Genomic DNA, 142,241 nt, shown 5'->3' on the forward strand with positions numbered 1-142,241 from the left:
CCACAGGTGTATGTTACACCAGAAGAGCGTGAGGATACCATACAGTCACGGCCTAAACGTTCTGAGAAGGACCCAAGTGTTGGTGTTCCCCACGTTTGCTGGTTCAGTGTTTTTAGATCTTTGTGTCAGATGTTTCTCTGGTGTACTGAAGCAGAATGACGAGCAGTTCACTTTTAAAGGCATTTATGGACAACTAGCTGAAGCCTGCTGTGTAAGAATAGAAACGGAAAACGGTGAGAAAGGAATTCAGAAATCAAGAAGAAATAAATACTTCATGAAAGACGCAGGTGTGAATAGGTGTTTTGGTGGAGACGACAGATAATGAGTCGAAAGATCTAACCCTTTAAAAAGCCACGTACAACTGACCGGGGCTGAAGACTACTTGTTAGAATTATTGTGGGTATGAGGAAGGCCGCGCTTCTGAAATTCGATTACGTAAATATAATCAATAACCACCTCAAAAAGATGTTGTTGTAGAATGTCTCAAAGTAATTCCTGTAGCTTAATCCAAAAGACTCGTACGACAATATCAGGTCTGTGCTCCGGTCTTTGGGTATCCGACAGTGCGTGTAGAATTTCCGGCCAAGCGGGATTACATGTGAAAGTGATAAATAAATGAGGTTGTCCGAATTTACGTACTATGGCCATGGCATCCTGCTAGTTTTGTTGCATGTATCTTGGACTTCCTAGAGATGTGGACGGTAATACGATCATTTTGCCAACTCGTACATTGTTATTTTTAGCGTTTTCTTGCAGCGCGTCTGACAGTCCTTTGTATTGTTCCACGCTCAGATCTTGTTGATGTAATCTGAGATAATTGAGACGCGCGCCCACAGTTTTAACATACTCATCTATGACGTACTGGAATTGTTCGCCGCAGGAGTGCAAAATACTAAATGTATTCCTCATTGTTAATCTGTACACGTAAAATTGGCACTGAGTAAGCCTTATTCGCTTGGCGGTTTTCTTTATCGGGAACATGTTGTAAATCTTTGTGCCAGCCAATGTCTCCGTAAGGGAATAAAAGTGGGTAAACCATAGGATCGGAATTCATATTCAGCGTGGAAATCTGTTTACAGGAGTTGCCTATGGGACAGATACAAATCGATTTCATGCATGTGTTTGTATGATTTAGTGAAGGGGTTGATGGTTCTGAGCATGGAATCTAGCTGGAGAAGTACATCTTCGCCTAATGCAGAGTTTGCTTTATTTTGCAAGCGTACTTCAGAAGCTTGGAGAGAAATGCCGTGTCGGCTGCGTGGGGGCGGGGCCGGTTTTTGAAGAGGAGCTGCTGGCAGCAAGGGGAGGGGTTTGGAAGAGGACGAATAGGAATCGAGAAATGTTCTGTTGGCTGCGTGTGGGCGGGAATGGTTTTTGAAGAGGAGCTGCTGGTAGCAAGGGGAGGGGTTTGGAAGAGGACGAATAGGAATCGAGAAATACTGTGTCGGCTGCGTGTGGGCGGGAATGGTTTTTGAAGAGGAGCTGCTGGTAGCAAGGGGAGGGGTTTGGAAGAGGACGAATAGGAATCGAGAAATGCTGTGTCGGCTGCATGTGGGTGGGACTGGTTTTGAGGTGGAAGCAGGACGTACCAGAAAAGAAATATATATAAGAGATTCCATGACGTTTATGTGCAGAGTCCACATTTGCAGCGTTGGCCCTTCTTTCTTTTCCAGTTCGCCCCAGAAGGCCTGCAATCTCAATTTCTGGGCCCAATCCTGACTGATGGCAGCTGCCCATTCTTGCAGAATCAGAATTTGAGGGTTTTTGTTTGTCCACCCGCCTCTTGAGGATTGACCACAAGTTCTCAGTGGGCAGTTTCCTAGCCATGGACCCCAAATTTTGTTCCCCAAGCCACTTAGTTGCCTTATGGCCCAGTGCTCCATCATGCTGGATTGTTCATTGTTGGTCACAAAACTGTTCTGGGATGATTGGGAGAAGTTGCTCTCACAAGATGTTGTGGTCCCGTTCTCCATTCCTGGCTGTGTTCTTAAGGCCAAATTGGGAGTAAGAAGCAACCCCACATGACATGAATGGTCTCAGGATGCCAGACACGGGACTGATGGTAGCGCCGTTCAGCTTTTCTTCTCAAACAATCAGAAAGGGGAGACAATGACTTGACCCCAGCAGTCCAATCCCCCTTCTTTGCTGCCCTTTTTGACACCCACCAGGCCATCCTCCAAAAGTCTCAACGCCTCACTCACACCTGCCTGCTGCCATTCCTGAGCAAGCTCTGCACTGGTGGTGCCCCATCAGTCCCGTGTCAGGCCAACAACAGTAAAGCGTCCGGAGATCATTCATGTCACGTGGGGTTGCTTCTCACTCCCAATTCGGCCTAAAAACACAGAAATGAATAAAGAATGGGACCAAAACATCCTCCGAGAGCAACGTCTCCCAACCATCCCAGAACAGTTTGGTGACCAACAATTGTCGGGGCATATGATGCACCAGAGGTTGTCACCTTGAAACAAAGCTCTAGGAGTTGGAGGAGAAGCAAACAGAGTAATCAGCTTTATTACAATTAACAATCACGTGGACTCAACCTAATTAGGCCAAACTGAGCTGAGCCCCTAAGAGGACACACGTCACAGTCCATATCATCATTTCTTATCATCTTCACCTCGCTCCACACAGCTCACTCTCTGCTTAATCTCACTCCTCACTCCAGCTGGTACCTGGAAGGCCCTCTCAGAAACCTCCAATATTTGTCATGGTTTGCCAGTCATTCTCTTTTTCTTGCTTCCTTTATTTCCTACCTGGTTGGTATTCCCCCTTCTCCGACCTCAGGTTGTCTCCATTCGTCATTCTCCCCCTTCTCCGTCCTTTTGGGTTTATTAAATATTGGTGGTTTCACTCTGAGCTCAATTCAATAAAGTAATATGGCATACGTCTTCATTTAACTATTTGCTTGGCATACCTGATTTGTGTTAAAGCTCACATGAAGTTCAATGCTTGTAAGTTTTATATCTACTTATGCTAATATATGAATAAATGACTTTTAATTTTTCCATACAATGAACAATCCAGCATGACAGAGCACTGGGCCATAAGGCAAAAGTGACAACTAAGTGGCTCGGGGGAACAAAATGTGGGGTTCCTTGACTTGTGGTCAATCCTCAATGGTGGAGGATTTGGATAACAACAGCCCACCAATTCTGATTCTACAAGAATGGGGGACCATCAGTCAGGATTTGGGCCCCGAAGTTGATCGACAGACTGCCTGCCAGGGCGAATTGCAGAGAGGGGTCTTGAAAAAGAGAGAGGGGCCAACATAGCAAACATGGACTTCATGGAATTGCCAATAAAAGCCTTTGAAATTATCAACTGCTTGTCATTCTGCTTCAGTCTACCAGAGAAACATCTGACAGCAAGATCTAAAAACACTGAAGGAGCCAACTTGGTGAACACCAACACTTTGGGTCCTTCTCAGAACTTTGGGCCGTGACCGTATGACTCAGCAGACACAGACACCTAAAACTGAATCATCGAATCCGAAGGACGCTATTAGAAAATTCTAGAAGACCGTCCATATTGAATAAACGTGCTCCTAAAACGGAACGGAACTGAGCAATGTCCTTACCAACAGAACATTCTAGAAGTCTGCGAATTTTGAGTAAAGTTGCCCCTGTAGACTTTGCCACACAGCAATGAGAACATAAAGCACAGTCACAGAGCGCACTGCAGCTTCATCAAAATGTCAAATTTCAGTTTTCTGCTTATCGACGGGTCGGCTGCGAAGATTCGACTCTGTGGGCAAAACGACTAAGAAGTCCAACCAGAAGTTCAGTCCGAACCCATCTTGGTGGGCTTTGAACAGAATCACCCGAGTAGCTGGAACTCCACAGAAGTAACAGTTGTTCATTTTCATCAACACGAATACTCTCATTGCACTCCAACTGAGAAATACTCCTTTACGAGACGGAAATCGCTTACTTTACTAAACGGAGCCAAATATGGGCCACTGTAAAAAAACCGCAGCTTTATGTGAGAAGTGCTGGACACTTTGGATTTTTCTTTTCTTCCGTTCGCCCAAACGTAACGTTTATGTCAGATGTTGTTAGGAATCAGGCCCTCACTTTATGTTCATCTCTCATTTCCAGATACCCCCACCAGACTTTGTTCCTGCTATCTCTTTCACATCTTTTCCACGTAACGGCATCACTTACTTATTCCTGCATCCAACGATATCATCATCTCTGGGGTGTTTGACTTTGCAGGTGAAAATATTACATTACCTCTTTGAGGGCTGAATGTTTTTTCCAAAAAAAACGCAGTTTTCTGAATAGCACCCAAAGCAAGGGTCTCCCACATAAATCAACCCGAAATATCAGTTGCTGGGTATTGCGGCCACCTGTTCACAGTCTTTTGTGGAACGGAATGCATACGGGTGGCATGACGGCTGGCAGGAACGCATGGCAGGCTGGCTGTCAGGCTGTCTTCGCATAACAAGGGCCAGGAAAAGCAGTCGCAGCCACAGCACAACACACTCTGGTTTGTACCTCGTGTCACTATGAGTGGCAGTCTTCATCCACACAAACGTGTGTCGGGACCACACGATCAGCGGATGCTGGTACCTCACTTTCGTTTTTGATCTCGATCTCCAGGTCCCTTGCACCAGAATCGGAGTCCGACAGGTCCAATTCAGCGATAATATACAAAACGTCGTCCATGGAGTAGTTTGCTTTGTGTGGTCGCGTCGATCTCTCGCCAGACGTCGATGCCATTTTTTTTTCGTTGTTTGCTCTTCACTACGCCCACAAGGGCAGGGAATCTCAGTCAAACCAATGAAGCTAACTTTCCTTCCAACAAAGAGAGTCGAATTAAAACGCAACGGCGAATTTTGTCACCGTTTGCTTAATGCTCTCAGCCTCTCCTGCTGACAGAAGTAGACATCCGCCCTGAAAGAGTTAGGCCTTGTTCACACGGGCGTTAAAATCGAGCGTTTTTGCGTTCAGAAGGCGTCCGTGAGCGGATCAAGCGCAGAGTGTTTTCTACACGTAGGAGTCAATGAGAGTGTTCACACGGGCTTTGGTGACGGCGTTTGTCCGCAGCGCTTATACGCATCAAAAACGTTGCATGCAGCTTTTTCTTGGCGTTCAAAACTCAACGAACGCAAGGAAACCGCTTCTAGTTCGTTTTCTGCGCGTCTATTTTACGCTTCGGAGTACCGGATATATATTTTCATATTGCTTATTTTATTTTATTGTCTCATGTAATTTGTAAACCATGAACCTATTAATTTATGTTCTAATATAATATTTGATAACGATTATGTGGGGGGGGCAATCCATTTGGGGGGGGGTGTCATTTCAGTGCATAACACCGGTGTAAGCGCACACTCGACTGCTGTTTCCTTACCTCAAAGTGACAAGTAGTCTCTCTTCGGGGCTAACACCAAGTCGCATATTGGTTGATCGGCGTGCAATGTGGCACTGCACCAGCTGCAGCAGACAATCAAAAGTGGTAACCGACATCCGACAGTAATTAAAATTTTCGCATTTCTTCATAATTCTTCATTGTGATATTATCGAAGGCAGCACTTTCTCAGTCCTTCTAGTTAGGACTTTGGAGAGTATCTTAACATCATTATTCGGAAGTGAGATTGGTCTGTATGATGCACTTTGTAATAAGTCCTTATTTTATTTAGTAAAGACGGTAATTAACGCTTGGCAAAAAGTTTGAGGCAGAATTGCATTGTTTGTAGCTTCTGTGAATGTTGCTAATCGAAGGAGAGCTAACTGAGTGGAGAATTTCTCATAAAATTCTTCAGGGTAGCCATCAGGACCTGCTGCTTTCCCACCCTGAAGTGAGTTTATAGCATCAAGTAGTTCTGATAGCGCCAGAGGTTTACCCAATTCCTCTGCATTAAGATGATCTATTTGTGGTGTCTGGAGTGCATCCACAAATGTATTAAATTGTGTGTGGTCTTCTTTAAACTCAGTAGAATATAAGGTTTTATAGTAGTCTCTTAACATTATATTTTTTATGGTCAATAATTTTGTCTCGGCGGCGCAGTGGGTAGCACTGCTGTCTCGCAGTATGGAGACTTGTGGGTCTGTAGGTTAGGTGCACTGGTGATCCTAAACTGTCCCGTGTGTGTGTGTGTGTGTGTGTGTGTGTGTGTGTGTATGTATGTGTGTGACCTGCCCGGGGTTTGTTTCCTGTGTTGGCTGGGATTGGCTCCAGCAGACCCCCGTGACCCTGTAGCTAGGATATAGTGGGTTAATTAATGGATGGATGGATAATTTTGTCTCCGTTTGTGTTGGTGATTGCCTTGTGAACTTCCTGCTTGTGGATTTGCTGAGCTAAGAGCTTATTAGCTTTCTCTCCATGTTCATAGTAATGATGTCTTGATTTATAAATTAGTTGTTCAGTTTCTTTAGTTGTTAAGAGATTAAGCTCTGAATGCAGAGCCTCTCTTTCCCTATGAAGAGCCTCACTTGGACACCTGGCATGCTCTTCATCTTTTCTAGTAATTTCGCTGGTTAGCTCTGATACCTTATTGGTTTCAAATCACTTACTTATTCCAAAGCTCCCCTCCGACTTCTGCTCTTCTCCTTCCTTCCAGTCTCCCCCAGCGATTTTCTCCCCAGATATCTCGGATTTCACTTCCACAGAGTTCTGCCACATTGCTGGTTGCCCCATATCGGCGGCCCAGGGCTGCAAACTCCAATGAGCCTTTTCACAAGGTTCCCGCTTGAAGACATTCTCAAGTTTGTGTCTTTGCAGGTCGAGATAATCTGCCCAGGCCTCCGAATGCTCAGCTTTCACCTCGGCAGCCTCCCCCATGGGCTCCTCCTTTATAAAATCTGAAACCCTTCCTTCACAGCCCTCCCACTTCACGTGCAGATCACCCAGTGGGCCCCACTCCCATTCCTCCTGTTTAATGGTCACCAGTCTTGGATGCAAGTTGTCCTCTGTGGTGGAGGCCATGCTTTTGTGTCAAACTCTTACTCTGCTCACGGGGACAGCCCTGGCCCTTACTAGATGGCACTTTTTATCTGTTAAAATAAAAAAAAAATAAAAAAAAGGTTACAATTACTTCATAATCAAAATCAAAACGGTGGCAGAGCACATTTCAGGGTTATCTTAAAAACCTGTTCTATAAACACAGAAAATGGCCAACAAAGTTTTAAGGAGAGATCTGAAATGCTGTGAGCCTTTCATGTTAACCAAAGAAACTCTCAGCACCTTTGGACTGAAAATGTACTTGACATGGAGACCGAGTACTTCAGATCGAGACAAAGCCAAGGGCACAGAAAGGGGGACACATTTCAAAAATCTGGGAACTTTGTGAACCAATCAATGCATACGGAAAGCAAACGGTCCGATCGCACAACTTAAATTTGACCTGAACTGAGGCCACGACTTCAAAAAGGCTCATCCTGTGGTGCTCCAGAAGTTCAGCGTTCCCTCTAAAGTGCACGATGGGTGTAATCTGTGCCACAGAGGACTTCTGAAATGCCGCGCAGCTGCTGCCACCACGTCGCCCAGCCGCTCACGCCCTTCACACTTTGGTAATGCAGTCGTGGCTCCCGAAACTCCACTGGGGGGACCCCACACAACGTAACGATACACCACATCTCAATGACACGTTTGCACATTCACTGATTTGTCGGACACCTTTATACCCCCAATTTGAGAAGAGGCAGGTAAGTGACTTGCTCAGGGTCACACAGTGGTGTCAGCAGTGGGATTTATACAATACAATTTGTTTGCTGTACAGCCCAAAAATCACACAAGGTGTGCCGCAATGGGCTTTAACAGGCCCTGCCTTTGGACAGCACCCCCACCCAGCCTGGAAAAATGGAAGAAACTTTGGGAAAGGTAGTTCAGAGAGAGTCCCCATGCAGTGGGTGTCAAAAGGAAAGGGGGAGCAATACAATACAATACAATACAATACAATACAATACACAGAACAGAACCACAAGTAATCCTCAATGCAATGTAATAGCGCAATAGAAATAATACAAGTACACAGCAGAATTCAACAGTAGAGGACATCCCATAATAGGATTTGGTGGATTTGAAACCACCAGCTCAGGGTTTGAAGTCCAAAGTCTTAACCACTACACCACGCTGTCTGCATATCTGTCTAGGTATTATCCAGCACCTTTTCTGTCTCTCTTATCTTTTCCTAAATGTCAATCTGACGCTTTGTAATTTACCTTACATAAAAGGTGGCCCCCCCCAACCCCCCAATTTCAGCTCAGGCAGGTGAAGTGGCTTGCTTATGGGTCATACAGTGGTGTCAGAAGTGGGATTTGAGACTTCCAACTCAGAATCTGAAGCCCAAAGTCTTAACCACTACAGTGCACGATCGATCGATCGATAGATAGATACTTTATTACTCCCAAGGGGAAATGTACATACCCCAGCAGCAGCATACTGATAAAGAACAATATTAAATTAAAGAGTGATAACAATGCAGGTATAACAGACAATAACTTTGTATAACGTTAACGTTTGTTAACGTTTACGTCCCCGGGTGGAACTGAAGAGTCGCATAGTGTGGGGTCTCCTCAGTCTGTCAGTGGAGCAGGATGGTGACAGCAGTCTGTCGCTGAAGCTGCTCCTGTCTGGAGATGATCCTGTTCAGTGGATTCTCCATGATTGACAGGAGTCTGCTCAGCGCCCGTCGCTCTGCCACGGATGTCAGACTGTCCAGCTCTGTGCCTACAATAGAGCCTGCCTTCCTCACCAGTTTGTCCAGGCGTGAAGCGTCCATCTTCTTTATGCTGCCTCCCCAGCACACCACCGTGTAGAAGAGGGTGCTCGCCACAACTGTCTGGTAGAAAATATGCAGCATCTTATTGCAGATGTTGAAGGACGGCATCCAGTAGGATTTGAACCCACAACCTCAGAGTTGGAGCTTTAACCACTGCACCATACTGCCAACATAGCTATCAAGATATTATATAGTGCCTTTCCTATCTGTTATATTATTGCTTAATATTAGACTGACGCTTTGCCTTGGAGAGGCAAAAATATATATATAAATAAATATATATATACATATATACATCATACCAGAGAATCTTATTTCTCACCATCTCAGAGTCCTTCAGGTGTCTTTTAGCAAACTCCAAGATAGAACTTTTTGGCCTCAATTCTAAGTGGTATGTGTGGAGACAACCAGGCACTGCTCATCACTTGTCCCATACAGTCCCCACAGTGAAGCATGGCGGTGGCAGCATCATGCTGTGGGGTGTTTTTCAGCTGCAGGAAAAGGACGACTGGTTGCAATCGAGGGAAAGATGAATGCGGCCAAGTACAGGGATATTGTGGACAAAAACCTTCTCCAGAGTGCTAAGGACCTCAGACTGGGCCAAAGGTTTACCTTCCAACAAGACAATGACCCTAAGCACACAGCTAAAATAATGAAGGAGTGGCTTCACAACAACTCTGTGACTGTTCTTGAATGGCCCAGCCAGAGCCCTGACTTAAACCCAATGGAGCATCTCTGGAGAGACCTAAAAATGGCTGTCCACCAACGTTTACCATCCAACCTGACAGAACTGGAGAGGATCTGCAAGGAGGAATGGCAGAGGATCCCCAAATCCAGGTGTGAAAAACTTGTTGCATCTTTCATAAGACGACTCGTGGCTGTATGAGCTCAAAAGGGGGCTTCTACTAAATACTGAGCAAAGGGTCCGAATACTTAGGACCAGGTGATAGTTCAGTTTGTCTTTTTTAATAAATCTGCAACAATTTCAAAAATTCTTTTTTTGTCTGTCAATATGGGGTGCTGTGTGTTCATTAATGAGGAAAAAAATTAATTTGAATGATTTTAGCAAAGGGCTGCAAAATAACAAAGAGTGAAAAATTGAAGGGGGTCTGAATATTTTTCATACCCCCACTGTATATACACATACATATACACACACTTTCAGGGGTCATGAACTGCATTTGCTGTTATTACAGCATATGTAAATCTGGAAGTGCAAATTACATTTTTGCATTACCGCCCAGCACAATTTAAAGAGGTAGTACTGGTCGCCTGGACTTGAGGACGTCACTTCCCCCGGCCGACTTTACAACTGCCATGTTTGCCTGTGCGTTTCTTCTATGGTTGGATTGAAGTCTGTTGAGACCCGTTTTCATGTGAACCAGACGGTCATCTTTGGTGACCTATTTCAAGTATTCCGTCGACTGCCCCCCAAAGCCTTTTCCTGTGTTTGTTGAATCCTTTCACAACACATTTAAAATACAAATAGTGGATACATTTCTAAAGTTTTTTTGTGGTCATTCAAGTTGTTAAAAGGAAACTGGTAAATGTTACATTTATTTTTAAATAATTTAATTATTTTAAATAAATTCATTTACATTTAGAAAAAAAAATGTATCATGAACATGGAGCACATTTGAAAAACCTTGACTTTGTGTAACCGTGAGCAAGCCCTTTCTCGTTTCTGAACTATTTTTTTTTTTTTAGCTCAAACCACTTGTATCTGAAATGTAGTAAGTGGCCTTGGATGAAGAAGTCAGTCAATTTAGTAGTAAATGCAAAAAAAAAAAAAAAAGTTTTTTTTAAGAGCAAGTGAATAAGCTGCATTGACCAACTTTTGAACTTCTTCACTCCCTAAGTGACACCACGAGTCAAGTGATGACGTTCAGTGACCATTTTAAATTATTCTCGTGCCTCGCCCCAAGCATTCCTCTCTCTCAATTGAACTAACTCTTGCACTAAGCGTTTACACCTAAGGAATCGATTCCCGGTTTTGAATGATAACAGCTGTTTCAGGTTCAAGCCTCCGAATGTGGAGTTTGCATGTTCTCTCTGTGTGCTTGTGGGAATCTTGCTGCAGTTTTGGTGGACTGACTTTGCTCCATCGCTCCTGCTGCTCATTGTGAGTGCGTGAGTGAGTGAGTGAGTGAGTGAGAAATAGCGCCCTCTTCTGGAGTTTATCTACCTTGTTCTTGTTACGACAGGCTCCCGCAATGTTTGTTTTGGATAAGCGAGCTTGGAAAAAGAACAGTTTATTATTATTATTATTAACAATGGGTTTGTTTCTCACGCTTCTCTTTTAGTAATATTCATATGAGGAATACGCTTGAAAAGAAACATTTACATTTTCTTAATTATATGGACACTTTTACTGTACTTGTCTCTATCACTCCGCTGTAAGAACAGGATATTAATCGTTTTCCACGGGCCCAGTCCAGTACCGATTTTCGTCCAGTACTGAATTAAAAGAGTTTAAGAACCCATATTTTATAAGATAAGAATAATGTAATAACACACCAAGCCCAAGTCGGAAAATCCCCCCTCAGCACATCAACCCCCGTAATGGACAATAAACGTGTCGATGGACGAGTCAGCCATTCGGGGCGCTCACTCCAAACCAACGTAAAGGCAGACAAAACTTTGCAAACTTGAGCGGCTCACGCACCCGTCTATACCCGTTACGTCGCGTTGCCCTACACCGCGGACGCTTCCCACCCGTACGCGATTTCCTCTCACCTGCCGCACTTTACTTTCTTTTCTTGGTGTGCGAAGTTCGGACTCTCGTGTCGACTGAGGAGCGGGAGCCACGAGCGCGGAGAAAAAAAAAAAAAACAGAGAGAGAGCGAGTCACGTGTACGTCATTACGCTAGGACACCATGGAGCGTAATCCCGCCTGTTAACTAGCGCAGGCGCTCTTCTCAATACTCGTCTTCCAAGGAAAGAACTGAAGTTCAGTTTAAGGCAGAGGCATCGAAGCGAATTGCCCTCGGTGTCTGTAAACACTTGGCTATAGCTGGGCTGTTTGTTTTTCTTTCAAAATGGAAAATAAACTTATTATCGGAGACGAGGGAATTCTGATCACATTTTGAATTACAGGGACGATGACGTCTTCGCAATCCATTCGCCCAAAAACAGAAAAGACGAGATTCCACTATAACAGAGGAGCTACCTGCGCATAAATGAACTCCAAGGGAAAGGGCAAGTGGAATATTTCAAAATGAAAAACAGAAAGTTCGAGCAGTCAGCCCCTATTAACTCCCTGAAATGTCACAACACCTTTCACTATAACGGTGAGAGAGGTTGGGAACGTGTACTGTGTGGAATGGAATTTAAAATCTATTGCTAGCTTCTGTATGAAAATCTGCATGTTTTCCGAGTGGCTAGGTATTATTATTAACAGAAGTGTGCTTCCAGCTGTGGAATGCAGCTCTCAGCCACTCCCCGGCTCGTCTCAAGCAGTTTCTGGTTATTGTCCAATTAAGATGCCAAACATATGACAAGTTTTCTGATAAGCGTCTTTCCAAATATAAGACTAGAATTTACGCTTTCCTCTGTAGTCAGCAAATTTTGTAAAGAATGTCCTATGGCCTTGGATGGAACTGCTCTATTTTCTTTTTCTAATCATTCTCTTTGAAGATTTTGTTATAAATGCAGCTGAACCTCCCTTGTCGGGGGCCTTCCTTGCATTTTCTCTCTGTAAGAAAAGCCGCTCTGCTCACCAAGAAGTCAGAAATAAAAAAGATTCTGCTTATTAGAATTGGTGTCTGCCTGCTATTTGTTTGAACCTTCGTCCACAACTGATACAGCGCAATGTCGCACCCGCCACACGATACCAATTTAGAACCAGAGGGCAGTCGTGCAACGGGTGACACCTCAAAACCACACTATTTCGAATGGAATGGGACAGTAAAGAGGTAGTTTTACTGGCTGGAGTGCCAATCCTGCCACCAAGTTGGAGGATCTGCTTGCCCGGTTGGATGCAGATGAACGTCATACCCAGCAAGGAGCAATTGCAGGTTAAGGGCCTTTCTCAACGAATATAAATGAATTCCATTTACAATTGTAACAGCCGGACATAAAACGTGAATCATAAAGTTAAAACCCCTTAAACCACCACATACTTTGGGATTGGTGAAGGGTGGGTACGTGTTAATGCATCCCCGGAGGCCAAATACTTTTTTGCTGCTCTTTTTAAGTAAAGGTCACAATTCACAAAGAAAAAAAAATGTAAAGAGCGTCACAATTACTGCAACACTGATCATTTTACACACTACCAATGAACTGTAAAAACTATAAAAAAAAAAATGTACAAGGTTCGACTGACGCCATTGCTGAAATTCAATAAATCAATTTCGCTTGAACTGGCTGATGCTGTCAGGCTCGTCTAGTGAAGGAACTGTGAGGCTGCTTCGCTAGGGGGCGCCAGCGGTCACGAGCTGGCTGCTCAACAAATGGACGTCACGGACTGATTTGCTCCAACTTGCTGCTGGTTCCGGCGGTGTAAGGGTTAAATTCAAGTAAGCGTTTGCTAGGGTCGAATAGAATGCAAGTTTTACACAGCTAGATATAACGGAGGGTTTAGATTCATCCTCTAAATGCTAGCTCTGCTGTGCTGTTTGTCAAGGTTTGACTTTAAAACTTTAACAAAGAACGATTTTCTATGACTAATAAAACATTATCCATTAAATTTCAACTTAATATTTTAATACAGCGGGATATATCTGTGCGTCTCGCCTCTCCCCGGGTGCAGCCAGTGCCGATGGAAGCCCATTGCGGAGCTCTAGGTATTGTTCACTGCTAGGGAATCAACTCCCCACATGGACAATGCAAGAGTTTAGCACACAAGGTTTACACGGATCTCACTGATTAACTCTTTTTAATGTATTCACTCTATTAGTGATAATTGTAACAATTTAGAATGTTCCCCGGGTTTAATAAAGTGTCACCCCTTAAAAACATCATTTCTTGGTCTATTTTTTGTTCCTCATATAAATGTATCTATTATACATAAAAATTGTAAAATTTTGAATTTACTTTTATTTAATACTTTACCCAACAAAACAGAAGGACTTTCATCTTTACATCATTTATTACATTTCCTCTACTAAGTTTTTTGTTTAAATCCAATTATGCATGGTTGGGCAGGCTTTTACTTTTGCGCATGCACACGGAGCAGTTTCTCATTCATTCACAGTGACCATCATACGTGTATGCTCACTAAAGATGATTTAACATCTATCTATCTATCTAATAATGCCTTTCGCATCTATCTATTATATACAGCCTTTTAAAATGATCTATCTCCTCTATCTATGATATAGTGCCTTTCACTTAGTATATAGTGCCTTTTAAAATTATCTATCTCTATACAGTGCCTTTCACATCTCTATTATATAGTGCCTTTTCATTTATCTATTATATAGTGCCTTTTCACTTATCTATCTCATCAATCTATTATATAGTGCCTTTCACTTACTGTATCTATTATATAGTGCATTTCACATCTATGTCTATCATATAGTGCCTTTTCACTTATCTATGATATAGTGCCTTTCACATCTGTCTATTATGTAGTGCCTTTTCCACTTATCTCATCTATCATATAGTGCCTTTTACATCTATCTATTATATAGTGCCTTTTCACTTATCTATCTCATCAATCTATTATATAGTGCTTTTCACTTATCTATTATATACAGTAATCCCTCCTCGATCGCGGGGGTTGCGTTCCAGACCCCCCCGCGATAGGTGAAAATCCGAAGTAGAAACCATATGTTTGTATGATTATTTTTATATATTTTAAGCCCTTAGAAACTCTCCCACGCTGTTTATAAATATTCTCCGCACAGTTATACAGTAAACCCTTGTTTATCGCGGTTAATCCGCTCCAGACAGATAAATGAATTTCCACGAAGTAGGATTCTTTATTTATAAATCTAATATTTTCGCAGTTAGAGCATAGAAAACCTGTTTACGACCTTCTAAATACGTTTTTTTAACATTATTAGAGCCCTCTAGACATGAAATAACACCCTTTAGTCAAAAGTTTAAACTGTGCTCCATGACAAGACAGAGATGACAGTTCTTTCTCACAATTAAAAGAATGCAAACATATCTTCCTCTTCAAAGAAGTGCGCGTAAGGAGCGGAGAATGTCAGAGAAGAGAGTAAAGTAAACAATGAAAAATCAATAGGGCTGTTGCGCTTTTAAGTATGCAAGCACCGCGATAAAGCAGCGGCAATGAAGGGATCAATGCGAAGGTAGCCTTTCAGCATTTTTTACAGGAGCGTCCCTATCTTCTAAGCAAACAGCCTCTGTGCAAAAAGCCCCTCTGCTCACATCTCCTCGTCAGGCGCAGAGAACGTCAGAGAGAGAGAGAGAGCGCGAGATTAAAGCAAACAATCAAAAAATCAATAAGTGTGCTTTTGGACGCACATCGATAAAGCGGCATTTCTTAGAGGAGCGTCCGTATCCACTAGGCAAACAGCTCCTGTGCAAGCAACACCTCAGCACACAACCTCTCCGTCAGGCGCTGAGAATGTCAGAGAGGGTGAGAGAGAGGCAGAGACAAGCAAACAATCGAGCACCGCGCTGGAGGCATATCTTATAGCATTGAGGAGTTTTAGTTAATATGTAATACGTGCTCTGAATGGGTAGCTTCTAAGCCATCCGCCAATAGCGTCCCTTGTATGAAATCAACTGTGCAAACAAACTGAGGAAGCAAGTACCATAAATTAAAAGACACAGTGTCCGCAGAAATCCGCGAATCAGCGAAAAATCCGCAATATACATTTACATATGCTTACATATAAAATCCGCGATAGAGCAAAACCGCGAAAGTCAAAGCGCGATACAGCAAGGGATCACTGTAGTGCCTTTCACTTATTATATACTGCCTTTTCACTTATCTTATAGTGCCTTTCACTTATGTATTATATTGTGCCTTTCATATATATGTCTATCATATAGTGCCTTTTCACTTATCTATTATATAGTGCCTTTCACTTATTATATACTGCCTTTTCACTTATCTTATAGTGCCTTTCACTTATGTATTATATTGTGCCTTTCATATATATGTCTATCATATAGTGCCTTTTCACTTATCTATTATATAGTGCCTTTCTGGTGTAGTAGGCAGATTATCTAAAATGATTCTAACATTTGGTGCAGATTTCAAAATGCCATGGTGGGATTTTGCAGGGTCTCTCAGACAGGATCTGCTCGAATTTGCGCTTCATGCCTCGACTGTACCCGCCTACAGTTGGAACCTCCGTGCCCAGACTTGGCCTCCCAGCACAAAGTGCTCCGTCCAGATGATTTACAGACAGAGTTGTCCGGCCACAGTAACAGTAGACGTGTCTGACCGCATTTCAAGAGTAGAAGCTCATAGCAGCGGTGCGGTGAGGCCGGCTGGTGGAGACGTTCTGATTTGGGGTTGTTTTGCTGCCTCAGGGTCTGCGCAGGTTGCAGCCATCGAGCAGACTCTGGATTCTGCATCAGGTCAGAGTGTGTGATTGAGGAGACCATGAGGCCATCTGTCTGAAGGGTGAAGTGGACCTTTCATCACGAGAATGATCTAAATGACAGGGGACAGCTCAAGACGACAAAATAGAGGGCTATGGACTGGCCTATTTAAAGCCCCGATTTAAACCCCACTGAAATGTTGAATGGGCATGGAGGTGTGGGCAAAAATTTGACACCAGGAAGTGGTGGGCCATTATGCAAAACGCCTACACAAATTTATTTCGGCTAAGGGGAGCAATGCCAGCTTCTGAGGCTAAGGGTGGACTTCATTTCTTCCTATTCCACTGATTGATTATTTATCCAACTAAAATATTGAAAAAGGTTATCGTTGTGTTTTAATTCAAACAAACCCCCCTTTATCTGTTGGCCTGTTTGCATGAAGATCTACTCAAACGTTGAGTGAGACCACAGGGTGAACTTACTTTGTCACTCATGCATCTGCAGAAGTAGAAGAAGAAGAAACAAATGGAGGGTCCGACACAGAAGTGAAAACAAATGCCAAATACAGAAGAGTGGGATGTGCTACAAGCCCTCCATACAATGAACGTGGGCAACCCCCAGAGCCGATGGGATTTTACTGATGGAAGTCAAAGCCGCCATCTCTAAACCTTTGTTAAGCACATCTGAGCAGTCCTTTTAGAACAGAGAGGTGCCCAACGACTGGAAAAAAAATCGCAAATGTGCCTTTGAGAAGAGGAGACGGAAAGGAACCAGGCAATGGAAGACCAATACGTCTTAACCCCTATAACATGCAAAATTACAGAAAACCATAACAAGAATTAAACTGGCAAAGAACCTGGATGGAAAGCAGCATACGGTCACGAAAATAGAGTTTCCTCCCAGATAAGATGGTGGTGAGGCCTCCTTCAACAAACCTCAAAACCGAGAGCTGGCCAATCAACTCCAAACATCACCGGAAATGTCACAAAAGCCCCATAGGAGGAGGGATGACCGTAAACCTTTGGCATGTTTTAAAAAGGGCAATTGAAGAAACTTCATAAATCAATGCTGCTTTGTAATTTTTGGTAGGGCAGACAGAAGTGCTAAGGCATTGCCTTTTCAAATCTGTAGTCCAAAATAAGCAAAGGATCACCAAAAAAAAAAAAAAAAAAGAATGATTCACAGAACCTGGGCCTTCTCAGCTTATTTAACCAGAGGGAGGAGTCGGGTGTGATGACATCAGGGTGGCCACGCCTCCTGGGGCTCCACTCACAAGAAACCCAGGATGTAAGTGCGTTGGAAAGGACAGAATACAATTACACAAGCAATATAGGAAATCAAAGGAAATAACAAAGACGTTGGGATATAAGAATTCAAAACTGGACAAAAACTATAAAATACACATAGATGCCTTTGAATAGCTAAATAACACCAATAACTTTCATATAAACTATAAGACATAAAATAACAAATTACCTTCATGAAAGGCAGCAAACGGTCATGAAATGGAGGCAAGATGGTGGTGAGGCCTCCTTCAACATTCCCCAAAATGGAGAGCTGGCCGATCAACTCCAAATATCAACGGAAATGTCACCAAAACCCCACATGAGGAGGGATGACCGTAAACCCCTGGCGTGTGTTAAAAAGGGCAAAATGAAGAATCTTTATGGGTAAATGATTTATTAAACTCAATAAAGTCAAACAAAAACCCAGAAGGAAGCACAAAGGAGTTGCTTAAAAGGAAAGAAGTCCATAAATAATAATCCTTAAAAAAAAACAAAAAAAAAAAACAAGAAGTCATTTAAAAAAAAAAAAAAATGCAACAAGAAAATCACGATACGCACAGGAAACCTCCAATGAATGATTCCCAACTCCTGAGCCTTCTCAGTTTACATATTTAGCTAAACGGGGGGCTCAGGAGTGGTGATGTCAGGGTGACCCCGTCTCCTGGGGGGCTCCACTTACAAGAATTATGGAACACAACTACATGTAATGAGACCGTACACAATTGAAACAATGACAAATGGAATCAAACGAAATAACAAAGATATGGGAAATCATAACTCGACATTTTAACATAAATAACAATAAAACATAAAATAACAGAAATGACTCTCACTTCAGTAACACGCAAAATTATGGAAAACTATAAGAAGAAATCAACTGCCAATGTACCTGGATAAAAAGCAGCATATGGAGGCAAAATGGTGGTGAGGCCTCCTACAAAATGTCCCAAATTGGAAAGCTGGCAAATCAGCTCTAAATATCATCAAAAATATCAACAAAGCTCCACATGAGGAGGGATGACCATAAACCCTTGGCGTGTGTTAAAAAGGGCAAATGAAGAATCTTTATGAATAAATGATTTATTAAACTATAAAAATACAAAGAAAACCAAGAACGAAGCACAAAGGAGTCGACTAAAAGTTCAAATCTGTAGTCCATAAATAATAATCTTGAAAAAAAAATGAAATCATTTAAAAAAAAATGCAACAAGAAGTCATAACACACACAGGAAAACTCCAATGAATGAATGATTCCCAACTCCAGAGCCTTCTCAGATTACATATTTAGCTAAACGGGGGGCTCAGGAGTGGTGATGTCAGGGTGGACACATTTCCCATGGAATTCCACAAAGGGAATCCTTAAAATCCAAAGTCGAGAAATACGAATCCTTAAAAAAAAACAAAATGCAACAGCAACATAGCCAGAAAACTCCAACAAATGAATGATTCCCAACTCCTGGGCCTTCTCAGCTCACTTGTTAAGCGAAGAGGGAGGCCTCTCAGGAGTGGTGACGTCAGGGTAGCCCCGCCTCCTGGGGGGTGGTGGGGGGGGGCTTTACCCACTAGAAACACGGAGTACATCTACATTAAGGTGAAAGTACACAATTGTAATCATGGCACATGAAGTTTATAAAATGTAACATACAGAGATGGAAAAATTCTACTTCACAAATTTAACAAAAACACCAGTACACGATACGTCTGTAGCATGCAAAATGATGGGGAACACAATAAGAAATGGACTAGAAAAGGAGCCCACTAAATAAAAGGCTTTATCTGAGGTAGATCCTGCCAAACCCATCTTGCAGATTTTATGGCGCCACCTACTGGACTAGTTGGCAAAAGCAAAGCACACGAGAACAGGAGAAGTCTGACAAAGGAGAGGAGATCACGCTATGCCACGCCGTCCATCCAGCTTAGCTAGGAGCTGAACAGACATCTCCTCCAGAAATGTCTTGAGAGGTTCTCCAGGCAGAATTGGGTTTGACATTACAAGCAGCCAGAGTTTAAATTTTGAAACAAGAACCTGATGGTATCAGAGGTAACCTAAAAAACTGGAGCTCAAGCTGGATAACCGACAGGAAACGGAGAGTACAGACAAGTGGAGAAGAAGGAGTGGTCTGCCCTGGGACCTTCCTTACTTTATTATTAATTATATCAGTGACAGATTTTGGTGTAGCTAATAAATTTGTGAATTTCGCAGGTGATAGTAAAACTGGAGGGATAGCTGACACATGGGGTGGGGCAGGAAAAAACAAGACTTGGAAAATAGTTTAACATAGAAAAGTGCAAAGTGTTCCACAGAGCCAAAAGGAACATGAATTTTAAATACAAGATTCTGTGGCCATCTTAATGTCACGTATAAAACAAGTTGATTAACTGGAAGGAGACAAAAACTACAGATAAGAGAAGAACGGGGCCATCAGTGGAGCTCATCAGGGGTCTGTTCTGGGACCCTCTGTACTTTTTAAATTAGTGCCACTAGAGTCTGGTTTAGTTAGTAAACATGTGACACTTGCAAATGACACTAAAACTGGAGGCACAGATGACACCGAGGGGGCAGGAAAAACAAAACTTGGGTAGAAGTGGGCAAACACTTGGAACACAGTTTAACACGGAAAGGTGCAAAGTGCCCCACGCGGGCGAAAGGACCATCCATTTTAAATACAAGATGCCGTGGCCATCTTAATGTCATGTACAGAGACGCTGAACAAGTTGATTAACTGGGTTGGGGACAAAAACTACACATAAGGACCATCGGTGGAGTTCATCAGGGGTCTGTCCTGGGACCCTCAGGACTTTCAAAGTTATTATTAGTGATAAATTCCAGTGTAGTTAGTAAACTTGTGAAACGTGCAAATGACACTAAAACTGGTGGGATAGCAGAGACTGGGTGGGACGGCAAGGGCAGGGAAAACAAGACTTGGGTAGAAATGGGCAAACACTTGGAACACAGTTTAACACGGAAAGGTGCAAAGTGCCCCACGCGGGCGAAAGGACCATCCATTTTAAATACAAGATGCCGTGGCCATCTTAATGTCATGTACAGAGACGATGAACAACTGGACACAAAAACAACACATAAGAGAAGGACCATCGGTGGAGTTCATCAGGGGTCTGTCCTGGGGCCGCACCTTAATGACAATGATGTTGGTGTAGTTCGTAAACTACTAAAAAGGCAGGCAGGGATAGCAGATATAGAGAAGGCACTTGGACAATCTGACCCTCAAACCCTCAGGACTTTCAAAATTATTATATTATTATTAGTGATAAATTCCAGTGTAGTTAGTAAACTTGTGAAACGTGCAAATGACACTAAAACTGGTGGGATAGCAGAGACTGGGTGGGACGGCAAGGGCAGGGAAAACAAGACTTGGGTAGAAGTGGGCAAACACTTGGAAATAGTTTAACACAGAAAAGTGCAGTGTGCCACTTGTGGGCAAAAGGAACAGCAGTCATACGTGCAAGGCAGTGCTGGCATCCAACGTAACATAAAAGCACTGGACTTCAAGTTGATTAACGGGGAGGAGGCAAACAGTACAGATAAGAGGAGAAGGGGGTCATCGGTGGAGTCCCTCAGGGGTCTTTCCTGGGGCTGCACTCTAATGACATTGATGTCGGTGTAGTTTGTAAACGACTAAAAAGGCAGGCAGGGATAGCAGATACGGAGAAGGACCATCCGAGTAAACACTTCAGTTTAACACAGCAAAGTGTAAAAGAAACGTCAGTTAGAAATACAAGACGGGAGACGCTGACCCAGGGGAAGCAACCTCTGAAAAGGGTTTAAGAATTCACTCTGACGAAACATTCCCACGGCCAAAGCAATATGTAGAAGCAATTAAAAAAAAAAAACAATTAAACGTGAGGTCACATCATAAAAACTGTTGGATTTAAGTCAAGGGACGTTATGCTCCGGGCTATGAAGTGCATTAGTGGGACAACAATCTGGATTATCTTGTGCAGTTCAGGTCACCCCACTATGAGAAAGACCGACAGAGCAGCACGTGGAAGGTGGGCAGAGGAGAGGCGGGTGACGGTGCCGCTTGGCTTCACCCTCCCGTCACGTTTGGGGAGCCTCTTGTAAAAAACGAGACAAAAAAAGAATAAGAAATGCAAATCTCTTTGCCAATTAATTTTTTTTTTTTTTCCTTTTCTCCCAGGGCTGAGTATTTTTCAAACAAAACTAATTTTACAAAAAGCTCACAAAGTAACGACCTCAAATATTTATGACAAATGTCACTCAGTTTTATGTTTTCCGTGAGCCTCTACAGTACGCAGATTTAGAGTACAGAGTTATTACGTACTTAATTACATTCCCGTTTGTCTCATCACCCATAAGCTGGAAAGGCACTTTCTGGAAAGAAAAAGAAAATGGCTACCCGTATTTCTTTTTTTGACTTCCAGATCGCTTGCATCCAAATCGGAGTTCAATAAATCAGAATACGATCCAGCATTAATATGCAAAAAATAAAAATAAATTAAATAAATAAAAAACACACACAGAGTGCTTTGTGTAATTCGCTCTTCTCTCTCACTCTAGCTCGCCCGATGCCATTCAAGATGGCGTTCACTCTCCGCCTCTCACGTACACGTGGGGACTCGACATCGAGTTCCACCAGTTCCTCCTTAGCAGAGGGGGTCTACCTAGAGGATACCGGCGAGTTTTATCAACGTTTACAGCGGATTACCGTTCTCTGCCCCCAATGAGTCGATATCAGCCCTCCGCCCCTGCTGTTGACAAAGGTCAACATTCGCCCTAAAAGAGTTTAAAAATAAATACATGAAAAAAAAAAAAGTGTCAAATCCGAATGTGTCCCCCCTTCTGGCTCGAGTCTGTGCGTCCTTTAAAACCCACCTGCTGTTTCCTCTTCTGACCTCACCGCCACAGCTCATCCCACCGCTGCCACCAAATGTGATGCTGCGGGCTGAAGAGGTTCCCACAAGGAGCAAGGAGCCAACCCGCACCATCACAAGGGGAACCAGGCGTACCCCAGGACTTAAAAAAATTATCCTGCTGACACAGCCTTGAGGAGAGGAGGCTGCATGGTGGTCTGGGGTAGGTGGGGCTCATCCCAGTTTTCAAAATCCACAAAGATCTAGCAGGATTCGTTTCCCCACACGCGAGCGCACTGAAGAGCTGTGGGAATCTTCAACAAACTACCGAGTCGTGGAGCTGAAGCAGAAACCCTTAAAGGAGGGTCTGGATGGGATTTTGGGGGCAGCTTTAGCGATTAACTAAACAAACCGGCCTGAAGGGTCATTTGTTACATTCTTTAGGGTCTTTCAGATCCCCTCCAGGAGGTTTGGAACAGCAGGGCCACTTCCATCATTTTGCCTCTTCACCGAAGACGCTTGGGTTTTGAGATCAAAAGACGAGTATGAGATGAAGAGCTCAGAATTTCGGGGGGGCTTCGACATCTTCACGTGTTCAATGACACAGAGTGGGGGGTCCCCTACTCCGCTCCTGAAGCTACAGGTTTTCAATCTATCCAATACCTGATTTTACTCCTTCATGAAGCACTCGTTTATTTAAAAACTAGCCGTGCCCCGCGGCTCTGCCCACGTAGTAGCGAGAAAGAACAGCGAGGAGGGCCCCTGCCCGGCTGCCCACTCCTGACGTCACTAACCCAATCTCGGCCCACAGCCTTTGTCTCGGATTAGCACGTATATAATCGCTCCTGCGAGCAAACTACGATTCTGAGAGAAGTCGCAAAATCAACCAGAATGTTCAAGCAAACTCCAGAAAAGAGCCTGATCGAGATCCGATAAGTGGCTCCCTCATGTGAACTAGGCTGTCATGTGAGAGGGGAGGGCCCCGCCCCCTTCCCCTCGGCCCGCAAGCGAACGATGATACTCAGCGCAACGAAAGAACTCGCAAAATCAACCGGAATGTTCAAGCAAACTATAGAAAAACACCCAATCTAAATCCGTGAAGTAGTTCTCTCGTGAAAAGCGGACAGACATACAGACGTTGGATTTTATACAGAGAGAGAGAGAGAGAGAGAGAGATGATGGAAGGAGACCTGCACTGTACTTTGCTTTGAGCACAATCAAAGCACGTTTGTGCACCATCCTACACTTGTTCGGCTCACCCTGGTCCAAGGGTCAATGTGGCAGCTGCAGCCAACAAGGAGAGTGAAGGAGAACAAGCAACAACTGAAAAAGAGGCTGCAGAATCAGCCTGGAGAAGCATCTGGGGACGTCGAGGAGTCGCAAACTTGAGGCAGTTACTGCAAACGAGGCACAAGCAACCAAATACAGTGGAACCTCGGGTCATGAACGTCTCGGACCACGTACAAATCGGGTTACGACCAAAAAAGTTCGCCAAACTTCTGCATCTGTTCACGACCACACACTCGGGTGACGAGCAAGCCAGTTACCCTTCTGGTTCGTATGCGTCGATTTCCACACGTGTTCAGTCTCTCCCTGCACTGTACATTGTTCTCGGTGCATCACGCAGAGGGACTCTCCCTCAAAACTGTGACCTCCTCTCAACCCAGCTTCCTCCTGTGGTATAGCGGGTCCACAGCTCCCATCATAAAGGCCAGTTTTAATAAATAGTCCCCGCACTCGCGGCTTGGTGGCGTGCGGCCGAAGCGGTTCCTGAGGAGTTCGTGACGTGGGTGTTTCTCAACCAAGTGCACAGATGAGAAGCGGTCCACATCCGTAATTGTTCCCAGGAGCTGCTGAGTGCCACGACTACCACGTCTCTTCATAAATAGAGGCGCAAGTCGGCTAAAGATAAAAAGAAGAGAACAGGAAAGAACGGGAGGTTGCAGGAGAAGGCAGGAAGCAGGAGGAGAAAGCCGGTGCAGGAGAGAGGGAGGGAGAGAAAGAAAGAGAGAAAGGGGGGGAGAGAGAGCGAGCGAGCTGCTGAGCAGGGAGCCTGGGTGTTTGTCTCAGTGTTATTCAATGTGTTTACATTTAGTTTACTATTACGCTGTGCATTCTATGGTATAATTAACTATTTTTGTGCTTAAAAATCTTTAAATATATTTACATACAGTGGTGTGAAAAACTATTTGCCCCCTTCCTTATTTCTTATTCTTTTGCATGTTTGTCACACAAAATGTTTCTGATCATCAAACACATTTAACCATTAGTCAAATATAACAGTAAACACAAAATGCAGTTTTTAAATGATGGTTTTTATTATTTAGGGAGAAAAAATATCCAAACCTACATGGCCCTGTGTGAAAAAGTAATTGCCCCCTTGTTCAAAAATGACCTAACTGTGGTGTATCACACCTGAGTTCAATTTCCGTAGCCACCCCCAAGGCCTGATTAGTGCCACACCTGTTTCAATCAAGAAATCACTTCAATAGGAGCTGCCTGACACAGAGAAGTCGACCAAAAGCACCTCCAAAGCTAGACATCATGCCAAGATCCAAAGAAATTCAGGAACAAATGAGAACAGAAGTCATTGAGATCTATCAGTCTGGTAAAGGTTATAAAGCCATTTGTAAAGCTTTGGGACTCCAGCGAACCACAGTGAGAGCCATTATCCACAAATGGCAAAAACATGGAACAGTGCTGAACCTTCCCAGGAGTGGCCGGCCGACCAAAATTACCCCAAGAGCGCAGAGACGACTCATCCGAGAGGTCACAAAAGACCCCAGGACAACGTCTAAAGAGCTGCAGGCCTCACTTGCCTCAATTAAGGTCAGTGTTCACGACTCCACCATAAGAAAGAGACTGGCCTGCAAAAACGGCCTGCATGGCAGATTTCCAAGACGCAAACCACTGTTAAGCAAAAAGAACATTAGGGCTCGTCTCAATTTTGCTAAGAAACATCTCAATGATTGCCAAGACTTTTGGGAAAATACCTTGTGGACTGATGAGACAAAAGTTGAACTTTTGGAAGGCAAATGTCCCGTTACATCTGGCATAAAAGGAACACAGCATTTCAGAAAAAGAACATCATACCAACAGTAAAATATGGTGGTGGTAGTGTGATGGTCTGGGGTTGTTTTGCTGCTTCAGGACCTGGAAGGCTTGCTGTGATAGATGGAACCATGAATTCTACTGTCTACCAAAAAATCCTGAAGGAGAATGTCCGGCCATCTGTTCGTCAACTCAGGCTGAAGTGATCTTGGGTGCTGCAACAGGACAATGACCCAAAACACACCAGCAAATCCACCTCTGAATGGCTAAAGAAAAACAAAATGAAGACTTTGGAGTGGCCTAATCAAAGTCCTGACCTGAATCCAATTGAGATGCTATTGCATGACTTAAAAAGGCGCTTCATGCTAGAAAACCCTCAAATAAAGCTGAATTACAACAATTCTGCAAAGATGAGTGGGCCAAAATTCCTCCAGAGCGCTGTAAAAGACGCAAACGCTTGATTGCAGTTATTAGGTTCAGGGGGCAATTACTTTTTCACACAGGGCCATGTAGGTTTGGATTTTTTTTCTCCCTAAATAATAAAACCATCATTTAAAAACTGCATTTTGTGTTTACTTGTGTTATATTTGACTAATGGTTAAATGTGTTTGATGATCAGAAACATTTTGTGTGACAAACATGCAAAAGAATAAGGAATCAGGAAGGGGGCAAATAGTTTTTCACACCACTGTACAGTTTGTATGGCCTGGAACGGATTAACTGTATTTACATACAATCCTATGGGGGAACTTACTTCGGGTCACGACCAAAGTTTTGGAATGAATTATGGTCGTGACCCGAGGTTCCACTGTATTGGGTGTCACTCACTTGAAGGCTCTCCATAAACTGCCTAAAACGCTGTGTGGTCTGCTACAAAAGGTGCCATCTTCTGTATTGTTAAACACATCGTAAAGTCAATACAGGGAATTAAAGACTGAATTATGAACTCACATCTTGTCCCGATCTTTTAATTTAAAACCCAAATGTCTTCAGTGTAAAGCAAAAAACAAATGAAATGGCCTCGTCATTACAATACCGTTTTTAAACCACTCTAATGAGAGCAGCTGTCGGCCCATTCACAACAGCAGTGAGACTTCTTATGAAGGGTCCCCTCTCTCTCTCTTTCTAAAAACCGCTCACCACATTGGGGACAACTATAAAGTTTCTGTCCAATATGAACTTTTATGTGGTCATGAAGAATGCTTGTTTGTGCAAATCCTTTCCCATATTCACAACAGCAATAAGTTTTCTTTCCAGAATGAATTCTGGTGGGGCTTTGAATAGCACTTCTTTGTAAGAATCGTTTTTTCACATTCAGAACAGTCAATATAGCTTCTCCTTGGTATGAAATCACCGTACAAAGGCGTGAACAATTTGCCACAATGAGAGCATCAATAAGGTTTTTTTTTTTTCTCTCAAGTGTGACTTCTTTTATGGCTGTGAAGAGCACTACAGTTTAGGGAATCGTTTGTCACATTCAGAACAGCTATATGGCTTTCCCCCCCGAGTGAATTCTTCTGTGGTTACGAAGAGCACTACCCCCAGAGAATCGTTTGCCACACTCTCCACATGCATAGGGCTTTTCTCCAGTGTGAATTCGTCTGTGGCTGTAAAGGCCACTACCAGTCGGGAATTGTTTGCCACATTCAGAACAGCGAAATGGCTTTTCCCCAGTGTGAAGACGGGTGTGGTTCTGGAGACAGCTATTGTAAGAGAACCGTTTGCCACACTCTGAGCAGCAATAAGGTTTTCCTTGAGTGTGAATTTTTTTGTGGCTGCGAAAGCTACGCCCATCCGAGAACTGCTTGCCACATTCAGAACAAGTATATGGCTTTTCTCCAGTGTGAATCCGCGTGTGGTTCAGAAGGCTGCAGTTGTTCGAGAATCGTTTGCCACATTCAGAACAGATGTAAGGTTTCTCACCAGTATGAACTCTCTCGTGCTTGCGAAGTGTACCACTCTCTATAAACCGCTTGCCACATACCAGACAACCATAAAGTTTCTCTCCAGTATGAATCCTCATGTGGCACTTTAGATGGCTTATTTGTGAGAACCTTTTCCCACATTCATCACAGCAAAAAGGCTTCTCTCCAGTATGAATTCTGCTGTGGCTCTGAAAATCACTTATTTGTGTAAATCTTTTCCCACACTCAGAACAGCAGTAAGGTTTTTCTCCAGTGTGGATTTTTAAATGGGTCTGAAGACTGGAGTTATGGGAGAATCGTTTGCCACATTCCGAACAGCAGTACGGCTTTTCTCCAGTGTGGACTCTCATATGGCTCTTCAGGTAGCCGGTGAGCACAAATCTTTTGTCACATTCTGGACAGCAATAGGGCTTCTCACCCGTGTGGATTCTCTTGTGTCGGTTAAGGTTCCTAATGCATGGAAATAGTTTGCCACATTCAGGACAGTCATATGGTTTCTGCCTCGTGTGAATCCACTTATCTTCACGTACAGATTTACATTTGGAAGTTTTTTCACACTCTTGGCTAGCAGGCAAATCCTCTTGATCTGTGCTGCGTACTTGCTGTCGATCGCCGTCGACGGCTTCTGTCAGCGTTAGTTTGGCGGCAGGAGGTGAACTGCACTGGAAAGGGCCTGCCGTCAAATTTTCACTAGTTGATTTCTTTACCTTCTCGTTGCTGTGTTCTTGTGGCAGCCTGCACTGAAGCGAGGTCTGAGCAAAAGTAGACAGGGAGAAGCTGCCATTCTCCGGTAAATCTGCAATGAAACACACTATTTAGTTAAAACGTTTTGAACAGATACGTTATAAAAAGAGACAGGTGGCACCCTGCTTGGTATTGCTGCCTCACTGCTCTGTGTGAGTGGACTTTTCATCTTCTCCGCCTGTCTGCTCATTCCCCCCCTCGTCCTCAAATACCCCACAGATGTGCCCGCTGTATCCATCAATGTGCCCTGCAGCGTCTACAATTCTATTTAGATCTTCTTTTCCATTAATAAGTCGCGTGGTGGCACAACTCCTCGTGGCTGCAGCCCAAAGCTTGGCAGAGTAACATTAGAGGGGCAGGGCAGGCAGGATGACCTACAGCAACGGGCGCACGTTTGACTTTCCTCTTCCTGGCTGCGATTTATTGGATGACACTTTGAAGTTTTAGAAAAATACAAAACGCATTTGTGCTTGCACGACAGTGGCAAAGTGGTGGGTACAACTGCCCCCTGGTTCCCGGGACTCTGGGCTTCAAATACTTCACATTCAGCCGTCATCCTTGCTGAAAGTGAGTGGGGCTCAATGAGTGCCAAAATGGACTGGCAGCCCAACCAAGGCTGGTCTCGTCCCAACGTCCAAAGCTGCTGCAGTTGTCACGTTTAAGCCCTAGGCCTAAGTTTAATGTTTTCATTTTGTTCATTTTTGATTCATTAACTTCTGCTTTGTGAAATTTTATAGTATTTTGTCTAATTATGTACCCTCTTTAAAATGTAATGTGTTTGTTATTATCTGAGGAGTGCGAGGGTCTGGGCTTGTGAGAGTCCTGATAAAAACCAAAGAGTCAGGCCTTTAATGACCTCCTGGGCACGGCCATCAGCAGTGTGTCTGTCTGCGGAGAGAGAGTCGACCTCGTCATTGAGAGGTTTACTTACCACTCAGGTGACTCAGTAGATGGGTTGGGAGAGCATGGAGGGTCATGAGGTCGCTGGACAGGGATGTGTGGCACAAAAGGACAAAGGTCCAAGTCTTTAGAGTCCTGGTGCTTCCTGTTTGTGAGACATGGATGCTACCCAGTGACCTGAGATGAAGACTGGACTCCTTCAGTTCTGTGTGTCTCTCTGGAAAATCCTTGGGTGCTGCTGGTTTGACTTTGTGTTGCTCATGGAGTCCCGAATGAGGCACCTGACCTGCATTGTGAGGGAGCCTCAGTTACGCCACTACGGCCATGTGGCACAATTACCCGAGGGTGATCCAGCTCATTGCTGAGGACCCTCATTGTTGGACAAGGCCAAGGGGTGTTATACTAAGCTTGTTATAATATTAAGAATTGTGTCACTGTATCTGTTTTAGATCTCTTTAAATGTATTTTTCATTCTTTTTCTGTAATACATGCCATGAAGAGCTGAGCCAGCTTTAGCACAGGGTGTCAACTTTCAGAATTGCTGGGCTAGGCAAAGTATAAAGACAGACAAGAACAGCTGTTGTCAGCCCTAAAAGGCCTAAGTGTTATATGATCTGACTGTCTGCTGCTTAGCCTAAGTTTGTCTACCTTGTTTGGCATTGTACTGGGGGATGTGGTCGTGTGGACACAATATAAAAAGAACGCGGGAACCTTGCCAAGCTTTGAAGACCTGCGGGAGTGGAAGCCATAGACTCCAAGGCCACCTCCGTTGTGACAGAAAAAAGCCATTTCTACACGACCGAATCCCCGTGGTTAACAATGAAATGTGACTGGTCTTCCCTGTCGTTTTAAAGCAACGTAAGCCGCATTAAACAAGCTAAGTATATTCTGTCTTTTCTGTGACTTTGTCGCCGCCTATCGCCGAAAAGAGGGATATCGCCGTTATACTTTATACTTATTTAACTAAACGGTTATTAAAACGCCGCAATATAAAAGAACATATTTCCACGGAGCTAACACTCCCATCGGAAACAAGGGGATGCCCACATAACACTTGGCTGCAGTCATTTTCGGAGGGTGGGACTGGACTGCGTGTCTGCCTTGGTTGCCAACTAGGATCCCAAGCCATTTCAAAATGTGGTGGGTGCAGCAACGCGCTGTAGCAGTGCCTGCTCTCCAACCTGACCGGAACCGTTATTTAGTATTTGTGTGCGCCTTTCAAATTTCTTACCTTCCTTGTATTTTGTGGGTGGATCCCCATAAAGCAGGACGACCCGTCCGTCACTGTTAACGCTTTCAGGGCTGATGTCGACTTTTGTCGAAAAGGAGTCGACGATGGTTATCAACCGTAAACTGTGACAAAACCAACCGTTACGTTTTAGTTGTACTCTCGTTGCTGGAAGGAAAGTTAGCTTCGTTGGTTTGACCGGGATTTCCTGCACTTGCGCGAGTAGTAAGGTGCAAACAAGACATAATGGACGAGAGAGCGAAGAGAATGAGGCGAAGGATCTGTGCTGGTATCCAGAAGGTTGCCGGTTCGAATCCCCGTCACTGCCAAAAGAGATCCTACTCTGCTGGGCCCTTGAGCAAGGCCCTTAACGTGTAATTGCTGTACAATGGCTGACACAAAGGGGTACGTGAAAATTAACAAATTGCTAATACAAGAAATTGTATAAAGTGAAATAAAGAACAAAAAAAAATGCATAAAGCAAAATACTCCGTGGACAAAGTTTTGCCTATTATTATCTCTGAACTGGACTTTGACTTGTCGGACTCCGATTTTGATACAAGCGATCGAAAACGAATGTGAGGTTCCAGCTTCAGCTGACTGGTCCCCCAGCTAATCGTGGTGCTGAAACAGGGTCATGTCGCCGACACGCCTACGGTAATGTTCGCCAGGAGGACTGCCACTTAACGATGGCAAGAAGCAGAAACCAGATTGCAATGCACTGCAACCGTGACCACCGTTGCTGATGCCCCTGCCATGCAAAGACAGCCTGGCAGCAAGCCTGCCGCACAATCTTGGCAAACTGGCAGCCACAGCATGCAGCAACAGACGTTTTATGATGATTTCTGTGTGAAACTATTGCTTTTCAGAAACTATGTTTTTTGGAAAAAATATTCATCCCTCACAGAGTTAATGTGAATTTCCCCTTGGGATTAATAAAGTATCTATCGGGTCAAGAAAGTCTAGTCCTATAAAGACAGGCTGGGAAATGAAGTCGGACGCAGGACAATTTGAATGCATTCTGCCCGAGGATGGATTTTGTTTCCGGTTTAGGTTTGCCTCTTTTGATTTCTATCAGTAAATCCCCCTTTACAAAGATTTTTAGTTTTATCCTAGCCAGGGGTTGCCTGTCATCCTCTCTTTTTTGATTTGTTTTGAGCAGAGTTCAGAGTGAAGTGCATTTTGGTCCGGCCTAACCCAAAGTCAGCCCACTTGAGCGGAAGCCTTTTTGTGAATCTCCTCCAGGCAGGATGCTGGGATACGGGGGTCCATCAGACCCTCACTCCATTTCTGGCGACTTCCGAGATAAAAACAGAGCAGCCACAGGCCCCGTGGACTTTCGAGTTTTCAACACAACACATTAACACAGCCGAAGCACTTCACTGTAACGTCTGTCAGGGTGCAGACGTGAGAATCGCAGTGGTAAACGCAACACGCCCGAGGTCGTGGGCTCAGATCTCACTCCTGACACCATTGGGAAGTCACAAGACCTCTCTGCATTACAATTAGGATAAAAGAAGAAGAAGGAAAAAAAAACAAAACAGAAGCCGTTTGGTCTCAAAAAGCTGTAAGTCACCCTGGATACAGATGTCAGCTAAATTGGAAGTGATAAAAACAAATCACTCAACGTGAGTAAAAGTTGGCACATCTGTTTGAATCGGAAAATGAGTGGAGTCTATGGATTTTGAATAAAATCACTCCAGTTGACTTTAATGTTGAGAGGGTAGGATTTTGTGTTGATTTTTTGGGTATAATTTAGGCCTTCCTTCTCTTTTGACGAAACACAACACATTACACAACGCCTCTCGACAGGACTTCACTGCTTAAGCCACAGCTTTATGTACAAAAATATCCGGTGCTGGACACCAGCAGCTGTTCCCTACGAAGATTGAACACAATGGGTATCCTGCTCTTAAAAACATCACGAGAGCCACTGCTGGTGTTCTCGGTGTCACTGTTTTTTTTATATTTAAATCACATTACTTACTTATTCCTGCACTCCCAGGCCAATGTTGCTCCTCTGATTTTCTCCAGTTTCCTTCGGTGGTTCCCTCTTCAAACTCGGGTATCTCCGTTTTCAGTTCCTGGGCAGCCATCTTAGTGAACAAGGGGTGCAAACTGGAATGAGACTCTTCAGACACCTCCTGCTTTAAACTGTCTTTGCTGTCCCGGTGGAGCAGTCGCCGACTCTCCAAGGAATCTTCCGGATGCTCCGCCTTAATCTTGACAGCCTCCCAGTTGGCCTCCTCCACTTTAAAAACGGAGATTCTGCCCTCGTACTCCTCCACCTTAACGCGCACCTCCTCTGGCGCGCCCCACTCACAGTCCTCTTGTTTAATGTGCCACGGTGCTCTTCGATCCGGGTCCTCCTCCTCTTGGGCTGAAGCCATGATCTGGGCCAAGCTCTTCTCTAATGTGTCTGCTCTTCTCAGATTTCAAGCCCTGGCCTGGCGGCCATCAGATGCCACTGTGAATTTACCACGTGAGCTGGGACCGCGGCTCCTCTTTATCTGTGAAAATGAAAAAGCGACAGAATTACCACATTAAGGCGTCAAAAACAACCTGGGCTAACTGCCAGCACGGCGCTTCTTTTCGAGAGATTTGCAATGCTGTGGACTCAGTCAACTGGACTTTGTCTCTTTATCAAGTAAGTTTTCACAACAAGCCTGCTAAGACAAAAAAAAATTTTTTTTACAATTCTTTCATTTTTTTCACCATTCAGATTGACAGCAAAGGTCCAATGCATGCTGGGTGAAATGCAACAGTGAAAGATCTAAAGGCTGGATCTGACCTGAACTAAGGCCACCATTTCAAAGAGAACCTGGCCTGGCTTTATGAATACAGATTCATAAAGGCACTATATAACAGACACAGACAGATAGATAAAGTCACTATATAACAGTTTGATAAAGGCACTATAAAACAGACAGGTAGATAGGTAAAGGTACTATATAACAGATAGATAAAGGCAGTATATGTTATATAGTGGCACAGTGGTAGCGCTGCTGCCCCGCAGTTAGTTGGCCCGGGTTTGCTTCCCAGGTCCTCCCTGCGTGGAGTCTGCATGTTCTCCCCATGTCTGAGTGGGTTTCCTCCCACAGTGCAAAGACATGCAGGTGGATTGGCGATTCTAAATTGGCCCTAGTGTGGGTGTGTTTGTGTGTGTCCTGCGGTGGGTTGGCACCCTGCCCGGGATTGGTTCCTGCCTTGTGCCCTGTGTTGGCTGGGATTGGCTCCAGCAGACCCCCGTGACCCCGTGTTTGGATTCAGCGGGTTGGAAAATGGATGGATGGATGGATGTTATATAGTACCATTCTACCGGGGGGGTGGGGTTAAAGTTAACATTATACAAAGTTTTTGTCTGTTATACCTGCATTTTTATCACTCTTTAATTTAATGTTTTTTTGATCAGTATGCTGCTGCTGGAGTATGGGAATTTCCCCTTGGGTTTAATAAAGTATCCTTCCTGTCTATTTATCGTAGTAAATTTCTCCCACTCTGTTAACTTACTCCTTGACAAGGCTAGTTATGTGCGTCTTTGTACCCCGTTAACATTATAATCTCTACAGTGCATCCAGAAAGTATTCACAGCGCGTCACTTTCTCCACATTTTCTTATGTCACAGCCTTATTCCAAAATGGATTCAATTCATTTTTTTCCTCAGAATTCTACACACAACACCCCATAATGACAACATGAAAAAAGTTTACTTGAGATTTTTGCAAATTTATTAAAAATATAAAAAAAATTAAGAAAGCACATGTCCATAAGTATTCACAGCCTTTCACATGAAGCTCCAAATTGAGCTCAGGTCCATCCTGTTTCCCCTGATCATCCTTGAGATGTTTCTGCAGCTTCATTGGAGACCACCTGTGGTAAATTCAGTTGATGTGACATGACTTGGAAAGGCACACACCTGTCTATAGAAGGTCCCACAGTTGACAGTTCATGTCAGAGCACAAACCAAGCATGAAGTCAAAGGAATTGTCTGTAGACCTCTGACAGGATTGTCTCGAGGCACAAATCTGGGAAAGGTTACAGAAAAATGTCTGCTGCTTTGAAGGTCCCAATGAGCACAGTGGCCTCATTCATCCATAAGTGGAAGAAGTTCAAAACCACCAGGACTCTTCCTAGAGCTGGCCGGCCATCTAAACTGAGCGATCGAGGGAGAAGGGCATTAGTCAGGGAGGTGACCAAGAACCCGATGGTCACTCTGTCAGAGCTCCAGAGGTCCTCTGTGGAGAGAGGAGAACCTTCCAGAAGGACAACCATCTATGCAGCAATCCACCAATCAGGCCTGTATGGTAGAGTGGCCAGACAAAAGCCACTCCTTAGTAAAAGGCACATGGCAGCCCACCTGGAGTTTGTCAAAAGGCACCTGAAGGACTCTCAGACCATGAGAAACAAAATCTCTGGTCTGATGAGACAAAGATTGAACTCTTTGGTGTGAATGCCAGGCGTCACGTTTGGAGGAAACCAGGCACTGCTCATCACCAGGCCAATACCATCCCTACAGTGAAGCGTGATGGTGGCAGCATCAGGAACTGGGAGACTAGTCAGGATAAAGGGAAAGATGACTGCAGCAATGGACAGAGACATCCTGGATGAAAACCTGCTCCAGAGCGCTCTTGACCTCAGACTGGGGCGACGGTTCATCTTTCAGCAGGACAACGACTCTAAGCAAACAGCCAAGATATCAAAGGAGTGGCTTCAGGACAACTATGTGAATGTCCTTGAGTGGCCCAGACTTGAATCTGATTGAACATCTCTGGAGAGATCTTAAAATGGCTGTGCACCGACGCTTCACATCCAACCTGATGGAGCTTGAGAGGTGCTGCCAAGAGGAATGGGCCAAACTGGCCAAGGATAGGTGTGCCAAGCTTGTGGCATCACATTCTGAAAGACTTGAGGCTGGAATTGCTGCCAAAGGGGCATCGACAAAGTATTGAGCAAAGGCTGTGAATACTTACGGACATGGGATTTCTCAGTTTTTTTATTTTTAGTAAATTTGCAAAAACCTCAAGTAAACTTCTTTCACGTTGTCATTATGGGGTGTTGTGTGTAGAATTCCGAGGAAAAAAATGAATTGAATCCATTTTGGAATAAGGCTGTAACATAATAAAATGTGGAAAAAGTGATGCGCTGTGAATACTTTCTGGATGCACTGTATGTAAGATCCAACGTCTGTCTGTCTGCTTTTGATGAGAGAACTACTTAACGGATTTCAATCGATAACCTGACTGAGGTGAGCCGTGCAAACGAGGACATGAACAAGCGCAGGATGCGTCCTCAAAACAAAGTGCAGTGCAGGTCTCCTTCCATTATCTCTCTATCTATAAAATCCAACGTCTGTCTGTCTGTCTGCTTTCACAAGAGAACAACTTCATGGATTTCGATCAGCTTTTTTTTTTTTTTTTTCTAGAATTTGCTTGAACATTCCGGATGGTTTTGCAAATTTTTTCCATCGCACTAAGTATGAAGAGTTCTCTTGCGGTACCGATGGATTTGCGTGAATCTGAGAGACATGCAGCGGGCTGAGGGGAGGGGGATGTAGGACCCTCCTCACTCAGGTGCAAGCTTCAGGGCGTGTACCTTACCTCCGCTTAGCTAGCGAATGACAGAGCAACTTAACGGATTTAGATTGGGTTTTCTAAGTTTTTCTGAGTTTGCTGGAACATTCCGGAAGATTCTGCGGCTTCGCTCATTGCGCTAAGGATCATAGTTCACTTGCGATACCAATTTACTTGAGCGAATCCGAGAGACATGCAGTGGGCTGAGGGGTCGGGGCTCGAGGCGTAGGGAGGCGGGTTCTCGGGAGTAGGAAGCCGGGCGGGGTCCTCACTTACTCACTCACCAGCCTCCATTCAAGTCGCTCAACCTCACGCCACATGTTGGAGTGCACCATGCCTCTGCTTAGCTAGACATTATCATCTACAGATTGTTATGGAGTAACGTTTGACATTTTTAAGAGAGAGAGATAGATCAGAGCTCCGTGTGTTTCAGAGGGTAGCTGCTGATTGCCACAGATCACGCGCCCAACGTGGGGGACGCTATCCCGTCAGAGCTGAACACAATCAGATGCAATGACAACATTTGACGTGGGAGCGCACCGACCTTCCGCTTGGCCAGAACTACATTTTTTTTGTAAATTTGTTTAGTTGCTTTTTAAAGTTTGTCCCGTTTCACTGCTGTGTGGGCGGAGCAACGCGGGGACAGCTAGTTTCATTATATACGTTATTTGTGGGGTGGCGCAGTTCCAGGGGTGAGGTGTTCCAGGTTTCCTCTCTCAGTCCAAAAGACGATGCCCCCTCTGCATGTGTGTGTGTACGCGCAAGCATATTCTCCCCGTCCATGGATTGTTCCTGCCTTGCACCAGATGCTTGCCGGGATTGGCTCCAACATCCATCCATGCCAAGAGCCCTTCACCCCAGCCCAAAACCCCATCCTGTGAGCGGAGATAATGGTACTGAATCAGTTATGTACGACTTTTTGGTCCACCCTGTCATTTCCTTTGAGATTTGTAACGTTTCGATCTCTCTATCCATTGTCACACACGTGCGCCTGGGAGGCAGCGGAAGGGTCTAAAGCCTACAGACCGTTCACGGGAAATCCCAAGACGACGTCACTTCCAGTTTCCCGGCCCTTCCGAGGACGTCACTGTCGGTATGGAACCTGTGAGCGGAGAGCCTTTCCAGTGGGCGGCCCTTTTGATGACGTCACATCCTGGTCCGAGCCCTTCCTCTTCCGCCCTGGATGACCTCACTTCCCTTGTTGGCCTTTAAAGCCACCATATTGACCCAAACTCCTCACTTCTGTTTTGGACTCCGTACTGAGCGCATCAGTGTGAACGATTCATCCAGTTATCTTTCTTTGTTTGCTAATTATTGCTTTTTTATCAGGCTCTTTATTTTTATTTTACGGATGTTGGTCAACTTCATTGTAAGGTGACCTCGAGTGCTAAGAAAGGTGCCTATTAAATAAAATGCATTATTATTCTTTTGAAGCCAGGAAATATTATTATACGGGTGGCTGCCCCGTACCTTTTAATGACTCTTGCGTCTATTTTTTGTGACACTGTCTATCCGAAACAATCACAACGTTATCAAACCGGCCTAAACCAAACGCCAAGTGTGCCCCGTTAACTGGCAGCTCTCAACTGACCCATACCGGTGGCTGGCTGTGTGATGGACTGGCACCCCCCTTCAGGTTGGTTCACGTCGCCAACTCCACAGTAGCCCTGAACTGAAACAAGTGGCAGTCATGACGAAGCTGGCCGTTCATAAACCTGAACGTTTTGTGGCTCACCTTGCTGTGGGAAAGCCCACACCACGTTACGGGTCCTTCCCTCAGTGCAGCTTCTGCCCCGTTTGAGATGATCCTCCTCGCGTCTGTCCGCTTCACACAAGTCTTCTCTGCCTTTTGTGCGATTCGACGACCGTTTTAGAAGTTAAGTTGAGGATACTGAAAGAAGAAAAAAAGAAAAAGGCGATTAGATGCCTCAGTGAATTTGCCACGCGAGTCGGGATCGAGGCTCTTCTTTATTCTGTTATGGAATCTCCCCAAACTCGGGCACAGACTGGCACAAGTCACGCACGTTTATGTGTCATGGGGCAGCTTTTTTTTTTCCCCCTCGCTCCCCACAGACAAACGGTACAATGCTCAGTCCCTTCTTTCTTCTTCCTCCTCTCTTTCTGTGCCGCCTCCATTCCTCTCCCTGGCAAACCGAGGCGGCCCCTTTTATTCAGCTCTGGGTGGTTTCATCAGGACTCGCCCGGGTGTGGCGGAAATCCTCTACAGCAGGGGTGGGCAGTGTCGGTCCCGGAGGGCCGCAGTGGCTGCAGGTTTTCATTCCAACCCAATGGCTTCATTAGAAACCAAATCCTTGCCAATCTCAGCCCGTTACTTAATCTAACAGGCTTGTTAGTCTGCAATGTAAGGTTCTCATCTCGTAGATTTGTTTTCCTTTCCAAGGATATCAGCCAAATGATTTCTGAGCCAAAAGCAGATCATTTTCAGTCTGTCACATTTTTCTACCAAGTCTTTTATTAAATCAAACAGTGCGTGATGAACACACACCGAGATATTAATGGAAACAAGCGAGACGGAGAACTGCTGGCTGCTTTGTCATTTACATCTTATTGCTAGTAAGGAGCCATTAGAACAGTGAATGCAGCCGTTTAAGATTGAAATAAGCAATCGAGGAGGGCGGGGGAACCACAAATGAGACCACTAAAATGAAGCATCAAAATGTCACTTAAGCAAGGGGGGCAGCACAGTGGCGCAGTGGGTAGCGCTGCTGCCTCGCAGTTTATGAGACCCCGGGTTCGCTTCCCGGGTCCTCCCTCTGTGGAGTTTGCATGTTCTCCCCGTGTCTTTCCTCCCACAATCCAAAAGACAAGCAGGTTAGGTGCATTGGCATTTCTAAATTGTCCCTAGTGTGTTTGTGCCCTGTGCTGTTTGGGATTGGCTCCAGCAGACCACCCCTCCCGTGACCCTGTAGTTAGGATATAGTGGGTTGGACAATGACTAACCGACTTCATCAGCAATAATTGACTTCTCAAAAACAAAACCCAGCAGCCACCATGGCTATCCAGGACCGACATTGCCCACCCGCAGCTCCCCCAGAACGGAACCCAACAGCAAGTCCCAGCATGCCCTACGGGAATCCGTGGTGCCATAGCCCCTCTAGCGTCCCAGGGGAGGCTCTCTCGTAGGGTCCTTCCATCCGGCCAGGTAATGGCCGAGGCCGCCCGTCACACTGGTGACCAAACTGCCGCATTAAGACATCAAAAACAACCTGGCATGCTTATTTTGAGAGATCTGCAGCGGCTGACTTGGTGTGAAAACTTACCTTGATAAGGAGACGGAGGCCATTCGAGGAAGACAAAGCCAAGAACGTTACAATTTTTACACTTTCATATCATACACTCAATGTCCTGGTTTACTTGCAAAATCGAATTCAAAAATGTAGAGATGACTTGGGGGGGGGAACACTGCCCTCTACTGTGTGCCAGAAGCAACTACCGCTACTCCTCAAAGGAATTTCCCGCACCCTAAGCTCGATGCCCACACCCGGCTGCTATCTGCATGGAGGCTGCAGGTTCTCCTTCTGCCTTCATTGAGAGGTTTTCTTAAATTTTTATTCTGTGGACTCCATTCTCTTTACCCCCATTAACTGACTGGGTGTGATGGGCTGGCACCCCGTCTAGGGGTTGCTTCTGATGCTGACAAGACAGGCGACCCTCCCAGTGTCTACATTGGGATTTCCTCTGGCTATTCTGGTCAATACTTGGAAGGAAGCCGTTATTATTTCTCCAAGCTACAATCTCGGATTTGTGCGACCCCTGCTGCCCACCAAACTCAGATGAAATGACATTCAAACACACGTGTGCCCAGTGCTACCCGAGTGGCATCCTGTAATAAACTGTTGCTGCCCCAGCTCCTTTCAGGGTTGGCACTTGCCTTGCACCCCACCCCACCCACTGTAACCCCTGAACCGAACGAAGTGGCCGTCGTAATGGAGGGGGCGGCTAGCAGTGCATAAAACTGGCATATTTTGTGTGTGTATTTCGTGACAACAACAGCATTTATTTCACGAGCACATTTTCATACAAACAATGGAGCTCAAAGTGCTTTACATGATGAAGAAAGACAAAATAAATAATGAAAATTAGGGAACACTAATTAACATAGAATAAAAGTAAGGAACGATGGCCAGGGAGGACAGAAAAAAACTCCAGATGGCTGGAGGAAAAAAAAAATCTGCAGGGGTTCAGAGGTCACGAGACCACCCAGCCCCTTCTAGGCATTCTACCTAACATCAATGACCTCAATCAGTCCACGACAGACAGGCCGGATACAGTACAACACAATGTATTGTTCTAGAGCCCAAAATCACACAAGAAGTGCCGCAATGGGCTCGAACAGGCCCTGCCTCGACTGTCTAAGAAGACCGGGGAAATGGAAGAAACCTTAGGAAAGGCAGTTCAGAGAGAGACCCCTTTTTAGGTGCAGTGGGTGTCAACAATACACAGAACAGAATAAATCCTCAATGCAGTATACAAATAACAAAAATGACAAGTATGGAGCAGAATTTAATAGCAGATGTCACATAATAGGGTTTGCATTGCTTTACACACAACTTTGCTGCACACACCACACGGTTTATTCAAATCACAGTCCTTCCGCCTCCACTCCTCCTCCTCCTCCTCAAGAGCTTCATCCTCTTCCTCCCGACTCGAGCCCTTGAGTGCTGGGGCCTCATAGATAAACGGTGCGTACGCACAAAAATGTTGTCACTATCACTGCGCCACCGTGTTCCCCTGTTTAATAACGTGCTTTAACTCCTGTCATCATGAAAATGACATCACGTATACATCTCAGTATTTTAGTTATTCAGAGAGCTGTAATATCACGACCGTCATGGATTCTGTGTCCAGTCGGAGGAAGAGGAAGCCTGTTTAACTCTTTCATGGCTAATGTTGACTTTTGTCAAAAAGAGGAGTTGACGATGATAATGGATTGTAAACTGCGACAAAACCAACCGTTATGTTTTAGTTGGACTCTTGTTGCTAGAAGGAAAGTTAGATTCATTAGTTTGACCGAGATTTCCTGCACTCTCATGAGTAGCAAGGCACAAACGACATCAAAAATAGCACTGACATCTGGCGAGAGATCAAAGCGAATGCGTCAAGCAAAAAACTCTGTGGACGACGTTTTGCCTGTTATTATCTCTGAACTGGACTAGGACTTGTCAGACTCAGATTTTGATACAAGTGATTGAAAACAAATGTGAGGTTCCAGCTTCAGGCCAGATTGGTCCCCAGCTAATTGTTGTGCTGACAATGTTTGCCAGGGAGGACTGCCACTTAACAATGATAAAGGTAGAAACCAGATTGCAATGCACTGCAACCGTGTCCCAGCCATGCAGAGACAGCCTCGCCGCAAATTCTTTGCAAACTGGCAGCCACAGCATGCAGCAACAGACATTTTATGTGTATTTCTGTGTGAAACCATTGCTTTTCAGAAACTGGGTTTTTTTTTTTGGGAAAAAATATTTAGCCCTCAAAGAGTTAAGAAGCACGTAGTGATTCACACGCACAGAGCACATAGAAGATCAAATACAAAACAAAGCATTTAACGTGCTACTTTAATTACGATGTGATTTGAGAAACTGGTTAATTAAACGATTTTAAGATGAATTTTATGATGTTCTACTTTAATGACAAAATAAACTACGAGATTAAAGTGGAAATGTCGAGATTGAAGTTGACATTTCGTGCTTTTTCCCCACCGTGTGCCTTTTTTCTCTGTACCCTAAAAAGCTTTCATATGACACTCAGACAGTGGGCTTACAACTCGGCTTTTCACGGCAACTTTGATATGTGACTTCTTTATTATTTCCGGCACTGTGCGATTTTGTGAATGTGAGCTTTTGAGTTTTTCCAACACACAAATGTCACTCGATCAACTTCCTTTAGTTGATTATCCCACTGTTTAAACCAACAAATAGTACGTTTTTCTTTGCCTCCACTTGGTATTCGCTGAAACTCTTCTATTTTCCCCTCGTACTTTTCCCGTTGTCTTTTCACAGAAGGCTGATCTTAAAGGCCACTTATATTGATTTGCATATTCAAAGCGGCGTAATTCTGAGAGGAGTTGGGGCGGGACAGCAGGTGCGTGCACATTTTCACGCTGACCAGGATTTATGTAGGAGAAGAACGTGGAAATTGGCGAGCGCACAAATTTATGCATCTGGGGGTTTTTTTTGTGCGTATGCACATTTCCGCTTTTGTCCGTACGCCATGTTATAGTGCGAGTTCTACATACAGCATTCTGCATGAGGCCCCTAGTGATTGGCTCCTTTTATTGGGCACACAGAAGGAGTCCAAGTGCCCAATGAGCTTCTTCCGGCAGCACTTCCCCCATGTGGCGCAAGTGCGGCAAAATAGGGCCCTGTAAAAGTCCAAGTCCGGTGCTGGCCCCTGCAGGGTGAGGCTTCCATGTTTACAACCCGTGGCCCAAGGGAGCTGTCCTCTGTCTCGGTCCAGGTGAGACACGGTCTTAGAAATTCTCTCTCTCTCTCAGTCCTTCCATACTCTGGGAATTCCATTCCAGTCACTTTTTGGCCTGGTGCTGCAATTTCCCTTGGGATTAATCAAGTATCAATCTGTTTACCTAAAACAATCATAACATTACCAAACCGGTTTAAACCAAGCACAACCACACACGTCCAGTTCGCTGGCAGCTCTCAACTGTGACAATCTGACGCCCCCATCTGGTTGGTTCATCTCTCGCACCCCATACCACTCGTGACCACTGTGGCCCTGAATTGAATTAGGTGTCTGTCATAATGAAGGAAAGGGTAGCCGCTCATAAAGCTGAAGGTTTTGTACCCACTCAACTGGGGCTCACCTTACTGTGTGAATACCCACCATGTTAACGGTCCTCCTCGGGGTCACACTTGTTCTCTTTGCTCGCACCATCAGTTAAGTCTTCTCTGTGCTTGTTAGGAGTTAAAAATACTGCAAGAAAAAAAAGATGATGCACTTACAATTTGTGTTAATGTGATAAACTGATAACCCACAACTGAAAATGACAAGACTTGTAATGGCATGACGGCTTGGAGAATACTGCCATCTGCGGTGTGCCAGGGCAACTATTGCTTAACTAGTCAAACTTGGCTTTAATAGCACTTGCTACCCATGTGGAGTTTGCATCCTCTCCATTTTTCCCTGGGTACTCCATTCTACTCCTCCCATTATCTGTGTTTTAGGCTAAAATGATGACCCGGTGCCAATAAACTGGCACCCCGTCTGAGGTTTGCTCCGGATTCCCTCCGGCTGCTCTACTCGTACTTGCATTAAATTCTCCAGGATGGAATTGTCGGATATTTGCGAGTCCTGCCGCTCGCTAAACTCCAGCTAAATGGCAATGACAGGGAGAGAAGAGCGAGCGAGCGACTCACACGGCTGCCGGCGTGCACGCGAACGGGCGCCCAGCCTTAGCGCACCAGAACTGAAGGATTTTTTTTTTTTTTTTTTAAATCAAATGAAGCACAATACAATACTCTCAGAGGATATAAATTCAACATTCAAAAAATATATAAACATTCAAAGTACGTTGGGTGCTAGATGAATTTCACAGTATACAAAATAGGGCTAAGATAACAAATAAGGAGCACAGGCCAAACGATAGAGGAGGCATAAATCAAAACAGCAATAAATGAGATATGTTATCTTAAACCCAGATTTGCTGGATTTCAGTTTCTTAAGTGATTGGAAGTATTGTTTAAAATCATTAATAAACCATTTAAAAGACGGTTTGCTATTTCTCCACTTACTACAGTGCATATCATATCAGAGACAGATGGATACAAGTTATCCATGTAGAACATAATATGAGAAAAGTCCAACTGTGGTATGTCATTAACCTTAAGTGATAACCAACTGTGCATAATTAGCCGAAACAGGACATGAAATGAACAAGCGTTGTAATGTTTCACTAGTTGAATCACAAAAAGAACACCAGTCCACCAGAACTGAAGGATCTCGTCAGGCTGCCGCGACTCCCCTCGTTTCCATTTTCCCTCTCGCGGGACTCACCGCCCTTGCCTTTCGGACTCCCCAAAACGTCGCAGCCTTTCAACTCCGCTTTCTCCCACTCGTGACCCCCTCCCCATTACTCACCGACACTCCTCCTTCTCCATCCTGTCGCTTCTCTTTTCTTCAAAATGTTCTCCTTTCGCTTGCTTTAAACCCTAAAGGAAGCGCAGGCACGCGAGTCTCGCAGGGACGTCGGCGCCGAGAGAGGGCGAAAATAAACAGAGAGAAACTAAACGAGCGCGCAGAGAGCAAGCAGTTCAGAAAAGTGACGCCAATCGTGCGGACAGCGCCATCTGCTGGACGGAGGAGGGCTAACACGGGTCTGTACAATTGGTGCGATTTCTTTGTATTTTTCATTTGCATTACTAAACACAACCAAAAATATTATTAGAAGGCTTCTATCAAGTCATGTTTAAGTACACATTTTAAACGAAATGTTATTAAAATTTGACAAATTACATTTTTTAAATGTCTATTTTTATATGATTTAACTTGAAAATATAAAGTCAATTTAACATTTTTAAACATATATGTGAAAAAAAAATTCATATTCATTGGCTTCCCCAGACCTTCTCTACTTTTTGTCACACCTTAGTCATTTGCGTCCGTCCCTAGGAATCATCCAATGGTAGACCACCTGCCCTCACACACCGACATCCCAGTATTCCCTACCGGTACCTTCTTTCCGTGGTCCTTGAAATCCTGACGGAATCCTTCATCCTGCTCTTCACTCACTGCTTCCAAGATTTTCAGGGAAACATTCCAAAAAGTAAACATCAGGGTGGCAAGCGGGTTGCCCCTTTCAATGTCTGTGGCATTGAATTAAAATAAGCAGGCGTACAAAGGTGTAAATGAGTAGAACAAAGAAAAACTTGCAAACCTAACGAGTGACATGTGTCGTAAAACATTAGATATGCGCAGAAAAATCGGGGAGCGTCGTGAAATGAATTTTAATTAAGCAGAGAGCGCGTGCGCAAGACAAATCGGATGGGGACTCGTGTCGCGAAGTACAAAAACGCAAATCGGGCACGGTCGTAATAGTAAAGGTTTGCGCATGCGTACGCGGCTCGCGTTGTTTGTGCGCATGCGCGCACAAATCGGGCAGAGACACTGTGGAAGGTAAGACAAAGCCGGACACGTGGGGGGTTTTCCTAAGTATGGGGGATAACGCGAACTGCTCAGGGGTTCAACATTTGACGGGTAGCCTAACGCCCCCTGTGTTTCTTAAGTTTGCGGATCGAGCACTTTGTTTTACCGGCCTTTGCGGCGTTTTGGCTGTGGTGGCAGAGCTAATCGTTCCTTCGCGCTTTCATGTGCAGTTTGCTAATTGCGGGCAGCGCTCACTTCCACCCGATGGGTTCAGATCGTGAGTTTTGATGCTCGGATCGATGAGCGGAGATTTTTCTTTAGACAAAACAATACACCAAATGTCCCACTTTCATTCTGTATGTTGTCCCTTTGCTCTTCAAGATTTCCTGACGTACTTTCCCTGTTCTGTTATTAAACAGCCCATCTGTGACGGGATGAAATCAACGGAATCAATGACGAGCCCCGCATGAACGTCTGCCGTGCACCAACTATTGGAATGTATTTTGTAATGCAGCGTTTCTCAGCCTTTAAGTATATGCGACCCGAGTTTTCATAACAGTTTTAATCGCGTCCCCCTAACGTTTGTTTGAAAGGAGCCCACTAATGTTTGTGATATGCCACCTGTTGAAATGACAAATGAAATGTACATATCCCTGGTACATTTCATTTAGTGTAGACTTAATAAAAGCAGTGTTAGTATTTGTGGTGTGCCATCTGTTGGAATGACAAATACAGTGCATTTTATTACTATACATATTTGTATTATGCATTTTATTATTACAAATATCTGCGTTGCACCATTTGTTGGAATGACAAATGCAGTGCATTTGTCTCTGTAATGTACCAGTTGTTGTGGGGTTCATAAAGCAGCACTAATGATTGTGATGTGACATCTTTTGGAATGATAAATACAATGCATTTTATTACTACACATGTTTGTGTTGCACCACCTGTTGGAATGGCAAAAGCAATTCATTTTATTATTGGAAATGTTTGTGATATGCCACCTGTTGGAATGACAAATGCAATGTACATATCCCTGGTACATTTCGTTTAGTGTAGACCAGGAGTTCCCAAACTTTTTTTGGCCGCAGACCTCTTTACCAAAAACTTTTAAATCCGTCAACCCCCTAGTCACATGCAACGGTTTTTCATGTCCGCACTTGCTTTGATACGTTCGATAAGACGATGCACAGACATGTTTGTGCTACGTGTATTTTCATGCATTCTTACGTGTGACTCTTTTAATGACACATTTTACCTTTTCATTCGCAAGTTTGGTATGTAATGTGTTTTTATCAAAATATTATGTTACTTCTTAATTAGGTACCTATTGGAATCATAGATATTTTGAAGTAACAAAGAAATATCAGTAGTAAGGGGGTCTATTTTTGTTGTTGTCGACCTCCAAATGTTTTTATTGAAACTGTCGACCCCTATAAAGTTCAAATCGACCCCAGGGGGTCAATATCGACCACTTTGGGAACTCTTGGTGTAGACTTAATAAAAGCAGTGTTAATATTTGTGGTGCGCCATCTGTTGGAAATGAAAAATGCAATGCATTCTATTACTACAAATGTTTGTGATATGCATTTTATTATTACAAACATCTGTGATGCACCATTTGTTGGAATGGCATCCATCCATTATCCAACCCACTATATCCTAACTACAGGGTCACGGGGGTCTGCTGGAGCCAATCCCAGCCAACACAGGGCGCAAGGCAGGAAACAAACCCCAGGCAGGGCGCCAGCCCACCGCAGGGCACACACACCCACACACCAAGCACACACTAGGGACCATTTAGAATCGCCAATGCACCTGACCTGCATGTCTTTGGACAGTGGGAGGAAACCCCAGAGCACCCGGTGGAAACCCATGCAGACACGGGGAGAACATGCAAACTCCATGCAGGAACCCGGGTCTCCTAACTGCGAGGTAGCAGTGCTACCAACTGTGCCACCGCGCCACTGTTGGAATGACAAATGCAATTCATTTTATTACCGGAAATGTTTGTTATATGCCATCTGTTGGAATGATAAATGCAATGTACATGTCCCTGTTATGTTTCATTTGGTGTTGGATTAGTAAAAGCAGTGTTAATGTTTGTGATGTACCATCTGTTGGAATGGTAGGTAGATAGGTATGTAGGGGTGTGTGTGTGTGTGTGTGTATTAAAAGATGGCTTAAGAGCACTTTTGGTGTGGACGATCGAGCCACCTAGAAGGGCAGCACAAACAGAGCAGCCCCTTGAAGGAGTGTAGGTTGTGGCGCTCTAGGGTCTGGTTCGCCCCACTGAACAAAGATGTGGAGTGGGACAGACATGGCGGATGACTTCCCAAGGGATCCGAGGTACGACTGAGGGGTCGTGAAGGATGACGGGAGGAGTGCCGACCTTGGACTGTCTGGCTGCGCTGTGCGGAGGCCAAGATGGGGGTCAAGGGACAGAGTTGCTGAGTCTGGGTGAGCTTGGGTGACGAAGAAAAAGGTGGACTGGGATCTGAAGGAGCCAGTGGCTGCATTTTTAATCTCTGTTTTTAATGGGTTTCTTTATTGTATTTTTATCCCCCACTGCTTGCTTGTTTTTATGGATAACTAGCAGGAGTACCTGGCGTTACCCGGGAATCTATAACCGGTGAATTTCCCAAATGAAAGAAACAGAACATAGAAATAAAAGAGACAGTTTTCTGATTCACATTTTATTGTTAAGTCCCTCCACTCTGGATTGTGTCTGCTGTGGCGTTTCAGACGCCCTTGAAATAGGCTTTCTTGTGGCATCTGAAGTGGACCTTCCAAGTCTACGTCTTTTTTTCGGTGGCATGGCTATATTAGTGAAAAGCAGGACAAATATAATGTGTTGCATGGTATTACTTAGGGAATAAGCACCACAGTGAGATGAATTTATGTTATTTACAATACATCGGAAAGCGAACAAATAGCACCAGTCAGTCAGGATGAGCAACACTGAAATCGTACTGTGAGTCAGAAAGCGAGCAAATAGCACCACAAATACGGAGAGCCAGTGAGAAAGAGTAGAACTGAAACCGTAATGGCGGGGAGTGGTGCTCTGTTTGTAAGGAGCGTCTGTGTTGAACCGTGATGCCATCTAATGGACGTTGACGATGGTAACTACAGAGAGAAGTGACATACAACCGGTGCTGCATTTGGGGAAAATGGTGGGGGAAGGATGCTGTCTTTTTAAGGCGAGTCTCTGTTCAAACGTGCTTGCATATAACGGACGTTGATGAATGAAATACAGCACTATCAGTCACGCGTGTCGGAGTGTGACCCGCGGAAATGCAGGTGTGTCAGCCGGTCACGCGCACTGGGTCGATCACATTTTACATCCATATGGCAGTTCCTCTTTACCCAATCAAAGCAGTCGGCCTTCTCATACTTGCACACTTTCACAATCTCTTGGCAATTTAAAGAAACATGGGTAAAGAGCGACACAGGGACAAAACGTGCCTCTAGATGGCGCCACCGTTAACGTCAATTGCAACGTGCGGCCATCTTGTCGATGATAAGTACGGGGACGTGTGGCGAACGTTGTGTCGGTGAAAAGGTGCCCTGCGCTTCACCACGAACATTTTTCCGAACCAAACATACCCCATGAGATCCTCCTGGTCACAAAGGAGCCCCATGCCCAGTTTGGTGGCGATCGGACGCCCGCTGCAGATTTGTATGGCGGATAAACAAACATGCATATACATACATACATACATACATCGACTCTGCTTCAGTGGCGTAGCGTGGGTGTCAGCCGACCAGGGCGGAGGAAAATTTCGCCGCACCCTTATTTAGGTATTTCAATTTAAAAGACTAAAATATACAGTAATTCTTTGCCGTACCCCACTACGCTACGCCACTGCTCTGCTTTATATATTCGATTTATTTATTTTATTACTCCACCATGGCCACTGTTTTGGGTTTTGTTTTTGATTCATTTTAATAAAAGCACCAAGCACTTTTTACACCATCCCCTTGCTCCTTGTGCGAGTTCTCCCCATCGGTCCGCTTATTCAGACATATCTATCGAGGGTGTTGGGTTCGAGAGGCTCCCAAATGTGAAGAGGGGGGACCTGGAGTGGACCCACATCGTTCACAATGCTCTCCGCCCGATTCGGATTTGATTCGCAGGTTCAGTAAATTAAGCAATGCCTGAGGACCTCCGTCATATTAGTTTTACACCGGAGGGGGGGGGTTATGGGGGGCACAAGTCAGTGAATTAATGGCATTGTTACAGTCTGCACCAGCATGCATCCCTTTAGGTAATGTATGCACACTGTCAGTTTAAACCAAATGGTATTGTTTTTAAGAACAAAATGTCTGTTTGCGCCTCTAAGGGTTGGGGCAGTGCCTGCATCCACTCCCCTTTTTCATATAATAAATATTATATATTTTTTATTATTGTATGTATTTTGTATAATAAATAAACCTTCAGACCCTGAGGTTGTGGGCTCAGATCCCACTGCTGCCACCACGGTGTGACCCTGAGTGAGTCACCTGACCTGCCAGGGCTGCAACTGAGAGCTGTAGGCAGCTGTAAGTCACAAAGGTGTCACTCAAGTAAGAAACAATAATAATAATAATATCAGCTTACCAATAGACCTCCGAGCCAATTTAAACCTGATCCGCCCCGATTGTTCAATAGGCCAGTGTTAGCATAAGTTTAATGTGTCCCTGTGCAAATCTCTCTTATAAATCTGCTTTTTCTGCTCACATGCACAGCTGACACAGAGCCAGATTACGCACAGCGGCTCACCACATTCAAGTGCTATGTGACAGACTGGAACAACTGGGGCCTCAAGTATATATGGTGCGTACGCACAAAGACGTTGCGTACTCCCGTTTCCATGTTCAAATCACGATGTATAAAACCTAAACTGTGTGTAAAGTCACGCACCTTTCCACGGTACCTCATACCCTGTTGTACTCAAGTTCTCCGCTCGGCTTTGCAGACTGGCGGCACTCGGCGTCAAAGCAGGGCTACTGTTCCTGTGTGGTGATCCTTTCATTTTCAGATCCACATCCCTGACGCGGCTTTATAAATACACTGAAATTAACCGCATTTTGTTAATTAGTTGAATGCATCTGATCATAATTAACTTGTAACAATATAACGGTCCACAGAATGGTCAGACTATACCAAATACCATTGCGGCTTTAGCGTTGTTACTCCCTCCTCCTCCTCCTCCTCCTCCTCCTCCTCCTCCTCCTCCTCCTCCTCCTCCTCCCTCCTCCTCCTCCTCCTCCTCCTCCTCCTCCTCCTCTTCTTCCTTCCTCCTCCTTCCTCCTCCTTCTTCTTCTTCTTCTTCTTCTTCTTCTTCTTCTTCTTCTTCTTCTTCTTCTTCTTCTTCTTCTTCTTCTTCTTCTTCTTCTTCTTCTTCTTCTTCTTCTTCTTCTTCTTCTTCTTCTTCTTCTTCTTCTTCTTCTTCTTCTCCTCTCCTCCTCCTCCTCCTCCTCCTCCTCCTCCTCCTCCTCCTCCCTCACTGCACCACTCAGAGTATGTATATCACTGTATCTGGGTGTGAATCACAGCAGCTGATCAGAAAGAGAATCATCAGGATACAGCATCAAGTACACGGTGTCTCAGCCATGCTGTCTATTGAACTGCTCTCATATGATAAACACTTCAGAGCCTTTCCTGTACGGACCTCGCGGTTCACAAACAGTTTCATCCCCAGAACTCTAAACGCACTCAGTCAGTCCATCAATTGCTCCTTGTAGAACTGTTAGGACTTATAAGTACAATCACCTCACTGTAAACTCGCACTACAGTTATAATATTACACAACCTGAGCCACTTTATAAAGCGCGTATTTACATATGATGACGATATCATTTATAAGATGAAATGTAGCAAAATATGTTGATTATATTATACAGATAAAACTTTAACTTCATTTAAATAATCTATATTGTTAATAAGTAAACACGTGAGGACACGGCGCTGTAGGGCTAGCGAGGATCTGGCACTCTGTTCACGGTTTGTTCCTGCCTCGCGCTGTATTCTTGCTGGTGCTGACGCGACACTGGAAGGATAGAATAATTAAATACGTACTACAAACATATTTCATTATTCCTTAAAAGTTTTGAAGAATCGATGCTCTAAGCTTACAGATGGCTTAACGTCTATTACTGAGCTCATTGTGTGGCGATTGGGTATTTGGAGAAAGAAAAGGAAGGACAGGAATTGGAGGTCAGTACGTTTGAAAGAGACAGGACTGATACAATAAAGTATTTCATCAGAGGTCACGCACGGCGCAGCAAGCATCTTGTGTGAGACATGAACAATCACTGCACCACCGTGTTTAATAACGTGCTTTAACTCTTATCATGAAAATGACATCACATATACATCTCAGTATTTTAGTTATTCAGAGAGCTGTAATATCACGAATGTAATGGATTCTGTGTCCAGTTGGAGGAAGAGAGCCGGTTTAAGAAGCAAGTAGTGATTCACACACACAGAGCACATACGAGTAGAAGATCAAATACAAAACAAAGCATTTAACGTGTTACTTTAATTACGATGTGATTTGAGAAACGGGTTAATTAAACGATTTTAAGATGAAGTTTATAATGTTCTATTTTAATGACAAAATAAACTACGAGATTAAAGTGGAAATGTCGAGATTGAAGTTGACATTTTGTGCTTTTTTTCCCACGGTGTGTCTATTTTTTTTTTTCTCTGTACCCTAATAAGCTTTCATACGACACTCAGACGGTGGGCTATGACTCCCCTTTTCACGGTGACTTTGATATGTGACTTCTTTTTTATTTCCGGCACTGTGTGACTTTGTGAACTTGAGCTTTCAAGTTTCTCCGACACGCTCTGTCACTCGATCAACTTCCTTTAGTTGTTTATTCCACTGTTTAAACCAACCAATAGTACGTTTTTCTTTGCCTCCACTTGGTATTCGCTGAAATTCTTCTATTTCCTCTCGTGCTTTTCCCTTTGTCTTTTCACAGAACGCTGAACTTAAGGGCTATTTATATTGATTTGCATATTCAAAGACGTGTAAATCTAGGAGGAGTTAGGGCGGGGCAGCAGGCGCGTGCACGTGTGTTACTTTTCACGCTGACTGGGATTGATCGAGCGGAAGAACGTGGAAGTTGACATTCCAACAGATTTATACATCTGGATTTTTTTTGTGCGTACGCATATTTCCGCTTTTGTGCATACGTCACGTTATGCATGAGGCCCCTGGACAGCGCGCCGTCGGACTACAGCTGCTGTGTGTTATTTCTCTCGGTTAACTCAGTATGGAATGAGTGGACTGGGTGGTCTTATGGTCTGGAGTCCCTACAGATGTTATTTTTTTCTCCAGCCGTCTGGAGTTTTTTGTTTTTTCTGTCCCCCCTGACCATTGGACCTTACTCTTATTCGATGTTAATTAATGTTGATTTATTTTGTTTTTCTTATTGTGTCTTTTATTTTTCTATTCTTTTATTATGTAAAACACTATGAGCTACTGTTTGTATGAAAATGTTCTATAGAAATAAATGTTGTGGTTGTTGAATAGTATCCTCGTTTAAGCCCCATTGCCTTGTTTGGAATTACATGTTCGCCTAAGTAGGGGGGCCTTGCACGTGGGGAAGACCGTAAAAAGTTTTAGCACGTTGCCCAGCACTCCTTCGAAGGCAACGGGCTGATGGGAAATACCGTCATTGTTTCCTGAAAGAGCCTCCCAGTGCACCGCCGACATCGACAGGCTCTACGCCTCGGGGCCCCCACTCCCGGCTTCCTTCGTCTGATATGCAGTGTAAGCCGACATTAAACAAAGCAAAGTTATTTCTCTGACGTGATTTCTTACCGCCGTATCACAAGTGAGGGGTATCGCCTTTTTATAATCTATCCATATACAGGATGGTGCAGATCCAGATCATCTGGGTGACTTTGATTTATGTGGGGACGATTCCAGTTTCGGTGCAATGACGATTCTTCATGTCGTCAGTTTGCACACTTCTCGATGGTCCGGGATTTTTCGGGTGATTACCTATGTAATAAACTTAGTACATGAAAAATTGCATAATTAGATCTGGACCACCCTATAGATTCGGGATCTGTAACACGCCGGCATTACGGAAAGAACTCCTTCCCAGGGAGCTGGCGCCCTCTGCTGGACACAGTCAGGTATACCAACATTTCTTTTTTTTTTTTCTTTCTTCATCTCAGTCTTTGGGTAAAGTAATTCTTACCAGAGGGCATTCATAACTTCAGCCCCATTAGAATCGCTTAAACGATGGAATTTTACTGACATGTGGATTCGCAAAGGACTCGTATCACCTGGGGTTCTTTATTTTTACAGACTTTTTTCACAAACGGTAAAAGTTTCTGTATTTTTTTTTTTTAACTGGGATACGAATAGTTACTGATGAGATTAACCCTTAACTACTCGCGCTGGGGTATTTTGTAGCCCAATGTCAGTTATTTTTTGAACCCACCGATAGCATCCGCCATCTCTCCTAAACTTGATTCACTACAAGTCCAGAGTCGCGATGGCTTCCCTCCAGCCGGTTTTACGAGCGGAAGCCCTGTCGCCAGTTCCATATGGTGGCTTTGGTCCTACATTATGTACTTACTTAACGATGAGATGTTGATCTGGCAATGACTTCCTCCACAAAATTCATTCAAGAGCTGAAGTGACATGTGACACGAGTGCAAATCCTGCAGTGGATCAAAGTGTGGCCGGTGACGAATGAGCACGGGAGAAGTGCGTCAGGTTTACTTTCAGATAGTACTAGACTGGACTATCCTATTCAGTAATACGCTATTAAGTTGCGTTAAAAACATGGCGAATTGAAAACGATTGCAATATTTTATATTACAACCTCACAGCGTGCATAGAAATAGCCATTTTAGCACAGGGTGCATAAAGTACAACAGTACTTGTGAGATGAGAAATGGTACGAGTAGTTAAGGGTTAAACTGTCAGGTCCATCCATCTAACCCGCTATATCTTAGCTACAGGGTCACGGGGGTCTGCTGAGCCAATCCCAGCCAAACACAGGGCGCAAGACAGGAAACAAACCCAGGCAGGGTGCCAGCACACCACAGGGCATGCACACACACCAGGCACACACTAGGGACAATTTAGAATCGCCAATGCATCTAACCTGCATGTCTTTGGACTGTGGGAGGAAACAACTGTCAGGTCCTCCGGTAAGAATTACTTTACCACATCTTTCTATGAAACTCTTCATTTCCGAATAGGACTTTCAGCAGGTGACGCTGCTGCTATGCAGTAAGGAGATTGTAAGTTGGCTTCCCGGGTCATTACATAGAAATGCAATGTGTTACTATTTATTATTATTAATAATAATATGATTATTATTATCTATCCATCCATTATCCAACCCGCTAAATCCTAACTACAGGGTCACGGGGGGTCTGCTGGAGCCAATCCCAGCCAACATGGGGTGCAAGGAAGGAAACAAACCCAGCCCATTATTATTATTATTATTATTATTATTATTATTATTATTATTATTATTATTATTAACCACTCTATAGATCCTCCTTTGAATAGTGTCTGTCTGTTCTTCTTGGTGGTCTGTATGGAGTGTTTCCCCACATACACAAAGGTGACTTAAAAAAATTGGATACTGGTGAGTGGACCATGTGATGCATTAATGGTCTGTCCAAAATAATAATAATGATATATGCTGTGTGTATATATATATATATATATATATATATATATATATATATATATATATATATATATATATATATATATATATATATATATATATATATATATAAAACGTTTCTATAGTGCTTTTCTCACTACCCGTGCCCTTTGCACAGTGAGTGGGCAGCCACTTCAACCACCACTAATGTGCAGCACCCACTTGGATGATGTGATGGCAGCCATTTTGGTGCAACTCCTTTTTGCCACACATGAGCTGTTTAGATGATGAAGTGGTGAGAGATAGTTAGCCAATCAGAGACAGGGGGTGATTAGGGGGCCAGGTTGACCAGGTCATGGTCATGCCAGGACATCGGGATACGCCCTACTCTTTAGGAAAAAATAAGTTTCCTGCCTTTCACCCGGTGCTGCCAGGGCAGGCTCCAGACCGTTTCCACTCTTAATTTGTTTAAGCAGAGCGTCTGTTACATTGGAGACATTTACAGCCCTAAATCCCATCTGTCCATTCATTTTACAGTCGTCTTAAGCAAACCCGAGTCGTGATTTCAACTATAATGGACCCTGGGCAGACCGGCAGTCCGTCACAAAGCACACACGAGCAGGGGTCAGTTAAGGGGTCTCCATTCAGCCCGACCTGTGTGACATTCAGATGTGAGGGTGTGGACAGTAGGGGGCGCTCTGGCTCCCCAAACACCCAACGCAAACAGACACAGACACAATTTAAAAGGGCAACGCGTCTTCTGTGCATGGGATACTCTTTCCCCCAAGAGTTTCCCACCATGGCCACAAGTCCACGTATGCAATAAGCCCAAGTCTCGGCACAATAAAGCCCTCTTTTCCACCTTCTCTCTTGATTACTGTCTTTCATGCACCTTCCAACTGACTCTGGCTCGTCAATGTGAACCAGACAGTCCCTTTTATTTTAGCTGCCCTGGAAATGCTTCCAAACATCTGCCCGTGTGATCTATCAAAGCTTTCAGGTGAGGTAGAAACCCCATGCTACATGGCTCCTCTCTCCTTGCAGCACCCCCTGTTGGCACCCAACATGGCGGAGTTAAAGAACTCTAAGTCCCATGGTGCCCTGTGGGAATCCGTAGCATTACTGCAACCCAGGAAAGCTGCCATCTAGTGTTCTGGAGGTGGCAGTGCCCTGAAGAAGCTGTCTTCCCCCCATCCTCCCATTACTTGGGCATCCCAGCTGGGTTGGGCTGCTGGCCGTCCCTTACAAGGTGAAGAATTGAGTACTTGGAGAGATACAGAGGAGAACATGCAAACTGTACAGAGGTCAGCTGGATGTGCAATTCAGGCCAAGGATCCATTATTCCTTTAGGAATTGTTCTCCTTCCATCCAGTAGATGGCAGCATAGCTACTTATCAAAGTGTATGCCATCCCATAATATCCTTGCTATTTCAGTTCATGAATATACAGACAAGAAGCCTAAATGCATCATGTTTCTCTCTCTCTCTCTCTCTCTCTCTCTCTTTGCCTTCCTGTATCATAGACTGAGTGACGTTTGATTAAACATTCAGAGGAGCCATTGAGTCACACGAGCACCGGGAAGACGTCCGTAGAGGTGAAAGAGAAGAGGAGAAGTGGGAGGCGTTCATCTTGAATGTGTCAGAACAGACACTGAGGAGTTCAGTCAACGACAATGGTGGGTATTCACACGGCAGGATGAGCCATTTGACATGGGATTCAGTGTTAATGTCTGTGGTGCGCCATCTGTTGAAAAGACATGCAATGCATATGTCTCTGTTATATGCCATTTGGTATGGGATTCATAAAAGCTGTGTTAATATTTGTGGTGCGCCTTCTGTTGGAATGATAAATGCAATGCACAGTAATCCCTCCTCGATCGCGGGGTTTGCGTTCCAGAACCCCCCGCGATAGATGAAAATCCGTGAAGTACAAACCATATGTTTGTATGGTTATTTTTATATATTTTAAGCCCTTAGAAACTCTCCCACACTGTTAACATTATTAGAGCCCTCTAGACATGAAATAACACATTTTAGTCAAAAGTTTAAACTGTCCTCCATGACAAGACAGAGATGACAGTTTTTTCTCACAATTAAAAGAATGCAAATAGATCTTCTCTTTAGGAGCAGAGAATTTCAGAGGGAGAGAGAGAGCTCGCGCTCGCACAGAAAAGCAAACAATCAAAAAATCAATACTTGTGCTTTAAAGTTTGCCTTTAGCCTCTCTGCTCACATCTCCTCCGTCAGGCGCAGAGAGCGTCAGAGAGAGAGAGAGAGCGAGCGAGATTAAAGCAAACAATCCAAAAATCAATAAGTGTGTTTTTGGAAGCACCGCGATAAAGCGGCACTTCTTAGAGGTGCGTTCGTATCCACTAGGCAAACAGCTTCTGTGCAAGCAGCCCCTCTGCTCACAGCCCCTCCGTCAGGCGCAGAGAATGTCAGAGAGGGTGAGAGAGAGGCAGAGACAAGCAAACAATCGAGCACCACACCGGATGCATATCTTATAGCATTGAGGAGTTTTAGTTAATATGTAATACATGTTCTGATTTGGTAGCTTCTAAGCCATCCGCCAATAGTGTCCCTTGTATGAAATCAACAGGGCAAACAAACTGAGGAAGCAAGTACCATAAATTAAAAGACCCATTGTCTGCAGAAATCCGCGAACCAGCGAAAAATCCGTCATATGTATTTAGATATTCTTACATTTAAAATCCGCGATAGAGTGAAGCCGCGAAAGTCGAAGCGCGATATAGCGAGGGATTACTGTATTTGTCCCTGCTGTGTTTCATTTGGTGTAGGATTTGTAAAAGCAATGTTAATGTTTGTGATGTAACATCTGTTGGAATGACAAAATGCATTTTATTAAACAATTGTTTTTGATGCCTCATATGTTGGAATGGAAAATGAAATGCATAGATCCCCGGTATATACTATTTGGTATGGTATTTGTAAAACAAGTGTGCTAATGTTTGTGATGTGCCACCTGTTGGAGTGTTAAATGCAATGCATATGTCCGTGTTACCTGCCATTTGGTATGGGATTCATAAAAAGTTATGTTAATATTTGTGATATGCCTTCTGTTGCAATGACAGATACAGTGCATTTTATTACTACAAGTATCTGTTATACACCATTTATTGCAATGACAAATGTTATGTACATGTCTCAGTTATATGCCATGTGGGATGGGATTCCTAAAAGCAGTGTTAATATTTGTGATATGCCATCTGCTGGATTGACAAATGCAAAGTATTTGTCCCTGCTGTGTTTCATGTGGTGTAGGATTTGTAAAAGCAATGTTAATGTTTGTGATGTAACATCTATTCGAAAGATAGATACAATGCATTTTATTACTACAAATGTTTGTGATATGTGATCCATTGAAATGAGAAATGCAATGCATGTGTCTCTATTATATGCCATTTGGTATGGGATTCATAAAAGCAGTGTTAATATTTGTGGTGCACCATCTGTTGGAATGACAAATACAATGCATTTTAGTACTATAAATGTTTGTGATATGCAATCTGTTGGAAATGACAAATGCAATGCATGTGTCTCTATTATATGCCATTTGGTATGGAATTCATTAAAGCAGTTTTAATATTTGTTGGAAATACAAATGCAATGCATTTTATGATTACAAATATCTGTGATGCACCATTTGGTGGGATGACAAGTGCAGTGCATAAGCAGTGTGTGGTGAAAAAGAGGGACTAACCTGGAGTGGGTGCCAGCCCATCATAAGAAGCACTCGGGTGTCAACAGTTACTTGTGTGCTCAGATTAAAGTGGCTTTGATGATGTTGTGTTAATTTTAGAGGCGAGGGATGGGGGTTCTGTGTGTGATGGTCATTGTGCCTCCATTGTGAAATGGGAATTCCATTAACGGTGAAGTTAGGGATAAACTTTATCAGCTGGAAGTACAGAGAGGGTGAAGAGAAGTAGCACGAGGAGTTCATCTTGAACACGGAGGATGCCAGTTACAATGGCAGGTATTCACACAGCAATGTGAGCCGCAGTTGTCCTGTAGATAGAAAACCAGAAGTTTGGGGACTTCTAGCTACCCCTCCATTATGACAGCCACTTAATTCATTCCAAGGGTACAGTGACACAGGCAGCATGAGATGCAAGGCAGGAACCAAACTGAAGGGGGGGGGCGCCAATCCATCACAAGACACACTTGGCCATCACATTCAGTGCAGAGTCCATCTTGGACACTGAGCAGATCAGTTAACATGGAAGGTATTCACACAGAAAGGTGAGCCGAAGTCCAGTAGGTACAAACCCACCAGTTTAGGAACTGCTAACGACCCCCATTATGACAGCCACTTCACTCAGTTCAGTGTTACAGTGGCCGCAGGCAGCTTGGTGTGCTAGTCGGGAACCAACCTGTAGGGGCAGCCAGTCGTATCAAAGGAGACGATCAGCCATCAATAGTCAGTTTGGATTAAGCAGGTCTTTGAGTTTTAGAGGAGACAAAGGCGTTCTGTATGTGTGGTTATTGTACCTCCATTGTGTAATCGGAGTTCTGCTACCTGTGTTGGAGGGTTGGGGGTCTGCAATAATCTTTACCAGACTGGAATAATGCATAGAGGGTGAAGAGAAGAAGTGTGAGGAGTTCATCTTGAACCCTGAGCAGGTCAGTTAACATGGCGGTTATTCACATTGCAAGGTGAGCCACAGTCCAGTAGGTACAAACCCACCAGTTTATGGACTGCTAGCCATCCCTCCATTAAGATGGCCCCTTAATTCAGTTTGGTGTTACAGTGGAAATCATGGGATGCAATGCAATAAAGAACCTGGATGGGTTGCCAGTCCATCAAAGGATAAAATCAGCAGTCAGTTTAGAGCTGAACTGGACACACGTGGGTTTGGAGCTAAGCAGGTCTGATGATGTTCTGTTAGGTTTAGAGGAGATGAAGGTGACAGCACCTCCTTTATGAAGTAGAAATTCTGTTAACACAGAAGTCAGGATTACATGGAGAGTGAAGAGAAGAAGCGTGAACACTGAACAGGTCAGTTAACATGGTGGGTGATCATACAGCAAGTTGAGCCGCAGACCTGCAGGTACAAAGCCACCAGTTTTGGGACTGGTAGCCACCCCTTCATGGTTACAGTGGACATGGGCAGCATGGGCTTCAAGGCAGGAACCAACCCTGGAAGGGGTGCCAGTCCATCACAGGACACACACGGCCATCACAGTCAGTGCAGAGTCCATCTTGAACCCTGAGGAGGTCATTTAACATGGTGTGAGTATTCATAGAGCGAGGTGAGCTGCAGTCCTGAAGGTACAAGTCTACCAGTTTATGACCTGCTAGCCGTCCCTCCATTATGTCATCTGCTTCGTTTAGTTTAGTGTTACTTTGGAAAGCTTGGGGTGCAAGGCATGAATGAAACCTGGAGGGGGTGCCAGTCCATGAAAGGAAACAATCGGCCATCAACAAGTCAGTTTAGAGCTGAACTGGACACACACGTGGGTTTGGAGCTAAGCAGGTCTGATGATGTTCCGCTAGCTTTAGAGGAGATGAAGGTGATGGCACCTCCTTTGTGAAGTAGAAGTTCTGTTAACACAATAAACAGGAATACATGGAGAGTGAAGAGAAGAAGTGTGAACACTGAAAAGGTCAGTTAACATGGTGGGTGATCATACAGCAAGTTGAGCCGCAGACCTGCAGGTACAAAGCCACCAGTTTTGCGTCTGGTAGCCACCCCTCCATTATGACCGCCACTTCATTCATTTCATGGTTACAGTGGACATTAGCAGAATGGGCAGCAAGGCAGGAACCAACCCTGGAGGGTGTGCCAGTCCATCAAAGTACACACTTGGCCATCACAGTCAGTGCAGAGTCCATCTTGATCCCTGAGGAGGTCATTTAACATGGTGTGAGTTTTCATAGAGCGAGGTGAGCTGCAGTCCTGAAGGTACAAGTCTACCAGTTTATGACCTGCTAGCCCTCCCTCCATTATGTCATCTGCTTCGTTTAGTTTAGTGTTACTTTGGAAAGCATGGGGTGCAAGGCATGAATGAAACCTGGAGGAGATGCCAGTCCATGAAGGGAAACAATCGGCCATCAACAAGTCAGTTTAGAGCTGAACTGGACACACACGTGGGTTTGGAGCTAAGCAGGTCTGATGATGTTCTGTTAGGTTTAGAGGAGACAAAGACATCTTGTATGTGATGGTGATGGCACCTCCATTGTGAAATAGGAATTCTCTTAACAGCAGAGTCAGGAATACATGGAGAGTGAAGAGAAGAAGTGTGAGGAGTCCATCTTGAACCTTGAGGTCAGTTAACGTGGCGGGAATTCACACAGCAAAGTCAGCCACAGTCCTTTGGCCAAAAACCCACCAGTTTAGGGACTGCTAGCCGTCCCTCCATTGTGACGGCCACTTCACTAAGTTCAGGGTTACAGTGGACACAGCATGAGGTGCAGAGTGGGAACCAACCTGCAGTGGGCGCCAGTCCATCACAGGACAAACTCCGCCACCAGCAGACGGTTTAGGTCTGCCAGTGAACTGGGCACACACGTGAGTTTGGGTTAGGTAGGTGTGATGATGTTTTGTTAGTTACAGAGGAGACAAAGGCATTCTGTATGCGATGGTTTTTGAAGCTGCATTGTGCAGTTAGGAATATACAGAAGGCGAAGAGTCCATCTTGCACACTGAGCAGGTCAGTTCACATGGCGGGTATTCACACAGCAAGGCGAAGCACAGACCTGCAGCTACAAACCCACCAGCTTTGGGACTGCTAGCCACCCCTTCATGGTTACAGTGGACATGGGCAACATGGGCTTCAAGGCAGGAACCAACCCTGGAAGGGGTGCCAGTCCATCAAAGTACACACACGGCCATCACAGTCAGTGCAGAGTCCATCTTGATCCCTTAGAAGGTCATTTAACATGGTGTGAGTTTTCATAGAGCGAGGTGAGCTGCAGTCCTGAAGGTACAAATCTACCAGTTTATGACCTGCTAGCCGTCCCTCCATTATGTCATCCGCTTAGTTTAGTTTAGTGTTACTTTGGAAAGCTTGGGGTGCAAGGCATGAATGAAACCTGGAGGAGACGCCAGTCCATGAAAGGAAACAATCGGCCATCAACAAGTCAGTTTAGAGCTGAACTGGACACACACGTGAGTTTGGAGCTGAGCAGGTCTGATGATGTTCTGTTAGGTTTAGAGGAAACAAAGACATCTTGTATGTGATGGTGATGGCACCTCCATTGTGAAATAGGAATTCTGTTAACAGCAGAGTCAGGAATACATGGAGAGTGAAGAGAAGAAGTGTGAGGAGTCCATCTTGAACCTTGAAGGCAGTCAACGTGGCGAGAATTCACACAGCAAAGTCAGCCGCTGTCCTGTGGCCAAAAACCCACCAGTTTAGGGACTGCTTGCCATCCCTCCATTGTGACAGCCACTTCACTAAGTTCAGGGTTACAGTGGACACAGCATGAGGTGCAGAGTGGGAACCAACCTGCAGGGGGCGCCAGTCCATCACAGGACAAACTCGGCCATCAGCAGTCAGTTTAGGTCTGCCAGTGAACTGGGCACACACGTGAGTTTGGGTTAGGTAGGTGTGATGATGTTTTGTCAGTTACAGAGGAGACAAAGACATCTTGTATGTGATGGTTATTGAAGCTGCATTGTGCAGTTAGGAATATACAGAAGTCGAGGAGTCCATCGTGCACACTGAGCAGGTCAGTTCACATGGCGGGTATTCACACAGCAAGGCGAAGCACAGACCTGCAGCTACAAACCCACCAGCTTTGGGACTGCTAGCCACCTCCCCATTATGACAGCCACTTCATTCATTTCATGGTTACAGTGGACACGGACAACATGGACTGCAAGGCAGGAACCAACTCTGAAGGGGGCACCAGTCTGGCATAGGATGCACTCAACTATCACCGGTCAGTTTAAAGTGGAACTGGACACACGCGTGTTTAGGCTTAAGTGGGTCTGATAATCTGAGGTTAGATTTAGAGGGGACAATGGTGTTCTGTGCTGTGATGGTTATTGTACCTCCATTTTGAAATGGGAACTCCCATGTAAAGAGGGGGTCAGTGATAATTAAAGGGTTAGATAAATACAAAACACAACCTGGAGGGGGCACTAGTCCATCACAGGACACACTCGGCCATCACTAGTCAGTTTAGAGCTGCCAGTGATACTGGACACGTGTGTGTGTGTGTGTTTGGATTGAGCAGGTTTAATAATGTCGAGATAGTTTTGGAGGAGACAATGGTGCTCTGTGTGGTTATCGTATATCCATTGTCAAATGTCAGTTTCATTAATAGAGGGTTCAGGAATAATCAATACCAGTTGGGAATACATAGAGAGGGAAGGGTGAGGAGTTCATCTTAACTGAGGAAGTCCTTTAACACAGCAGATATTCACACCTAAACCCAGCAGTTTAGGGACTGCTAGCCATCCCTCCATTATGACAGCCACTTACTTGAGTTCAGGGTTACAGTGGAGGGGGCGCCCGTCTATTGTAGGACAGGCTCGGCCATCACTAGTCAGTTTAGAGCTGCTTCAGCAAATTTAATAATGTTGTGTTAGTTACAGAGGAGACAGTGGCAGTCTGTGTGGTTATTGTACCTCCATTGTGAAATGGGGATTCCATTAGCAGAGGGGTCAGGAGTAATGTTAACCAGTCAGGAATACATAGAGAGTGAAGAGAAGAAGTGTGAGGAGTCCATCTTGAGCCCAGAGCAGGTCAGTTAACATGGCGGGTATTCACACAGCAAGGTGAACCTTCAGGTACAAACCCACCAGTTCAGGACCTGCTAGCCACCCCTCCATTATGACGGCCACCTTAATTGAGTTCAGGGTTTCTTTGGCCACAAGCAGCATGGGGTGGGAGATAAGAAGTAACCTGTAGAGGGTGCCAGTGCACCACAGGACCCACTCGGCCATCACTGGTCAGATTATTGTTGGACCCGCTTGTGTTTTATGATGCAGGAGAATAAGTGGAGGACTGACAGCCAAACTTCTGCTCACGTGTGACCAGCAGAGAATGAGAAACGAGCCTTCAGAAGATGTGTGGAAAATGAAGTGTGAGTGGGATAACCTGGTGGGAATGTCAGATGGGTTTGTCGTTGTGTTTACCAGTTGTAGACTTTAATACTGTGTGGGGGTTCAGAGCAGGAAGGGTAAGACAAGACAGAGTGGTGCTGAGTGCTGCTGCTTGATGGTTCCAGCATCCTGGGTTCCAATCCCAGTCACGGTCCCAGTTTGTGTGTTCCCCTCTGAAGGTCTTCCTCTATTCTGTATGTGATGGTTATAAAACATGTGAGGTGTCAATGGGGACAGCAGGTGGACAAAACAAGAATGAAGGTGATAACCGCACTTTAGTCAGACCTGAAGGAGGCTGAGGACCTGGAAAAGAAAACCCGATGTGAAAATCAGAATCGTGGAAAAGACAGGGAAGAAAAGATATGAAGACGATAAAATCAAAGGACTTTAATTTGTTACCATTTTTAAGGTACAGTCTGCGATCTCCAAAGCTGGCAAGTCTGTGGTGCCAACTGAAGTAGCGTTGTGTAAAAGACGCCACAGTGTGCAGACTCTGAAGACGACTCGCCCGTCACGTCACAGCAGTTGCTCATAATATCAGTTAACATAATAAAAATCCAAAATGGCGCTGCAGTATCTTAAACCAAACTTTTTGATAAAACACAACTATAAAGGAGATACCCAACCTGAAATGTTACTTGACACGCCCAACCTGTTGTGAACTGGCGACACTCATGTAGTGAAAAGCGTGTGAGGCTTCCAAGAACATCCACAGGACCATCCAGGACCTTCACTGACATGAAATGGTTCACGATGAGCAGGGTGTGAATTTATAAACTCTGCTCCTCTTTCCCTGTTCTTGTCTTTGTCTTGCTAAGCTGGACATGCTCTCCATATCAAGAAGGTTTTCACTTCAGAGAACTTCTTAAGCTGAAACGGAAGTTTCACAGCATTTCAGATCTCTCATGAAAAGCTCATTTAGTTCGCTTGTCTTTCATTTAGTTAACCCTGAATCATGCTCGTTGTTTTTGACAACTTTATGAATTCATTCTGTCTCTTTTAATTTCACAGGGCCCCTCCTTCCTTCTTCTCATTTCCACGTGTAAGTGAGGTGACTAATGGGCCGGGGCTTCCCAGGTGAGAAGGGGGGGTCTTAGAAGAGGAGAGCCGACAGTTGGGGTTCAGAGAAGAGTTTTATACGTAGCATGGCCTCGGTTAAACAGGAAGGTACGGACCAACGACTGGCACACATTAAAGAAGAGGACTGTGAGTCGGGTGCACCAGAGGGTGTGTGCGTGAAGGTGGAGGACTGCGAAGAAAGCATTTCAGTTTTTAAAGAGGAGGAGTGCAAGGAGGAGTCGTCTGAGGTTAAAGTCGAGGACCTGAAAGATTTCTCATTTGGCCTTGCACTGCAAAAACGTGAAGCTGGCCCCATTTTCAAGCGAGATGTGTGTGAAGAATCTCTTAACAATTTGCAGCCCTGGGTCACTAATACTGGACAACTGGCTACCGTGGAGATTTCTGTGCAAGTAAAATCTGAGTTATCGGAACGTGAGGAGAAAATTACTGAAGGAGACGGAAGAAAAGCAGAAGAGCAGCTGGGAAAAAGTAAGTCATGCGATTAAATAGAACAGGAACTTTACAAATTCTAACAGGGGTTTTGTTGGCGAGTCAGTAGATTGAAATAAGAGTGGGAGTCGTGATTTGATTGAATTGGAATAAAGACCCTTGGAGCATGTTAATTTGAAAAAAAAAATAGCTTATCTAGTAAATAATAATTTGGAAAAGTTTGGGTGAATGCATAAAAATCTAAAGTGACCAGCACATGACTTCTACTACACCAACCAGTGATGTTTGCTCGGCTAATATCATTATATTTAATGTAAATGACAGTAAAAGTCATATTTTAGTATAACATCTGCATGTCTTATATTGTGTTACACCTAACAGCAACATTTAGTTCTGTAGCATATTCTCATACCAGGATTGAAGCTCAAAGTTAAGACTCAGATGTCCACAAAAAGAAAAAAAAAATCTATATAACTAAAATATAATCCTTACTCTAGTGCACTTAACTGGAGCGATTTTACTCAATCCAGTGGGATTCTCTCATTTTCCAATGCTGTGCCCACCTTCCTATCGGCTCACTGGCTCTCTTTTGGGCTGTCATGTCCTGACCTCCTCGTAGACATTTACTCTGTAAAATGGATTCCTTGGAGTTTCCCCCACTCACAATCCTCTCGTTAATCTGATTATTATATAATGCACATCTTTAAAATATGTTGGGGAAAGTTCATTTATTCAGTGTACACTTACGGCTTATGAACATACCATAATATTCTTAAGTACAATTGATCCAATTGAAGGTTTTGGTGAGGGAGGCCAAAGCCTATCTTAGCAGTATGAGACATGAGCTGCCAGTCCATCAAGTGGCCCATTCAAACCCAAGGTCACACGGTGTCACTTCTGAGTCACCAGGTCAACTGACCTGCATCTTCTTGCTGATTTGGCAAAAGATTTTGCGTAACTTGAGTAAGACCCATAAGGACAAGGAAAGACCATACAAAGTCCACACAGACAACAAAGGAGTGTAGGATTTGACCTCAGAACATTTGAACAATCAGGCAGCTGTGCTAAACGCTTAGCGTTCTGACTACAAGTGCATGTATTTCCATTTTTTTTTTTGCGTTTAGTACAGATTAAGTTCTTAAAGCATATAAATATTATTAAGTAAATCTCACCAAAACAATAAAAACCTCAAATTCAAGACCATGTTGTATTTACTGATCATCTGCCCCCCCAGTCCACCTCTGTTCTTCTACATTGCATCAGAATTGAGGTGTTTGTGAGCCGTTACACAGAAATTAGACAAAGCTCTGAGGAGTCCATCATTGAAGTGGGCTCATCCACTGCAGGGTCTTGTTAAAGATTAAGAGGACAGAAATAAGAGGAACAATAAGAAAATGAGACATTTGAGGACGGTGAAAATAACTAAAAGTGAGGGAGCAAAAGTGACCACCAGACATGGAGGGGCTTGAACTTGAGTCTGGGTGAATCTACTTAAAGTATCAAATATAAAGTATCAGATGTCATTCCAGTCCCCCCATTTTCTTAACCTGGAGTCTCTGACAGCTTTGAACTCAACAAAAGAATGGATGCCAGTCCACTGCAGGACACTCTGGCACACACATCGCCAATCAGTCACACCTGACAATGATTACCACAGTAGCTATGGTGAGAACCAGGGCGGTGTGGTGTAGTGGGAAAGGCTGCAAACCCTGAGGTTGTGGGTTCAAATCCCATGACTGACATCACTCTGTGACCCTGAGCAGTCACTTCACCTGCCTGAGCTGCAATTAGAAAACCAAAAGCAATGGAACCAATTGTATCATAAATGTTGTAAGTCACCCTGGATAAAGGCGCGAGCCAAATAAATAAATGTAAATGTAAGAGACTCAAAAATTCCTGGAAGATAAACTATATACAGTATAAATGATACAGTTTACAGCACTTCCTTTGATTTAACGTGAAATACTCCTCTGCAGATAGAATGCAGTTGTCCCAACGCTTCTTCAATTCCTGGAAACGTTTCCTGTTCTCCTCTCTTTATTGCCGTGGCCAGAGCCTCTGGTTACTTTTCTTCCCAGATTTCTTCTACGGTAGCAAATCCTCTTCCCTTCACTCTTAATATAAATTTTGGGATCAAAACAAAGTCCCCATTAGTGACACCTGGCCAATGTAGGGGTGCGCAAATTAACAAGCACATTGTTTTTAGTCGAGGCTGGCCTTCATGATACGAAGCCGCTGCTTCAGGCGTTTATTCCCTGATGTTAACCTGCAAACAACTCAGCAGTTCAGTGTAATGTTGCTGCTTACCAATAGAAATCTTTATCAGTAACTCAGTTATTGTCAACAGACGTGATCATCGTCATCTTGGCATTCCTAATGACCCGACACTCATTTATTCAGCTTGAATTTGAAAATCACAAGAAGACTGAAGGGTAAATGTCAGAAATCTGCTCTCGGTCTAATCTGCATGATGCCACTTGGCGGGCTGACTAATGAGACTGTAGGCACACGACACCGAGTGGCATAGTCGATAACTACACGCTACTCCCACACTAGTGACTCATTCCAGGTATTTTGAGTCCCCACACCCCAGTGTAGCTTAGTGTTGTGATGTAAGATTTTGCATATAACTTGATAAATGTTTTATTTGTCTTTATTTATAATTTAGGCAAAGCAATGTAATTTAATGTTAATTTAGTGAGAGGCATTCATGTTTGCCCCCAAACCACCTCCCCACCTTTACAACTACGGCTCTTTGTAATTTTATGACAGGATTTGGGAGATGTGTCTTAAACCAGTTTGATTAGTGTTTCTTTGCTAAAGTCTTTCTCTCATCCCCCACATAAATCCAGGTTAGCTTAACATATCGTCCTAGGGGGGTGGGGTGGCAGGCATTAAGATGTTCTATTCCCCCATTGGTCTGAGGTATGGCTGTTTGGAATTGGCTTGTCTCGGAGGCCTGTAAGTACCATGATGTCCTATTGGCTGTAGGGGTTGGACAGAAAACCCATATATTTGTTTGCTTTATCTCACTCTCTTTCTTTTACTAACATCTATAAGAAGCTGGTTCTTGCTAACCTGTGATGATGTAGACAACACAATGATGAGCACAGCTTCAGCCATATTGACCAGGCTTATGGCCTGTTCTGAAGAAAGCTGAGCACCAACGATGCCTTAACTAGAGACATTTTAATTAACTACAAGTCTGTGTGCCAACTGAAACTACACATCACCATTTAATCAGGTTGTATGGTTGCCAATATTCAAATGTACTTTGCATATTGTTATTATTTATGAATATTATCAGTAATACGTCATTTTAAGTGTAATTTAACTCCTGCTTGTCTTTTTACTACATCTAATTTCCTGATGTTATAGATATAGAAGGGAAGGTGGAGATAAGTTATATATATTAATACCTTATAAATAGTGGTATGTCTGTGAGATTAGGCATTCTAAGGCTACATATTAATAATACAATAGGGGAAAACAGAGCAAAATATATATATATATATATATATATATATATATATATATATATATATATATATATATATATATATATATATATATATATATATATATATATAACTCTCTACCAAGATAAAACACATTGGAAAAAGCAAGACAGCAGGAGAAGATACAAGTCCATACACAGAGTGGCCAGAGCAGGAAGGGCACCTCAGTGTGAGGCAGCAACTCCAGCCAGTGTGCTGTCACTTTGTTACTGTATTGAATTGGTTTAAAAATATTTAACTGGACTGTTTGTGTCATTGCAGATTTACATGAGAAAGGCAGCATTTTCACATCTTCATTTGCTCAGACCTCTATTCTGGACTGTGAGAAGATGAAGAAACCAACCAGTGGATCAGAAAACTTGACCCCAGCCTCTTCCCAGTGTAGTTCACGTCATGCTACTACAATAACACAGACCAAAGCCCTCACAACTTGTCAACTAGAAGTGAGTAAACACATCCAAGTTCAAACTAGAGAAAAACTTTACTATTGTTTAGAATGTGGCAAACGATTCTTACACAAAAATAGCCTTTCTAAGCATAAGAAGCTTCACACTGGTGAGAAACTTTATAGTTGTGCTGAATGTAACAAATGTTTCTTAGAGAGAGGTAATCTTAATATCCACATGATAGTTCATAGCGGCGAGAAACCCCATTGCTGTTCAGAATGTGGCAAACGATTCTTGCAAATTTCCAGTCTTCGTATCCACACAAGAATCCACACTGGAGAAAAACCTTATTGCTGTCTCGAATGTGGCAAACGATTCTATGACAGCAGTGGTTTACGGGATCACTCACGAACTCACACTGGAGAAAAATCATATGTCTGTTCTGAATGTGGGAAGAGGCTCTCAAATAGTAGCAGTTTTCGGAAGCACAAGCGCACTCATACTGGAGAGAAGCCATACATCTGCTCTAAATGTGGCAAAAGCTTTTCTGGCAATGGTGCTCTTTTTAATCACGCCAAAATTCATGCAGGAGAAACACCTGAATGTGACCAGCAAGTCTCAGCCAGTAATGACCTTCATGTTCTTGAAGGAACCTCATAGCTGTTCTGAGTGTGACAAACATTTCTCAGATAGCAGCAGTCTTAACAGGCACATGAGGATTCACACTGGAAAGACTCTCCATTCTTGTCCAGAATGTGGCAAGCAATTCTCACTACTGAGTCTTCTTCGTAGGCACTCACGAATCCATACTGGAGAAAAACCACATTGTTGTCCAGAATGTGGGAAAAGATTCTTAAATATACACAATCTTAGATGTCATATCAGAATTCATACTGGAGAGAAACCTTTTGGCTGTTCTCAGTGTGGCAAACGATTCTCTGCCAATAGCAGTTTACAGACGCACATACGAATTCATACAGGAGAGAAGCCATATTGCTGCACTCAGTGCGGAAAAAGATTTTCCGACAGTAGCAGCTTTCGGAATCACACAAGAACACATACTGGAGAGAAGCTGTATGTCTGTTCCGAATGTGGAAAAAGCTATACAAGGAAGAGAAGTCTTTATAAACATACCAAAAGTCACACTGGAGAGAAACCTCATTGTTGTTTGGAATGTGGCAAGCGATTTGTACACCTCCGTAATCTTTATAACCATAGAGGAATTCATACTGGAGAGAAACCTTATTGTTGTTCTGAGTGTGGTAAGCAATTCTCATGCAGCAGTAACCTTTGTAACCATAAAAGAATTCATAATGGTGAGAAACGTCATTTCTGTTCTGAATGTGGCAAGCATTTTTTGAACAACGCAAGTCTTAATACCCACATGAGAATTCACACTGGAGAGAGACCCTATGGTTGTTCAGAATGTGGCAAACGATTCTCACAAAGAAACAGTCTTCAGAACCACACAAGACTTCACCATACTGGAGAAAACCTTTTTGTTGCTCTGAGTGTGGGAAAAGTTTCTGTGACAGCAGCAGTCATCTGAGGCATGCACGAATTCACATGGGGGAGAAGCCATATTGCTGTCCTGAATGTGGAAAACGATTTTCTTTCAATAGCAGCTTATGGAGACACAAACAAATTCATAGAGGAAAACCCGTTGTAAACGTGGCAGAGAATTTTTCCACTGACCCTACACACACAGAAAAAGTGAAGGAAGACGTCACTGTTGTTCCAAATGAGGAAGATAATTCTCATTTAAAGTAGTTCACAAGTATGGTGATGAATGTGACAAATGGTCCTTAAATGTAAGGGGCTTCAGAATTACCACTGGGGACAAACTTGACTGTTGTCTGAAATATAGAAAATGATTCCCACACAGCAGAAGTCTTTATAAACCTTGAAGATTTTCTTTTCTTTTCTTTTCTTTTTTTTACTATGAGGAAATCTTATTTTTATCCTGAACGTGGTAAACGATTCTTAGGCAACAGTGGCATTCGTAGCCATGAACAAATTCATACTGGTGGTAAACCCCATAGCTGTTCTGAATATGGCAAGTGACTCTCCTGCATCAGCTTTCCTTGGAGCACAGAAGAGTTCCCACTGGAATGTGAAGACATGAAAAAATAAAGTACCAAAAAATACAGTTGAAGGTATGCCAGGTGTGGGACAAACCAACAAACTTGGGGGTCCATAGAACTAATGAAACAAGAACTTCCAGGCCCATCTTGACATCCTACCAATCTGTTTAACCCCACATGAATTACAATAGGAAGTTTTGTTAGGAATCACACAGTGGCTACACTAAGCCATTACTGTAAATCTGACAGCAGTACAGCATCACGTCAAGACCAAAGAGTGCAGTTCACTCCTGTTTGATGATAAGCCGTTGGGAGACGTTAACCCCTCAGAGAAACCATAGTGGTGTTGTGAAAGCGGCAAGCAGTTTGAAGGACAAGCAGCTACTTCAGACTCTGAACAATGTACTGCCATACAGGAGCTGATCTTTGCACCAGTGCTCTGATATTAAATCGTGAATAATACAGGACAGACTTCCTCGGCCATTTTGTTTTTTTTTTTTCATGGTTTGGCACACAAATTCTGTCACTTAAGAAGCAGCTTGCCAGACCCTCGTAACTTCATCTCCAGTGTCAGCTCTCACCATAGAATCTCATTGAATTGTAGTTTCCAGGTCTCATCTGCTCAGACTGATCAATCACAAGCAGACTTACAGCCAGAGATGTCTCCTTTTTAAGGAACAAAATGCCATCACCCAATGATTAGCAACCTTCATGGAGTGACAAATCTTTGCAGCAGTTGTTAACCAAAAGACCAGGCTTATCTGTACTCGGGAAACCCATTGCAACATGTCCACTCCCACCTTTAGAGCCCACTGCAAGCAGCAGGTCTGTAGGATCAGTGACCTCAGCCTGGCCATAACTCTGCTCCATGGCAGGACACCAAGTCTTAACAAAGGCCAGAGTGATCCCTTTTTTCCTAAATAGTGAGCTATGCTAGACTGTAGCGAGTGAAAGGCCATCAGTGCCAGAGTTAGATGAGGGTACCACCAGTCCAGACCTTAAAGTCAGGTGCGTGAGCAAGAAATGGACCAGACACAAAGCCACACATCCATCTTGATGAAGAAGGGAGCCGACTGAGCAGCAACTACCCAGCAGATGTACATTTAATGCCTGAAAATGAGGGCTGTGGTGTTTGAAACATCAACTTAATGGATTCCACCAAAGAGAAAAAGGACAAGAGCTTCTGAACAAAAGAAGTCAAAGTGCGCTTAACCTCCTTTCATGGTGTTGGAGAAAGACGACTCCATGGGGAGAAAAAAGAACATTGGAGTCGACACGACCCAAACCATAAGTACCCCAACTTAGATTCTAGGAATTTCTAATTATAATTTAGTAGTTAGGATAAAGCCAGCTCATGACTTCTGGGTATGTGGTAAACACTGGAACTGAACAGTGATAACCCCTTCTGAGAGATCCATTCATGACAGTTAGAAGCTTCTTTCCCTAAATTGAGTGGGAAAGTTCAGAGTCGCGTCTCTCACACACACTGAGGACCTGAGTGAGGGGTAACCCGGCATAAACCAGGAGTGAGCAAAGCAGAGTGCAGGTACTAGAAATGTGATATGCTAGCTAAAGAACTAATCCCTCAGTGACCACATTAAGTGTCGGATCAGAATTCCTTTTCCTAAAGGAGAGAAACTAAGCTAACATGTTTTGTGTTGTTTATTACTGTCCTCTGTCTGTACAAACTTCCATATATTGATCCTCTATTTTGCTTATGTTATGAATAAAATTATTGTTTGGTTTAATGCAGCAAGCATATTTGGTTATTTTACCATGTTGACCACAATGCAGTAGAGAAAGTCTATGTTATTTAATGTGAGTTTTTTGTCAGTTGATGGCTTAAACGTTGTATAAGACCTCCTTGCAGGTCTGTTGTCCTTGGCTGGAAGGTGAAACGGAGGTCCTTCACACACACCACAGCGATACAAACACCAGAGCACAGAATGAGCAAATGACATTACTGTGCTGTGGTTAAAACTTACAACAAAAGGAAAAAGCTGAAAAAGGTTAGTGTGATGATGAGAAAATGTGGATGTAAAGTACGATCAAATTCACAGTGCAGTGCAAACCAACAGGATGTGCCACCCACAACTTGAACAGGGTAACCAGGCATTGGCATGAAATTCTTTTCTTGAACTATTTGGTGATCTTCAATGCAATTACTAATTGTGCAATCCATCTACGATGAGATGAAATCTAAGTAATTGACATTGACCTAAGCATTAACATTTACAGTGCACCATGAAATGCACAGGTCTCTGTTATATGCCATTTGGTATTGGATTTGTTAAAGCAGTTTTAATGTGTGTGATGCACCATCTGTTGGAATAACAAATGCAATTCATACATCTCTCTTATATGCATTTGGTATGGGAATCATGAAAAATGTGCGGTGGTGGCTCTGAGGCTAATGATATAGGTATCTGGATGGTTGCTGGTTTGAATCCCCATTACTACCAAAAGAAATCGTTCTGTGGTCGGCCCTTAAGCAATGCCCTTAAAAAGTTCATCCTGGCAATTTTTTCCTTTCTTTTTAATTTTGAGCTTGTATATTTGCATAGTAGGTAATTGATCTTCTAATCACAATAATGTATATTCAACATAAAGTGCATTCATTTTGAAGTAACACTTATGAGCACTGGGGGCTGGAGATGGAGGAATTCAATTCAAAACTCTACCGAACGCTGAAAAGGACTGGTAGTTTGTTTTTTTCTCTGCTGAACCTGCCACCATGTTCCTCTGACGCTCCTCCGCACCACGCAGGTCTTTTAGACCTCCACATGCCCAGACTGCATCATCCTGATACCTGTGCCCACACACCACTGGCCTTGCCTCAAATGTTCACCCAGGGGTCACCCAGGGATGAGCCCAGCTGGACCTACCGCTTCTGTGTCAAGTCCACGTCAAACCCCAATGCCGTCCGCAAATAGAGGGAAGACGACGACTCCAGGATGCTGACCACAGTAGGCTTTACTAGTCATCCTTTGTTTAATGTTTGTCTTCTTGTTCCCATTTGAATGTTTGCTGTTTTAAATTGGACATTTTCAGTGGTGGTTAAGTCTTTGAAACTTGAAGAACAACATTCATTTATACTGGGATTTGGTGGGTACTTAAGGCAGACGCCAACCTCATAAGGCATTTATTTATGTATTCATTTATTTGCTCATCTATTTATTTATTCGTTTATTTATTTCATTTATTTATTTGCTCAATTGCTTATTTGTTAATTTGCATATTTATTTGTTTGTTTATTTGCTCGTTATTTATTTATTTGATAATTTCCTTCTTTATTTGCTTATTTATTTATATGCTCATTTATTTATTGTTTATGCATTTGCTCGTTATTTATTTGTTCATTTCCTTATTTATTTGTTCGTTTGCCTATTTATTTATTGATTGCTTATTTATTTATGTCTTTGCTCAATTGCTTAATTATTTATATGCTCGTCTATTTATTTATTTATTTATTGATTTGTTTATTTGCTCGTTATTTATTTATTTATTTGATAATTTCCTTCTTTATTTGCTTATTGCTTATATTGCTTATTGGGCGGCACGGTGGCGCAGTGGTAGCGCTGCTGCCTCGCAGTTAGGAGACCCGGGTTCGCTTCCCGGGTCCTCCCTGCGTGGAGTTTGCATGTTCTCCCCGTGTCTGCGTGGGTTTCCTCCCACAATCCAAGGACATGCAGGTTAGGTGGATTGGCGATTCTAAATTGGCCCTGGTGTGTGCTTGGTGTGTGGGTGTGTTTGTGTGTGTCCTGCGGTGGGTTGGCACCCTGCCCAGGATTGGTTCCTGCCTTGTGCCCTGTGTTGGCTGGGATTGGCTCCAGCAGACCCCCGTGACCCTGTATTTGGATTCAGCGGGTTAGAAAATGGATGGATGGATATTTGCTTATTTATTTATATGCTCATTTATTTATTTATTTATTTGTTTGTTTATTTATTTATTTGGTCATTACTTTCTTATTTGCTCATTTGTATATTTATTTATTTATTTATTTGTTCACTCGTTTATTTTATTTATTTGTTTGTTTGCTTATTTGCTTTTTTATTTTCTCTTTTTTAATGTGTTTATTCTTTTTTTTTCTTACCTTATACACACTCTTGTGTTGTTCTCTTCTTCTTCATCTTGACCTTCCTCCTCTTCTTCTTCTCTTCTGGTCACATCCAATTTGCCCTCATGACAGTGTGACATCATCAGTTTTTCTCACTTTCTGTCACAACGGAGTGGCCTTCAATTCTGTAAAAACTGACACTTTTGTCGAGAACATTTCCGAACCCAGAAATGACCGTTAGGAATGCCAGGACCTTGTAGCCCGAGTGAAAAGACTAAGCAGGTTCGAGTGGTTTGCTAATGCAGTTTAGAAAGGTTTCTCTAATAACCAATCCACTTATTCTGGATAAGCTGAGGGAGTTGGCCATTAGGACACTGGAGGAATGGCTGCTGAGAATGGGGCTTTGCAGTCACGTGTGAATAGGAAAGTTATTTAAAGTAAAGTAGTAGGAGCCGTTAGAAACACTATATTTTAAAATCAACTTAAGGGTAGCTTATTTAAATAAATAAACTACTATCAAAAACATAATTTCTGTTGTATTCAAACTTTTGACTGGTAAGGTATGTAAGTGATCCCTACACACTACTCAAGACAAACGAACTTAATAACTTTCTTGGTTGGAACAAAATTTGCACCCTAAAAATGTATCAAAACCAACAAAAGTATTTGTTAACTGGAATCCTGCTTAAATGTCATGTGCTAAATATGAATAAATATGTGATGCTTAGAAAAATATATTGCTCTTGTTCATTTCAGAATAACACTTGCGCTGAGGTATCTGTGCTGAGCTCCCTTGGTACAGTTAAAATAAATAAATAAAACTCTGAATCATCCAGAATTCCGTCTGACGTTCATGTATCAAACCAAATGCTAAGCAGATCCTGTTTAATGTTAAGTTATGATGAACACAACCGGCTGCGCCGAGTCCCTGCGTTGTAATTGTGCGCTCTGTGCTTTAAGTAGGGTTTGGACGGCTGCGCAGAGGCTCATGGGAATTGTAGTTTATGTTAATTCAAATGGCCGTCAATATAAAAGCCGAATCGGAGGAAACGGCGGGGCTTGTTCACTTGTCTGTTCACTTATCCATCTCAAGCAGCAGAAGAACATTTTATTTAATTGTTTATTTAAATTGCGAGTTACAGACTGAGAAATTTGTTCTGCCATCGGGTACTAAGGACAGCAGTGAGCATTCACGAAATTCATGTTAATCTGTTAACGGTTTAAAAAAAAGAGGTCTGACTGAATCGTATTTTTGAGAATGCAGTTAACAGAAGTGGGGCATTCCATCATGCAAGATTTACACCAAATGAACCGTTTATCATACTTTGAGATTTAGAGACGTCGTTTACAATTGGGAACCTTCAGAACTGTGTGTTTATCGTCTCTTATGGAGGAGTCATTCTGGGGCGCCCATCTTATTTTTGCTAGTCATTGTAAATAGCTGTTGTGAACTCAAATCCAGAAATATGCCATATTGGAGCGCTCCGTATCTGCTTTAAGACTAATTTCAATGGTGTATTTTTTGTAAAACGTTTGTTAAAAGCTACAAGTAGCAGTGACGGTATGAGCCACGTTAATATGTTCAGTTTTCTTGAGACACAAGATATGACACCTCTTCAGCATACAGAACAAGGGGTTCTAATAATAATAACAATAAAAATAATAATAGAAAGCTAGAAGTAGGTTACAAAACAAACACATTACATTAATTAAAATAAATACTGATTTAATTAATATTCTGATTCTCCCATGTAGAAAATAATTTTAACTTGACAGAAACAACGAGCAGCTCAATACAGTGAAGTCTCTCTGTCTTGCAGATGTCTGGTTCTGATTTAGAGCATAAGACGTTCAGTCCATTTGTCACTCGATTGTTTAGCTAATAGCCAAGCGGTCCCAACACCTCCTCCAGATCCTTCTTTAAAGTTTTCAAGGTTTCTGCTCCAACTCTTTGACTTGGTAGTTTGTTTCAGAGTGCCACAACTCTTTGAATTAAGTAGAGCTTCCCACATAGATAGATAAATATGAAAGGCGCTATATAACACATATATGGATAGTTATGAAGGGTGCTGTATAACACTTAGATAGAAATTAATTTTAATATATTAGGCAGGATAGATAAAGAGATAGAAAATGTACTATATAATAGATAGATAGGAAAGGCACTATATAGATAGAAATTCATTTTAGTGTAGTAGGCAGGAGAGATAGATAGGAAAGGTACTATATAGATAGAAATTCATTTTAGTGTAGAAGGCAGGATAGATAGATAGGAAAGGCACTATATAATAGATAGATAGGAAAGGCACTATATAGATAGAATTTAATTTTAGTGTAGTAAGCAGGAGAGATAGATAGGAAAGGTACTATATAATAGATAGATAGGAAAGGCACTATATAGATAGAATTTAATTTTAGTGTAGTAGGCAGGATATATACACTATATAGAGAGAGATAGAAAATGCACTATATAACAGATGGAAAAGACATTATATAGATAGAATTTCATTTTAGTGTAGTAGGCAAGAGAGAGAGAGAAATAGAAAAGGCACTATATAATTGATAGTTAGATAGGAAAGGCACTATATAGATAGAATTTCATTTTAGTGTAGTAGTCCAAAGGGTTCTTGTCCATGAAGAAAGGAGCATCGTGTGACGAGGGCTATCCAATTGAGGTGAGTCGAGGGTAGGTGGATGACGGTGCTATCACGAAAGTAAACAAAAAAAAAAAAAAAAGAAACGCACATATCTCTAAGGAATAAAGATTGAAAAAGCGTGCAGGTGGCCACCACACTACGGTTGTCCCTGTGTTCAACTTTTTTCCCTCAGCATCGATGGTGTCCGTCCTTTATCCCTTGCAACGTAAAGCAACTATTCCTTTTTTTTCTTCTTCCATCACTTCTTTCATACTGATTTCAATTTCAAAACCCCGACCCTTCATTGGCTGTCCAACCAGGACAGTGTTTTTATTTTTTTTTTGGCGGCCTTCCCGATCCCGCCCATGAAGACAATGCCGTCAATCACTGCCTCACAACTCCCGATCCTGAACTGCGAAAGGCTCGTCCACCTCAATGTGAGTGGAAGTCACCGGCAGTGACGATAAACACACCGGAGACAGACGAGATACAATACAACACATACAGGCAAAACATTTCAGTACACCCCATATGTGGCAGTGCTACAAACGTGTAGCTGTGTTAAATGTGCTATTGTCAATAAATACAGCTGACTTGATTTAACTTGACCAGAAATACTTGCAGGTCGGGTGTTAAATAAGAGCCCTCTGCTTGGTCCAGGGAGCTTGGAGTCATGGGAGGAGGTGGACAACACTTGATTTGGACAAGCAGAGGGAAGCGGACGGAGCACAGAAAGAGTGACTGATGACCCTACCAGACCTGTAAAGTTGTGCGTTGTTGTAAATGAAAGCACTGGATTTGAACCCAGAGCCATGTGTGTGAGTGTGAAGACGTGCCAGGGGTCTGGAGTGCTGTCATTCCCCCTACAGGCCATACGCGACTCAATACCTGGTTGTGTTTTCTTTGACGTGTCTTTCTGTTGCTTTCGCTGCAGTTGAGGTGTGGCCTATCAATTTGTCACGTGGCTGAGATGGTGGCCTTTGGATCTTTTGCCACGGTGTGAGCACCGGCCTTGAGTAGACCTGTCCTGCCCGTATGCGGTGGTTCAAAGTGATAAAAAAGACTGAATTTTGCATTAAACTTTCTTCACTTTTTCCAGGTTCTTGTCCTTAATAATAATTAAAGTACATTTCATTCATATAGCGCCTTTCCCATGTCTCGGTCATCTGGACTTGGTGTCCTAATCGAGTTGGTTTTTGCTCCACATCTACCAAGAGCTTCTGAGGTTCGGGTTTCCCGGCATTTCAAATCTCTCATGCAAACAAAGTGATAAAAAACTGTAACTTAAACCTGAAATCGCTCAGTGTTTTTCATCACCTATCTCATATTTTTTTTCTTTTTTCCACAGGGGAGCCTCCTTCCCAGGTCACATGGCCACGGAGTGGGGGTCTAATGGCCTCCAGTTTAGGTCCGTCCATGTGAGAAGGGAATCTCAGAGTAGAAGAGTAAATGCTTTTGGGGGAAGATAAGAGTTTTCCACGGAGCAGAGGATGACATGGAGGCATGCGTTAAAGAAGAGGGCTGTGAGTGGGGTGCACTTGAGCCACTGTGTGTGAAGCTGGAGGACTGTGAGGGAAGCATTTGAGTTGTTAAAGAGGAGTCGGAATGGGGGCCAATGAGGTTAAAGATGAGGATTCTGAGGAGTTCCCAGTTACCCTTGAACTGCCTAACCATGAAACTGGCAATGCCTTCAAGCAAGACCGTTACGAAGGAGCTCAATCCAGTTTACAAAATGTGGGGCAACAGGCGACACAGCAAGCAAAATCTGAGATATGTGGACTGGAAGAGAAAGACAGTGAAGGAGAAGAGCAGCAGCCATCTGGGAGCGCTGGAATGAGTAAGTCATAGGATTAAATGGGAAAGAAAGTAGAAATTCTGACCGTGACTGTCATGGTGTTCTTAGTAGGTGGACATGAGAGGTGACTGTGACTGGATTAGAACAGACAGCAACTACTCAGGGGTGTGGTGACTTAAAATATCCAATCTAATAAATAAGACTGTCAGGTCCTTGGGTCCTTAACAGATAAAACTGGCAGACCCCCAGGTCCTTGATAGAGGGACCGAGGCCAGTGGGGACACAGTGGTACTCTCTGATAAAACTAAAAGGACAATTTATTGTTCAATAAACAGCTAAAAACAGGTCCAACGTGTGAATGTAGCAAAAAAGGTGAAAAAACAGTAGCTTTTAAAACATACTAAAAACGCACAATAAATATCTCAAGCAAAAAAAAGTAAAAAAATTAATGGGACAATTGCATCTACCCATTTATCGTTCCAACTGTGCCCTGCACTTCCTGCACATTCTGCCCCTGACGGGTTCGTGCGGCCACAAGCAACTCTGGACGTCTTGTCCCTGACTCAGCTTGTCCTCTCTCCCCTTCTTCCTAATTTCCCTACAGGCTTGTATGCGTTCCTCTAGTTATCAGCTGACAAGGGATCTGGTCACCCCTGCCCGTGTCACGTGTCCCGTGCCACTTTAAACAATGAGTTAACCGTGCACGCGCTCTCCTGTCCACCGGGTGGCGCTGGTTCACGCACACATAACACCTCCCGAAACCCGCACTTAGCTTCCTATGAAAGAAAAAGCAGTTTTTAAATGATTTTAATTTCACTCGACTCCTCTGTCTGTTTGTATGTCTGGGTCAAACCTTGTAAACTGATTGTAAATCCGCTTTTGCCGAAGAGAAATTTCTTCAGGTTTTGCATACATGTTCGGTATTGATTACAATACGATAATCCGTCAAAACCGATGCAATTACGTAATAGATTTGTCCGTAATCAATGGTGATGCAATTCCACGTAACGCACACACAACAATGACGAAGAGGGAACCGAGTGAGATATCGGAGCATACAAGGGAGATACGCATCGGATTACCCACCCCCACTTGCATTTTCCAGTGAGTGCAGTTGATAAATACACGTGCCGACTTGTTTATTCTGGCGAAGGTATAGTCGCGATGATCATGGTGAGGAAGTTCTGCCGGAAGTTTGCCGTTCTGTCGTCGATAATATGTATGTATGTAATGTATGGGATTAGCGCTCGATCGCTGCTGAAAAATTCCATATTATATATATATATATATATATATATATATATATACACACTCACCTAAAAGATTATTAGGAGCACCACACTAATACGGTGTTTGACGCCCTTTCACCTTCAGAACTTCCTTCATTCTACGTGGCATTGATTCAACAAGGTGCTGAAAGCATTCTTTAGAAATGTTGGCCCATATTGATAGGATAGCATCTTGCAGTTGATGGAGATTTGTGGGATGCACATCCAGGGCACGAAGCTCCCGTTCCACCACATCCCAAAGATGCTCTATTGGGTTGAGATCTGGTGACTGTGGGGGCCATTTTAGTACAGTGAACTCATTGTCATGTTCAAGAAACCAATTTGAAATGATTCGAGCTTTGTGACATGGTGCCTTATCCTGCTGGAAGTAGCCATCAGAGGATGGGTACATGGTGGTCATGAAGGGATGGACATGGTCAGAAACAATGCTCAGGTAGTCCATGGCATTTAAACGATGTCCAATTGGCACTAAGGGGCCCAAAGTGTGCCAAGAAAACATCCCCCACACCATTACACCACCACCACCAGCCTGCACAGTGGTAACAAGGCATGATGGATCCATGTTCTCATTCTGTTTATGCCAAGTTCTGACTCGACCATTTGCATGTCTCAACAGAAATCGAGACTCATCAGACCAGGCCACATTTTTCCAGTCTTCAACTGTCCAATTTTGGTGAGCTCGTGCAAATTGTAGCCTCTTTTTCCTATTTGTAGTGGAGATGAGTGGTACCCGGTGGGGTCTTCTGCTGTTGTAGCCCATCCGCCTCAAGGTGATGCGTGTTGTGGCTTCACAAATGCTTTGCTGCATACCTCGGTTGTAACGAGTGGTTATCTCAGTCAAAGTTGCTCTTCTATCAGCTTGAATCAGTCGGCCCATTCATTCTCCTCTGACCTCTAGCATCAACAAGGCATTTTCGCCCACAGGACTGCCGCATCCTGGATGTTTTTCCCTTTTCACACCATTCTTTGTAAACCCTAGAAATGGTTGTGCGTGAAAATCCCAGTAACTGAGCAGATTGTGAAATACTCAGACCGGCCCGTCTGGCACCAACAACCATGCCACGCTCCAAATTGCTTAATTCACCTTTCTTTGCCATTCTGACATTCAGTTTGGAGTTCAGGAGATTGTCTTGACCAGGACCACACCCCTAAATGCATTGAAGCAACTGCCATGTGATTGGTTGATTAGATAATTACATTAATGAGAAATTGAGCAGGTGTTCCTAATAATCCTTTAGGTGAGTGTATATATATATATATATATATATACAGTAATCCCTCCTTGATCGCGGGGTTTATGCTCCAGAACCCCGCGATAGACAAAAATCCAAGTAGAAACCATATGTTTGTGTAGTTATTTTTATATATTTTAAGCCCTTAGAAACTCTCCCACACTGTTAACATTATTAGAGCCCTCTAGACATGAAATAACACCCTTTAGTCAAAAGTTTAAACTGTCCTCCATGACAAGACAGAGATGACAGTTCTTTCTCACAATTAAAAGAATGCAAATAGATCTTTTTCTCTTTAGGAGCAGAGAATTTCAGAGGGAGAGAGAGAGAGAGCGCACTTGCAAAGAAAAGCAAACAATCAAAAAATCAATACGTGTGATTTTAAGTTTGCCGCGGCATTTTTTAGAGGAGCGTCAGTATCTTCTAAGCAAACAGCCCCTCGGCTCACATCTCCTCCGTCAGGCGCAGAGAACGTCAGAGAGAGAGAGCGAGATTAAAGCAACAATCAAAAAATCAATACGTGTGCTTTTGTGCTTTTAAATATGCCGAGCACCGCAATAAAGCAGCATGTTTTTTAGAGGAGCGTCAGTATCTTTTAAGCAAACAGCCTCTGTGCAAACAGCCCCTCCGGCGCAGAGAATGTCAAAGAGGGTGAGAGAGAGGCAGAGACAAGCAAACAATCGAGCTCCGCACGGGATGCATATCTTATAGCATTGAGGAGTTTTAGTTAATATGTAATACGTGCTCTGATTGGGTAGCTTCTAAGCCATCTGCCAATAGCGTCCCTTGTATGAAATCAACAGGGCAAACAAACTGAGGAAGCGTGTAGCATAAATTAAAAGACCCATTGTCTGCAGAAATCCGCGAACCAGCGAACAATCTGTGATATATATTTAGATGTGCTTACATTTAAAATCCGCGATAGAGTGAAGCTGCGAAAGTCGAAGCGCGATATAGCGAGGGATTACTGTATGTGTATATACACTTCGCCCCCCCTCACGAAGCCATCTCGGGTGCGGTGATTTAAAAATGGCCTTTGCTCAGTGAGCCGTGGACCCGCTATACCACATCTTGCTGGAGCCAATCCCAGCCAACACAGGGCGCAAGGCAGGAAACAGCCCACCGCAGCCCACCGCAGACCTAAGAGAATGACAAAGCTAATCATGTCAGAGACAAGTTATCCACGTAGAACACAATATGAGAAAAGTCAAACTGTCGGATGTCATTGACCCTTGCGTGATAACCAACTGTGTATTTCTAACCAAAAAATCTGCCGAAACAGGCCATGAAAAGAACAAGCGTTGTAATGTTTCACAAGCCGAGTCACAAAAAGAGCACCGGTCCACCTCAAATTTAAATCTTCAATTTAAAAAAAAACAATTCTGCCACCGGGTAAGTATTATTAATTATCTTGAAATGTGTTTCTTTAATTTTTGGGGAAACAGGCCACTTAACAAATTTAGAAGAAGCCTTTTCCATAATTGACTGATCCCCATTAAAAACTTGCAAATGCTTTCCTTAGTTAAAATCATGGCAAAGAATGGATTGAAAACGTGCTCTAATATCCCTATTATTACATTTACTGTCATTTAGATTACAACTACCAATTTTTACGCTTGGCAACGTCGGCTTGACTTCTGAATATAACGGGACGTTGTAGATGAACTGCCTTAATGCCAATGGGATTGCCGGACAGACCTGCCTGTATTCGTTTTGAGTACAACCTCATTTAAATTTCTTTATAAAGGACATTTTTAATCTAGCAGATTACCTTCCGAGTCCAACAATTCAGTTGCAAACAAGATTTCCGTCTCAAACCAGTTTCTATTAAATAGTGACTTTCCATTAACTGTGTGGACTAAGCCCCGGACAGAGACAGGCAGACATGTTGTAAGTCACCACCACACCAATATTTACAAAGTCAATAAGTGCACACAACCCACTTCCCTCACACTGCCTTGTCTCCTTCAGGCCTCCTCCTGTCCTCCAAGACCTTCTCTTCTTCCACCCGACTCAAGTCTCTGAATGAAGGGAGGCGGCCCCTTTCATAGTCACCCTGATGTCACCCAGGTGCTTCCCGGCAATCTTCCACTGGCACTCCCCAGTGTGGCGGAAGTGCCGGCTGTGCACCCGGAAGCAGTCCGGGTGTCCCTGATCCTCTTCCCCCAGCACTTCCGGGTGTGGCGGAAGTGCTGAGGTCCAGGGTCTCCCAAGGCACTGGGGTGCCCCCTGGTGGCGACCACAAAGCATCCAGGGCGGCCACCCCATCATGGTCTGGAGGAGAGGCAAACCCTCCTCTGGTCCTCTTGGGCGTCCCGGCTGGGTACCACCCCCAGGCACTCGCCACAACTGTTATCACTCTGTTGTTCCATTGGGTAGACATGTGGGGAGAAAAGTTGTGTGTAAAAATCATTTTCCAGAAAGAAAGGATCCGTCTGTGGAAACTAGATAATTTAACAGGAATTTTACTAATCTCAAAGTCGCATTTTCATAGAAATTCAGTTCCTCCTATTTTTTAAAAAATAGATCTGGGTAGAGTGGCACGGTGGCGCAGTGGGTAGCGCTGCTGCCTCGCAGTTAGGAGACCCGGGGCCTCCTGTATAACGCCGTGCGTAGAACTCGCACTATAACATGGCGTAAGCACAAAAGCCGAAATGTGCTTACGCACAGAAAAATCCAGATGCAGGAATCTGTGCGTACTCCAACTTCCACGTCCTTCCGCTACATAAATCCCGATCAACGTGAAAACTAACGCTCGTGCACGCGCTTTATGTAACGCCCCAAATCCTCCCAGAATTATGCCTCTTTGAATATGCAAATCAATATAAATCGCCCTTAAGCTCAGCCTTCTGTGAAGAGACAATGGGAAAAGCACGGGGAAAATATAAGAATTTCAGCGAATACCAAGTGGAGGCAAAGGAAAAACATCCTATTTGTTCAAATAAACCGTTGGATAATCAACAAAAGGAAGTTCATCAAGTGACATAGCGTGTTGGAGAAACTTGAAAGCTCACATTCACAAAATCGCACAGTGCCGGAAATAAAAAAGAAGTCACATATCAAAGTCGCTGTGAAAAGAAGAGTTGTAAGCCCACTGTCTGAGTGTCATTTGAAAGATTATTAGGGTACAGAGAAAAAAGGCACACGGTGGGGAAAAAACACGAAAAGTCAACTTCAATCTCGACATTTCCACTTTAACCTCTTAATATTTTGTCATTAAAGTAGAACATCATAAACTTCATCTTAAAATCATTTAAATAACCAGTTTCTCAAATCACATTGTAATTAAAGTAGCACGTTAAATGCTTTGTTTTGTATTTGATCTTCTACTCGTATGTGCTCTGTGTGTGTGAATCACTACTTGCTTCTTAAACCGGCTCTCTTCCTCCAACTGGACACAGAGTCCATGACATTCGTGATATTACAGCTCTCTGAATAACTAAAATACTGAGATGTATACGTGATGTCATTTTCATGATGATAGGAGCTAAAGCACGTTATTAAACATGTGTTTCACTTCGATGAAATAATTTATTGCAGCAGTACAATCGGGCGGCTCTAGGCTTGTGGTGGCACTGGGCAGAGGAAGAATCGGTGGCTCCTTCGCCCGCCCGTCAGTAAGGAAGCTTATCACGGTGGATGGCCACGTCCGTTGTAGACACTGCATAGCAGCCTCGTGCTCAGGACACAAGCATTTAACTTTTGCCGAAATTTGCCGCTGCGTTTTTAGCTGTGTTGTTATTTTCTCTTTCTGTTTTATATTCAATATATATTGGCGTAGCCGTCACTGCAGTTCTTGCTTTTCTTTCCCCAAGTAACCGATCGCCACACAATCAGCTCTGTAATAGAAGTTAAGCCATCTGTAAGCTTAGCGCCGATTCTTCAAAACGTTTAAAGAACATTGAAATATCTTCGTAGTACATGTTTAATTATTCTATCCCTCACGACACTCCCAGTGAAGAATATAGATTATTTAAATGAAGTTAAAGTTTTATGTGTATAATTTAACAAACATATTTTGCTGCATTTCACCTTAAAAATGATATCGTCATCATATGTAAATACGCGCTTTATAAAGTGGCTCAGGTTGTTCGATATTATAACTGTAGTGCAAGTTTACAGTGCGGTGATTGTACTTATAAGTCCAAACAGTTCTACAAGGAGCAATTGATTGAGTGCATTTAAAGTTCTTGGGATGAAACTGTTTGTGAACCGCGAGGTCCGTACAGAAAAGGCTTTAAAACATTTTGCCGTGGCTGAGGCAGCGTGTCCTTGATGCTGTATACCGATAATTCTCTTTCTGATCAGCTGCTGCTGTGATTCACACTCAGATACAGTGATATAAATACTCTGAGTGGTGCAGTGAGAGTAATATGGAAAAAGATGATCTGCTGTGGCAACTCCTAACGGGAGGAGCTGAAAGAAGAAGAAGAAGAAGAAGAAGTGAGAGTAACAACGCTAAAGCAGTTCTGGTATTTGGAATACTTTGGCTGTTCCCTGGACCATTATATTGTTACGAGTTAATTACAATCAGATGCATTACACCAATAAACAATATGCGGTTAGTTTCTGTGTATTTATAAAGCCGCGTCATGAAAATAAGGAGTAACCACACAAGAACAGTAGCACTGCTTTGACGCTGGGTGCCGCCAGTTTGCAAAACCGAGCGGAGAACTTGCGTACGACAAGGCATGAGGTACCGTGGAAAAGTGCGTGGCTTTACGCCAAGTGTAGGTTTTATACATCGCGATTTGAACGTGGAAAAGTTCTTACGCAACATTTCTGTGCGTACGTACCGTTTATACATGAGGCCCCCGGTGTTTGCTTCCTGGGTCCTCCCTGAGTGGAGTTTGCATGTTCTCCCCGTGTCTGTATGGGTTTCCTCCCATGACCCATCGATTCCCAGTGATTTGCCGCTGGGCATTTGTCTGATTGCTTTCTCCAGCTCATCAATTCTTAGGTCACCCTCTGTAAAATACTTCAAATCTTCCTCTAGTGCAGTGGTTCTCAATCTGTGGGGTGGGCCCCCCTAGGTGGGCGCGAAGATGTGAAATAAAGAAAACAAGAATCAAAAATCTGAAAAATACATCTATTGAAACCAAAACAAAATACCTTAAACTACATTCTGATACTAGAAAAATAAATTTAGAGTTAGATAAATGTCAATAAAAGTTAAGTGGGTATAATAAAATATGCATCCATGATTAATTAAAAAAGAACAAATTGGTATTAGTGGGCTCCTTTCAAAAAAATGTTAGGGGGGTGCAATTAAAACTGTTATCAAAACTCGGGTCGCAAATACGTAAAGGCTGAGAAACGCTGCTCTAGTGTTTTTAATAAAACCTTTAATTTTCCTAAGAAATGCAGTACCATTATCCGCTGAAGAATCTGACTTGTAAAGGTTGCTGTAAAACTGTAATATTTCCTCATTTACTTGGTCTCGATCATCAGTTGTAACCCCCTTGATAATCAGTTTTTGAATTTTCTTTTTAGCTTGTCTCTGTTTTTCCAAATTAAAGAAGTAGGAAGAGTTTTTTTTTTTTTTTCCCCCCTCTTCAATCCATCGGGCTCTTGAGCGAATAAACGCGCCGTTTGCTTTGTCTAATTGAGATTGAAAATTGTTTAGTTGTATTTGTTCATCCAATGATAAATCTTGTTTGCAGCATAATTTGTTAATGCCCTCGATAATGTTTTGTTGCTCATATATTTTTTTTCTGTTTAGTAGAGGATTTGCTTATTTGAATTGCCATCTGTTTAACTTTGAATTTGGACCATTCCCATTTGCTTAAACTTGACATTTCCAGCTGGCCAGTTTCCTCAATTAATTGTTTTACTTCAGTAGATAGAGAGACAGGCACTATATAATAGATAGATAATTTAGCATCAGTGGCAGGATTAGATAGATAGATATGAAAAGCACTATACAGTATAATAGATACATAATTTAGCGTAGATGGCAGGATTAGATAGATAGATATGAAAAGCACTATATAATAGATAATTTAGCGTAGTTGGCAGGATTAGATAGATAGATATGAAAAGCACTATATAATAGATAATGTAGCATAGTTGGCAGGATTAGACTGCTAGATAGATAAATTTAGCGTAGATGGCAGGATTAGATAGATAGATATGAAAAGCACTATATAATAGATAATTTAGCATAGTTGGCAGAATTAGATAGATAGATAGATAGATAGATAGATAGATAGATAGATACAGAGTGGTCCAGATCTAATTATGCAGATCCAGATCGTCTGTATGACTTTGATTTATGCAGGGATGATTACAGTTCAGCGTGAAGACGATTCTTCATGTCTTCAGTTCACACACTTCTTGATGGTCCCGGATTTTTTGGGTGATTTTTTATGTAATAAACTTAATAAATTATAGTATAATAAAAATTGCATAATTAGATCTGGACCACCCTATAGATAGATAGATACTTTATTAATCTCCAAGGGGAAATTCACATACTCCAGCAGCAGCATACTGATAAAAAAACTAAAACAAAAATAAATGGTATGTTAAAAAAAGATCTGTAAACAATGTTTCTCAAAAAAAATAAAATTATACACACAATATATAAATATATACATAATATATATTTGAGTACAAAAATCAGTAATCATAAATGCATTTACCTTTTATACATCTTTAACTAGAACACGAATACAATGAAAATGGCCAACAATGGGGAGGTGGTTTCCACCCACAGTCCAAAGACATGCAGGTTAGGTGGATTGGCAATTCTAAATTGTCCTGAGAGTGTGTGTGCCCTGCGGTGGGCTGGCACCCTGCCTGGAATTTGTTTCCTGCCTTGCGCCCTGTGTTGGCTGGGATTGGCTCCAGCAGACCCCCGTGACCCTGTAGTTAGGATATAGCAGGTTGGATAATGGATGGATGGATGGGGAGGTGTTCAAAACTATTAGGGAAAAGGAAAAGAAACAGATTTTTACCTCACTGTTTATATTAAAAAAAAAAAAAAAAAAAAGTTAGCCAAGGTTTTGAACACAGTTAGCTTTATGAACAAGATAGTACTCAGAGTCAGAGTTGTTATCCAGAAATATTCCATTAAAAATGTGTTCCATTTAAACTGCCATTCTTCCTGATCTGCCCCTTAGCATTTGTTCACTAATAGTATTTCTATATCACCTCAAATTGCTCTACAAAAATATACAGTTACAAAGAAAATTGAAGGCATTCTAAAAGTAAATGAAAAGCACATGGAGGGGTCCTTGTCCTTTGTAATAAATACACTGCCTGGTCAAATGGCCGGGGACAAAGACAAACTTGCAGCCTTCAAGGATGTTGGAGATAATAAAACTCTGGGGGTCCCAAGCCAAAGCCCACACAGCCGCCTCTGCTGACATAATTGTGGCCGTCTCAGTCCAATCACAATTCCATTTCAGGACGTCTTGTGAACTTTTCTTCTCTCTGGCATCACAAGTTGATGTAACAGACGGTGGAGATGCCGGTGGGGCACAATTGCAATAAACTGGAAAAAGACAACAGAGAAATACAGCAGAGGTTACAAACTGTACACAGTACCATTTCTAATCTATTATAACCAATGCAAGTGATTAAGAAAAAGCCAAATCAGAAATTTTGAAATGATCGACATTTATAGCCTGACACTTCTCCATTGGCAAAGCATGCCAGATTTTGTTGCACGAGTACAGAAAGCTGCCAGTTTTTATGGATGATCTTGGAATCAAAAGCAAAGCAACGTTTGAGATGAGAAATGTTGGGAGCAGACACTCCAAAATACAGGAAGGGTCTAAAATACTCAGAGCCTTCTAATTATTTAATAGAACCTTGAAATCAATTCTATGTGAGACAGGCGACCAGTGTAATGAGACTGAGACAGTTTTCAGAAGAAAAACAAAAAGGCCTCGTGATCACTTGGCAAAGGCACAGCAGATCAGAGCAGAGGTTGAGATGGAGGATTCTAGAAGTGCCAGGCAGGAGGGGCAGCTGCTTCTTCAACATGGCACACATCTCTCCATCCTTCTTCTTTAACTGCTGTCCCGTAACACGACTGGACTCTTCTATTTCACTGTAACTGTTCAAAACATAAACACAGTAGATATTCACTCACGGAGTTCAAACATTAATAAAGTGTACTCTTACTTCTTCTGCCTCCTTTCTTGGTTCTCCTGCAGATCAATTATTACCAAAGTAAACCATCACAACAGATAAACTTCTGCTTAGAGTAAAGTCTAACTAATAATACTATTTTTAATTGCTGTGTTTTTTTTTTTTGTTGGATTTTCAAAGCACCCCAACTTAACTGTCATTATATGTAGCATCATTTTTTTCCTTTTACATTACACATACAGTAGACATTGTGTTACAATCTCTGTATATCTGAACTTTTAATGTGATGTGCTCAGGTGTCATTACTTACATGAAAACATCTTCATTTTTCTCTCCTGCCTTAGTTGTGTTTTAATTTAAAAGTACGTCTTGGTTCTTTCAAAATCTAACAACAAAGCACAGTAACCTAAGAAAATAAATGTTATTTTCCAAAATGGAAAAACAATCCCCGTTTAATGCCTGCTGGGACTGATGCACCTCAGTCTCTGTGTTTGCAAGGATTCACACTCTGAGGCTTTCCTGTCTAAAATTAAAAAGCCGTGTTAGTTACTGGACAGAGTGAGCAGACATACAGTACAGTATTCAAGGCAGCAAAATATTACCGATCAAATAATACATATGAGGAGGCTTTGCAGGAATTGTGCACAGATTACTTTTGAAACTGAAAGCCTCAGTAGTCTTACCTGTAGAAATAGCAAATCTAACATGAACTGCACATCATCTCGAATTGGGAATCTTAAAAACAGAAGAAAAGGACATCCAGTTGTGTCTCAGAATTCGGGTTCGCTGGCATCTGTTCAGCCACATGGAAGGCTGGTTACCACCGGGCATCCTGTAGAGTCAAGGAAAAAAAAAATACAATGACGGGGCATTGTTTTTTTAACTGCAGCAATAAGAAATGTTATTTCTAAGGAGCAAGCCTTCTCCACTATATTCAGTTAAATGTATGTATGTGAACTTCAGTACGCTTATAACACATGTGATAACAGCAGGCGCCAAGCCTGTCACTGTACCACATCAGACGCACACCAGACTTCTCTGACGGCTTTGGATATACATTTCAAAATTATGAATAAATAGTACCCAACTAACAAATGAATTCATAAGTATGACATTAACATATCCCCGAAATGTAATTTTTGTACAAATGAAGACAAATCCCATCTCCCATTTCTGTTACTTCTGCTCCTACTCTAAAATTTTTTAGAAAGATTTATTTCTGTTACTGTCTTGAATGACAAACCAATATCTCACTGTTTAAGTATAATTGTCCTTCTTCTGTATACAATTTTGAAGACTAAATGTTAGAAATGCAGTAACTGTGGTCTTCTTGGTTCAGAAATGTCCGATTCATAAGTGTAAAGTTCAGAATGTTAGACCTATTACATCTTTCTGTATGGATATTAATATGCTAGAAATAGCTAGCTTATACACTAAAGCAATTAAAACGTGTAAGATTCAGATCTGCTTCATTAACAATTTATAATGCTATTATCTGCATCCCGCCTTCTTGTAATAACTTAGTTGTTGCTACTCTTGTATGTAATTTAGTCTTAATCATTATATTTTGTTATCTTCATTATGGAAAAACTATTGCATTGATGTAATCTGATATCAACATAATAAAAAATACCGGTGACTTTGTAGGGCACACTTTACACCGGTCGAGTGTCAGACGTGCACTCCTAATTCAATTCCTAATTCGACTCCTCGATTACATTGTTTTGCTTAATTATTAGCAGGTCGTTCACTCTTTTAAGATAAAAAATGTGAACACATGTTAAAAGAAACACACCACCAAATGCTAATAGGGTGTTAAGAAATAAATTAAATGCATCCATTAACCCAAATACGGAAACTGCTGCGACTTTCACATTTAAACCACGAGATTACGAAGGTCAAATTGCAAATAAAAATCCTTATTGCCTTTTTCATCAATACGATGTACTTACAAAAAGCTATACATAGCCATTATAAAGATCACAGACACACGTCGCATTTCATTTCGCTCACTCTTCATTCGACTGGAGTTAGATTTTTCAGGCGACAAATATTCTTCCAAGACGTTATAAAATACAAACGTTGCCATCTTTTCCAGTAAGAACTCCACTTACAGACGGAGATAAACGGCGTGAAATCAATTTTTATGAAGCAGAGAGCGCGTCCGCGAGACAAATCGGATAGGGACTCGTGTCGCAAAGTAAAAAAAAAAAAAAACGCAGATCGGGCAGTCGTAATAATAAAGCTCTGGGCATGCGTGCGCATGCGCTCTTTGCTCGGGTTGTCTGTGCGCATGCACCCGCAAATCAGGCAGGCACCGCCGTAGATCGGGTAGCGACACATGTCTCTCGCTCACTATTTGCACACACGTGTTCAGACATTTTTTTTTCTTTTTTTCCCCAGAACAAAGAAGAAGTAGACTTGCCTAAGGTGAGATAAAGTCGGACGCTGCAGTCGAGTAAAGGTGGGAATCCCCGGCGGGGAGGGACAAGGAGACGCGCTGAGACGTTTCAAACTTTACCAGGTGCCTGCAGCCAGTGAGCACGACTGTATTGACGATTTGATGGAGGCAAAGGGATAATCACTCCCTCGCCCTTTCGTGAATGCATTGAGAATTAATCGTCGACCATTTCGTGTTGGGGAGTTTTGTCAGATTAAGGGGCCCCATTGATCGAGCGCCGGGATTAGGTGATGGTTAACGATCTCTACGTGGATCGTGCACGCGCGCCTCTTCTCTTTTCTCCTCCCGCTCTAAACGGCGTCGGCTACGTGCACGCGCAGCGGCTCACTCACCTATTTATTGTACTTGTTTTGTGCAGTCGTGAAGTCCCTATTCTGACCTTCCGGGGTGCATTGTATGAAGTCAGATTACTGTCAAAAACGTCCGTGGCCACGTATTTTGTAAACATTTTGTTTGATGCACTTAGCAAGTGTTTTGAGGTCACATGATTTTTGGCAGAGTTCTTGCAAGGCATCGCTGCCAACATTATTTGTTCACGAAAGCGGCGAGGCAAGGGCGGAATTTCGTTGTTCTAGCTAATGGGAGTGGTTGATGTTAAAGAGCCTTGACCAGACAAAACATGAAATATTTTGGGTTCATACTGTTAATTTAAGAATCACTGTGCTTATTATTTTATTATCCATACCATCCCAACTTTTTTCTGATTTGGGGATGTAAATGGGCATTCTACCCACGGGAGATTCATCGCTGGATACAAAGAGAGGCACTTCCTGCACCCTCTTAATAAATCTGTTACGTGTAGAATAATTTGTCATCTTGGTTGATGGATTACAATGTCATGCTGAGATGAAACTTCGTTTGATTCATTAGGTGGGCCATAGAAACAATCACTGAATGCATAACCGATAGCGGCAAACCGGCGATACAAAAAAAAGAAAAACACATCAGACTTTTACTAAGATCCGAGTCGTGAAGTAATCTAGGTGCATTCCCATTTAGAATTGGGGAAGGAAGCGTGCTTCGCGATTGGCTGGTTAGCATCGACTACTCCAATTGGCTAGAAGAACCAAGTCCCGCCCTTGCCTTGATGCTTTCACTCTTAAATAATGTTGGCAGTGATGCTCCGCAAGAACGCTACCCGAAATCACGTGACCGCAGAACACTTGCGCTCAAAACGCATTTTCCTCGGACACGGACGTCTGGCCTAATATTGCATGTTAATTTATTGTCATGTTTAATATATAAGAATATCTACAGTATACTAATAAAAGGCAAAGCCCTCACTCACTCACTCACTCACTCATCACTAATTCTCCAACTTCCCGTGTAGGTAGAAGGCTGAAATTTGGCAGGCTCATTCCTTACAGCTTACTTACAAAAGTTGGACAGGTTTCATTTCGAAATTCTACGCCTAATGGTCATAACTGGAAGGGATTTTTCTCCATTAACTGTAATAGAGTTGAGCTGGAAAGACGTGGGGGGGGGCGGAGTTTCGTGTGACATCATCACGCCTCTCACGTAATCATGTGAACTGACTGTCAACGCAGTGTGTAGAAAACCAGGAAGACCTCCAAAAAGTACTTAAGAAAACATGCATTATATAATTGAGAAGGCAGTGAAACAATAAGAAGCGAGCGAGTGACATATACTACCATATTCATGACTGATGCTACCTCGGAAAGAAAGCAAGGTGTAAACCTAAACTTTAAATTAAGTTCATAGACAGGCTACCGCTGGCGTTTCACATGCCCACAGGTAATGCGGATACAAGTTTAATGAGAGGACGCAGGATATAAACGAGAGTTTTGATCACTTTGTAACTAAGTTAAAATTGCTGGTGAAGGGCTGTGCTTATGCAAATTCCGGGAGACTGTGTTTGTGGGGGATTGACAGTTAAGGCGGGTGGGGGAGTCACGTCATCATCTCCCCTCCCATTCATCTCATTTCGCTCTGAGCTGAGCTCCGCGGCTAATGCTGTCTTCTGAAGCAACTTCGTCAGACTGCTCCACACTGAATCCTCCAGGCACTACTTACAAAAGGTCACATTGACAATCGTGTTACGTTATTTTTAAAATCTTTCCTTTTCTTAGCACAAGCACAGCTGAGAAGCTTTGATGCATGTGCTCCATAACGTTAAAAATAATGCATTTAATCACACTTTGCATTACAAGCAAAGGGGAGCTTCTGTCAATGCATGATTTCCTGGTACACTGATTACATTGATCAGCGCATCTCGATTCATTTTACCCTCGCACCCTAGTTTGAGAAGAAGTCTGAAAAATATGAGGTTAACACAGAAAAACAGATCACCAATTCAAGCTTTATGAATAATCGATTCGCCATCAATAATTGTTTTGGCAAAGCCATCCTCCTTCAATTTTATAATTTTTCCGCCACTAGCCATGATTAAATGAACGGTAAAAAGTAAGAGCGAGCGAGGTGACTTATGTAGGCAGGCATATATATGACAGCAACACTCATGACAATGTCAATCATGTTACGTTATTATTAAAATGTTTCCTTTTCTTTTTCATTACTTCTTTAACACACTACTTCTCCGCTGCGAGGCGGGTATTTTGATATATATATATATAATATATGAATGACCTCCGAAGAGCGCTGAGACTTTTGATATCATGAACGAGTCTGTAAAAACTGTGGTGTCCTGCCCAGCAAAAGTCGAGCAGTCAGCGCGCGTGCATAGCTGTGCCGGCCTTTGAGACGCTGACTGCGCTTCTGCCTTAAGTCAAAGTGAGCACTTTTAATTTTTTTCATCCTCCCCCTGCGCTATAGCCCAGACAAGTGCAAACACGGGACCCCTTTTCTACACCACGGCAAAATAATATTAAGGCGATTCACACTTTCTTTTGCACGTATACGATTATGAGGTTCTCAGCTCGGATTATGAACACACGCACAGGACTATACTATATAAAAGAAAAAGGCAACTTTCCTTTCTTTACACCTTTTTTCCTTTTATCCCAAACCAAAGCCTTTCTCTCTTAACACGGCAGAGAACACAAAACTAATTTTCTTTAAATGCCGGTAAGGCACATTACCACAGGCACAAATTTGAACGTTCACATAGAAAATGTAATTTCTATACCACAACCGTCGTGTAGCGCCTTTCAAAAGGGATCGACTACCGAGAGATGATCCATATACATTTTAGCTGCTGTTAGTTACTTACCTGTTGTGTTACACAGTCTTTAAAATGTAGTTTACCCGCAACCACTCCAGTAGTGATCAATGTACCTGTACTTCTTAAAACGTTAATGTTTTACTGTTTAATAACTTATAGACTATAATTTATTATTTTCCCCTTGCACTCAGTGACCAAGCCTATACACACACATATAGACACATACAAACATACACACAAGTATATGTATGTGTATATATACACACACACACACACACACACACACATACATACACATATATATATATATATATATACATACCTATCTACATCATATATATACACACACACACACACACATACATATATAATTTGTGTGTGTGTGTATATGATGTAGATAGGTATGTATGTATATATATATGTGTGTATATGTAGATATGTATATAGATATGTAGATATCCATCCATCCATTTTCTAACCCGCTGAATCCGAACACAGGGTCACGGGGGGTCTGCTGGAGCCAATCCCAGCCAACACAGGGCACAAGGCAGGAACCAATCCAGGGCAGGGTGCCAACCCACCGCAGGACACACACAAACACACCCACACACCAAGCACACACTAGGGCCAATTTAGAATCGCCAATCCACCTAACCTGCATGTCTTTGGATTGTGGGAGGAAACCGGAGCGCCCGGAGGAAACCCACGAGACACGGGAGAACATGCAAACTCCACGCAGGGAGGACCCGGGAAGCGAACCCGGGTCTCCTAACTGCGAGGCAGCAGCGCTACCACTGCGCCACCGTGCCGCCCGATATGTATGTATGTATGTATGTATGTATGTATGTATGTATGTATGTATGTATGTATGTATGTATGTATGTATGTATGTATGTATGTATGTATGTATGTATGTATGTATGTATGTATGTATGTATGTGTGTGTGTGTGCGTATGTGTGCGTATGTGTGTATATATATATATATATGACAGCAGCAATCCAAGCTGTGAAAAAACAGTAAAAAGGAGGCGTGTCAGACGTCGTGGTACATTTTCTGATGCAGCTACCGAAAACAACTTCGTGACGCTGCCGCCAAATACACAAAACAATTACTTTGACAATCATGTTACGTTATTTTCAAAATGTTTCCTTTTCTTTCTCTTTCCTTCTTTAACACACTACTTCTCCGCTGCCAAGCGGTATATATATATATATATATATATATATATAGATAGATATATATAGATAGATAGATATGAGAACAACACTCATATCAATGACAAAACAATTACATTAACAATCATGTTACGTTATTTTTGAAATTTTTCCTTTTCTTTTTCGTACCTTCTATAACACACTACTTCTCCACTGCGAAGCGCGGGTATTCTGCTAGTTTTATCATAATTAAGAAATATAATTTTATTGTTATTATTGATGTACTCTCTTTTGCGTATTTTGTATTAGCTGGGTGATCTCTGTTTGAAAGTTAATTGCAAGCATTGTTAAGGAGGTGCCAAAATGCGCTTTTTTTTAAATTAATTTATTTTTATAAAGTCTCCTGTATTTGTCTTCAGTCATCTGAATGCTAACTGGGCTAACTTTGCAAAGAGTTCCGTATGTTCTTGAGAATAAAGGTGCCAGGGTGGGTTTTCAGAGTGATGCCATAGCCATCGGGCTCCCAAAAGACCCATCCACGTATACTCAGTAAAAAAATAAAGGTGGTGTGGCGTATTAGAACATAAGGGCAACTTTTAAGAAGAATATCACAGAGGATAAAAGGTAGTTGGAGAGGAATTTAGCAGATAAGGTGAAAGACGACCCTAAGAGATTCATTCAGTATTTTAGTAGTAAAAGAACAGTCAAGGAGGAGGTGAAGTGTATCAAGAATAGTAAAGGAGAATTAAAAGATGCAGACGCCCTAAAGTCACATCTGAGGTCTTCACAGTTGAAGAAGTCGATAAACCTCCCAGCAGTAACAGGGACTACTAAGGAGATACGTGGAGATTTAGAAATTGTAGAAGGAGAAGAGCTGATGTGATTAAATAAGATGAAATCAAACAAATCAGGACCAGAAAATATTTATTATGAGTGCTTAAGGAGGCTAGCAAGTACAGTTGGATCCATAAATATTTGGACAAAGACACCTTTTTTCTCATTTTGTTTCTCTACATCACCACAATGAATTTGAAATAAAACAACTCCGATGCAGTTGAAGTGCAGACTTTCAGCTTTAATTCAGTGGGTTGAACAAAATGATTGCATAAAAATGTGAGGCAACTAAATATTTTTTGAACATTTCAGGGGCTCAAAAGTAATCGGCCAATTGACTCAAAGGCTATTTCATGGGCAGGTGTGTTCAAGTCCGTCGTTATGTCTTTTTTTTTTAACGGCTTTAGGCACAGACTGGTGTGCCCATATTTCCTCTGTCTAAAGCAGTGGGGTGGGCCCGAAGATGTGAAAAAAAGAAAACAAGAATCGAAAATTTGAAAAATAGAGCTAGTGAAACCAAAACAAATGAACTTAAACTGAATTCTGATACTAGAAAAATAAATGTAGAGTTAGATAAATGTTGATAAAAGTTAAGTAGGTATAATAAAATATCCATCCATCCATCTTCTTCTGCTTATCCGAGGTCGGGTCGCGGGGGCAGCAGCTTAAGCAGAGAAGCCCAGACTTCACTCTCCCCGGCCACTTCTTCCAGCTCTTCCGGGGGAATCCCAAGGCGTTCCCATGCCAGCCGGGAGACATAGTCCCTCCAGCGTGTCCTGGGGTCTTCCTCGGGGCCTCCTCCCGGTTGGACGGGCCCAGAACACCTCACCAGGGAGGCGTCCAGGAGGCATCCTGATCAGATGCCCGAGCCGCCTCATCTGACTCCTCTCGATGCGGAGGAGCAGCGGCTCTACTCTGAGCTTCTCAACCTATCTTTAAGGGAAAGCCTGCGGAGGAAACTCATTTCATCCACTTGTATTCGCAATCTCGTTCTTTCGGTCACTACCCACAGCTCATGACCATAGGTGAGGGTAGGAGCGTAGATCGACTGGTAAATTGAGAGCTTTGCCTTACGGCTCAGCTCCTTTTTCACCACGACGGACCAATGCGGACGCCACACCGATCCGCCTGTCGATCTCGCGCTCCATTCTTCCCTCACTCGTGAACAAGACCCCGAGATACTTGAACTCCTCCACTTGGGGCAGGATCTCTCCTCCAACCCTAAGAGGGCACTCCACCCTTTTCCGGCTGAGGACCACGCTCTCGGATTTGGAGGTGCTGATTCTCATCCCAGCCGCTTCACACTCGGCTGCGAACCGATCTATGATGTACAGTGCTCCGCATAAATGAGTACACCCCACTACATTTGTCAGAAAACCTTTAGTTTCCTTTCAGTATCAACATTTTCTAGGAGATACTGTACTACAAAATACTCCCACAAATGTGGGCCATTGATTGCAAACAAGATTTGTGAATTTGCACACACAAAAAAGGGATTTTCCTAACAAATTCATTCAAGCCCATGTTGCAAAAAATGACTACACCGAAAATTATAGTCTTAGGAGAAAAGCCACACTTAAGACTACAGAATTCTAATGAACGGGCATTCAACCACAGGCGAGTCTAAGGATTCATTTAAGAGGTGTCCAGCAGACCGGTGACTATACTTAACAAAGAAAAGCCCTTCCCATTTCAAGCTGTCAGCAATGGCTCCACATGGAAGAGAAATGATTTCCTTTCTCATGACTTTACACAAAAAAGGTGAGGGCTACAAGAAGATCAGCAAAGCTTTACACATCAGTCAAAATACTGTAGCCAAAGTGATCCAAAAATTGAAGAAAGATGGAAGTGCAACCATCTTACAGAGACGTCCAGGCCGTCCACGGAAGTTAACATCTCGACTGGAGCGTCTTCTGATGGGAAGGGTTGAAGAAAATCGCCATGCAAGTCCACTGCAGTTAGCTAAAGCAGTAGAAAGCCAAACTGGTGTGACCGCTTCCCGTGACACCATACGGAGCACACTGCAGAGGAATGGCCTGCATGGGTATCGTCCACGAAGGAGGGCCTCTCCTGAAGCCCATGCACAAAAAAGCATGCCTAGAATTTGCTAGGGCCCATGCTGAAAAAGATGAAGACTACTGGGACTCTATACTCTGGAGTGATGAGACACTGGTTTTGGAAGTAATGGTGTCGTAAAGGTAAGGATTTCAAAGAAAAATGCATGGTGCCCACAGTGAAACATGGTGGTGGCAAGTGTCCTTATGTGGGGCTGCATGAGTGCTGCTGGTGTTGGGGAGCTGCATTTCATCGATGGTATCATGAACTCCACAATGTACTGCTCCATACTGAAGGAGAAGATGCTGCCATCACTCCGTGCACTTTTCCAACACGACAATGATCCAAAACACACATCTAAAGCTACTGTTGCATTTCTGAAGAAGAGCAGGGTGAAGGTGATTGAATGGCCAAGTATGTCTCCTGATCTCAACCCAATCGGACACCTGTGGGGAATTGTGAAGCGCCAAGTTAAGCATCGCTCTCCATCCGGCATCCAGGCTCTAAAAGAGGTTATTCTTGAAGAATGGAAAAAGATGGATGTTGCAATGTGTCGCCATCTTGTTCATTCCATGCCTAGAAGACTTGGTGCCGTCCTTAAAAATCACGGTGGTCATACAAAATACTAGATGTAGTAGTTTTTGTTGCGCGGTGTATTAATTTTTGCTTCAACCAATTTGAGTAAAACTGAAGATTTTGTGATCCGAGTTATATTATTAACCTTAATTTCATGTTATGGAGTTAAACAAGTGTTCAGTAAAACTCAGCCTTGAGAAAATTTTGGAAATTGTTCTTGAGCTACTGATTAAATTCGTACTTTTTAAAGGGGGTGTACTCATTTATGCTGAGCACTGTATCATGAATTAAAAAAAGAACAAATTGGTATTAGTGGTCTCCTTTCATAAAAATCGTTAATGCAATTTAAACTGTTATGAAAACTCGAGTCACAAATACTTAAAGGTTGAGAAACGCCGGGTGCCTTTTCTTTTGCCAGTGTATGGACGGCCAGCACAAGAAGCACAAGAGGATCAGGAAGTGGGGTCAGAGGGGACCGAGGGTAACTCATTACATTTATATAGCGCTTTTCTCAGTACTCAAAGCGCTAAAATGGGTTCACAATCCTTCCTCTGTCTAGTGTGTGAACATGGTGGGGAGTGTGAGATGTGAGGGGACGTCTGCTACGGCAATAAAAGTAGAAACGGCCCTAGGCAAAGCAAAGACTTGTGTGCTGATCCTTCCTCGGTCTAACGTGTGAGCGCCTGCTCTGTTACCAATGTATGGAGGAGCAAGAGGAGCAAGAAGCGGGGTCAGAGGAGACCGAGGATGGCTTCAAGATCCTTCATCTGTCTAGTGTGTGAGCATGGTGGGTGGGATTTGAGGATAGAAAACGAGGGGACGTCTGCTACGGCTGTGAAAATGGAAACGGCTAATGTAAAGGCTTGTGTGCCCCGGCACTAACATACGTGAAGTGGAATGGGAGAGAAAAGGCAGTTGGGGCGTTGAGCAGTGGTAGGGGGCTGGCGTAGTTAGGAGCTGATGGAGTAGAAACTGCTTGTGCAGACTCTGTCTGGGTGGAGTCGTGATCAGAGTTTAACCAATCGGTGTGGAGTATATACAAGCTTACCTCGTGATCGCCGCTGTGTGCCTTGTAAATAATTGAGGATACGCTGACTCATATATCTATATTTATCTATATAAAGTACAGGCCAAAAGTTTGGACACACCTCCTCATTCAATGTGTTTTCTTGATTTTCATGCCCATTTACATTGGTAGATTCTCACTGAAGGCATCCAAACTATGAATGAACACATGTGGAGTTATGTACTTAACAAAAAAAAGAGAAATAACTGAAAACATGTTTTATATTCTAGTTTCTTCAAAATAGCCACCCTTTGCTCTGATTACTGCTTTGCACACTCTTGGCATTCACTCGATGAGCTTCAACGGGTAGTCACCTGAAATGGTTTTCCAACAGTCTTGAAGGAGTTCCCAGAGATGTTTAGCACTTGTTGGCCCCTTTGCCTTCACTCTGCGGTCCTTCACTATTTTGAAGAAACTAGAATATAAAACATGTTTTCAGTTATTTCTCCTTTTTTTGTTAAGTACATAACTCCACATGTGTTCATCCATAGTTTTGATGCCTTCAGTGAGAATCTACCAATGTAAATGGTCATGAAAATAAAGAAAACACATTGAATGAGGAGGTGTGTCCAAACATTTGGCCTGTACTTTATATATATATATATATATATAGGTACATATAGATAGATATCTATATATATAGCAGCTCCACCAAATGGCGTAGTTTACTTCTGAACCTGCACTGAAGGATGTCCGAGCGCTGTTGACAACCTGAAGGCTCTTATGATCTTTTCTTATTTTTTCACCCTTGTGTGCCTTTTTCTTTAACCCTTTATCCAACATTAAACGGGGTCTTCCACTTTCAACCCAGGCTCTTCTGGTGAGTTGCATACATTTCTTTCCTTTTGATCCCCCTATTGTGTGTGTGTGTGTGTCTATTTACAGTATCTATCTATCTATCCATCTATATCTATATCTATATCTATATATATATATATATATATATATATATATATATATATACACTCACCTAAAGGATTATTAGGACCACCATACTAATACGGTGTTTGACCCCCTTTCGCCTTCACAACTGCCTTAATTCTACGTGGCATTGATTCAACAAGGTGCTGAAAGCATTCTTTAGAAATGTTGGCCCATATTGATAGGATAGCATCTTGCAGTTGATGGAGATTTGTGGGATGCACATCCAGGGCACGAAGCTCCCGTTCCACCACATCCCAAAGATAATCTATTGGGTTGAGATCTGGTGACTGTGGGGGCCATTTTAGTACAGTGAACTCATTGTCATGTTCAAGAAACCAATTTGAAATGATTCAAGCTTTGTGACATGGTGCATTATCCTGCTGGAAGTAGCCATCAGAGGATGGGTACATGGTGGTCATGAAGGGATGGACATGGTCAGAAACAATGCTCAGGTAGCCCGTGACATTTAAACAATGCCCAATTGGCACTAAGGGGCCTAAAGTGTGCCAAGAAAACATCCCCCACACCATTACACCACCACCACCAGCCTGCACAATGGTAACAAGGCATGATGGATCCATGTTCTCATTCTGTTTATGCCAAATTCTGACTCTACCATTTGAATGTCTCAACAGAAATCGAGACTCATCAGACCAGGCAACATTTTTCCAGTCTTCAACTGTCCAATTTTGGTGAGCTCGTGCAAATTGTAGCCTCTTTTTCCTCTTTGTAGTGGAGATGAGTGGTACCCGGTGGGGTCTTCTGCTGTTGTAGCCCATCCGCCTCAAGGTTGTGCGTGTTGTGGCTTCACAAATGCTTTGCTGCATACCTCGGTTGTAACGAGTGGTTATTTTAGTCAAAGTTGCTCTTCTATCAGCTTGAATCAGTCGGCCCATTCATTCTCCTCTGACCTCTAGCATCAACAAGGCATTTTTGCCCACAGGACTGCCACATACTGGATGTTTTTCCCTTTTCACACCATTCTTTGTAAACCCTAGAAATGGTTGTGCGTGAAAATCCCAGTAACTGAGCAGATTGTGAAATACTCAGACCGGCCCATCTGGCACCAACAACCATGCCACGCTCAGAATTGCTTAAATCTCCTTTCTTTGCCATTCTGACATTCAGTTTGGAGTTCAGGAGATTGTCTTGACCAGGACCACACCGCTAAATGCATTGAAGCAACTGCCATGTGATTGGTTGATTAGATAATTGCATTAATGAGAAATTGAACAGGTGTTCCTAATAATCCTTTAGGTGAGTGTATATATATATATATATATATATATATATATATATATATATATATATATATACACACACACTAGCCGAAGCCCGACGTAGCATACAGCGGTGTAAGAATAGGAACTGAAAACGGTGAGAAAGGAATTCAGTATAACAAAGGCTTAGGAAACCATCGTCGCAGTATAACCAAAAAAAGCAAAGGGTAAACCAATGCCAATGGTCGAGAAAGTACCTTCCTGTAGAAGGCTATGGAAAACGTAGACATATATAGATAGACGCCACATTCACTGACTGTTTTGCCCAGTCGACATGGTGTGTCAGCGCGTCCACCCTATTGCAAGTGATAAAAGTGCCATTTAAACTAATACAGGTAGACGTGGGATGAAAAAAAATAACGTTTTAAACAGTATTGTTTACATACAACAGATTTTGGAGAATCATTTGCATGCAATTATTTATATCCATTTATACACTAATAATGGCAATTATTAAATAATAATTATTATTAAATAATTCCCCCATATACTGTAAGTAACATTTCTCGGGCTGCCTTTTTCCATCTCCGAAACATTTCAAGACTTCGTCCTTTTCTTACGCAGCACAGTACTGAAGTATCGGTTAATGCCCGAGTCTCCTCACATATAGATTACTGTAATGCTATTCTATCTGGCATCCCACAAAAACGTATCCATCGCTTACAACTTCTTCAAAATTCTGCTGCCAGGATGATAACCTGCTGCTCTAAATCCACTGAACATATCACACCGATTCTCTCTCAACTTCACTGGCTCCCTGTTAAGTACAGAATACAATACTAAATACCGCTCTTAATATTCAAAGCTCTCCACCACCTCACTGATCTCAGTGGACACGGAAGTAGGATTAGAGATAGTGGGCGGGGCTCTGTCGTGCGTATCCCATGGTCTTAGAATTGGTGGGCGTGGCTCTCTGTCTTGCTTGCGCTCTCTGTCTTGCATGCCCTTAGTGAATTAATTATATATATATATATATATATATATATAGAGAGAGAGAGAGATAGATATATTGATATATATAGATGTGTATATATAGATCTATACAGCTATAGATACAGATATATATAGATATAGGAATATACAGTGGGTACGGAAAGTATTCAGACCCCCTTCAATTTTTTGGTGTCTTGCACTGAGGAGAGGCTTCCGACAGGCCACTCTGCCATAAAGCCCTGACTGGTGGAGGGCTGCAGTGATGGTTGACTTTCTACAGCTTTCTCCCATCTCCTGACTGCATCTCTGGAGCTCAGCCAAAGTGATCTTTGGGTTCTCCTTTACCTCTCTCACCAAGGCTCTTCTCCCCCGGTAGCTCAGCTTGGCTGGACGGCCAGCTCTAGGAAGTGCTCTGGTCATCCCAAACGTCTCCCATTTAAGGATTATGGAGGCCACTGTGCTCTTGGGAACCTTAAGTGCAGCAGAAATTTTTGTGTAACCTTGGCCAGATCTGTGCCTTGCCACAATTCTGTCTCTGAGCTCTTCAGGCAGTTCCTTTGACCTCCTGATTCTCATTTGCTCTGACGTGCATTGTGAGCTGTAAGGTCTTATATAGACAGACAGGTGTGTGGCTTTGCTAATCAAGTCCAGTCAGTAGAATCAAACACAGCTGGACTCAAATGAAGGAGATCTCAAGGATGAGCAGAAGAAATGGAAAGCACCGGAGTTAAATATACGAGTGTCACAGCAAAGGGGCTGAATACTTAGGACCAGGTGATAGTTCAGTTTTTCTTTTTTAATAAATCTGCAACAATTTCAAAAATTCTTTTTTTTTTGTCTGTCAATATGGGGTGCTGTGTGTACATTAATGAGGAAAAAAATTATTTAAATGATTTTAGCAAATGGCTGCAATATGACAAAGAGTGAAAGACTGAAGGGGGTCTGAATACTTTCCATACCCACTGTATGTGTATATATATATATATATATATCTAGACATAGACATCTCCTGTGGCTTTTCTTTAAGAGCACTTTGTTTCACCTTCTTGTTAGTGAGTGTCATGGCACATGGCTTAGTCCATCCATTTTCTTAACCTGCTTATTCTGAGCAGGGTCGTGGGGTGGCTGGAGTCTCTCCTGGCAAACATCAGGCACAAGGCAGGAACAGTCCTTGGATACGGCACAGGCTTATCATAAGATGAACACACGCACACATATCAGGGGTCAACATTGTCTAAAAGGTTCAATTCAATGGGGTTTGTTCCATCAGCTGATATAAATCCAGCCTTTGGATCTTTTGCTGCTTTTGTGCCAGCCTTTATTAGACCAGTGCTGCCAGTCAAGGGCTCAACAGGCACACGTGACACACATTCACATGCCTAACAGAGGAGCACTCAGATTTTTCAGCCATTATGACCGCCGGCTTGCTGTTTGTCAGACCAGGTTAACAAGGGCACTGTTGCAATTTACTGTTTGAATTCCCGCACCTACTCTGAGCTCCGCCTTCTTGAGACATTGGAATTGTTTAATTGTCCCCACCCACCTTTAAGCACAATCCACTCCTTGTTGTCTCCAGACTCCCGATTAATGTGCATGACAGGAAACAAGGGGCGAGTAGAAAAAATATTGAATTAATCCATCAGACGGTGTTACAACTTGTTTCACTTGTTCATTTTGTAATGGTATGCAGTTTTAACAGAACCATTTCTGTCATTTCCATTTCTACAGAGCGACTTTCTCCCCAGCTGCCCTTGCCATGCATTGAGGTGTCCAGTGGGCTCCAGGTCAGGGCTGTCCGTGTGAGAAGGGACTCTTGGAAGAGAAGAGATTAACACAGAACATGGCATCAGCTGAAGATGAACGCCTGGATGAAACACTGGCCCACGTTAAAGAAGAGGACTGTAGGCGGGGTGCCCGACAGGACGTGTGTGTGAAGGAGGAGGATTGTGAAGGGAGAATTTCAGTTTTTAAAGAGGAGGACTGTAAGGGGGGCATTAAACCTGAGGACTCGGAAGGCCTCTCAGATTGTCTTAGATTGCAAATGTATGAAACTGGAAATCTTTTCAAGCAAGATGCTAGTGAGGAATCGCCCAGTTCACCACCCCGCTTCACGAATGCGTGGAACTGGAAATCTGAGTTATCTGAATCTGTGGAACTGAAATCTGAGTTATCTGAGTTTGAAGAGAAAAGCAATGGAGGAAACGGAAGAGACGGAGCAGAGCAGCAGTCACCAGGGAGTGTGGGAACAGGTGAGTAATGTCAGTAAAGGTTAAAGAAAGGGAAATGTTGAGCATGTACTGCCTCTGGTACATGGAAATGACAGTGGGATCCACATCTGATAGGCCAGCACTTGACTTTTACCGTGTTATGCTGTGATCTGAGTCGTGAAACAACATAAGCCAATTACGTTTCTCTAGCCGTGCCACCCGTATGTCGGGTTGAAATCTAAACAATTGGCACAGACCTACCTCGGTGTTAACATTTCAAGTGTTTCATCTCTTGGAATGTATTCTGTAAAGTGTGTAGTAATAAGATACATTGCATTTGCTGCTCCAACAGATGACGTATCACAACCATTTGAAGTAATGATATTTTTTTTTTTTTTACTAAAAATATTTGTGATGTGCCATCTGTTGGAATGAAAAATACAATGAATCTCATTACTAAAATGTTTGTTTCACCATCTGTTGGCATAACAGATTCTATACATTTTGTTACTTAAAATGTTTGTTTGTAATGCACCGTTTGTTGGAAAGACAAATGCAGTGCATTTTGGTATTAAAATGTTTGTGGCACACCACCTGTTGGAATGAAAGATGCAATGCATCTTGTTACTCAATTTTTTTTAGTTGCTCCATCTGTTGGAATGACAAATGCAATTTACATTGAATTTTACGTTTTACTTATTTGGCTGACGTCTTTATCCAAGGCGACTCACATCATTTATGATGCCATTGGTTACATTCCTTTTGGTTTTCCAGTTGAAGCACAGACGGGCAGGTCAAGTGACTTTCTCAGGGTCACACAGTGCCGGTAGCGGGATTTGAGCCCACAACCTCAGGATGTAAAATATTTTACTACAAAAATGCCTGTGGCGCACCATCAGTTGGAATGCAAAACGCAATACGTCTTATTATTAAAAAATGTTTTAGTTGTGCCATCCGTTGGAATGACAAATGCAATTCACATTGCATTTTACTTATTTGGCTGCCACCTTTATCCAAGGCGACTTATGATGCAATTGGTTACATTTCATTTAGTTTTCCAGTTGGAGCACAGACTGGCAGGTCAAGTGACTTGCTCAGTGTTAGTGGAGGGACTTGAACCAGCAACCTCAGGGTTTAAAGTATTTTAGTACTAAAATGTTTCTGCTGCACCATCTGTTGGAGTGAAAATGCAATTCATTTTAACTCTAAAATGTTTGTGTTGCAGCCTCTGTTGGAATGGCAAATGCAATTTACATTACATTTTACTTATTTGGCTGACGTCTTTATCCAAGGCGACTCACATCATTTATGATGCCATTGGTTACATTCCTTTTGGTTTTTGAGTTGGAGCACAGGCCTGGTAGGTCAAGTGAATTGCGTATGGTCACAAAGTGTCAGTAGTGGGATTGTAAAACTCAGAAGTATTTAGTAGTAAAATGCCTGTGGCGTACCATCTATTGGAATGAAAAATGCAATGCATCTTATTGATAACAATGTTTGTGCTGCGCCATCTGTTGGAATGACAAATGCAATGCATTTTAACTCTAAAGTGTTTGTGTGGCAACCTGTGTTGGAGTGACAAATGCATTTGACTTATTTGGTTGGCGCCTTTATCCAAGGTGACTCACATCATTTATAATGCAGTTGGTTACGTTTGTTTTGGGTTTCCACTTGGAGCACAGACTGGCAGGTCAAGTGACTTGCTCAGGGTCACACAGTGTTAGTAGCGGGACGTGAACCATCAACTTCAGGGTTTAAAGTATTTTAGCACTAAAATGTCTGTGCTGCACCATCTGTTGGAATGCAAAAATGCAATACATCTTATTATTAAAAATGTTTTAGTTGTGCCATCCGTTGGAATGACAAATGCAATTCACATTGCATTTTACTTATTTGGCTGCCACCTTTATCCAAGGCGACTTATGATGCAATTGGTTACATTTCATTTAGTTTTCCAGTTGGAGCACAGACTGGCAGGTCAAGTGACTTGCTCAGTGTTAGTGGAGGGACTTGAACCAGCAACCTCAGGGTTTAAAGTATTTTAGTACTAAAATGTCTGTGGCGTACCATCTATTGGAATAAAAAATGCAATGCATTTTAACTCTAAAATGTTTGTGTTGCAGCCTCTGTTAGAATAGCAAATGCAATTTACATTACATTTTACTTATTTGGCTGACGTCTTTATCCAAGGCGACTCACATCATTTATGATGCCATTGGTTACATTCCTTTTGGTTTTTGAGTTGGAGCACAGGCCTGGTAGGTCAAGTGAATTGTGAATGGTCACAAAGTGTCAGCAGTGGGATTGTAAAACTCAGAAGTATTTAGTAGTAAAATGCCTGTGGCGTACCATCTATTGGAATGAAAAATGCAATGCATCTTATTGATAACAATGTTTGTGCTGCACCATCTGTTGGAATGAAAAATGCAATGCATTTTAACTCTAAAGTGTTTGTGTGGCAACCTGTGTGTTTCCTGCAGAGGCATTAGCTCTCTTGGAAATGTGTTCTTTTAATATTGTGGCTTATTAAGTAATTAAACAATATCATAATATACCAGAAAAGGCGATATCCCTCCCATCGTGATTACGGCGGTACAAGAATCACATGAGACAAAATATCTTTTAGCTTACATTTACTGGCGTTTACGCTGTTACAGACGGGGAGGCATATGGACAGACTTTATCCAGGTGGGAAATCTGGATCAACACAGTCAGCCATTTTCTCCGTCCCTACGCTGGGAGGTTTTTCGACGAGCTTTGTCGATTCCGCCTCGAAGGGTCTGGCTACTGTCCAAACCTTTTATATGGTTCTTGCTTCATTTGCTGGTCTTCTCTGTCTCCAAACAAGGGCTGAACTCCTCTTCCACAAAATACAGGAATATCAGTGCTTACAGGCCGATTCTCATTCTCCCAATAAGGAAAGAAGATTTGTGCTGACAGAGGACAGAAATACCCTAACCTGTGTTTAAGCTGACTAAACAAGCCTCCAGTTGTCTTTGGCTATCTAATCCAATGCTTGGCTAGCAATTCTAACTGCTGAGCCCCTGTGTGCCACAGTTAACATGCACGTGTGAATAAAACTCATAACAGTATTGTCCAGATACAGTGACTTAAAGAAACATGTAGTATAACACTGTGTTGGAGTGACAAATGCATTTGACTTATTTGGTTGGCGCCTTTATCCAAGGTGACTCACATCTTTTATAATGCAGTTGGTTACGTTTGTTTTGGGTTTCCACTTGGAGCACAGACTGTCAGGTCAAGTGACTTGCTCAGGGTCACACAGTGTTAGTGGCGGGACGTGAACCATCAACTTCAGGGTTTAAAGTATTTTAGTACTATAATGCCTGTGCTGCACCATCTGTTGGAATGCAAAATGCAATGCATCTTATTACTAAAACTATTTGTGCTGCGCCATCTGTTGGAAGGACAAATGCAATCCATTTTAATATTAAAAATGTGATGCCCCATCTTTTGGAATGAGCGAAACATAGCAATCGAATGGATATAGTGACAGACACATAGACATGTATCCTTTTATTAAGGTAGATTATATGAAAGAATCCTATCTTAAAAAAGAAAAATATTAACAAAATGTGTCATTTGGAGTTGGGGATTGTGTGAACCAGCCTGGACACAGACAGGCAGACACCGATGGTTTAAACCCAAACACACGTTTATTGTACATTTCTAACAATTTACAGTACTGCACAACCCGGTGCCCCAGCACCAATCACCCTCAGTCCAGGCCTCTCTTCACCGCCTCCACTCCTCTCCTCCAGGCTTCGTCCTCTTCACCCGACTCCAGCTGACGAATGGAGGGAGGCGGCCCCTTTTATGTTCACCCGGATGTTCTCCAGGTGCCTCCCGATGAACTTCCGCCGGTACTTCCTGATGTGGCTTAAGTGCCGGCTGAGCACCCGGAACCACTCTCGGTGTCCCTGGGTTTCCTTCCCCCAGCACCTTCCAGGTGTGGCGGAGTACTGACCTCCAGGGCTTTTCCGGCATCCGGGTGCCCCCTGGCGGTGACCGCGGGCCCCTATAGGGTTGTGCTACCATGCTGTGTTCCCGTGGTCCTCATACCAACCAGGCCGGCTGCCCTCTTGTGGTCCGGAGGAGGAGTAGTCCCCCTTCCAGGCATGCCGGCTGGGTACCGCCCCCAGCCACTCGCCACAGGGATGTTATGGGTTATTACAAGATTATTGTGCCCACATGCAGACACACCGGCAACTGCTGCACTTGGAGTGGATTCTCAAAAGCTGTAGACGTGTCACAATGTTGCCCAGGTTTCATTCCGTTCAGTAATCCTTCCGTCTACAGAATATATGGAAAACGTTTAGTACATTGGTATGCTTTTAAGAAGAATGTAACATACCATAATATTCTCAAAGACTTCATGGAATGCAGGATAACATGTGGGTGGCCAAAGCCTATCCAAGCAGCATCACCAGCTGGGTGGGGTGCCAGCCCACCTTCGACCCGTTCACCCACACAGGTCCATTTTAGAGTCGCCAGTTCACCTAACCTGCATGCTTTCTGGGAATGTGAAAGAAGAACTGGAGTCTCCCGAGGGAAACCTGTGACACTGACGAGGGACCACTTTTGGGTGGGGGGGCTGGACCCCAGGACACGGGAACCGTTAGGCAGACCAGACACGCTACCTGGATGCCAGTATGCCACATGTAATACGAGTATATGTGCGAGTGAGTGAGTGTGTGTCCGCAGCGCATTCAGAGTGTATTCGAACCCCTTCTCTTGTGGCTCCCTTTATCATTTTAGAATCTGCTCTAAATGGTGAAGCTCACCAATTTTTGCCCATCTAACTATGCCCATTAACCCCATAATGACATACATGTCTTCAGAAAAGATGGCACATTTATTAAAAATCTAAACCTGAAATCTCTCCTCCCTAGAAGCAGTCAGACCCTTCATTCAGTGCTTTGTAGAAGCCCCTTTGGCAGTCATCCTGTCAGGCCTCTACAAGCTTTGCACTCCTGGATTTGGGTAGTTGATCCCCGTTCTCTCTCTCAAGCTCCATTAGGTTATTTGGGGTGCGTCTGTAAAGTGGCATCTTCAGGTCCTCCCCATTGCGTTTTCAATCTGGACCACTCACGGACACTCTGAGACTAATCCTGAAGCCCCTCCATGTTGTCTGCTTCAGGTCATTGAGCCGTCACCCCAGTCTGAGGTCGGAGGTTTTCTTCATGGTCCTTTCCATTCTGACAGGTCTCTCTGCAGGATGCTTTCACTGCGGAGGTGTGGTATTAGGCAGGCGACGGGCACTGCCCGGTGTCTTCTCCAGACGTAGTGCCTGCTGTTCTGCCCAAAACGTTTTTCTTTTTCACTACCCTTCTCCTCGTCCTCTCGGAGTCCTTTAAACACCTTTTACTCAACTGTGTCCTCCATCTTGCCGCTCTGCTATAAACACCGTTGCTGAGATGGTCGGCTTTCTGATTGGTTCTCCTATCTCTGAAGAGGACTCCCCAAGCACTGCTTGGGTGACCTTTGGGGTCTCCGTGACCACCCTGACCAAGTTGGGCCAGAAGAGCAGCTCGAAGAAATGGCCTGGTGGCTCCAAAGTCCTTCCATGTTGCAGCCATCCCCAGATGGGTACCTTGACACGATCCTCCCTCTTAATCTCTGCAGGTAATTTCTGTGACCAAACTTCATCTGCTCCACCTCTCTGTTTTCTTCACCTGCAGTTGGGGGGGCAGCTTTGAAATCAACCTGAGAATGGAGGCAGGGCATAGTGGCGCCCACTTTAGGCGGAGTGGTGGCTCTGAGGCTAGGGATCCACACTGCCAATCGGATGGTTGCTGGTTCGAATCCCGCAAATGCCAATAGGGTCTCTGCTCTGTTGGGCCCTTCAGCAAGGCCCTTAACCTGCAATCTCTGAGTGCTTTCAGTAGTGAGAAAAGCGCTCTAGAAATGCAAAGAATTATTATAATTATTATTACTTTCACACTCGGTCACACCAGACTGGCGATTGATACAGCGGGCACATCTCTGGTATATCAGAGGAAGGAGAACGTGTCAGGTTCGGACACCAGGAAAGGAGCCTCAGTGTGAGGCGGCAACTCCAACCAGTGTGCCACCTGTCTCTTTTCTTCATTTATTTATTTTTTAATAAAGAAAACTGTTTGTTTGTTTGTTTTATTGTAGATTTGTGGAAAAATGGCAGCTTCTCACCCTCTGCATTTGCTCAGGCCCCTCTTCAGGATGACGAGAAGACACCAAGAAAAGGGTCAGTGAACCTGACAGCAGCCTCTTTCCAGGGTTGTCCTCTTCCAGCTCCCGGACAAACGCAGACTGACGCCACCAACGCTGCCCAACAGGAAGTGCATATTACAGACCAAGAGGCTTTGTGTGTCGGCAAGCAACGTGGCAAGTCCGATTGCAAGGTTCAAAAGTCACTTCACAGGAGACCCAAGTCATATTCCTGTTCCGAATGTGGCAAACCCTTTGCACGCAGGTACTGTCTTCACAACCACAAAAGAATTCACACTGGCGAGAAACCTTATTGCTGTCTGGTGTGTGGCAAAGGATTCTCGCTGCTCAACAACTTTCAGAACCACATGAGAATCCACACTGGAGAGAAACCTTTTTGCTGCTCCGAATGTGACAGGCGGTTTGCCGACCGAGGCAGCCTCCAAAGACATACGAGAATCCACACGGGTGAAAAACCGTTTTGCTGCTCCGAATGTGACAGGCGGTTTGCCGACCGAAGCAGCCTCCATAGACATAAGAGAACCCACACCGGCGAGAAGCCATATAGCTGCGCTGAATGTGGCAAACGATTCTGTGACAGCAGCAGCCTATGGCAGCACACCCGGACTCATACCAGAGAGAAACCGTACTGTTGTCCTGAATGTGGGAAGTGTTTCACACAGAGCAGTAGCCTCCATAAACATGCAAGAATTCACACTGGAGAGAAGCCCTACTGCTGTCCTGAATGTGGCAAACGCTTCTCCAACAGCTGCGGCCTTCGTACTCACGCCAGAATTCATGAGGGCAGGAAGCCTCATGGCTGTTCAGAATGTGGCAAGCAATTCCTGCGAAAAAGCAACCTTCAGAGTCACTGGAGGATTCACAAGAAGGGGGGCTCAGAAGTGGTCTAAGCCTTTATAAAGATTTACCGTCCGCCAGCCTTCCCTTCGTCTTTGGCCCTTTGCTCTTTCGGGTGGAGTGTTCGCCTCGACTTGGAGGATGCTCAGAAATAGTGGGAAAAAAGGAGGAGAGATGAAGGAGTCAAAGGAGAGGCATGTGAAAAAGTAATGGCCCCCCCATGATATGTTTATTCCTTTTTTTTTTGTTTTAACATATGCAGACACATCCGCATTTTTTGTTCACTTAAGTGGTACCTATAGAGAAATGTATTCTAAAAAATAATACAAATGGGATGTTGCAATCATCTACTCAATTATTAATTAACAGATCTGCTACTTGCAGGTGGTCCGGCCCTAAGAGCTGGTGTTGGGGTCTCCTGTCACTGCCTGGCAGTCTCTGACATCACGACTGGGAGAGAAAGTTCTTCCCGCTCTGCCATGCAGAATTCTTTCCACTGTGAGATGTTTGAGGGGTGCCTTGCATGGACAGCCTGCTTCAAATCCCCCCTATAGCAGATCTGGAACTTGACTTGGTCATTCCAGAATCTTCTATTTCATTTTTTTTTTTTTTTTCCCCAGCCATACTTTGGTGGATTTAGTGGTATGTTGATGGTCATTGTCATGTGGCAAGGCCCACTTTCTGTGTGTGTAAAGGTGGTCTCACGTTACCCTCAAGTAAAGAATTCCTGGTGGATCCTACAATGGTGAGTTGCCCAGGCCCTGAGGCAGCCAAACCAGAACATTTCCAGGTACCAGATTCTTGTGGTCTGATGAATTCTTTGGTTTCTGCCAAACTTGCCTTCTGGTTCTGTGGCCTTTGCCTTATCTCATCCAGAAGTCCTGGCCTTTCCCTTGATCTACATGGGAGGGGTGCCAGGAGAAACATCCATCTTGTCCTAATGAATCTCAAGGCACACCTCCCATGTACAGCCGTGGGCAAATGGTCTGAGGATGATCCAAGTGGTGATGTGCTGCTTCAGTGTTTTTGGATCTTGTTGTCAGAAGTTTCTCTGGTGTACTGAAGTACAATTACAAGCAATTCAGAAGTTTCAAAGGCTTTTATTGGCAATTCCATGAAGTCCATGAATGGATGGCCCTTCTTTCTTTTTCAAGACCCCTCTATGCAATTCGTCCTGGCGGCCTGTCTTGTCAATCAACTTCTGGGCCAAATCCTGACTGATGGCAGCTGCCCATTCTTGCAGAATCAGGATTGGTGGGTTTTTGTTTTTCCACCCGCTGCCTCCTGAGGATTGACCACCAAGTTCTCAATATGGAGTTTCCTGGCCATGGACCCCAACTTTTGTTTCCCTGAGCCACTTGGTTGTCACTTTTGCCTTATGGCCTGGTGCTCCGTCATGCTGGATTGTTCATTGTTGGTCACCAAAACTGTTGTTTGATGGTTGGGAGAAGTTGCTCTCGGAAGATGTTTTGGTCCCATTCTTTATTCCTGGCTGTGTTCTTAGGCCAAATTGTGAGTGAGAAGCAACCCCATGTGGCATAAAGGGTCTCAGGATGCTTTACTGTTGGCCTGACACAGGACTGATGGTAGCGCCACTCACCTTTTCTTTTTTCCCGAATGATTCATCAGAGACAATGACTTGACCCCAGCAGTTTAATCCCAGAATATCAGTCTGTCTCTGATGGTTTTCTTGGCTTCTTTGCTGCCCTTCTTGACCCTCACCAGGACGTCCTCCAAAAGTCTTCGCCTCACTCACGCCTTCCTGCTGCCATTCCCGAGCAAACTCTGCACTGGTGGTGTCCCGTCAAACCCCGTGATCCGGAGCCATGAATAAAGGGAGGGACCAGAACATCTTCCGAGAGCAACTTCTCCTAACCACCCAAAAACAGTTTGGTGACCAACTAATGAACAATCCAGCATGGTGGAGCACTGGGAAATAAGGCAAAAGTGACAACTAAGTGGCTCGGGGAACAACATTTGGGGTCCATAGCCAGGAAACTCCCCAGTGAGAACCTGTGGTCAATCCTCAAGAGGCGGTAGGTGGAAAAACAAAAACCCACCAATCCTGATTCTGCAAGAATGGGCAGCTGCCATCAGTCAGGATTGGGCACAGAAGTTGATTGCCAGCCTGCCAGGGCGAGTTGCAGAGGTCTTGACAAAGAAAGAATGGCCAACGCTGCAAATATTGTAACTTCATGGAATTGTCAATAAAAGCCTTTGAAACTTCTGAACTGCTTGTCATTCTACTTCAGTACACCAGAGAAACATCTGACACAAAGATCTACTGTATAAACACTGCAGCAGCAAATGTGGTGAACACCACCACTTGGGTCCTTCTCAGAACATTTTGGCCACGGCTGTGCTGTAGATATAATTTTGTTCTATTGGTGGACTCGTGCACTTTGACAGTAGCATCACCAAGTTCCCTGGAGGTCCCGTGATTTCTAGAGGCTTCTCTTGACCTCTTGTGTTTTGCTCTCGGTCCAAAATTCCTGGACCACCTGACAGTTGTTTGAAATCTTCTCCAGTTGTTGACAATCTTCTGGATGGTGAAATGGTGGACTTCTAATTGTTTGTAGATGTTTTGAAATCCTTTCATTTTCGAAGTCCTCGGAGAGCTAAATGTGTGAGTTAGCTTCAGTTAAGAGAAGGTCCTAGCTGTTGTGACATTCTGATCACCTCCACCTGATTCTAACTTGAGGTATTTGAGGTTGTGATACATGGAGGGGTGTTTCCTTAGTTTTTCCATGTGTGAGAATTCCACTTATGTCTATTTAAATTACACAGTGGACTACAAAAATGTGGCCTGATATTTCTTATATCATATCACCTTTATGTATAGACGTGGACTAAATGAAGATCAAGTCTTGAGATGTCTACATACGATAAAGAAGGAATAAGGAAAAAAATCCATGGAGTGCCTTTACTTTTTCACATGACTGTACTTTGAGAAGAAGCTACCGTGCACTGCCCTCCTAGAACTTAACTCCATCAGTTACTCGGTTTTGCTACTTTTGGGTGCTGAACGAGGTGCGGCTTCTCTCAAAGCCTCCTTCAATTCAGGTGTGGGTGTGAGAAACCTTCAGGATGACCTCAAACAGCCCAATGATGAGCTGCAGCCAAATTGGAAGTTGACGTAGGGAAGGATTGGACGTCACGACAACAACAGACAAACCAACACAAGAAGGGGAGGGGAGGGGCGGGAATGTGGAAATGACCCGCTCTGCCCAGGGCCTTCATAACAGCACTATAGGTCCCCCAGGCAAAGCAGTGCACTGAGGACCCTACCTACACAACCACTTGGCAAGTCACAACATACATAGGTTTGCATGGGGTCCCCAGGCAACTGCCCAGCGTGCCCATGTGTTAAGGTGGCCCTGAATCTGTCCATTGAGATGTTGTGAAAGAAGCCAAAAGGAGGAGACCCCCCTGTTTCAAAACCCAAACACTGCCAGTGAGTCAAAGCAGTTCAGTGAGGACCACTGCAGGGGTAGACACTGAGAGACATGGACAAGAAACATGGGGGGGCTAACCAGATAGTGAGTACTGGGGGAGGGGGGTTAAGTGGGAGGGCCGGGCTAACCAGATACTGAGTACTGGTTTAGTGTAAGTGGGTGGTCCGGGCTAACCAGATACTGAGTGCTGATGGAGGGAGGTAAGTGGGAGGGCGGGGCTAACCAGATACTTAGTACCTGGGGGGTAAGTGGGAGGGCCGGGCTAACCAGATACTTAGTACTGGGGGAGGGGGTTAAGTGGGAGGGCCTGTCTAACCAGATACTGAGTACTGGGGGAGGGGGGTAAGTGGGTGGTCCAGGCTAACCAGATACTGAGTACCTGGGGGTAAGTGGGAGGGCGGGCTAACCAGATACTTAGTACTGGGGGAGGGGGTTAAGTGGGAGGGCCTGTCTAACCAGATACTGAGTACTTGGGAGGGGGTAAGTGGGTGGTCCAGGCTAACCAGCTACTGAGTACTGGGTTAAGGGATAGTTCCGGGCCAACCAGATACTGAGTAATGGGGGGTAAGGGTTAAGTGGTAGAGTCGGTTGCCTTAAATGTTTTTTCCCATTTTCCTTTTCCGTAAAACACCCGGGTTTAGGGAAACTTTTTATTACTGAAGCCGGTTTTTGTTCCATTTTTAACCCAAAAAAACTTGTAATAATTGTGCCCCCGGTGTAAACAAACCCCATTCCGGTATAAAGGCCCCGGCATTCGCCCCTGGCTGCCAAAGGTTTTGTGCTTCCAGTGAATTGTGGGCAAAAGAACAACCCAATTCCCCCCGGGGGTTTGAAAGAAAAAATTTTCAAATTAGTTCTTTTTCTGCTTTTTTTAACATTTTTTAAAGTTTTTTTTTGAATAGTAAGGCGGATTATTAAATCCCGATTTAAAGTACTTTTCAAATTATTTTTCTTTTCATCATTTTATTATCTTTATTTAATATTGTTTCTTTTTAATCATTTTTACTTTTTCTATTATTAATTTCCTTCTTAATATATTGTTTATCTATCTTCTATCTATTATCTTCTATTTTTATTTTTCTATTTTTTCTATCATCTATCTATCTATTTTTTACCTCATGCTGTCCCCTTTACCCTTGATGAGGTTGATGAGGGATGGGGGTTTTCTGACCATTCTTCATACAACTTAGTTCCTTAATTTGATCGCAAACACAGGGAAGCCTGTTTCATATCATCCCATAGATTGTCAATGATCTTCAAATCAAAGGGACTGTGAGGGCCCATTCTAAAACATTGCCCCAAGTATGAATTTTGTAGATTTCAACTTTTTTTGGGTCATATTTTGTTGGAATATCCATCCCCGGAACCCTTTGTGACTGATGTTTATGAAGAATTTTTGAAATTGGTTGAATTCATCCGCCCCCTCGACTCAAAAGGGGGCCCCGCCCCCGAACTAGCCACACAGCCCCAAAAAAGAGGGAAACCCTCCACCAAATTTGACAGGTGTTTGCCATTGTTTCCTTTTTTGTGGCGTGTATCCTAGATTAGATAGATAGATAGATAGATAGATGAAGAAATAGATAGATGAAGGGAAATAATAATAGATAGATGGGTTTAATGACACTCCCAACAGTCACCCTCAGGGATTTTTTTTAAAAGACGTGTGCACAAACCTCAGAAGCACTGCACAGATCAACTGACTGAGATTAGAATAGCATTTGCTGGCCCAACACCAAGCCCCCGCTGGGAACTTTCCAATCTCAGGTGATCCCTTTTAATTTGGCATAGCAGGCCTGATCCCCGAACAGGTCAACTGTATATTCATCCCTGTCATCTCAGATGGATCAAGGATTTTTTTGATTGTCTACAGTGCCCCTTGTCCTCATAGGGGCTTTGTCCATCTGATCTCCCCTTTTTTTAACGGTGAATGTTTAGGGAGACATGTGGTGGTAAAAAAGTTGTAGACTGCTAGATGGCTAAAAATTTTTTTTTCCAACGGCTCACTCGAGGTGCACAAGCCTAAGTGGGTTGGTGGGGCGGGGGATGTAGGGCATACCTGGCCCTTTTTGGGAGCAGATCTTGTACCCCACCTCTAACCCCACTCATCACAGAAGCCCCATCTAACACGGGCCAGTATACGTCAAGTAGGCCCAACATCAAAAAGGTGGAACAGCATCTCGAGGGTGATGTTTTTGGCAAGTTGTTGAAGTCAAAAACCCAATAAATGCTCCTCTGGATGGAATTTCTAAAAACCCCGTTTTATCACAGACACATTTTCCACATTCCCCCTATCCCTGGTCCCATCATTTTGAGGCAAAACCCCTCGAATCAGCACTTTCATATTTTTCCACCTCTCCAAGAACCGTCACCCGGTTTTTGGGGATAATTTATTTTGATATTCTTAGGTTTTTTTGTTTTTTTGGGAAACCCATAGGAATCTTGCTAGCTTCTATCCTTCTAAGGATTTCCATCAGTTTTGAAAATACCTGAAGCAATGTCATCATCTTTCCCGGGGCTGCACAGTCCGGTTTCTGCAGCCCCCTGGGACCCACAACCCCTTTTTACAGAAAAACCCCAAGCACCCAATAGCTTACTTTGAATTTTTTTTCGTTGTTTTTTACCCACCAACATTGAATCCACAGCCCAAAGGCCCTCTGTTTTATCTCAGTCCAGTTTTGGGAAGCATGCAAAGGGTGGCGGGACACATGCCTCTGTAGTCTTATCCTAAGGTTTTTTTTCCAGTTGTTAAAACCGTTAAGGAAAAACCAAAAGTTTTGTTAATTACTCATGAGCCATGATTTTAAAGATCTGCTGCTTCCTCGCACCCACGCAGTCATTTTGCCTCCCCCGTCGGAAACCTGACCCCGGGTCATTTGATAAAAACAGTGATTGGATGTTTAGCGGGGGGAGGGTGAGGGGGGATTCTGAAAAGCGGGGGCCGGACAAAAGAGCACAGGGGAAAAGAGCAAACAAAATGAAACCGCATTATTTTGTTTTTCCAAAATGGATTTTCAGCTACTGTAGTAAATTTTGTCCATATTAAGTTTGTGGTAATCTATTTTTTTCTTCTAATTTTTAAAAAGTTTGTTTTAAGAGGGCGGACATTTGGGGGGCTTTCCCCCTTGCCCCACCCCATCCTTAAAATACTTTTGCAAAGGGGACTCTCAAAAGCAGCAAGAGGGGTTTGGCTGGGGGTCGGAGCCACTGGGAGCCCCTTTGCACCATTTGGGACAAGGCCGAATCTGTTCAAACCCCCCTTTCCTAGTATGGGGGCCCTTTTTTCCGGGCTTACTGGGCAGCCCCTGTTCTCCCACCAAACAGTGTAACTTTTGTAGTTTAAGTGGATCACCATTTGAGTTTTTAATTTTTTGCGGACATTTTTAAAGCCAGTTCAGGTTTCATAAGATTCAAAATTGGTCTTCCATTGAAATGCTCCCTTTAACCAAGAAAGATCAGAGTTTCCCTTCATTCAAACATATGACCCCAAAAACTTTTCAAAACCCACTTTTAAAAAACCTCTCACCTGGTATCAGTTGGGGACGGGGCTTATGAACCCAAGAAGCCCAAGTCAACTGCATGTTTTTATAACCCAACCCCAGTATTAAATTTGCCCTTCTGTTCACTATTTGTCTGTTACCTTTTTTAGTCCCAAACCTTTTACTGTACAGGATGGCGTCAAAAACTAAGAGCCCCTTTCACTGTCGGGGGTTTCCTGCTGGACAAAGATGATGGTCCGTTGAATCCAATCGGTAGGAAACAAAAAAGATTCAGAAAAGAAATTTTTCTTCCAGCAAACATGAACATATGAGGAGATTCGATGGGAAATCTTGGAGTGTAACGCAGTACAACCAGCAAACACAGGTATGACCAAACCCCCAAACCAAATGCAAAGAGCCCTGAACAAAAAAGGAATTTTGTCCTCCTTCCAGTGTCAAAGACCATGGTGCTTTTTAAAACAATGGGGTGATGCTTTCCCCTTCTAATCAAAGGAAAAAAATAAGCACCCAGATAAAATTTTGGTTGAAGACAGTTTGCAACATCAGTTTGCCCTTGCCCCCCAGAAACAAATTTAAGTTTTTGGGGTTTTTTCCCAAAATTTAAACTGTGGATCAAATCGAGAGGGGGACAGGTGCCAGTGGGGAAACAAGAGTTTATAACCAGATAGAAATTAAAAGGATTTGACGGGCCCCCCTTAACATAAAAAAAAATGCTTTAAAAGAAGTGTTTCCTTTTTTGTTAAGGCGGGGGATTTGGTGCATAGGGGGCCATAGAAGATTTATTTTTTTTTTTAATATAAAAAAAGGAGACTGATGACATCAGTATATTCCCCGCGTCCTGTTTAAAGTTTTTTTGCTATTGAATGACATTTGTTTTAAATGTCAAAAACCCCAAAAACAATTAAAAAACAAAAAAGTGGTCGAAAAACAAGCAAAAGCTCCCAAAAACCGACAGATTAGCTATTTTTCGGTAAGGGGCCCAAAACAAAAAAAAAAACTTTTAAAAAAAGCCGCCGGGAATGATTTTGAAAATTTTTAAGCGGGTCCCAATCCGGGGGGGCTGCAGGGCTGCTGGTTTTATTCCCTCCATCATGTGGTGGTTTAAAAACCAAAAGTCCCACTTTCAGACCATTTCGCCGTTAAAAAATCAATTAATTTTTTTTTTACATGTTCTTGCCCCCCAACTCATCAGTTTCTCGACACATTAAATTTTTGGCAGCGCGTAGTTGCCAATTTCTTTTACTTTAAACGTTTTTAAAAACCAGTTTATATTTTTGTCGAGTTTCATGAGATGGGATGCTCTTACATTGAAGGTGCAAAAACACACAAAAAAAAAAAAGAAAGTGAAAACGCCTTTGGAATATTTTGGGGGGATTCCCGTGTGGTCCGGGGCACAAAAAGGGGCAGATTAGGCTACGCTGATACAGCGGTTCCCGCACCCCCAATAAAGGCCTTTGGCCCGTACTCCAGGTGGGCGAGATATCGAAACCTTGGACCAAGAGAGTGAGCTTTCCGCATTGATTTTGGGAATTATAAAATAGAAATTTGAAAAAAAATCAAGCCCCGACTTACCCACGGGAGAACTTGTCCGATGGAAATTGAAAGCAGTCCATGCGGATGATGAAATTTGGGTATTGAACTATTTAGTTTTTTAATGTTTGATTCATAAGAAAATTGTAATTATGTAGGGGTGTCCTTCAAAGAGAACATATCCATGTGTTTTAGGAAGAACAGATTTAAACTTAATGGTCCCCAACCCTCTCATTCATTTATATATATATATATATATATATATATATATATATATATATTTATATATTTTTTTTAAATTTTTTTTTTTTTTCACCATAGTTATGGCAAGTAGGAGCGGGGAGAGCTGCTGCATGGTTTATTGGTTACTGATCTTTTTAAATGAATGTCGATAAAGATAACAGGCAACAATTAAAATTAATGCTGCTGCTTAAATCTATTAAGAAAGGGTTTTGGAACGGTAACAGGAAAGGGGAACAAAATTAAGATCCAAAACATTGCTTTTCTAGTAAAAAAAATTCTAATGAAGAAAAACGGTTAGAAGTGAAAACCTGCAAATAAAAAGACCCCAGGACTGTAATTTAGGACCCCGACTCAATAACTAAAATTTGTCTTTGAGAATAAAAGGCACTAACAAGGAATTCACCAACATTCATCAGCAGCAAGGACCAAGTTCTAGTTTGGACCCCGGTTAAGAAAACCTTTTCCAATTACCCCCGGGCCGCTTTAGGACCCCCAAAGCTAAATTCAAAACCTGACCTCTTAAATCAACAATCCCTTAAAGGCCCCAAGTTTTGCACCCGTTGGTGATTTAATGAAATCCCAAACAAAAGAAAAAATCAAAAGTTTGTTCGACCACCAAAGTAGATCTTTAGTTTGCATTAGTTTTAACATGCGACAATATTTTATTTAATAATAAATATTTAAAATCTCCCAAAAAATTAAAGGAACACTTTTTAAAAAACATCAATTCAATGGGGAAAAAAATCCCCCGGTTCTATTGATTAGCGGGAAGTGTTTGGACAAGGATCCCCAATTTTTTGGAAATGTGAATCAAACCACAGAGTGGTTCAAAAACCCCAAAACAATGTCAGAGGGGTGCATTTTGCCAATGAATTGAACAACCCAAAATTTTTAGCCTTTGTATGGCCCCCGGTTCTTTAACATCCCTACAACATTCATGCTTCTAATGAGTACAGAGGGTTTTGGGGGTTCCCCCCAGCGGCCAGGGGCCTACTCCCCGAAAAGTCAGGTGAACCTGGGTCATTATAAAACAAAGCCCAGGGTGTTCATTGGATTTAGGCAGGGAAAGTGTGGTGGCCCGTAAGGCAACCCATTAGGGGAAGCCTGTACCTCAAAACCCCGGGCCCGGTTTGTGAAGGGGCCCCTTACCCCATGGGCTCAATGGAGGTTTTTTTTGTACCTTCGCCAAGGGGTTTTCCCCTGTTTCTTTTCCCCCAGGAAGCCCCCCGGTATTAAAAAATGGCCTGCTTTATTTGGGGTTTATGGAACCCTTTCCCTTTTTGCCCCTCCTTTTTCCCAGGGCCCTTCTCCCAGGAAGGTAACGGGGTTTGGGGGGCTCCCCTTAGAAATCCCCCTTTTCCCCCCTGGCCTTTTTTGAGAAAAACCGTGGCCCAGGAGACCCCCAGGCCCCAAACCTTTTCTTGGGGCCCCCCCCCAAAATGATAAACCCCCGTTTATTTGGGGTGGGGGCCAAATTTCCTTTGAGGGGAAATTGGACTACCCGGGAACCCTGTAGGGTCCAGGTATGCCCATGCTACCAGTAGTGACACGACGTAGCCAAATGAAACAGTGGGAAAAAGTCAGAAAGATGGAGGGAAAATGTCAGTGGCCCCACCTGTTTAAAACCCCTTTATTCCGTTTGGGGTCATCTCATTGTTGCCCCTAGTGATCTTTGAAATTTATAACACCCGCGCTAAACTGATTAACAACCCCCTGCTACTTAACTGACCAGATTTAAAACCCTAGTTTCATTGACTTTATTATACCCGATTAAAAAATGTTCCTTTTAAATTTTTTTAGCAGTATATATATATATACACAAAAAAAAAATAAAACCACTTGTAAATTAAAGGAATTCGTTCTTGCAGCAAGATCCCGCTTAGTGGGAAAGATATCCATTTAAAAAATAAAAAAAAATAAAGATCGACAGCAGGGTTACCGTTTGAGTGCCATTTAAAACAGTCCACAAAAAGGGGCTTTAAATCAAAGCCAAAATGTTTTTTCCCAAAAACACTTCCAACCCCGGATTTTGGTCCCCAGCTGTTTTAAATTTTTTTCTAGCCTAACAGTTTGTCATGGGGAGGGTCTGTAAATTTAGACACTTGTTTGCCTCCCCACCCCAATAAGTTTAGTCCCCTACTTTTTGATCCTGATGCATAAAAAAAAACAAATGTTTTGGGTTAAAGAGCTGCTGGGTTGTCTGAATGGAAAAAAACTATAAAAAGACTTTTAAGGGGGAGGGCCCCATTCTTATTTTTGAGGCTCAGGTTAGATTTGGGCCCGAATGCGCTTGATGTTAACTCTGGGGGTACCAGAGATTAAGAGCAATGGGGGATCTGCCATAAAATCTACACGAGTGCATGGGGACTTTTTCCCACTAATTGGGAAAAATGCTTTCCACAAATTTCCTAAGTTGGTTAAAAGAGCCTTTAGTACCCCGCACCCAAAATCCCAACAAATTGATGGTCAGAGATTGTTCCATGAGGTAGTCATGCATGGACCATCGTCTAGAAGATTCAGGGAAAAACCAGAATGCTATTTAAATAGGCACCGCACCACCCCCAAAATATATATAGGCGCTGTGAACTTTAAAATTTTTTTGTATTAAAGGCCCCTTTTCTTTTCTGATGTAAAAAATAGCACAGCCCACAGGAGCAGCCAGGACACCTACAAAAACCGGATGGAATCTTGGAATTGGGGAATTTCAAGGAGAAAAGAAGACATTGGGGAAAAAAGAAAAACCCAAAACACACGCAACCACTAGGCGATTCAAAAGCAGTCCCTTAAAAGGTTCATTTTCACTGTTCAAACAAATTACCTGAGAGACTTGCTTGCCGAGGGCAACCTGAGATAAAAGGACAAAGGAGAACCTTCTCCCGAAAAAAAGGGGGCCCCCGAAATGGTCTCCGCCATCCAGGGGATCACTTTACCTCAAAACACAATTGTTGGTGTACCCCGATGGACACACAGAAACCCCCTGTGGTCACTTACTTGCTCTCCCATTCTGTGTTTAGGGGGACCAGAGCCCTCCTGAAGGGAGGGGGGTTGGGGCTTTTTCCGCAGCTACAGGATTGTTCCCATCCACTGAGCTCCACCGAAAGCACAGCCACCAATCACAACCTGCTACCTCATCTGAACAGGGGGCCCCCACCTCCCAGTCGTCCTTTCTGGCTAGTAGAATAGAAACCTTTTTTTCAAAGGATCAACATTAAGATGCAAGGTCACCTTCAGATGGAGGTAATGAAGATCTGCAAGTAGAATGCAAGAGTTTCAAACCTGGGAGATCCCAAAGGGATTCTCCAAAGATGGGAGGAAATTATAACAGTAGTCAGGCCATAAAACCTGAAGGCATCCAGCTGGAACCACCAGACTGGGAACTTGGGGACACGAACTGGGTTGGGCCTGTCAGTTGGCTGTCTAAAAAACACCTGCAAACACAAGATGGACCATAGTTTTTCCAGACCAAGATCTATCCCACTATTCCCCCAACCCCCCCATTATTCCCAATGAAAGGGGTGGCTGGGGCTGATGCATTGACCCAGGAGTGGCCCGCGGTCCACAAAGCACGGGAGGCCTGGGTTTGCTGTCCCCAGAGCAAGGTTAATGAGGTTCCTAGGAAGAAGGGTTGGGTGGACTCGGCCCACTCCAGTCACCTGCAGACAGGAATGTTAGAAGGTGTTCAGATACATTAGTGCAAAATGGAAAATAGGGTTTTTAAATGTTACACCTACGCTCATTATAAAAGGGAAAACCAGAACGCCCCGGGAGATATTGGAGGGGTAGGGGGAAACCCCAAATGGGGTTTAAAGCATTGCTGACATTGTGTAGCCTGGGGAAAAAAAAGGGCATTAGAAAGGTGGCAAAAGAATCTCTAGGGGGACTTGTGCTTAACAGCAAATGTGCTGTACACGATCGTTTTTCACTTGGCCAAGTATATACTAATGCAAATACAGCAAGGGGTTTGGTTCTTTCCTGTTTTATTGGCATTCAAACTGCACCCCCAGCTGGGTTTGTTCTTTCAATGGGAAGACCATCAATTGGGAAGGATTGTAGTCCAGGAGGGGTTAAAATAGAGCTCCCCGCATCTAAAAAGCCAAAAGTTTAGGGGGTATTCAGGGGCAATGCTAAACTAAAGAGAAAACCCTCAGATTGGGCTCGAACAGACAGTCGAGACCCTTTTTGTGAAAAATTTAATCAATATGTTAAAAGCAATTTTTTTTAACTTTTCAGGGGAAAAGCCAAGCAAATACCCTTTATTCAACTAAAAAAAATTACAATATGCAAGTTTTTAGGAACTCGGCCCCCCAGGCAAGAGTAAATTTTTAGGATTGTAAAAAAAAATAATCCTTTTTAAAAGGTCCAATATCCCCTTTTTTTTTGATTTAAGATCCCCAAAAGGGAATACTGGCCATTCACCCAAAAAGGGTTTCTTTAAAAAAATGTCCAAGCAGTACACCTCACAATTTTTTTGTACAGATGTTCAAAGGTTTACTCAATTTTATTAAAGTCTTCCGCATATTGAAATGGGGGGGTTGGGGGGTTTAAAATTTTAGATTTTTTTACACCTGAACCTTTTGGGAAAGCGGTTTGGGAGGGAAAAACTAAACCTAACAAGTTGAGGTTTTCCAACAACTGAACAGAATTTAGATGGGTTCTTCAAAAAAGGGAAAAATCTGATATTTAGAATGCCCCATACAGGTCACGGGGCACTGCACCACCGATAAAGGGTCTATGCAACAGGTTAATCCAAACTCCTTTCTTGCCTATGCTGTACTAAAACCTAGGAGCACTCAGTCCGCTGAAACGTAAAAAAAAGAGGATCCTTAAAGCGTGCCTGATCAATTGCGACCGTGCCCAAAATGTATTAAAGAAAGCAAACCAGACCTGAGCCACATCGAGAGCTTCAGTAGTAATCATGGGAAAAAAGATTAGAAAAGGACAAATCGAGCACTTCATCAGCTCACCCCCCACGGTGCTCCCCCCACCCCAGAGGCGCTTCGATCAAAAGGGGGCACGGCCGGGCTGGTGACCCACATCCACCCATGGAAAAATCAGAAGGCTGCACCGGCTTTTGATGCCCAACAAGTCCGGACTGATGGTGACACACCTCCGTCGGTGACTGAGCGGTTCGGTCGCGGGCGCCAGCTCTGGGTCAAAATAAATGACCGGGGGCTTTGGGGTTTTTCGATTTGCTTCCGTCCTGAAACGGGCTGAGCAAAAGCATCGCAGAAAATAAAAAGCAGCGAAAGGCTATTGACCCTTGTCTTTACACCACTCTTGAAACGCGGGGAAAAAACAACAAAGCGCAGTAAAAAGCCAGCCTGTGGGAGTAGAACAAGACAGGGTGGGGGTGAATGATGTGTCAGGATGTGGGGGTCTGTGGATCTTACAGTGTGAGATTGTGCCAAGGTGAGATGAGACTGGCAAACCTCCATAGGACTGGGTAGACTGGCAGCAAGTGTAGAATAAAACTAGGGTGGGAATGGCTCTGTAGGTGGGCTAAATGATGAACTAATGTGTGGAAAACAGTGGAAATGGCCAAGGAGTGGGCACTCGATTAGCAGAGGAGAATAAGATTTGGAGTCATGCTATGGATATGTTGTAAGGCAGACGGAAGTGCACGTTTATGGAAGATTATGGAGCTGGGGTGCAGACATTATGGTGTGCTTTGGCAAAATGGGGAACTGGGCAAGTTGGCAGAGGACTGGGAAATTTAGAGTCAGGTGTAGAATAAAATTTGGGTGGCAGGGTACACCTGTTCTTTTAAACATCTGTAGAACAAATTAGGGGAAGAATAAAGGGGGCTGCGGATGTTGATGTCACAGACTGAAGATTGACGAACAGTAGAAAACGGAAAGCTGCCATCATATTGGACAGCATGGTGGAACGGGTTGAAAATATTATAGTCTGGATTTGTCCTATGGATCTGGTACTGAAGAGACCAAGATGCACATTGAAACTATGATGAGGACCGTGAGAGCAGGTGGAATAACAGGATAGATAGATAGATAGATAGATAGATAGATAGATAGATAGATAGATAGATAGATAGATAGATAGATAGATAGATAGATAGAAAGGCACTATATGATAGATAGATAGATAGATAGATAGATAGATAGATAGATAGATAGATAGATAGATAGATAGATAGATAGATAGATAGATAGATAGATAGTGTCAGGGATGCCAGGGGCTATGACCCGGCCGGGACGCCAGGAGGGACCGGAAGAGGGTCAGAGCCCGGCCTGATCACGTGGGGTCGCCTTCGGGTTGTTTTGGGAGCCACGGGTCAAGGGCTTGGAAGCTCTTCCCTGTAGGGGCCCGTGGCCACCGCCAGGAGGCGCCCCAATGCCTTGAGGATTTGTTTCCCCAGCACTCCTGCCACACCAGGAAGTGCTGGGGGAAGACTGGGACGGTGCCGGGAGCAGCGGGAGGACAGCCGACACTTCCGCCCACGCTGGGGCGTGGCCAGAAGATTGCCGGGAACACCTGGGGCTCATCCGGGTCCTCCATAAAGGGCCGTCTCCGTCATTCAGAGCTGGAGTGGGTGGAAGGAGGAAGCAGTGGAGAGTGGAGGCGGCCGAAGAAAGGCATTGTGGCCAGGACTTTTGAGTGTTTGGGGTTTGTGCACGTGACTGGGTCTTTGTGACCATTGTTTGGGGTCTTGGTGACCCAATATTGTAAATAATTTGTAAATAAACGTGTGGTGGTGTCATAACAACATGTCCGCCTGTCTGTGCCCGGGTACCGCTCACATCTGGCGAAGTCGGCAGGATGCTCCGCCTGTTACAAAGGCGGAGACCTGTACAAAAAAATATTGTTGTGGACGGCCCGGTGCAGCAGGGGACCCCACCCACGTACCGCGGGTGCTGCGTGCACACAGCCCCGCTGGGTAAGGAACCCCACGGACCGCCAGGGGTCCGCAGGAGGGCCGTTATTCCCTGAAGCGGGCGGGCGTGCGTTGGAAGAGTGCAGCGGTCTCCAACGAGCGCGCTGTTGCTGGAGGCGCCCGGGACGGCATGGCGTCCAGAGAGGCCACGCCGAGGACGTTTCCTCGGTTGACGGGACCTGGGAGGTGAGTTCCCTGCCTATCGGCAGCCGCCCTTGGGGCCGGGCGGTGTTTTTTTCCAGGCAGGGACCTCCAGGATCAGCGTCAGTGGCGGCGCATGCTGGTTTGCGGGCTCCGCAGCACAGCGGCAGCCGCGAGGGCTGCGAAGGAGGAGGCGCTGCAGCTCGAGAGGCGCTGGCAACAGCAAGGCTGCCGGCAAGCGTCGCCGCCGCAGAAAGGGAGCCAAGATGGCCGCGGACCGGAAGTCCCTCCCCCTGACAGGCACGCGATTGGACGGTGTGTCTTGCGTGCCCGCCGATGACTGTAGAGAGGCGGGACCAGGAATGTCCATCACGGGCAGGGGAGACCCGATTGGGCGGAGGAGAAGGCCCACAGGAAGTGGCGGCGCCGGAGGCCGACAGTCAGGTAGGCTCGGCGTCGGTTAACTTCCTGTCTTTGCCGGCTGCTTTGGCGGAGCTGGAGGCGTCCCTTCAGCCCGCCGGGCAGCGTGTGTTGCAGGTGCTATGTGCCCTCCGGGCTGAGGTGCTGGTACTGGAGAGGAAGGCGCAGCGGCGCTGAGAACGCTTCATCGACAGCGGGCGGCGCTGACGCTGGAATCTCCAGCGAGAGGTACAGCGGAGCGGTGAGTACAGCCGACTCCGTAAAGCATATGGGAGGGTCTGCTGAAAAGGCTGTGAAGTCAATGAGCAGTTCGAGTAAGCAGCCCTCCGACAGGAGTGCGGCGCCGCGGACTGCATGCGCTGGCGAGGGGAGTCCGTGAGGACGCTGAAGGGACACGGGCTGCTAAGTGCCCGGGTCCTAGCGCCCTCCGCCCGAGTGGCTGCGGTCTTGCGCCGCACTATAGGGACGCAGACGGGACAGAGGCGCCTTTTATTCCATAAGGAGTCTCAAACCGTCATGGCGTCCCAGAGTGAAGGGAGGAATAAAGGGCTGGGTGCCGATTCCTCCGATAAGGTGAGACGCGTTGCTGGGTGCACGCGTGTGGCTGGCTGCCCTCTGGGAGAGCAGAGGGAATCCCTGAGGCCGGCGGAGAGAGAGCTGGCGGTGCCGCGACTCCATCGTCGAGAGGGACACGGAAGCGCGGAGAGGGTGCCGATCAGGCAAGTGCCGGGTGCGGTTGGAGGGCGCTGCCCGTGCGTGGCGAGCTGGGTGCTTTGGCAGCGGTTCTGCCCTGTGTTCTCTTTGTAGGGACGGACCCCGGGCGAGTTGAAGGAACCCCTTCGTGGCGGAACAGCCCTCTGATGTCGGGCCGTCTGCAGAAGGATCTCTCTGTCGGTGCGCAGGTGCGCTCGCAGCTGGAGGAGCCAACGGGGAGCGAGTGGCTCAGAACAAAGGGGCGTGGAGGTCCCGGAGGGGGTGCCCACCAGGAGGCCCGGGGTGCGGTAAAAGGGGAGCACAACCTGTGCGAGGCACAGGGATGCACCATGGGTTGGTGTCTGGATTGTGTCTCCGCCCCTGTCCCTGCTAGGAGTGCGGGGCCGGACCCCGGCTGTCCTCGAGTGGGGCCCGTTTCGGAGCTCTGCTGCCCTCGGGACGGGTCGCTCTACCCACGAGTGGTCTTCGCTGGCTGTGGGGCACTGTCAGGGATGCCAGGGGCTATGACCCGGCCGGGACGCCAGGAGGGACCGGAAGAGGGTCAGAGCCCGGCCTGGATCACGTGGGGTGCGCCTTCCGGGTTGTTTTGGGAGCCACGGGTCAAGGGCTTGGAAGCTCTTCCCTGTAGGGGCCCGTGGCCACCGCCAGGAGGCGCCCAATGCCTTGGGATTTGTTTCCCCAGCACTCCTGCCACACCAGGAAGTGCTGGGGGGAAGACTTGGGACGGTGCCCGGGGAGCAGCCGGGAGGACAGCCGACACTTCCGCCACGCTGGGGCGTGGCCAGAAGATGCCGGGAACACCTGGGGCTCATCCGGGTCCTCCATAAAAGGGGCCGTCTCCCGTCATTCAGGGCTGGAGTCGGGTGGAAGGAGGGCGAAGCAGTGGAGAGGAGGCGGCCCGAAGAAGGCATTGTGGCCAGGACTTTGAGTGTTTGGGGTTTGTGCGTGACTGGGTCTTTGTGACCATTGTTTGGGGGTCTTGGTGACCCAATATTGTAAATAATTTGTAAATAAACGTGTGGTGGTGTCATAACAACATGTCCGCCTGTCTGTGCCCGGGTACCGTTCACAATAGATAGATAGATAGAGTGAAAGGAACTATATGATAGATAGACAGATAGATAGATAGATAGATAGATGTGAAAGGCACCTGTTTAACCATCCAGTGCATCAGTCTCTTCATACTTTTTCGAAAACAAATACTTATACTCTGTATGTTTAATGTGCACTGCAAACCAAAACACTTCATGTACAATCACTACTGTATCTATCCATCCATCCATCCATTATCCAACCTGCTTTATCCCAACTACAGATTCACGGGGGTCTCCTATAGTCAATACCAGCCAACAAAGGGCACAAGGCAGATACAAATCCCAGGCATTGCACCAGCCCACCACAGGGCGCACACACACCAGGCACACACTAGGGACAATTTAAGATTGCCAATGCACCTAAACTGCATGTCTTTGGACTGTGGGAGGAAACCCAAGCAAACGTATGGAGAACAAGCAAACTCCACGCAGGAAGGGCCCGGAAAGCGAACCCAAGTCTCCTTACTGCGAGGCAGCAGCACTACCGACTGGCCACCATGCCGCCCATCATTACTGTATGTTATCCCTAAATCATAGCAGATATGCATGTAAATGTAAAGGATTTTGAACAGCAGTGAAGGGGTCTTCTTTCAAAATCCATTGATGCAAAAACAAATATCAGCTCTCACAGCCACAGTGCTTGCTATTCCTTGAACTTTGATGAATTTTCTCCATTTGACACCTCATTGTCCATGACAAAGGCATTTCTGTCTGGTTTCTACTGTGCTGGACTCAGCCTCTCCTTCACTCATGCGCCCACCCTGTTAGCTAGTCCTGCTTTCAACTGCTTTTGCAACATTCGTCACTTGCGCCTTGCTGAGCATTTAAGTTAACATAATATAAACAAAAATTTGAAAATTAAAAATTTATCGACAAATTATTAGATCATTTTCTTTTTTCTACAACATGACCAAATTTAAATCAAATCAGTCAAAGTCATTTTAACATTTTGTGTATTTCATTTTTCTATTGTGTTGGGGAGTTACCCCTTATTATTGATGTATTAAAATGTCTTATATTTCCAATTTCTACAGGATGCTTAACTGTTCTTCAGCTGTCATTTTTTTTCTCTGCCTATTATAGAAGTCCAGCCCCGGACACACACAGTCACCCACCTCCTCAAGTCTTCACCGCCTCCACTCCTCTCCACCGAGCTCTGTCTTCTTCCTCGTGACTACAGCTGATGAATGGAGGGAGGCAGCCCCTTTTAAGTCCACCCAGATGTGCTCCAGACGAGCTTCCTGCGTGGTTCAGAGGAGGTGTAGTCCTTCTCCTGGTCCTTCCAGACATCCTGGCTGGGCATAGCCACCCGCCACACTATATAAGTTTAGGAATGTCTTTGTCCAGTCAGAGTGGCTCAAGACAAATGAGGAATTTACTGACAGTTCCCCAATAGATCCTTTAAATGATGCAAATTTGAAATAATACTTTTTTATACAGTAATGAAAAATATAATATATATATATATATATATATATATATATATATATATATATATATATATATATATATATATTATATATATATATATATATATATATATATATATATATATATATATATATATATATATACTGCTCAAAAGAATTAAAGGAACACTTTTTAATCAGAGTATAACATAAAGTCAATGAAACTTATGGGATATTAATCTGGTCAGTTAAGTAGCAGAGGGGTTGTTAATCAGTTTCAGCTGCTGTGGTGTTAATGAAATGAACAACAGATGCACTAGAGGGCAACAATGAGATGACCCCAAAACAGGAATGGTTTAACAGGTGGAGGCCACTGACATTTTTCCCTCCTCATCTTTTCTGACTGTTTCTTCACTAGTTTTGCATTTGGCTACAGTCAGTGTCACTACTGGTAGCATGAGGCGATACCTGGACCCTACAGAGGTTGCACAGGTAGTCCAACTTCTCCAGGATGGCACATCAATATGTGTCATTGCCAGAAGGTTTGCTGTGTCTCCTGCACAGTCTCAAGGGCATGGAGGAGATTCTAGGAGACAAGCAGTTACTCTAGGAGAGCTGGAGAGGGCCATAGAAGGTCCATAACCCATCAGCAGGACCAGTATCTGCTCCTTTGGGCAAGGAGGAACAGGATGAGCACTGCCAGAGCCCTACAAAATGACCTCCAGCAGGCCACTGGTGTGAATGTCTCTGACCAAACAACCAGAAAGACTTCATGAGGGTGACCCAAGGGCCCCATGTCCTCTAATGGGCCCTGAGCTCACTGCCCAGCAGCATGCAGCTCGATTGGCATTCGCCATAGAATACCAGAATTGGCAGATGCACCCCTGGTGCCCTGTGCTTTTTACAGATGAGAGCAGGTTCACCCTGAGCACGTGACAGAAGTGAAAGGGTCTGGAGAAGCCATGGAGAACATTATGCTGCCTGTAACATCATTCAGCATGAGCAGTTTGGTGGTGGGTTAATGATTGTCTGGGGAGGCATATCCATGGAGGGTCACACAGACCGCTACAGGCTTGACAAAGGCACCTTGGCTGCCATTAGGTATCAGGATGAAATCCTTGGACCCATTGTCAGACCCTATGCTGGTACAGTGGCTCCTGGTGCACGACAATTCCTGGCCTCATGTGGTGAGAGTATGCAGGCAGTTCCTGGAGGATGAAGGAATTGATACCATTGACTGGCCACCACACTTTCCTGACCTAAATCCAATAGAACACCTCTGGGACATTATGTTTTGGTCCATCCAATGCCACCAGGTTGCACCTCAGACTGTCCAGGAGCTCAGTGATGCCCTGGTCCAGATCTGGGAGGAGATCCCCCACAACACCATCTGTCATCTCATTAGAAGCATGCACCGATGTTGTCAGGCATGTATACAAGAACACAGGGGCCATACAAAGTGCTGCGTACAATTTGGAGTTGCTGCAATTCAATTTTGGCAAAATGGACTAGCCTGCCACATAATTTTTCACTCTGATTTTGGGGCGTCTTTGAATTCAGGGCTCTGTAGGTTGATCATTTTCATTTCCATCAAACGATGTGGCATCCTTTCGTTCCTAACACATTACCCAGTCTATATCAGTATAGATATCCAGGAGGATTTCTTTTTCCCATTGAGATCTGATGTGTTTTCAAAGTGTTCCTTTAATTCTTTTGAGCAGTTATATATCTCCACATAGTACAGTATATTGTAAGGTTTCTAAACTCTATTGGGACTCCCCCCTAACGAGACAGCACACTGAAGAGTATCCCGAAGCACAATCGCCGCCGTGTCTGTGGGAGACAGCGTATCTGTTGCCAGGGCAACAGCAGGCTCCCAGCGCTCACTGGGAAAGCAAATCCAAGCCGACCGCGGTCACACTATAAGTGCTGTCATTGGTGGGTGTTGCAAGGAACATTATAAAGGCAGGGAACAGGATTACTTGCCAATTAACCTGGCAACGACCTTGCCTGACTGCTGTGTCTGCGTATTGGACAGTGGTAGATCCCACTACAATAAATATCCATGCTCTTCCTGTTTCAACCCGAATAAAGTTGATTTTGCTAAAGTACTGAGACTCAGCCTTGTGTTTTGAGGTGCAAGACAAGGATGGACATACATATATATAGTCACAAACACGTGATTAGGAGGCAGTCAGAAAGCCCAAAGGTGAGTGAAATATCACGAGAGGAAGGATTGTCACGTGGTACTTACCTGGACCTTTTCTCCCAACATGAAAACCAAAGAATGATAATAGCCACTATTTCCGGGTTTCAAAATGGTCGCCATAACGTCACTTCCGGTAACTCAATTTTTCATCTCTTCTGCCTGTCACCATGGACACTTCCAGCTCCTCCACAATGACGATGTCACTTCCTGCCAACCAGTTCCTGTTCCCATAATGCATCCTCTATAAAAACGCCATCCTATCATATCCATTTTGTCCACTGATACTGAATTACAAGAACTTTTAATCCTTTTGCATTCTTTTGTCCGCAGGACAATATATGGGGAGGGTCCCCAAAACTTTATCTTTGTGGAGTTTCTTTTCTTTGTTGAATAATTTCCACTATATATATATGTACAAAAGTCACGTGCACAAACCTAAGTGCCTCTTGCACCGTTCCCCCAATGTCCAGGCCTTACAATGCCTCTCTCTCTCTTCAGGCCTTACAATGCCTCTCTCTTCTGGCCGCCTCCAGTCCTCTCTCCAGCTCGTCTCTCTGCCACCCGACTTCCGCCAATGACTGGAGGGAGGCGGCCCCTTTTATAGGAACCCGGATGGGCTCCAGCTGTTTCACGGCAATCTCCCGTGGACACACCCCTGTGTGGCGTAAGTGCCGGCTGCACACGCAGAAGCTGTCCGGGTGTCCCCTGTCGTCTTCCCCCTGGCACTTCCTGGTGTGGCGGAAGTGGCGGGCTTCCGGGATAATCAGGCACTGGGGCGCCGCCTGGCGGTGGCCACGGGTCCCTACAGGGCTGGGCTTCCAAGCCCTCTACCCGAGGCCTCCAGCATAACCAGGACGGACACCCCATCGCGGTCTGGAGGAGGCACAAGCCCTCCTCTGGTCCTCCTGGGCTTTCCGGCTGGGCTCCAGCCCCGGCCGGGGACCATATTATATATTTAGTAGATGCTCCATGGCCCGAAGAAGGGATGGTTCCTGTTTCAGACAGGAGGCTCCTAACAGGCAGAAAGCCAACCTGGCTGGGAAGGAGGAAGGAATCAGACCTGGAAGGAAGGACCTAAAGGGATTGCACAGACAGCCCACTGAATGAAGATGTCACTGGAAGTTTTTAACTGCCCCAGCACACTAGATGGCAGTGGCCCTGGATATCAGTACCCAGTGGGAAGCCAGCAGGGCTGTTCTGCAGGCTACATTCCCCTGGGTGCCACAAGAGGGCACTGCAGGAGAACAAGCTCCCTGTTATAATTGACTTTAACATAACCCGGAAGTGATTCCATCGGGCAGTAGCCCTGTCACTGGAAGTACTCCCAGGTCCTTAATAAAAGGGACCACACTCCCTTTTCCAGGTGAGTCGGAGCTGGGTAGTGCGGTTGTGAGAGGTGAATTGTGGAGATGGAAAATCTGTGCTTGTGTTACAGTGAAGGTATTGTGGTGAATAAGAGCCATCCTTTATTTGAACCTGGGACTCTTGGTGTGTTCGTGTTGGGTGTTTGGGCCAACGCACTGGTTTCCTGCACAATATATATATATAAAAAAATATATAAATATATACATATATATATGTAAATATACTGTATATCTATATATATATATATCTGTTCAGAGTGACACGTGAGTCACTGTCTTGCATCAGAGAGAAGACGCTGAACCCAAAGTCTTCAAGAAAACCAACTTTTCTCCAATCAAAACAGGAACAGTCAACATATTGTTTTAAATGGCAGCTACCACAAACAAGCAAGCAGAGATGGGGTCAGGTCAGTGGCCAGATTAGAATGCTCCCTTCATCAACCATCAGGCAACAGATGCATTACAGAGCGAGGCTGCAAACTTGTAGTTGCCTCTTTGATGCCATGAACCTGTGGTTGCCTCGGCAACAGACAAGCAATCTCTGCCTGTGTCAACTGCTTATCAGTGGTCCAAACCTTCAAGCTCTGCCCGTTAAATTTCAGAGGTAGTAAGATAGTCTCATACATTTTAACGGTCCTATGGACACAGTGGATGTTCCCCCAGTCCATGTTTGTGTAAGGGGCCTGCTGGAGAAAGCCATGGTGGACAACATGGAGGTCACTACCAATGTCCAACAGAGCAAGGACTTTGTGTCCAGCCAACTTAACAGAGACCTTAGAATTTTCCTTTTTCAACATCTTGTGAGAATCTTGAGAACCGCTTACCTGGGCCAGACCAATGTCCATGGACGGTGATAGCAAGAGGCAGCACTCCCAAGCAAGATGTTCTGGTTGGTCACAGCAAAAGCACCTGCCCTCAATCCCAGCTGTGGAGTTCCTACTTTCTTCAATGCATCCGAAGGTGTCTCCGCAAAACCAGCTTTGAATTGGTCTACCAAACCCTGGACCCGTCCCTATATAGGGCAATCAGAATCGATTCGCCACAGCTAAAACTGATGTCCCTTGGCCAAGGGGATCATAGCCATATGGAGGAGGATCGGTTGCTACAAGAAGTCAAAATCACAAGTCTGTCAGGAGAAAGATTTAGCATGACCTGTATGGCCTCCCTGGTCATAACAGAGGTCATAATTGATGCCCAGCCTCCCTTGTCCCGGCACATCAGTATTGCTATGCATTCCAAACAGAATAGGAAGCACTCTGGGATGTGAGGGAGACATCTTCACCAGCACATCTCTGGGACAGGCAAGGGCAGAAGCACCTGCAGTAGCCTCATCCGCTGTGGTTGGAGAGGAACATCGTATGACTGTTGAGTTTCCATTGGTGCAAGACCCCACTTATGGTACCATGTGAGTCACGGTCTTACACTTGAGAGAAGATGCTGTATCCAAATGCTTCAAGAGCACAATCTTTATTCCAATCAAAACAGGAACAGTCAGCATATTTATTCAAACAGGAACTACCACTTCAATACACGCAGACACAGCAAACAGGCAGTGACAGGGCCAGGTCAGGGGTCGGGTTAGTATGCTCTCCACATCAACCATTGGGCGACAGATGTGTTACGCCATGAGGCTGTGAACTTGAAGTTGCCTCGGTAACATACAAGCAATCCTCGACAGACGCCTCAACTGTGTGTCACCATGCAGCACACGGTATTTAATATATTTCTCACCATATACACTTTCTTATGTTGTAGATTTTCTTTAAGATAGATACATTTGCTATTTTTGACAATCATCTACACTCAATAAACCATAATGACAAAGTGAAAACATGTTTTCAGATAGAACTGCAAATTTATAAAAAATCAATAAGTGAAACCTCTCATTTACATAAATATTCAGACCATTTCCTGTGGCTCTCCAAATTGTGGTCTTGGTCCTTTAACCCAGTATGATATGTTGACTGTCTGTACTTTTTATTATGAATCTCTTCAGCTCTTATGTATTTATGTGTTTCTGTTTCTTTTACCCTTTGGTTATTGTTTGTCTGATATGTTGAGCTTTTATTGTACAGCACTTTGGTCAGCTTTGATGTTGTGTTTAAAGTGCTTTACAAATAAATAAATAAATAAATAAATAAAATAAATAAACCTTGCTAGTAGCTGGTTGGACCACCTTTTTGCCTTCAGAACTGTCGTGACCCTTCAGGGTGTGTATTCAACAAGGTGCTGCAAACATTCATTGGGGACTGTCCTCCATATTGACATCACTTAATACTGTGGATTAGTCGGCTGCACATCCACGATGCGAATCTCCCGTTTCAACACACCCCAAAGGTGGTCTACTGGACTGAGATCTGGTGAATGTGGAGGCCACTTGAGTCATGTAGACTCCTTCTCACGTTCAAAAAACCAGTCTGAGATGATTTGAGCTTTGTGAGATGGCACATGGAGATAGCCATCAGAAGATGGTGGTCATAAAGGGATGGACATGGTCAGCAACAACACTCAGGTAGGTTGTGGCATTTAAATGATGCCCCGTTGATACTAAGGGGCCTAAAGAGTGCCAAGAAAATATCCCACCACACCATCACCAGTATGAACCGTTGATACAACGCAGGATACATTGCTGCTTTCATGTTGTTGACCAGGACCATCAGAATGCCACAGCAGAAATCGAGACTCATCAGACCAGGCGACATTTTTCCAGTAATCTGTTGTCCAGTTTTGGTGAGCACCATGTGTGAATTGTAGCCTCAGTGGCCCATCCTGAGCTGACTGGAGTGGCACCCGCTGTTGTCTCCTGCTGCTGTAGCCCACCTACTTCAAGGTGCAACGTGTTGTGCATTCTGACATGTCCTTCTGCACACCTCAGTTATAACGAGTGCTTATTTGAATTACTTTTGCCCACCAAACCCCCCAACAATCAACAAGCAGCATTAATAAGGGTATGACAAAGCGCTAGAGAGGGGGACAATGATGCCTAAGTGTCGAAGCTTTTGCCAGTCAATCTGAAGCGTAGTGAGAAGAGTCAGTGTCCAAACACCGCTATCACGTGACCTGTGACGTTTGAAGATTCAAACGTCCTCAGTGCTTCACAGCGCACTTCGTTGGTTTGTTAGCTTTGGCGCTAAATGAGCAGGTAGCCTATTTATATAAAATGCGTCATTCTCATAAAACAATGTTGAGTTTTACAGATTTGGAGAGCTTTTGTGACAGATGACGACTAACAACGGAAAACTGCGTTCAAAAGTTACATTTATGGACAAGGCCTTAGTAGAATAAGATGAATTCGGTCTCTTCTGACCTTTTACTAGTAACGCGAAATTGAAACAGCGAGCGCCGCATCTCTTGTGCTTTTGATTTCTTGCCTTGACCTCAGTTAACCACCAGATGTCGCCGTTCATACTGGAGCTGATGTTTCAAAGCTTTTTCGGCACAAATAGAAAGAAAGCCTCAAAGCTTCATGAGACTTAATTTTCCCCACCACTACAAAGCGCCCAACAAGTGCAAAAGCTAGCGATGCCAATTTTAGTGCCACACAGGGAATTAATTCTCCAATTGGAGCTCAGCCAGGTAAACCACTTGTTGGAGGTCACAAAGTGGTGACAGAAATGGGACGTGAGCCCAAACAGCTTCAGTCTTCCCTGTGTGCAAGATGTCATAGTAATCTAGATGTTACATGGACAGATTTGCACACGGCTGCCTTGCGCCCGATGTTAACTGGGGCAACTCCAGGATCTTCATGACCTCATTCTGCATTAGCGGTTTAAGAAAACAAAGGGTGGAAACAATAAAGACGATAAGCCTGCACATTATAACCTGTCCCAGTGCATACCATTTTCCTCTGTAATATGCATGGACTACTCGCCTGAAACTCCAAGAGGGACCCCTATCTTTGGTTTTCCCCGTTAATTTTTTGCTCGGTCAAACACACTTGACAAGTAGCATTAACAGGGAGATTGCGATCGCTCAAAGCAATGCTACATTTGCACTGAATTGGACTTGGAAAACACAAGTGGATCTTACTGAATATTACACTTTGAGCTCGTTTATACTTCACGCTCAGAACTCGTACGCCCACGCATCATCACTGCCACACGTGCCCAGCGTTCATTTGACTCGTCCTCTGAGCAGGTCCTCAGACATTAATGTGACTCGTGTACAAGTTGCAGTACCAGCAATAAGTCGAGTGGGGGCGCACTGTGATAAAAGTCGGAATGTGACGTCAGAGTCCGTTTACTATCTACATGTGGCAGAAAACCGCTAAGCGGATCCTAGTAGGATCGATGTGCGCGCTTCGATGTTTGATGAACGGTTCGATTTGGTGAAGCAAATGCCGACATTCAAATGTATTCGTGGTGCTTTTATATTCAAGCGTCGCATATTCCCGCTCTTAATGTCACGATACAAACTCTCTCTATATATCTATATCATTTTATGCCGTCTCTTTTTTCTGGGGCTTTCTCCTGACCTAGGTAAACAGCAATAGATCGCCATAACGAGTACATTGATTTTCCAACTCTCTGCATTTAGAATCCTTACATTTATAGATGATTTTACTTTCATGATAAAATTATTCATTTTACGAAGCGTTAATTGTTTAAACAAACTGTTAAACACATGAGGGTGACACGGTGTTGGAGCGTTAGCATTTCTTTTCCAGAGGTAGTCACGTCGCTCTTATTCCCTGCCTGCAGTTTCCATGTTTTTCCTGCTGGGTTTGCACAGTGGGCTCTGGTTTCGTTCCAAAGAAATGCAGATTTGCTGACACTAAAATGATGCCGCTGTGTATTTGTTTGTGCTTGTATTCACCCTACGATGAGCCCATGCCCGTCCAGGGTTGGTTTCTGCCCCGTCCTCTGTTCTAGCTGGAACGGGCACATCCCTGGATTTAATCCTCCTTTTCAGAGATATTGCGGTAAGGGTTCACCGGAATTTAACGGGTGTTCCAGGCAATTCAGAACACAGAAGAGCCGAACCTGTTCTCACCAAGATGATCTCACACCGCCACCTGGAGGATTTCAATAAAATTGTAAGGGTGCAAGTACAGGGTGGGCCATTTATATGGATACACTTTAATAAAATGGAAATGGTTGGTGATATTAACTTCCTGTTTGAGGCACATTAGTATATGTGAGGGGGGAAACTTTTCAAGATGGTTGGTGACCATTTTGAAGTCGGCTATTTTGGATCCAACTTTTGTTTATTCAATAGGAAGAGGGTCATGTGACACAAACTTATTGGGAATTTCACAAGAAAAACAATGGTGTGCTTGGTTTTAACGTAACTTTATTCTGTCATGAGTTATTTACAAGTTTCTGACCACTTATAAAATGTGTTCAATGTGCTGGATTGTCAATGCAACCCTCTTCTCCCACTCTTCACACTCTGATAGCAACA

At 43.8% G+C, this 142,241-nt stretch overlaps 5 protein-coding genes across 12 annotated transcripts in view; 3 read left to right on the forward strand and 2 right to left on the reverse strand.

Moving 5' to 3' along the window:
• Positions 1-11,528, reverse strand: part of LOC120528231 (gastrula zinc finger protein XlCGF57.1-like) — a 13,698-nt gene extending 2,170 nt beyond the window's left edge. Inside the window, exons 1-2 of the mRNA XM_039752347.1 lie at positions 11,462-11,528; positions 6,519-6,998 (exon numbers count right to left, since the gene is read on the reverse strand). Of these exons, the coding sequence (XP_039608281.1) occupies positions 6,519-6,930 (412 nt within the window). The 5' untranslated portion in view covers positions 6,931-6,998; positions 11,462-11,528. The remainder of the gene's footprint in view (positions 1-6,518; positions 6,999-11,461) is intronic.
• Positions 11,529-26,314: 14,786 nt separating this feature from the next.
• On the reverse strand, positions 26,315-44,724 carry LOC120528235 (zinc finger protein 345-like). 2 transcript variants are annotated; one of them, XM_039752353.1, is made up of 5 exons: positions 44,442-44,724; positions 42,594-42,683; positions 37,465-37,620; positions 32,147-32,669; positions 26,315-28,083 (listed from the first exon to the last, which is right to left on the reverse strand). In XM_039752353.1, exons 4-5 carry the CDS (start codon positions 32,547-32,549, stop codon positions 26,849-26,851), a joined length of 1,638 nt encoding a protein of 545 aa, XP_039608287.1. In that variant the 5' UTR covers positions 32,550-32,669; positions 37,465-37,620; positions 42,594-42,683; positions 44,442-44,724; the 3' UTR covers positions 26,315-26,848. The 2 variants fall into 2 exon arrangements, with proteins under 2 accessions (XP_039608287.1, XP_039608286.1); XM_039752352.1 differs by lacking the exon at positions 44,442-44,724 and adding an exon at positions 43,848-43,971.
• On the forward strand, positions 43,996-70,671 carry LOC120528293 (zinc finger protein 2-like). 3 transcript variants are annotated; one of them, XM_039752436.1, is made up of 4 exons: positions 43,996-44,083; positions 56,014-56,166; positions 64,576-65,112; positions 68,853-70,671. In XM_039752436.1, exons 3-4 carry the CDS (start codon positions 64,710-64,712, stop codon positions 69,635-69,637), a joined length of 1,188 nt encoding a protein of 395 aa, XP_039608370.1. In that variant the 5' UTR covers positions 43,996-44,083; positions 56,014-56,166; positions 64,576-64,709; the 3' UTR covers positions 69,638-70,671. The 3 variants fall into 3 exon arrangements, with proteins under 3 accessions (XP_039608370.1, XP_039608369.1, XP_039608371.1); XM_039752435.1 differs by lacking the exon at positions 43,996-44,083 and adding an exon at positions 44,815-44,882; XM_039752437.1 differs by lacking the exon at positions 43,996-44,083 and adding an exon at positions 52,950-52,992.
• On the forward strand, positions 69,690-70,526 carry LOC120528916 (gastrula zinc finger protein XlCGF7.1-like). Its single transcript, XM_039752992.1, has one exon. The coding sequence runs from the start codon at positions 69,690-69,692 to the stop codon at positions 70,524-70,526; it is 837 nt and encodes a 278-aa protein (XP_039608926.1).
• An 8,842-nt stretch (positions 70,672-79,513) lies between the features above and the next one.
• On the forward strand, positions 79,514-114,478 carry LOC120528287 (zinc finger protein 664-like). 5 transcript variants are annotated; one of them, XM_039752428.1, is made up of 4 exons: positions 92,478-92,601; positions 102,273-102,281; positions 106,327-106,847; positions 112,968-114,478. In XM_039752428.1, the coding sequence occupies exons 3-4, from the start codon at positions 106,439-106,441 to the stop codon at positions 113,921-113,923; spliced, it is 1,365 nt and encodes a 454-aa protein (XP_039608362.1). In that variant the 5' UTR covers positions 92,478-92,601; positions 102,273-102,281; positions 106,327-106,438; the 3' UTR covers positions 113,924-114,478. The 5 variants fall into 5 exon arrangements, with proteins under 5 accessions (XP_039608361.1, XP_039608362.1, XP_039608359.1 ...); XM_039752427.1 differs by lacking the exons at positions 92,478-92,601; positions 102,273-102,281 and adding an exon at positions 79,514-79,592; XM_039752425.1 differs by lacking the exon at positions 102,273-102,281.
• The last annotated feature ends 27,763 nt before the right edge of the window (positions 114,479-142,241 follow it).

This window comes from Polypterus senegalus, chromosome 4 (genome assembly GCF_016835505.1).
Source record: "Polypterus senegalus isolate Bchr_013 chromosome 4, ASM1683550v1, whole genome shotgun sequence".
NCBI classification, from domain to species: domain Eukaryota; kingdom Metazoa; phylum Chordata; class Cladistia; order Polypteriformes; family Polypteridae; genus Polypterus; species Polypterus senegalus.

What these genes read in the sequence shown, in the direction of transcription:
- LOC120528916 (XM_039752992.1), top strand. Translation starts at nt 69,690, where the DNA reads ATGAGGATTCACACTGGAAAGACTCTCCATTCTTGTCCAGAATGTGGC.
- LOC120528293 (XM_039752436.1), top strand. Translation starts at nt 64,710, where the DNA reads ATGGCCTCGGTTAAACAGGAAGGTACGGACCAACGACTGGCACACATT. An exon ending in AGAAGAGCAGCTGGGAAAAA is followed by an intron (nt 65,113 to 68,852) that starts GTAAGTCATGCG and finishes GTGTCATTGCAG; the next exon opens with ATTTACATGAGAAAGGCAGC.
- LOC120528287 (XM_039752427.1), top strand. Translation starts at nt 106,439, where the DNA reads ATGGCATCAGCTGAAGATGAACGCCTGGATGAAACACTGGCCCACGTT. An exon ending in ACCAGGGAGTGTGGGAACAG is followed by an intron (nt 106,848 to 112,967) that starts GTGAGTAATGTC and finishes GTTTTATTGTAG; the next exon opens with ATTTGTGGAAAAATGGCAGC.
- LOC120528235 (XM_039752353.1), bottom strand. Translation starts at nt 32,549, where the DNA reads ATGGCTTCAGCCCAAGAGGAGGAGGACCCGGATCGAAGAGCACCGTGG. An exon ending in GCCTGGGAGTGCAGGAATAA is followed by an intron (nt 28,084 to 32,146) that starts GTAAGTAATGTG and finishes GTTTCATTGCAG; the next exon opens with ATTTACCGGAGAATGGCAGC.